Source organism: Achroia grisella, unplaced genomic scaffold (assembly GCF_030625045.1).
Source record: "Achroia grisella isolate CSIRO2021 unplaced genomic scaffold, CSIRO_AGI_Agris_v1 utg768, whole genome shotgun sequence".
In the NCBI taxonomy this organism is placed as follows: domain Eukaryota; kingdom Metazoa; phylum Arthropoda; class Insecta; order Lepidoptera; family Pyralidae; genus Achroia; species Achroia grisella.
Window position 1 is genome coordinate 124,961 of NW_026713015.1, and position 111,175 is coordinate 236,135.

At 35.2% G+C, this 111,175-nt stretch overlaps 4 protein-coding genes and 2 non-coding genes across 7 annotated transcripts; 2 read left to right on the forward strand and 4 right to left on the reverse strand.

Annotated features, from left to right (window-relative positions):
* Window positions 1-1,264: 1,264 nt before the first annotated feature.
* On the reverse strand, window positions 1,265-5,006 carry LOC131850421 (large ribosomal subunit protein eL32). Its single transcript, XM_059200632.1, has 3 exons — window positions 4,821-5,006; window positions 2,636-2,745; window positions 1,265-1,474 (listed from the first exon to the last, which is right to left on the reverse strand). Exons 1-3 carry the CDS (start codon window positions 4,933-4,935, stop codon window positions 1,295-1,297), a joined length of 405 nt encoding a protein of 134 aa, XP_059056615.1. The 5' UTR covers window positions 4,936-5,006; the 3' UTR covers window positions 1,265-1,294.
* LOC131850422 (small nucleolar RNA psi18S-841/snoR66) lies at window positions 1,874-2,002 on the reverse strand. Its single transcript, XR_009357840.1, has one exon. It is a non-coding gene; the product is annotated as a small nucleolar RNA psi18S-841/snoR66 (small nucleolar RNA).
* Window positions 4,487-4,615, reverse strand: LOC131850423 (small nucleolar RNA psi18S-841/snoR66). Its single transcript, XR_009357841.1, has one exon. It is a non-coding gene; the product is annotated as a small nucleolar RNA psi18S-841/snoR66 (small nucleolar RNA).
* Window positions 5,007-5,592: 586 nt separating the features above from the next.
* LOC131850399 (single-stranded DNA-binding protein 4) lies at window positions 5,593-23,846 on the forward strand. 2 transcript variants are annotated; one of them, XM_059200610.1, is made up of 7 exons: window positions 5,593-6,031; window positions 8,524-8,739; window positions 11,253-11,411; window positions 13,131-13,322; window positions 16,397-16,519; window positions 20,586-20,693; window positions 22,859-23,846. In XM_059200610.1, the coding sequence occupies exons 1-7, from the start codon at window positions 5,692-5,694 to the stop codon at window positions 22,990-22,992; spliced, it is 1,272 nt and encodes a 423-aa protein (XP_059056593.1). In that variant the 5' UTR covers window positions 5,593-5,691; the 3' UTR covers window positions 22,993-23,846. The 2 variants fall into 2 exon arrangements, with proteins under 2 accessions (XP_059056593.1, XP_059056594.1); XM_059200611.1 differs by lacking the exon at window positions 16,397-16,519.
* A 13,895-nt stretch (window positions 23,847-37,741) lies between these two features.
* Window positions 37,742-60,323, forward strand: LOC131850408 (ionotropic receptor 25a). The gene is made up of 17 exons (XM_059200619.1): window positions 37,742-37,881; window positions 38,568-38,771; window positions 39,596-39,762; window positions 40,810-40,992; window positions 41,965-42,173; window positions 43,448-43,607; window positions 47,543-47,659; window positions 48,772-48,876; window positions 49,520-49,619; window positions 51,461-51,638; window positions 52,659-52,842; window positions 53,778-53,899; window positions 55,226-55,338; window positions 56,472-56,562; window positions 57,173-57,334; window positions 58,222-58,295; window positions 59,966-60,323. Exons 1-17 carry the CDS (start codon window positions 37,794-37,796, stop codon window positions 60,271-60,273), a joined length of 2,565 nt encoding a protein of 854 aa, XP_059056602.1. The 5' UTR covers window positions 37,742-37,793; the 3' UTR covers window positions 60,274-60,323.
* A 3,568-nt stretch (window positions 60,324-63,891) lies between these two features.
* Window positions 63,892-80,592, reverse strand: LOC131850409 (complex I assembly factor ACAD9, mitochondrial). The gene is made up of 9 exons (XM_059200620.1): window positions 79,795-80,592; window positions 77,930-78,091; window positions 76,706-76,849; window positions 73,642-73,792; window positions 69,003-69,154; window positions 67,526-67,641; window positions 66,511-66,668; window positions 65,098-65,169; window positions 63,892-64,228 (listed from the first exon to the last, which is right to left on the reverse strand). The coding sequence occupies exons 1-9, from the start codon at window positions 80,450-80,452 to the stop codon at window positions 64,015-64,017; spliced, it is 1,827 nt and encodes a 608-aa protein (XP_059056603.1). The 5' UTR covers window positions 80,453-80,592; the 3' UTR covers window positions 63,892-64,014.
* Between the last annotated feature and the right edge of the window lie 30,583 nt (window positions 80,593-111,175).

A 111,175-nucleotide genomic window follows, 5' to 3' on the forward strand; every position in this document is an offset into this window, starting at 1 on the left:
ATAAAAAAGTTTAAAGGAAGAGGTTTCACAACAGGCGCTGTGTGAACTGTCCTTGGTAATTATTATGTATTTCTTTACTGCGAGGAGTCGAACCCGCGGGCATCCGAAGTATGTTGAACCGCTAGACCATCGACGTCGTATTTGTATAATATACCATGACTGCTAATCCAGATTTCCAGAGACCTGGCTTCACCCTTAACTGCTTATACCGTTAGCCCTACCAGGTGCAGCATTCAGGTTGTAAATCACAAACCTACCAATCATTATTCTATAAACAACAAAATTTTAGTTGGTGGAAATTCCGCCTATGGTCGAATTGTTAGTAATGTGGACTAATGATCCCATTCCTAGCAATGTACCATGTCAGATCGACCTCCACGCGGTTCCCCCTGGAAACCATCGTGATACATTCTCGGTGAATTTGTCACGTTGGGCTAACTGATCTGACTTCATGTTCATCTTATCATCCTCCACTGGTGCCCCGCCAGCGTAAACCGTTAGCGGGTGAACAATTACATTATCATCCTTTAAAAAAAAAATTCGACCATAAATAAAAATCATCTTTGAATCAGTAATGAAATGAAATATGTATGGGTTTGAAATGTATGGCAATGTGTTTAATGTTTTTCTTATTGAGTTAATGTATTTTATGCATAACTAGCTTTTGCCCGCGTTAATTTATCACCTTGGGGTGGAATTTATCAAAATCCTTTCTTAGGGGATGCCTACGTTTTAGTATATTTATGCAGCAGTCTCACGCAACGTAGGCCTAAGAAAGGATTTTGATAAATTCCACCCCCAAGGTGATAAATTAAAGCGGGCAAAAGCTAGTTATGCATAAAATACATTGAACTCAATAAGAAAAATCACATGAAATGCCATACACTTCAAACCCATGTTTTTCGATCGGTTAAAATTGATAACTAGCTTTTGCCCGCGTTCATGCCCATGGGGTAGAATTATCAAAATCCTTTCGTAACGGATGCCTACGTCATAACATCTACCTGCATGCCAAATTTCAGTCCGATCCGTCCAGTGGTTTGGGCTGTACGTTGACAGATCACTATGTCAGTCACCTTTGAGTTATATATATATATATAGATTTAAAAAATATTCTGCACTCCTCTATATAAACTATAAGTGTGTGAAATTCCATATTACTCCGTCCGCGTAATATTTGTAAAAAAGGGTACAAAGTTTTAATACAATGACGTATGGGCGGGAAAATCAAATGACCATAGACAAAAAATAAAATTCACAACACTTTTTTATATTTTTTTTAATTAACATAAGTTTATTCATTCTCTTGGCTACGGAGGCGTGCAGACGCGTTGGTGACCCTGATGCTGAGCTGCTGCGCACGTTCCACGATGGTCTTCCGTTTCTTGGAGGAGACACCGTGTGCGATCTCTGCGCAGTATTTCCTGTTCTGCATCATGAGGATTTCCAGCTCGCGAACATTGTGCACCAGAACCTGAATGAAAAGTTTACATTACATTACTGTAGTTTCATCAAATTTATATATTATCATGAAAAATTAATATTTTTTCTATTTGGGTATTTCATTAAATTAGTGCTAGCTGGTAGTTTGTTTTCACACACTTCAACTTAAAAATTTAATGAAATAATTGTATTATTTAAAAGAGCAACACACAAGTTTATTGCTCATTCTTCTTGTGATGTGACAGCTTTCCGAATTAGCGATAGATTAAAAAAAATGATGACTATACAAAAGTGCTTCAATGTAAGTTTATATGAATAAATTAATTTCTATACTATTCTAAATCAGTTCAGTAATTTTTGCATGAAAGAGTAACATCACATCCATCCATACGCACAAACTTTCGCGTTTATAATATTAATAGGAAGTAAGATAATGTATCTCCCAATATGACCAAATAGTTATAAAAACTGTCAGGAATAGGGTTTGGTAGATTTATTATAGCAAGGTTACAAATTGTAATTATCATATTTACAATGAATAACACAGAGTGCCCTTGCAAATGTACATTCATATATATATACATACATAGCGCCATCTAGTCCTAAGGTAAGCAGAGCTTGTGTTATGGGTACTAGACAAACAATATATAGATATATGTTTTTGTAAACATATATATTATAAATAAGAAACACCCAGGCAATACAAACAATCATACATAGGAATATAAATATATGTACATTGTGAGGAATCAACTCCCAACCGCTGTAATTTAAGGTGCTATGCTAAACCGTATGGTCCACAGTGGCCATATGATAAGTCTAAGAGTATATTCTCAAATTCTGTGTACATTAATATGATAATTCACGGTTTTTACCCATTTTTTTTTATTAGGTTGTTTGGGCTATTGTCAGGTGCTTAGACCTGTAGTGGAAGCTACATAGATCTATTATGCTCACCCTTTTTCAGAGTTCGCTACCTAGACCCATCAGGACAAGAATTGAAGGATATTCTTAGGAGCGATGGTTTTTATCTCCTTAGGATAGAGTGTAAACTTTATAAAGGAGATATATGGTTTATGCATGAGTGGGCTACAACCACATAGGGTGTGTAGTGGCGTTTCCTCTTCAGTGTGGTAAATATATAGATTTTTGTTGTGCATAGGCCTAGTTGTGCCATGTTTTTACCCCTTACCTTACGGAAACCATTGGGGAGCATGTGACGGGTCTTCTTGTTTGATCCGTAACCAATGTTTGGCATCAAGTACTGTCCCTTGAAACGCCTGCGCACTCTGTTGTCAATACCTGGAATTTAATAAAAAAAATTCAATTATAGAAAGAGAAATAACCTTTTTTCAAATGAATATTTTTTTTTGTTCCTGGTTTATCCGCAATCAGTATGTCTACTATAATCCGATTGGTTGGCAAATGGCAATGAGAGTCTGTCAATCCATTGACTGCAAGACTTGTTATTTAATGACACCCTCTGGAATACATTAAGGAATTAAGAACTGGAGTGTTGCTTATCCAAATCCAGTAGATATGTTCTTTTCAGACGTTTTGGGGGGGTTTTGTTTATATGGATGACAATGGGATGGTGCACTCGCCTACGCTAACGGTTTACGCTGGCGGGGCACCAGTGGAAGATGATAAGATGAGCATGAGGTCAGGTCAGTTAGCCCATTCTGACAATTTCACCAGGAATTTATCACGATGGTTTCCAGGGGGAACCATGTGGAGGTCAACCTGACATGGTATACTGGGGTGAGTCCACATGAGTCCACATTACTAACAATCTTTCCCCTGACGTTTTGGGGGGTTGTCAGTTAGTAACCTCTGAGCTAATTCATTGGGGTGGACACTACATAAATGAACACTATTAAGTTATTATTATTAAAGTGTAACAAGATTTAACATATGAGCAGGGCATTTATTTATACCCATATTAATAAATATATTATATATATACTAGCTGTCCCTGCAAACATTGTTTTGCCTTAAAATAAAAAAAAAATAGGGGTGGACAACCCTTTAGGGGCAAGAAAAATAGATGTTGGTCGATTCTTAGACCTATTCAATACACTCACAAAATTTCATGAGGATCGGTCAAGCCGTTTCAGAGGAGTATGGGAACGAAAACTGTGACATGAGAATTTTATATATAAGATTATATGTATGTATATATGATGAATTGAAGAATTTGTTAATGACAATAATGTTTTTATAGAAAAACTTAAAATCCATAGCAATGACAATATTATCTGATTACACTAATGAGTGCGTAAGGATTTCTATGTTGATTATCGCATGCCTCTTACTTGTTATACTGTAATTATTATATAAAAAAACATCTATTCAAAAGAGCAACACAGAAGTTTCTTGCTCATTCTTGTGATGAATCTGCATTCCGTATGAGTAGTAGAATCAAAATATGACTATTCAAAAGTGCTGGTTATGAGTTTATTTGAATAAAGATTATTTCTATTTCTATATATATTTTTCCCTTGTGTCACTTAAAATTACTTATTTTAAATGAGTACTAATACCTGCCCCGCTAATAGTGTGTTAAGAAATTGTTAAGATACAAAATATAGCATATCCCATTGCAAAATAAAGGACAAAAAAAAATCTGTTTCATCAAATAACACTTTTTATCACTAACCCTACTGTCTAATTCAGCTAGCTACTTCAATTGGGAAGAACTGACAAGAAATCAAACTGGTTTATTTTTTTTTTCAGTTTTAATCTTATTCATTGAATAAAATAATGTATTTATTCAAATAAACTTAATAAAGTCATTTTTGAATGGTCATATTTTTTAATTCTATCACTCATCTGGAAAGCAGATTCATTACAAGAATGAGCAAGAAACTTAAGTGTTGCTTCTACAAATAAGTTGTTCAGAATGACATTTTTAAGAACTTTGTATTATCAAAAATTACGTACAGAAATGTCCTAAAAGTCTTGTAAGATGAAATTAATATATTTACTGAGCTAAAGAGGGTAGACAGTGAGAATCAAATGCCAACAGTATCTATAAATGAAAGTAATGTATCTCCCAATATGACCAAATAGTTATAAAAACTGTCTGGAATAGGGTTTGGTAGATTTATTATAGCAAGGTTACAAATTGTAATTATCATATTTACAATGAATAACACAGAGTGCCCTTGCTAATGTATATTTAATACGAAATTACTAATGGCTACATCAAGACCTAACCTATTAAAATATTTTACCTGAGCCGATTTGTGAAAGAAATGTATTATTTTTTAATTAAATACGACATGGATAGTACTTTTCTTTATCGAAAAGAAATCTAATTACTGTGAAAGTAAATATTGTGATAGGTTATTGAAAGTAGCGTGTGTCCAACTTACCTCTTGGTTTACGCCAGTTACGCTTGAGTTTATCATAGCGATCTGATTGATGACGAATAAACCTTTTCGTCCTCTTTTTGACGATTGTGGGCCTGTATACTGGTCTGATAGCCATTTTGATTATACGAATGAAACGCGGTCGTGAAACACGCGGTGACACGGCCGCACGAAAAGGAAGAAGAAAAACATAGACAAAAGAATACAGAAGATATTTTTTATTTGACTTTGGATACGTGTCTTTTCAATTTTCATAAGTAATGTCATATATGTCAAACTATTAGCATAAATGTCAACTCACGATAATATTACATTCCATTTATTTATTTTGAAGGCATTAAATTCGTTTCGTGTGACAGACACGGTCTTAAATTTTGTTTAAATATGAATATTAATTCATATTTAAATAAAAATAAATTAGATGTTTAATAATAGTGTTTTAAAGTTGGTTCTGTCAAGGAACGATCCGTTTATTGCTGTGTCCGTGCAAAAATAAATTGCAAACTCTATTCTATTAATGCCAATTTTTATATCTTTCAAGGTATAGTGAAATACTATTATTGTGTTTTCTTGTTGTATGTTGTATAAAGAAATTTTAAATATTATAAGTAACGACACACATTAGAAATGTAAATAAATAGTATCTAATTCAGGAAGTTAGGTTTAACTATTTATTTACTTTTCTATTCTGTGGAAATCATAGAGTCTTTTATGTGACAGTTCATCCTCGTTTATGAGTGTAAACCGATTGTCTATGCCACAGACGCCAAATGTCGCCATCGATCAATGACATTTTGTGAAGTTGAATTTATTGATATAAAGCGTTAATGTAAATAATAAACAATTTCATCATAAAAGTCGGCTTCTAGTCGATATGTATGCCAAGGGCAAAGGCTCTACGGTGCCTTCGGACGCTCAGGCTCGTGAGAAGTTGGCGCTGTACGTGTATGAATACTTGCTTCATGTTGGTGCAACCAAAGCCGCTCAGACTTTCCTTTCGGAAATACGATGGGAGAAGAATATAACCCTTGGCGAGCCGCCCGGGTTCCTACACTCGTGGTGGTGTGTGTTTTGGGACCTGTACTGCGCGGCGCCTGAGAGGCGGGACACATGTGAACATTCGTCGGAAGCCAAAGCTTTCCACGATTATGGTTTCGTCAATTCAGGATATAACGGAATCGGTCACAACGCCGGCCCGGCGCCGCCGAACGACGGTACGTGTTCCCAACTAGTTTATTGCCGCCATAAACTGTTTGTTTCGTGGCATACCTTTTTCTAGGCCATCACCTTATCTCCCTGTTCAAATGAAATTGGTGTTTATGGTGTTAGTAGAACAGTTGTGTACGCAATTTATGTATTGTATTGTTATGTACATGTTACCTTATGGTTTTACTCAGCTTTTCACTCAAGATGAGTTTTTATTTTATTTTTTATTTTATGCAAGCAAAGGACACTTAGTGTACTGACATATTTTAAAAGGCAAATTATATATTTAGTAATATAATTTATGTTAATTTATGAATTATATATCATTTCTATTGGGATGTTTACATATCTCTTTTTAAGTACCACAGTCTTCAAGTTTGTTTATTTTGTTATTCTTTGCTTTGTGATACAATTGAAAGTATGTTAGTTAGTGTCTTATGCTTCCACACCTACTGCCTCAGCTGTGTAGCAATTTACACCACCACTATACTTGAATAGGTTGCAGGTTCAATTTCCACACCTTCTACTGCCTGAGTGGTGTAGCACACCACCATAGTTGAATAGGTCGCAGGTTCAATTCCTTGTTTGATGCAAACATTTGTATTCAGAAGTACGAGTGTTTGTATTATAGGTTTGGCTATTTACTATATATATATCACATAATTATTAAAAAAAAATGTATTTAAGTATTTTTATCTTTTGTTTTGTACTAATAACACTAGCTCTGCTTAGCTTTGGACTAGACAGCCCTGTGTGGATTATCCTAGGTTATTAAGGCCTTTAGAGTAGTAAAAAAATCAATTTGTTTTTTTTTTCTATTTAGAGAAAGTTAGGTTATGTATCTTTACATAGTATAAAATGAAGTTGTTTCCGCTGTCTGTTGCTTAGAACTTTTAAAGTATGCAATGGATTTTAATCCAGTATTTGGCAGTAGATAGAGTGATTCAATAATATTTATAGTTTATACATATAATATACATGTATGCGAAGCCAGGGCGTGTAGCTAGTTCTATGTAAGCATACTATATGCAGTCAAACTACAACTATAATCAGTAATAAGTGCTTTTAATGTGTAACATATTACATACTTAATATAATACTGGAGTAACAAAGATCTGCAGATTTTGCCAAGTTGAAGAGGCAATACACAAATTCAAATTCAAAACAATTTATTCATGTCGGACATTTTAGCAGCTTATGAACATCAAATTTTTATATTATAATTTTTTTTCCTACCGTCCAGTTTGGTATATAGATCCAATTGAGAAGAACTGGCAAGAAACTCAAATATCCTATGTGGAAAGTTATATCCTGAGGAGATAAAAACCATCCAATAACTTAAGAATATCCTTCAATTGGAATGCATTACGTAGATACAGATAATATTCATGATAATGATTTTTTTAGCATTTTGATAAACTATTATTACTTATTACCTTCTCTCCAGACTGCGAAAGCATTAAGACATATCCACTTTAATATTTATTTATTTTTCCCTCTGTTAATAAATCAAATTGAAGATGACATCAACCTGACTCTGGGACCGTTCTGGAACAGGTTTGCGGAAGACAGAGTTCAGTAGAGAGAGCTGGAGGAGGCCTATGCCAAAAGGCACACCAAGTTGTGGGATATTTTGTAAACATCAAAATGTACCGCAACTTTTGGAAAAAGGGCTATATTATTATTATTACAAATCAAATTAAAATAAGAATTTAATCACTATGAGAATTTGATTATATTGTGTAGTTAGGTACAAATCACTATGTATGCCTAAAAGCTTTGCCTTAGTTTCCTTCGGAAATTGTTATTATATAAGCTTGCTTAAGCTCACCTGAAAACATTTGATTCATATCAAAGGTTTTGGCTATAGGGTGGGCAGTGAAATTACAAGCGGTATGGTATCCTAGTACTCTGGTATTTTCATGTGATGTTAGTGAACTGAGTGAGTTTCTTGTCAGTTCTTCTCATCTCGAAATCATTCGGAACTGACGGTAGATTTGACATATCATAAGCCTGTAATAGACCTACATGAATAAAGATATTTAGATTTATGAATTTTTCATGACTGTTGGGCTGTTAATTTATATTCTAGGCAATCTATTTTTATTTATTATGATTATATTAGTTAATATTATTATATAACAATATTGCCCCATATTTTATATATCTTTCGGACTATCTTATATAGAAAATAATAAAACAAAATAAAATATTAATACTGTCTTTGTGGTCACCACACTCACTATGGTAATCCACCATGGTAGCAGTGGTACACAACTCCCTTCGGCCGGTAGTCCTCCATCATGAAGGTGGATATAATGTTGATGGGAACTCGGGCCATGAATGCCTTGAAACTAACGTTGTGTTTCGGTTTCAGCTGCGTCACCCTTAATGTCAGGTTACTTTTTCGGATATAGTTGACGATGTTCTCATTCCTGTGATATAGCTGTCCTTCAGATGGTTTGCCGTTCCACTACATAAAAAATATATTTAATTCCAGGAATGGGTGGTGGAGGAATGCCACCAGGATTCTTCCCAAACTCGCCCCTGCGGCCGTCGCCGCCGGCTCCACACCCTGGCAGTCAGCCGTCACCGCACGGGCCACAGCCGCAGCTCATGGGCACCGGGCAGCCGTTCATAGGCCCCTGGTACTCGGGGGGTGGGCCCCGGGGGGCTGTCAGGATGGGGATGGGCAATGATTTCAATGGACCACCAGGTTAGTAAGTTAGGATGGCTATGTTGATTTTTTTTATTGATGATATGAATGGTACACCGACTTGCGTTAACGTTTTACGCTGGCAGGGAGCACATCGTGACAAATTCATCAGGAATTTATCATGGTACATTGCTAGCAATGGGTCATAAGTCTACATTACTAACATACACTACTGATCATTTAATTGAATTAGTGCTAATTGGTAGTTTGTATTTACTTAAACTTAAAAATGTAAAGTAAGAATAATATTATTTAAAAGATCAACACGCAAGTTTCTTGCTTGCTTCTTCTTGTGATGAGACAGCTTTCCGAATGAGCGGTAGATTAAAAAAATGTGACGACTATTCAAAAGTGCTTCAATGTAAGTGTATTTGAATAAATGATTTTCTATTCTATTCTATTCTAACAATCCCCTTCCCTCCTTTAGGTTGGTTTAAGTGATAAGGCCGCATTTTGTTAAGCACTTGCACGACTATTGTTAATTTAATTTCGAATCGGAAATGTAAAGTTACAATGATTATTTAAAAGAGCAACACGCAAGTTTCTTGCTCGTTCTTCTTGTGATGAGACAGCTTTCCGAATGAGCGGTAGATAAAAAAAATGTGATGACTATTCAAAAGTGCTTCAATGTAAGTTTATTTGAATAAATGATTTTCTATTCTATTCTATAACAGTAGTATATGAGCGACGCCGGGCCGGGGATCTAGTATACAATTAGTTGAGTAACGAACGGTAATAACGTAATAGTAACTGTTGAACTTGTTGAACTCTGATATGATAAACATAATAGTAATTTCGTAACATGATTGTATATTTTTTTTCACCACTGAAAATTTTATACTTGAATTTAATTTGATACATATTATAAACAGGAAGTTTGTGAGTATGGATGGATATTACTTTTTCACACAAAAAGTACTGAACGGATTTTAATAAAACTTTGCAATAATATAGCTGTTAGTTGCATATATATTTACTACAGAACAGCCGCGTATTTTCTTGCTCAAAACGTTATGCAAAATTCGACCTTATCCTATACAATAGCTTACATCTGAATAACATATAGGCTGAAAATTATAGCCTATGTGTTACGATACGCGCGTGAAACCGCGAGCACAGCTAGTACAATATAATAATAATAAAATATCTCATAACAATTTACACAGCGCCATGTAGTCCCAAGTTAAGCAGAGCTTGTGTTATGGGTACTAGACAACTGATATAAATACATAGATACATTTTTTGTAAATAGATACATAATGTACATAGAAAATACCCAGACCGATACAAACAATCTTTATAAGTCATGAATGCAAATGTTTCTACTATGCGAGTAATTGAACCCACGACCGTGGGATGTGATGCAAGGCAAATAGCCTTACATAGAGTAATGTAAGTGACATTGCTAGACCACTAGAACAATGAGCCGTCGAGAAACTTCGTTTTAAATATTTGAACGTTTTTTTGGACCACATTTACAATATTGAGTTAGTCAGTTAGTCTAGACCCTGAGAAAGCACACAGGCTAGTTTTTAATGGTAGGGTTTTTAAAGGGTTGTAAGGGGTTGAAAGCGGAGATGAAAGGTTGTATAGAAGTATCGTCATTTTTAAATCTAGAAACTTAAAACTTATTGTTAGTTAAATTATATTAAATAAATATGATATTTAAATAATGTAGAAATTTTTCTGTTAAGGGGGTAAAACGCGGACGAAGTAGTGGGCACAGCTAGTATTAGTAAATAAACTATTAATAAACTATAAAAGTGCGAAATTTCATAATCCTCCGTCGCGAAATTTTCTTAAAAAGGCGTACAAAGTTTTGTTTCACGTATTCATATATAGATGTGTATGTAAATAGATATTTTTTTTCTATATTACAATGGTTGCAAACAAGCATACGGCCCATCTTATGATAACCAAACACCAGGGGAGTCACGTGCGCGTTGACCTTTAAATTCAAATTCAAATTAAAAAATCATTTACTCATGTAGGACATTTTAGCCGCTTATGAACGTCAAATTTTTTACATTATTTTTTTTTCCCTACCGTACAGTTAAGTATTTAGATCCAATTCAGAAGAGCTGGCAAGAAACTAAATTGCAAAACTTTTTTTTAAAAGCCAATTTATTTACAATGTATGTTTATATAGATATTAAATGAAAATCCCGTGCATGAAATAACTAACATAAATTAAGAAATTTAATATACCCTTTCTTGAAAACAACCATACCGTACTCTTGAGAAATGAACTACCCCGGCAGGTAGTTCATTCCATAAACTAAGTGTACGCGCAAGGCAGCTCCTCTAAAGTTGTACTGTCCGAGACCACATAGGTTCCAGCGTGTGGGCATGATTTATCAGTAGCTTAAAGCCTTCCTCGACAAATGGACTATCCAACACTAACAGAATATTTCAATTCGAACCAGTAGTTCCTGAGATTAGCGCTGTTCAAATAAACTCTTCAGCTTTATAATACTAGTATAGATTATGAACGGTGTGGTATTTGTGTGCAGGTCAGGGTATGATGGGCAATTCAATGGAGCGCGGCGGCGGCGGCGCGAGCGCGGGGCTGCTGGGTGGGCCGCGCATGACGCCGCCGCGGCCCGGCATGGGGCCCATGAGCCCCGGCGCCTACGCCTCCGGCATGCGCGGCCCTCCGCCCCAGGGACCAGGTGCGTACAGGGCTCACGCGCTCACGCGTACTCTTACACACATATCTGCTCATATTTATGTACTCTCGCACACATGTCTAGTTATATATTGTACTCTTGCACAGTTATATAGCTTCTTACGTATTGTACTCTTGAACACATACGTACTTATGTATTTTACTTTTACAGATGATGACATCATCATCATCTGCTTCTTCCTTATCCCATTTATTTGTGGTCGGCGTAATATGTTTTTAGCTTCCATTCATCCCTGTTCGCAGTCATCGCGTTATTTACTTCCTTTCTTACCATATCATCTTTCACACAGTCCATCCATCTCTTTTTCGGCCTTCCTCTGCCCTTATAACCATCTGCATTCATATGTAACACCTTTCTTAAAATATTATCCTCATTCCTACGCATTACATGTCCATACCATGATAGACGATTACTCTTCAACTTCTCTGACACCGGCGCCACTTTCATACTTCCTCTAATGTATTCATTTTTTATCTTATCCATTCTTGTCACACCACACATCCACCTCAACATTCGTATTTCAGTTGCATGCAGTCGTCTTTCATCCGTCGCCTTTACGGGCCAGCACTTTGTCTTGTAAATTTTTCCCTTAAGCTTAAGGGGAACACGCGAGTCACACGTCGTTGCCGTAACCTGCCCCCACTTCCATTCTGCGTTAATTCTATGCTTTATGGTCCTGTCTAATTCACCGTTGCTTTTGAGGAGAGAACCTAGATACCGGAAATCGGAGCAGATCGGTAATGGAGCTCCATTTAGTGATATGCTGCTTACTCTTACCACATACACCTACTTATTTATTTATTTAACTTAAACGTACACAATACAAAAATAGTACAGAACATTTGCCGGACTTAACGCCATGCGGTAATTTCTACCGGTCAACCATAGGTAGTGGAGGGAATCATTTTATTAGAGTACATTACATAATTGTACTCTTGCACACATACCTAGTTATATGTTGTACTCTAACACATACATACACTGGGCCATTCATTAATCACATGATGTTTTTTAGCATTTTTTAATACAGGATAGGTTACGTTGGTGATACGTGGTGAGGTTTAAGACTAACCTCCCCTCGTCCCAAAACAAATTCACTTGTATTTTTTAGTTCATACAAGGATTTTTTTTTTAATATTGTCTCTGAATACAGGTATAAAGTATAATCTACTTTTATTGCAGACAAATCTACACGCCGCTTTTGGGTTTAGAAATCGTGCGTTTGACGAAAAATGAATATATATTTCGTATTTTTTGTCGAGCCGTCAACTTATTATTTTTAATGGCAATGTTAATTTATATGGTAACGACGTTTGTCCTTGTCAATGAAGTAAATTATGGTACCATATACATGTCTGCTTACCTTTAAACTGTATTTCTGATTCTTGATTGACATCTATGGCAGTAAAATTGTAGCATTGGAAATTATAAGGTGTCATGCCTTAGGAATGACTGAGGACTAAGAATTTCAACGCATCAAAGGTAGTCTTCAGTAATTCCTAAGGACTAATAATTTCAACCCAAGGTGGGTTGAATTTTGAACCCCTCATTGGTTAAAATTCCTGGGTACTAACTAGGGTTGTCACATGAACACGTGATGTCTTATTTAGTAATGATAGTATCAAAAATTAAAAAAATATCTACAATGGTAGCATCTCGGAATTAAATTAGTCAAAAATAAATGTGTGTATCGGTGAACAGGTATGCCACCGATGGGAATGGGCCCGCGGGGCGCGTGGGCGGGCGGAAGCGTGGGCGGCGGCGGCGGGGGCTCCGCCCCGCTCAACTACAGCGGCGGCTCGCCCGGCGCCTACGGGGCCCCGCCCGGCTCCAACGGGCCCCCGGGGCCCTCCACGCCCATCATGCCCAGCCCGCAGGACTCCTCCAACTCGGGTGAGTGTAGATGAATTTACAGGTGGCGGTCTGTGGTGGGGTGCGGTTGGATACCGGTTTTTGGTATCGATACCGGTTTTAAATTGGTACCGAGGAGAGACGGCTTCGTTGTGTGACGTGTTTGCAAATAATTGTAGTTTAGAACGAATTTAATTTTTTTTTTATAACATACTAGTTATGCACGCTACATCGCGCGTGTACATTTGTTTGATGATCAAACAACATTTAAACATGCCATTATTTTATTAAAAAAGTTAATAAAATCGTTCTTTATATTTCGTCCTTTTAAGAGGCATTTTTGCAGCTTTCTTTAGGCTTTAAGGATAAACTATATTAAATTATAGTTTTATCAAAATTACCTAAGAATACAAAAGTGTCCATTTGACAGCTGCAGTACATTACAGAGATTGTCAAATTGTCTGTCTGGTCATGAGCACCCCTCAGGGAGGTGAGGGTTGAGGCCGGCATCGACTCTGGGAGGAAAATCCTTCGGATGACTGGGTTAAAATCTCTAGGGCGAGTATAAAATTCAAAATATATTTAGATATTCATGTAGGTCTATTACAGATTTTTACGATATGTCAAATCTACCGTCAGTTCGGAATGATTTCGAGATGAGAAGAACTGACATGAAACGCAGCTCGTATTCTTCTTGTGTCAATATTAATCAATATCTATGACTAGATTTATTTGCAAAACCGTTACATGATCGAGCGCAGGTTAGATTCTTAAAGAATATGCTCAATTAATTATTGTTTCTATAAGATTTTAAAATGGCCGTATTTTTCGTTAGGAATATAAATCGAATATCTAGAAATCGGTATCCGAATGCTTCCAGTGTTAACTATATGTTAAAGGGCGTTTGGATCCCAAGCGACACAATTTAGAGACGTTAGACATATTTGTTATAAATAAAATAACTAACAAAAAACCGATTAATACCAGAAATTGATACCAATTTTAAACAATAACCGTATATGGGAATTACAAGTTGAATCGTTACTGAAAATTGGTATTAATATCCGTATTACAAACACTAAACTCTATATTGTGTTGTGTTCAGCTACACATTACGATTTAATATTTGATGTGAAACGTCGGAAAGAGTTAACAACACTTTTGAAATACAAAATGAAGTTCAAAGGTGAATTTAACATCAACAATTTAGCAATTTGCAGGTTTATATAATAACATTACATCACTAAAACCAGGTAATTGACTGTGGCACTTTCTTAGACGTGGTTTTTGATTGCCAATTTCTTATACATTTGGGTATCGATACGGTATTACCGGTGTTATCCGAATATTTTGATACCCATTTTTTGGTATCGCGTTCGAGCGACGTGCTCGTTGGTTATGTCGTGAATATTGAAATATGCATTCGAAAACCATTGGTATATATCACTTATTGTTTAAAAGAATCTTCGAAAGGAATATTGTTTTCTTACTTTTAGTTCTGCTTGCCTCATTCTCGCTTAACCTTGGTTCGTTCACGCTTGGGTCACTCCTGTATTACGCTTCTTATATTTCTTTTTTTTTGTACAACAAGTCTTTGATTTCGTCCTACCCACTTTATGTTTGTATCAATTGTTTAGCTGTAAGATTACTGTTGGTTTTCAACTAGATCGCAATGGATTGTTGATTGGAAATATTTTGTAAAAATGTGATAATAATTTTGTTATGTACTTTATGGTAAATTTTCTATAGACAATATTCTTTATTCATTATTTTGAATTCGTTACACATAAAGCGGTTAATTTTGAATAGTTATTTTAAATGAAAAGTATCATTAAATGATTTTGAAATGAGATTGTGTTGAAGGTCTTGGTGTGGTAAGATCTGGTGCAGATGTTTTCGTTCAGAGAACATTGCAACTCTGGTCAGACCATTAAGGAGTTGTAATATTTTTTTGATATTGAATTGCCCTGTTAGGTGCCATTTTTTTTCTACGTATTGTCGCTTCCTGTTAATTTATTTAAATACATTTCGTGTCAGATCTATTTAAAAAAATTTTGATAGGGTCAAACAAAACTTTGTTGTGAGTTTGACGAGTTTTATAAACATCTCACATTAGTTTTTTTTTAATCTGCGATAGATTTTAACATGCCAAGGGCGCGTCATCACAAATCTAATTGTTTTTTTTAATAAGTAATATATTTAATGATACTTGCGTTTTTATGAAAAAATCTCTAAAATAACTTGAAATTTAATATTGTTATTAAGAATTTGCGTATTATAAATCGATATTTAGGTTATGGTATTTTTTTTATTAATATATTAAAGTTTAGTAATAGAATTTTGTTGTAGATGTTAAAATTGGTATGTGCTTTCAATTTAGACTGTAGATACAAGTTTTTAGATATATATTAACAATTCAATACCAATTTTAAATCATCTATACGTTTATACATTTGTGTCTACTGTAAATTTTTATATATTCCAATTGGGATATATTTTTATTTATTATAATTATATTTATGAAGTAATTCTAGTTGAAAATCGACAGTAATGTTTTTTTTTGTCTTAAAACCGTCCGTAAATAATATAATACTCAACGTACAAGACCGGATGCATTAGAAAAAGGAAGTTTAGTTTATGGTAGCATTGTTACAATGAGAGGTCTAAATTTTTTTTTTCAGTATTGTAATAAAAAAAATGAAGTTCTATCTTTTGTGTCCGGTCGAGTGCATATATGTGTAATGCTATTAATTGTATGATAATTGTAAATTAGCATAATAATATGTCTATATATATATATGTCTTCGAATAAATCACAATTTGTAAAATAGACTTGTTTCAATACCTAAATATAAATTTAACTTTATCAGAATGATTATAATTGATATATGAATTATCCTATTTAATATAAATATTTTCAAAAGTGATTAAAAACCGATAAAATTATGAATTATACGAAATGGATAACATGAATGAACCGGTCAGTATACTAGACTTCGATACCGAAAGTAGTAAAAACCGGTAATAACCGGAATAATCTGGTATCGACCGGTAATAACCGGTATCAGTTACTACCAATTGACAATTGGTATGAGAGAATGCTATTGCCGCGGCAGGGGGTGACAACATGTACACGCTGATGAAGCCGGTCGGGGCGGGTGCCCTCGGCGCTGAGTTCCCGCTGGCCGGCGAGCATGGGCCCGCGCCGCAGCACCTGCCGCAGCCGCCCGCCGCCGAAGGTGGGGCTTCGCTGACGGCCTAGAAATTTGCGGATAGTTCTATTCACTCATTTGTATATGTAGATCTCACGCGGGCTTTCATTCGTATTTAAATTTAAAATAGTATTTTTTCAAAAGAGATTCTTGAATCGGTTTTTGTGATGAAAAGCGATTTAAATATTCTCGTTCACATCCCTATACGGGAAGATCTAAAGAAAATTATACTTTATTCATAGAAAATTCACGAACTAAAACCAATTATTAATTTGACAAAATCAAAATCAGTGATTATTTATTCGTGTAGGCCATTTTAGCCGTTTATGAACGACAACTTTTTTGTATTAATATTTTTTCTACCGTCCAGTTTAGTGTACAGATTCAATTGAGAAGAACTGACAAGAAACTCATGCTATATGTATAGCATGAGTTTTTTACTGGCAAGAGCACCGCGCCAGCGGTTCTTGGCACTAAGAGGGTTAAAATTAATCGTGTTAAAACCCGTTAAACTAATTAATATTATGAACAAAGTAACTAGTAACCTACCATCACGATTCTTATGCGAGATGGAGTAGTCAGAGGCACTATCGACGTGGTGAACATAACACTTAACATATTTACTATTTTATATTACATATTTATTTGTATGACATTATAGTTTTCGTATTCACAATAATTAAAAATAAATACATAGTAATTGTTACACATTGTCTCAAAATTATAGTATCAACGGATTATCTGTGCAATAAAGAATATAATAATATTTCTGGTACAATCTATTTTCATAAGAGCCGTTCAGACTTTTAGTCCTGAAAAGGCAATAAACAAACAGACAGACAGAATTTAGTATTTATAATGTTAGTACGATGTTACAATAGATAATTATTTAAGAATAAGCCACTGATGTAAATCCTGGTTTATGTGACTAAAAATGATTTTAGATATTTGATAATGTAATAACGTCGTAAGATTTGTAAATACCAAAGCACTAAATAGTGAAAGTATTATATAATTAACTATTGCGAGGTGTGAACTAAAAATTAAATAAAAATAGGCTCTACTATTTGGAAACCAAACATAATAAATATATTACAATTGGATTTGAAATCATATTTCTATTGATAAACTGAATTATCACAAAAAATCAAAATTTAGTGAAGTCGCATTGTTAAAATCTTAAGGTAGATTTCCCAACACGATTTTTTGATTTACTCGTAATACACTTTTGCGAAATATTTAATACAGCTAAAATTATAAGTAATTTGCCTCAAAATTGAGCAACGATAACAAAAATAAGGATTTATTCTATCCCAATATTTAAAATGGGAATAGTTTCTCCAAAATTTTATTGGTTCTGTTTATAGATATAATATTCATTTTGATCTATTCTGTGTTAGTCGTAAAGGTTACATCAAGTCAGTGTTAGTATTCATGAAACTGAACAAGTTTCACAAAAAAGTAAACTGAACAACTGAAAATAATTTTTAGATACTTACATGCAAACAACGTGGTCAACGTGATCGATGATGTAAGCTGTTCGAAATGTGTATATTTTTGGTCAGTTTTTTTTCTTAGTGATAGTGGTTCAGTATCGTGGATATTCTACTTATCTTTTCTCTGGGTATACCTTTACGATTGACCTTATATTTTTTGCATTAAATGAATTTATTAGAAGTAAATATTTTGCAAATGAAAGCCCGCGCTTTTTAACATCAAAATTCATTGTAAGTTTGTTTTGCATTTTTTTTTCAGTCGCCTGTCCTCTTATTTCTAGGCTAAATAAAAATCAGGCCACTTTTTTTTCTAAGGTTAGAGAATGAAGCAAATAGAACTAGGGTTAATAATTAAGTATTTATTTTACAACATAGGCGACGTAACATAGCACAGCTATTCGTACGCGATATTAGGAATAAATAGGTTATAACATTTTGTTTGTGAATTCAAATTACACAAACACTAAATATTGCCGGAAACCTGTTATGATATATCAGTGATAACCGCATTCAAATCGGTTAAGTCGTTTCTGATATTGGCGCATAGACAAACATTTTTTGACTTCGTGTACAAATGGTTTTTTTTATTTCCGTCTGTCCGATATGTACGTCTCGTTAAGATTTTTTTTTATATATTTGGATTTAATATTAACAATAATATCGTAAATTGCTTCGCCTGAGATGACCGTATGGCATGTTTAGGCAATGTAATTTACGTGGAAGCTGTAGGCTCGTATAGTAAGTGCCTGAAAGTGCTATACACAAAATTGCCTGAAAATGTCACATACAAGGTTAGTCGCGCGGGTCAGTCATTATTCATGAAACTGAACAACTGTCCCAAAGAACTGAACAACTTTAAAATATTTTATAAAATTACAATAAAATCTTCGCTGCGCAACTTTTTATTCAGTAGTCGGTCGCAGGTTCAATTTCCGTATAATACATGTGTATACATATACATTTCTATTGGTCTGGGTCAATGAAAAAAATAAAGTATTGCTATCAGTTGTTTAAGCATAGTAAAAATTTGTCTGTGTTTTTTTCCATATATATTGTCTGCATTTACAATTAAAAAAAATGTTAGTATTTATATCACTTGTCTAGTACCCATATCGTGCTTATATTGGGACTAGATGGGACTAAATTTTATTATTTTCATATTTACATCTTTTTTCTCTGTAAAAGTGGTTCAGTTTCGTGAGTATTAGCTGAGTTTCGGTTCAGTATACCAATTACGATTAACCCTGTATTCATTATTATTACTGGACATACCGCATGATTCATGCTTTCAACATGGGTTCCATTTTGATATTTTCAACCCCAAATCATCAATTTGGTTCAACAGGGTACTAGAAGTTATGCTGCGGTCACACGGGAGAAAGGTTTTGATGAGATTTCATGTAAACTTTCGTTTTCGTCTGTTGGGGCATCTATAAATTATGTAACACTGATTTCATGTTTCTTTGATCCCTCCACCCATCCTTGTCACAGCTAGTCAAATGTCTGATGGAAGGGAGGTATAGAGGATATCCCTCCCTTCCTAGTGTGACGTCACATATTAAACACTTTTATTAAATATTAATTGCACCCACGATTACGTCCGCATGGAATTTAACTTTATTTTTCTAAAGTAAAAGTAGTTTAAGTTACTCCTTATTACATCAGCTTCCTGCCAATAAAAGTCCCGTCAAAATCGGTCCAGCCATTTCAAAGATTAGCCGGAACAAACAGACAGACAGACAAAAATTATAAAAAAATGTTATTTTGGTGTATGTACCGTATTTATATTCATATGCATATAGTAACGGTTAGTTCAATATTACAAACAGACACTCCAATTTTATTTATATGTATGTATGCGACTATTCGCAAGTTCTACTTAAGGATTTTTAATAATACGTGTAGGGGTGGGGGCCTACACGTATTATTAAAAACAAGGTCTTAAATGTAGTGATGACACATTCCAAAATCGAATATATGTATTTATTAGATTTTGGAATGTAACGTCACGAAGTTTATAAACCTCTCGCCCATTGTCACACTACGTCACACTTTATCGACGACCTTAGAGGCCTCCTTTAAAGGTACCGATAAAGTGTGACATTGTGTCTTAACGCGTGAAGTAATTTATAAATGAACCCTTACGACGAATTTGTGATTTCAGTACAAATTTTAGCTTTGCATAAGCAATGCTTTGATAACTTCTTTGCCCAGAGAAACGGAATCGGAACGGAATCGCTACGGAAATCGTCGCTGAATACCGAAAAGTGTGACAGCAGCACTATGCGGTCTCTCTAGATACAACTATAGTATAATGTATTATTTAAAAAATAATTACTTGGAAAATGGACTTTAGTGCTAAAATTTTAAGGTCGATTTTTTTAAATTTAATATGTATGTTAATACAGTTTATACGTGTGATCTGTCAACTATATATACAATAAACTGTATTAAATCAAAACACTATTAATTAGGAATTAGACTTTATTCTAATAATGTTAAAGTTGATTTTCCAAAACAAATTTTTAGTTAAGACAATTTGTTTGTTGTTCGTATACACTAGCTAGAGTGCAGTAATGTTTATGTTGTTGACTCAGGCTTAGGAGGTGTGGACGGCATGAAGTCATCTCCAGGAGGGGTCGGAGGAGGAGGACCAGGCACGCCAAGGGAAGACTCAGGATCAGGAATGGGAGATTACAACTTAAGTGAGTAGTTCTTTTAATTTTAATTATGACCACAACCTCTTACCAAGGTATACTTTGTTCAAAGTCATCTGCACGGGTACTATCATGTCAGCTATTTAGGGCGTTAAGCATATCATCTACCACTTACATAGTTAGACTTGTCTACAAAGTCTGCGTGGACCTTTGTGTCATCTATTTCGGCCGCCAAGAGAGACACGAAAAATATAAAAGAAAGACATTAAATAAATTTTATTGTCAACTTATAACATGTTCAATATTTCAATATATTTTCTATTTGAGTATTTAATTGAATTAGTACTAATTGGTGGCTTATATTCATACACTTAAACTTAAAAATGTAAAGTAATAATAATATATTTAAAAGAGCAACACGCAAGTTTCTTGCTCGTTCTTCTTGTGATGAGACAGCTTTCCGAACGAGCGGTAGATTAAAAAAATGTAATGACTATTCAAAAGTGCTTCAATGTAAGTTTATTTGAATAAATGAATTTCTATTCTATTCTATTCATGAACTTGAACAACTAGAACAGAAACACTAACTGGAACATGAACCAAATTATAAAAGTATAGGAAATAGACGTTATTAATGGGTATAATGGACCATACTTAGCTTGCTGTCACAGCGCTATTATTATGTACAGACCAAGCAGCTTTGTTAGCTGTCTTTCAGTTATAGGATGAGGCAAGGCATAAGGCAGTGAAATTACAGGGAGTGGCAAGGGTGGCAATAACGTGATGGAGTGCTGTTCACGTATATAAGCGACGGTTACCATTTACCATCAGGAAGGGTAGATAGATAAAAAGCTTTATTTTTTAAATTTTACATTATTATGATGTTAGCTTGTTTGCCATTACAGTAAGAAAAAATATAAACTAGTAAAGAAGCGAAACTAAATTAATAGTACCAGGAGAACATGAATTTATAGGCAGTTTGTTGAGAGATATGGCCAGTGAAATTATAGTGTACAACGTATTAAGGACACTACGGGTGTAACATGATAACGTGATGTCCGTAGTGCTGTTCACGTATATAGGTGACGGTTACCACTTACCATCAGGCGGGATTGCACCTTTTTTACCATTACAATGACAAAAATACAAAGTAGTAAAGAAGCGAAACCACATTAAAAGTACCAGGAGAACATGAATTCATAGACAGTTTGTTGGTATTAGGAAGAAGAAGAAGAAGAAGAAAGAAGAAGAAAAACATTTATTGTCAACCATTTTTACATATACATACATATATACATACATACATACACACTTAGAACAATTACAATAATAATTTATCTTATATTATTTCTAAATATGGTTGGCAACATGGCTGACACTCAGCATATGCCGTGACAGCTAACTGTCACGGCGTTGGTATTCTGTGCCTGCCATTAGTGACAACACGTACAGCTCGATGTCAGTTTTTTGACCTTTGACATCTGTCAGATGTCATTATTGTTACTGACAGCAAAATTTTTTTTTACACGTGTTCGAGACCTGCCACGTACACAATTACAATTTTAGGGATACTACGGGCATCACATGATAACGTGATGTCCGCAGCTGGCCTTTACAGCACCGGACGTTAGGGGACGAGTGCAGATGGCACTCCAAACCCGCGGAAGGACTTATGGAGCGGCTGAAGGCCAACTCCCGCCTGACGATACGACTTTAGTCTGAGGGCACCACTAGGGGTTCGAACCTCGGCTCAGGCCGTCGTAATTTCGATCCCCGTTTGAATTGGACGGGGGATCGATCGGAGAGGTCCATGCGTAGGCGAAAGAATTAACATTGATATACATGTGTAAATTATAGCTAAAAATTGCCATACTTGATAATATTAATATAACTGACGGCCTCGTTGATCTAGTAGTTGAACATACCACCTTACTTTCGATCGAGGTCGAGGTTTAATTCCGACTGTATATATCCTCATGAATATAATTTAACCCCCGATCGTCGGATGTTTGGCGGCGTGCTGAACCTCTAGACAACCGAGGCGGTCATGTTATGATATTATGTATTATTATTATTAAGATTAAGAAACTTTAATAGTGTGTGCAATTATTAAAGTTATGTATATGTTAATAATTACAAATATTAGTCAATTAATCAAATACCAATTTTTTGGGTTTATTAAACCGAAATTAAGTTTATAAAATATTTTAAAGGTTTCGGAGGACCAGGCGGCGACCAAAACGACCAGACGGAGTCGGCGGCCATCTTGAAAATCAAAGAAAGCATGCAAGAAGAGGCCAAACGGTTCGAGAAGGATCCAGAACAGCCCGACTATTTTATGCAGTGAACACAGTAACCCCGGGAGCCAGCCCGCCAAAGTGGTGTAACCCAAAATTTTTGGTATCACATTCAGTTTCATAAAAAGTATTTTGTATGATCTCAAAAATAATTGTTTTGGCGGGTTGGCGCCTCTCAACGATCTGAAGTGAATTTTAATAGAATGACCTTACAAGTTTTATTTATTTATTAATCAGTTAACGATTAAATTCGTTAAAATACATCGGAGCGTTTCGGTACTACAGTTGTAATACAGAGTAATTAATACTAAGTTTTATAAGAGTTCCTTTTGAGAATTGAATCTATGTAACAACTCTATCTATGATTTGAAATAACAAAAGCACAATTTCACACAAAAAAATATTTTTCAAGTGAGGGGGGCAGGTCCATTCCGAACATAACTTTTAAAATAAATCTATGAAAACAATTACCTGCAAATGTGATATGTTAAAAATATTAAAATCATAGTTACGTATACAATAATAAATTGATACCTAGTGAGTCAATATTGGTATGGACTCTATCTGTCGTACAATTTTGGAACTAATTAAATCAAACTTAGTTTCATGCACAAACTTGTTTACTGTTTACCATACTAGATGGCGCTGTATCGTATCTGTTTAGTCTTGTAAAAGAGCTGCTTAACTTCTCTTCCATTATACATCAACAGGAATGGTACATTTTGAGGTACTCTATTTTTAATTCCAACCTCTGTATATGCAATTATCGTTTTTATTTCCAATCAATATAGCTTAAAGTCGATTGACCTTGTTAGTGTGACGTCAAGAATTGTTGTGGTGATACGGATACGCATTTTGTGTCTCGCTCTATCCTTCTGCAATGCTATAAGTACATCCCTGTCTGTACGGGGTTGTAATACTAATTTATACAATATTTATCAATCACGATACCGCTGTACTGTAGCGGTTTTACTTGCAGAGGCAAGGTGTACGTGATTTCCTTCCAGACAGAATGTAGAGGAAAAACAAAATGCCGGACACGAATTTATCAATGAAATTTGAGTTTATTCACTCATGTTCAGCTACGGTTTTGCTAACACAGTTTGAGGCGTTGTATTAACAAGGTACCTACATCATGCTTTTATTTCAATCATACATATTTCTATGATTAAATGATATGATATCATTATAACTTGATAGATCTTTTCACTTTATATTATTTAATTTGTGTTTATAGTACTGAATCGCTCCTCACATCACTTGGTAGCGAAATAGTGAATACAACGGCGAGTTTTATTCGTTTAGTTTTATTGAACTTTTAAATCGAATATGTGTATGTATCGCCTATACATAGCAAGTATTTAATTGTATTTCAAAGTACCAACTTTGTTAGAATTCTATTTTGGATGTGGCATGTGGTTTTTATACGACAAAATAGTAAATTTGTAATGAAACATTGGATTTTGTTATATTTTTAGTTACACCTATTTTACACGGGTGTTACATTCTTATTTTTTATATAAAATAAAACAATTCTGTCTAATGGAAAATTTTGTTGAACAGATATCTGCTTCCCAAATTCCCCCAAATATTTGAATGATCTGTTTCCTCGCCTTTATTTCTTCGATTCCGCATTTCCTCAACTGTTACATAAACCGATCACAAGTATTTTGAATTTACCCTTTTCAGAATACATGTATATATTATATATATCTGTAACTATATATGAAACGTGTAAAGTCACGTTAGATTAAAAGTCAGGCCTTTGTCCAACAGTGGGACTTAGCAGGCCATCAGTATAAAATCACATGCGACATATCAAAATTATATTTTATTACGTATAAGGACGCGCGTACTGAGTTTTCTCCGGGGCGCGTTAAAACCGCTAGGAATAATTTATTTTCCTTCCTTTTTTTTTCAATTTAAAAAAAATAAATCTTCCACTTTTTTTTTAATTAAATTATTTAGTATATATAGGTAGCTAGCAAATTAACTACATCTTCTTTTATATGGCATAGTTTTCCTGTATATTACGGTAAGGATTTTAGTGTGTAATATTTTAATAATACAAGAAAATATGTTTTAACGCAAATTCCGTTATAAAAAAAATTACATTTGGAAACAGCTGTTGCCTCTGTTAAATACTTTATGGGATCAATTAACTGCCTTAGCATCTAAATAAAAACCTGCAAAGAAGATTTTTTTTTTAATTTTAATGCAGCCAAGATATAACCAACATTATGCCTTGTACCAGAGAATGTAGATATTTTGTTAGCGCCTTAAATTTTGTTTTAAGCTCTAATGTTCCTAGATTTGTATTCTTTTTATTTTTTAAGAAATACGTTCGATACGCGTCAGTGCTGTCTGTCGCGTTATTATACATTGTAATTTGTATTGCTGTATGTGATACATCAACGGAGCGTTTAAATACAATCCTTTTTTTTTCAGACCCCAATTTTTTTTATACATATTTTATACAATATAATTATTTACCGAAACTGCTACTGCTAACTTCACAGTTGTTTATACATTATATAAACGAATTTATATTTATATTCACGAGGACGTTTGTAACGGCGTCGAAATATTTTGGAGCTTATAAATACTACTGGCTACTGGCACGGGTGTACATGTATTATATATATAAACCTTTCTCTTGAATCACTCTCTATATTAAAAAAAAACATTTCAAAATCCGTTGCGTAGTTTTAAAGATTTAAGCATACATTAGGGATAGACAGCGACAGTGACTTTGTTTTATACTATGTAATGATTAACAAGACAAATACACAATTTATATAAAATGTACAGTTATACAATGTTAAGAAAGAAATTATAACTTGTTTTCTTATTAATGATTTTTGTATCTATGTACAAATAGGCTTTGAACATTATTGAACGTTTTATCGTGTAACATTGTAATGCTAATGAAATGTAGATATTACATCGTAATAGATAAAGTGATCGTGTAAATTTCGTGTAATTCTTAGGGCGATTCTACACTGTTACAGAAACTAAACTATTACAGAAATGTAACAATGTTACAAAAAAGATATATTAATATCTGAAGCCCTATCTCTACATGTATTGACATTGTGATGCCAATGAAATGTAAATATTACACTGTAAAGGTTGAAGTAAGTGAATATTATTTCGTGTAATGCTTAGGGCAACAATGTTACAATGTTACAAAAAGAAATGTTCACATCTGAATGCAGTTTTAGCCACTACCAATCACGTTTTCCTCAGAGAAGACGCTTTGCGTAGTTCTTTTCAACCAGCATATTCAGGTCCATATGTTGTAACACATAGAGGTGATAAAATGTTTAAATTGCTTAAACCCGCTTTTATTCTTAGTGATCGACACGAGTCTAACAATCAGGATTCCAATTATACTACAAATCGTATTACTCGTTTTGGACGTCGTGTACATTTTCCAGATTTTTAGCCTACACACTCATCATATATTAATATTGTAATGCAAATGTATGTATTAATGTAGATATTAAATTGTAATGGATGGAGTAAGTGAACAATATTTCATTTAATACTTAGAGTGATTGAAATTAACGTTGTCAAACAATATTAAAATAAATGTTCAAATTTGAACGCCATATATTACACGTTTGAAAGGCATTGTGTTTGAACGCTCTGTGTCGTAGTTAAGAAATTATGAACAGGTACCGAGTTTTATTTGTATTCTAATACATTTGTCGAGTGTTATTTTGTATTATTGTTACAATAAAACAATGAATCAGAATAAAACACGACAAATGTAAGTGCAATAGATTAATTAAATTAAATATAGTTTTTATTGATCATTCTTGCAGAATGTTAGTTTGGTTAAGATTTGAAATATTAGTGCTTTAACTGCTGAGGAACTCTGTGAGTGGAGGTGGTCGTTATACGCTTGGCGGTTTTGGGTGTGTGCTAACCGACTAGGCGATTAGCTGTCTTTACGCACTGCTTTCACGCAGGATATAATGTGCATGTAAATGTATACAAAGGGTGCGAGAGACTGCGTGGTTTAGCGCCTTTTTAAAATAATTAATTATCATAGCAAAATGGCGGATTTCTGACTATGGAGCGAAGTTAGTTATAAAATTACTGATAATTTATAAATCTTAAACGTGTCTCTATGGAAAATGGATTCTATGAAATAAAATCTTAATAGAAATTGAATCAAACGTAAACACGTGCGAAAGAGTGAACAAAAAAATTGTTAAATGCAATCTCTCACAATTGCGTGCGCTGTAATTTCAGCGCTGAAGCCTGCGAAAAAAAATGTGTCCTGTAAAAACAGCTGTTGGACGTGTTGTCATCGCTTACATTCTAGAACTATTGTCCATGTAATGTATGTAACATTACGACTTTTCGACACCTCGCCTCAACAGTTAAAGTATTATAATTTGAAACATTATTAAGAATTTTGATAATTTCGTTTAAAAGGTGTTTTGGAAAGTTCTAACAATAATTAAATGAAAGCATTTTAAATGTTATGTAATGGTTTATTAAATTATTTTTTAAATATCACACCTGCAATGTTACATGGTATGTTACGCTGGTTTTATATTGACATGTGTAAACGTTACATGTAAAAATGTAACCATTTTGACGGGTAATAATGTTTTACACAGTTATGAATATATATATGTTGCCACAGCGTATATTTTTTATGTCATTCTAATAAATTATGTATGTAAATTTCTAATTCTCCCTTCCTATATGAAGTTTTTTAATTTTTTTCGGAATGTATACAATATAACAGAATGGATATCGTTATTTTTATTTATTTAAACTATATTTGACGGGCTGGCCAGTGATTTAGCGAACCGTTTTACCTGCAAGGACGTGGGTTCGATTCCTTGCACGATACAGACATTTGTATGACTATAAATGTTTGTATTGGTCTGGATATTTTGTATGTATGTTATATTGCAATGTATTTTTTTATATCAGTTGTCTAGTATTCATACTGTTTGGGACTAGATGGCGCTGTGTGATATATTATTTCGCATTTATAATATATGTATGTATTTTTGATTCAATTTGTAATAAATAAGCATGGTTGTAAACAGTAGACCAAGTCGAAAGTCAGTGATAGTATTCATGGCACTAAAGTATTTACCCAAAGAAGCAACTTATATTTGAAAATAATGTTCAGTTCAGTTCAATTTTTATTTGTTTTATTTCTGTTGCACTGCACAATTGTGATGTAGTGACTCAAAATATACAGAATATGCACCTTGTTAAGTATAGCATCGTGAAATGAGCCGTCTTCAATTATTATTTAAAAAAATATTTAATTTCAAATAACGTAAATTAATTACATTAAAATTTTGTTAATTATTAAAAAAATGTATTTCAGAAATCAGAAATAGAATTAAATAATTAATGATTTTCATGTATGAAAAATAAAAAAGAAATTAGCAACAGAATTCTAAAAATTAATGATTTTTTAGCTTTCAATTGTATTTCTCGGCGAAGTTTGTTAAGTTTGCTTGAGTATTTTAAAAGATATTTGTAAATTAGTTACAGAAATGTAATTTTGTGACTCCATATTAGAGAACGAACCTAACATATTTTACAATAACATATATTACGGAAATATTATAAAGTTGTTTTTAGAAGTTCAAATTTTGTGTTTTAGTGCTGAGATCTTGAAATGTCACGTCACTATTGTACTCCCGACGTTTCGACTACTTTGACCTGTCAGCTCGTGACCACGGCTAGTGCAACCTAGTCGAAACGTCGAGGGAGGTAAATACCTTTATTTGCCATTAAATTATTCGTGTTAATAATATAAATAATGTATATTAAACACGAAAGTTTAAAAATTATGTTACGGTATAAAATTTAAGATCCCTTGTCACACTAAGTCACACTTTATCGACTCCCTAGATTTGTGACAATTTGTGGATCACCCCTGGCTTTCGGGTTGGAGCTGACTAACCTTGTATTCGATGCTATAATTATGTATGATACATTTGATTAAAATTTTAATCTGATAAAAAATCAATTGAGCAGTGAATTTTATCAACAAATATTGTATTATTATATTTCTTTCGTTAGTATTAAAATCACAATGCTATTAGTTAAATTGTCTTGTATAATAATTAAATTTAATTATATTATAATAACATTCTCGGTACTTGTGTAAAGAACGAAAATTAAATTGAGCCAAAATAGATATTCAAATATCAGCTATTTACTAAACTGTGGTATCGCAAAACGTTCCGTTACACGACAGAATTTTGCAATCAATATTGTCGACGGTAGACGGGAATTCCTCGTGGGACGGAACGCGCATTTATTCTTTTTAAATTAAATAATGGCACTGGAATTTCAGCAGTAAGAAGTTTTAGGGACCAAGCATAAATTACGTCATATTAATTTCAGTCATTGATAGTCCTTCTCACGTGTCACAGTTAGTCACATTTTTATTGTAAAAATATGTGTTTTAATACTGAATTGAAATGTGATATCACAAAATCTAGGTCACGAGGAGGGTGATCCAAAATTTAATGTTTTTTACAGGAGGTTTGTGACTCCTTCAACCTTTTGTTATACAATATCACACTTTGACGATTCTTAAAGTAAGACGTAATTTATGACTGGCTCCTTAGATGTATTTTAGCGGTCCTATCAACGGGCTAGTGATGCGTGCTGTCGATACCAAAAAAAGTATCGGTTATCGACAGTCGCGTCCCTGGCTCGCTGAGAGTTATGGATTTTGAGTGGAAAATTTTTTATGGAAATTTTATACCACGTGGTAGTGATGTGTTTATAGATATTTTTTTTACAACTCTGGTATCTTTCTGTAGTATAGGATTATTTTTCTTTGGGTGTATGGAAAATTTGTATAAATTAGATTATTTCATAGAGAGATTTGAATAGGTAGATTTTAAGTTGTGGAGCATTAGCTCCGTCCATAATTCTACGCAAATTTGGGTTCCTTTAGTGATACCAAGAAAAAGATACCTCAAAAATTTTGAATCTCGACTGATGACATTCGATAATAATGAAATTAAATAAATGAAAATAAAAAAAACATATTTGTAAATACAAATTTGCATGGTGTAATCGAGTAATTTAGTTTTTTTTATAGAAATTTTGGTATCATGGTATCATGGTGGTAGTATAAAAAAAATATATCAATTTCTAGCTAAATATACACTAAACGGACCCAAACATTGTAAATTTAATACGCAGCGTTGAAAAATGACTAGTTGTAAGGGAATAGCGTAAACAGAAAAACAATTACACAACACAATAATGTAAATTTGAAAAAAATCTTATTTTGAAGTATATGAAAGAAAATATTTGGAATTTAATTTAAGGGGCGACACAGACGGTTACTTGTACCGTTTATTATCTTCTTTTTGTTGGCGTTGCACGCTTGAAATATAATTCATATTACTCGCTAATAAGGTCTATTCTAGATAATTCATTTTTATATTTTTTACATGAAATTCCTTACTAAGTATTGTCACACTTTGACGAGGAGGGAATAAAGTGTGACATCACCTAATGTTACTTTATTCTTTAACGTTTGTCACACTTTATCGATGCGAAGAGGTGGGCCCTAACATGTGACATCATTTAAGGATATCCTCTTAATTTTGATTTAATTTCTCTCTTTACCTCTTGTTTGTCACACTTTATCATGTAGGAGTTTAGGCTGTTGAGTTCGTAGTCTGAGGGAATTTCGATCCCCGTTTGAATTAGACGAGGGATCGATCGAAGGTATTTGTTTTATTTTGGAATTGAAACTATTTATCCATTCGCGATGCAAACTTTATTAGCGAGTTTTAGAACAATCGAAATATACATATTCATTTACAACGCCATCTAGCGCCAAGTAGATAAATTAATTACATCACAGTATCAATGCAATTGCACCGCTAGATGGCGTTGACATTTTTAGTTAATTAAAAAAAAATATAGTTATTCTTTTTCGGAATTTTAAAGCAGAAAAATAAAAGCATTTGAAATTATAGCAGACTATCTATGGTTTTGAATGTTTTTTTTTCTGTAATTTCGAATCTAAGGAAAAGTGTTATTTTTTATATAACTATTATCTATATAGAGAAGTAGCCGTGTGTGTGTGTCTGTCCCATGTAATAAATACAATACAATACGAGTAGAATGAGGTTGTATGTTGTTTTTAAGATATAATTATTATTATTATTAATTATTTTCCTTAATTTTGTGAGTTTAGGTATCTAAATGAATTATTTTTCTCTTCGATGTAACATTTATATAAATGCATAAATAGTTATTATATATTAAATTATATAATGTTTTAATTATTACCTACAACTCATTATTTTATTTATAATTAATGCAGATATACAAAAAATAATGGAGCACATGGCGGACTGAACACCATAAGGCATTTTCTCCCAGTCAACCATACGGCAGGCAGAGATTAGTGGGCGGTGCATTTAAGTAAATAATAACTTGAAATAAATAATAAAAGGAAGTAGGTACAATTATAATAAAATTCATAAATTGAAATACATACATCTAAATACATACATACTTAAATAACCATACATACATACATACATTTAAGCACATAATAATATATACATATAAATAAAATTGGAGTGTCTGTTTGTAATAATGAAATAATCGTTTTTACTACATGCACTACGGTACATACACCAAAATAACATTTTTTACAATTTTTGTCTGTCTGTTTGTTCCGGCTAATCTCTGAAATGGCTGCACTGATTTTGACGGGACTTTTTTTGGCAGGTAGCTGATGTAGTAAGGAGTAACTTAGGATGCTTTTATTTTACAAAAAATCTTTTATTTTAGAAAAATATATTTAAAAACCACGCGGACGAAGTCGCGAGTAGAGCTAGTACTAAATACAAATCAACACTGAGTAGTCCAGTGAAAGCGGGTGATAATTTTACACTATATTAATGTTTTAATTTAATTACAAAAATCGTTGGTAAGATGTTATATTTTTATTTATCTTACTAATATTAAAAACGCGACAGTTTGTGAGTTTGAATGGAAGTTTGTTACTCTTTCACGCAAAAATTACTGAACGGATTTTGATTAAACTTAATAATAATACTAGCTGCCCCGCGCGACTTCCTCTGCATCACAGTTATCATTATATATCGCCCAATTTACATAATATCTTTTTAAATTATAGCCTATATGTTATTATAATGTAAAAACTTTCATCCACTATTTAATTGACCCCCTAAAAGGTCAAATTTTTACAAATTTTGAATGTCATATTTATTCATATTTAATCAACAGCCTCAAAAATAAGTTAAAACTTTTAGCTTCAAAAATGACGATCCTTTCATACAATCTTTCATTCCCACTTTCAACCTCTTACAACCCTTTTTTCGCATTCAAAAGTAGCCTATGTCGTTTCTCAGAGACTATCTGTGTACCAAATTTCATTTAAATCGGTTCAGTAGTTTTGACATGAAAGCGAGACAGACAGTTTTTTTTATTTTTTTTTATTGGGTTGTTTGGGCTATTAGACAGACAGACAGTTACTTGCGCATTTATAATAGTATATAGTAAGGATAGTGTTCTGTATTCCTAACTACCTTAGTTTAAGTATGTAATATTATGTTATCTGTGGTTTAAGCAGGTTGTATTACCGACATGCTTACTTTAGCAAAGTGCGTTTGATAATACTGGCCACAAATAAAAATAGGTGGCCATTTAAATTTTAAATATAAAAAAAAAAGTCAATTGAAAATAAAAAATGGATGAAAAAGGACGCTTCGTAATTTTAACTATTTTCAAACAAGGAAATTATTGATTTATTTGATATAATATAATTGTTTTTATGAAAATATACACTGTAGAGTGCGTGGCCACTAAACAGTACTACACATCGGGACGTTCCTGAGCAAAGGTGAGTAAGTTTGGTGTTACATTGCTTACTTTGGGGTGTTGGTTTAGGGTGGGTGGAAGACGTCCTTCCCGACGAAATCGTATTTCTCCGTTTCTAATAATTATTTTCTTTTCAATAAATACAATCTACTCTATATTTTTATTCTTTACTATCTGATCACGCGAACTCCTTTTCGCCTCAAAATTAAATATGTTAAAGGTTTTTTGAAGTTATGTTGGGCAATAAATTTCTGAACGCACCCTATCTGACAGGTATCAGCAGTTTGTATAGGAAAATAAATTTGTTGTTTTTACTATTTTACATGCAATTTCTTCATATTTTACCACCGTTTAAACCTACTGGACTTCCACGAATATTTCAGGACTAAAATTAGCCAAATCGGTTCAGCCGTTCTCGAGTTTTACCGAGACTAACGAACAGCAATTAATTTTTATATATAGAAGATGTGATTAGATTAACTAATGTATAAGCTATGTTACTGTAAAGTTTCATCAAATTCCGTTCAGTAGTTTTTGCGTGAAAGAGTAACAAACATGCATTCATACTAACAAACTTTCGCGTTTATAATATTTATAAGAGTTTGTGAAGGCGTGAATGCAGAATGGTAAATTTTTTTTAATATTATGTATAACAATTACAATAAATCAATAAAAAAAATTTTACACACATTACAATATATTTAACACACATAGAAGTATAATCTTGGACAATACAATCTTAAATCTTAATAATGTTGAAACTTATAATTTTTATTATAATTGTGGTCGAATGTCGACCATTTATTACACACAGCGCCATCTAGTCCCAAGTTAAGCTATCTAAAGTGTTACGGGTACTAGATAACGGATTTTCTTAAATACATACATATTATACATAGAAAACACCCAGACCGATACAAACAATGATTGTATGTGATGATGACTCATGAATACAAATGTTTGTGCCGTGCGAGGAATCGAACCCGCGACCATCGGACGTAAAGCGGTGTGCTAGACCGCTAGATCACCGAGGTCATATAATGGTGCAGTACAACATAAATAAGTATTACGTAAGCACTATGGGGTGGGGAGTTTTACTTCGCTTATTTTGGATGACATGGGGGGGGGGAGTATAGAGGATTACGACATCGGTAGTTATTTACTTTTTTAGGTAGGGGGTGGGGGAGGGGGGTTTGCTTACTTTTGCTAAAGATAACATAGTATTACATACTTTTGCCAACAAGGGGGATGGGGGTGGTAATTAATTTTAGTAATCTCATTTATTAAAGATCTGCTTAAGCAGCTTTAGCTTTGCTTACTTTTATGTAAGCCACAGATAACATAATATTACATACTTTTGCCGACAAGGGGGATGGGGGTGGTAATTAATTTTAAAAATCTAATTTATTAAAGATCTGCTTACGTAATACTTGAACGGCCTCATATCTATTTCAATAAACAATACATTGAAGCTAACATGTTCAAATTTAAAACGTCAGCTGTTCATTCTCACGGTTGTTTCCTCATTATTGAAACTGTTACCAGTCGTTATGACGCCTTATCGTTGTTTATTCATGTAAGTACAGTACGGTTTACAAGCATTTTCAAAACTAACCCATTCGCCGAAGCAAAAGGAAGAAAAAAAAATTGCTAGCACATTGGACTTCCTACAAGTTTCTTGCTCGTTCTTCTTGTGATGAGACAGCTTTCCGAACGAGTGGTAGATAAAAAACAAATTGTTATGACTATTTAAAAGTGCTTAAATTAAGTTTATTTGAATAAATGATTTTCTATTCTATTCTATTTTATTCCTAAGATATGGTCGAACGCAGTGATTGCTGACTCATCCGTCATACTCGGGAACGAGTGCTGCTTGTAGGGACTGATCTCTAATCTTATTTGTATTATGGTGTACCAGCTTTTACCCGCGGCTTCGTTCGGATAACTTCATTATCGGCTGCTAGATGGCGCTGAAGTAGCAAAATGTTATTTTTTTATAGGAAATTTTTGTTTTTTTTAGTTAAAGAGTATCCTATGATCATTCTAATACTTCCAAGAACATGTGTACAAAATTACATGATGATCGGTTTAGTAGTTTTTGCGTGAAAGCTTAACAAACATCCCTACTTTCGCATTTATAATATTAGTTAGAACTTTATATTTTTATTATATTTTGTACTACATATAAATATTTTGACTAATAAATTAGTGTTAGTAGGTAGTTTGTATTCACACATTCCAACTTAAAAATGTAGTTACAATTATTTAAAAGAGCAACACTCAAGTTTCTTGCTCGTTCTTCTTGTGATGAGACGACTTTCGAATGGGCCGTATATAAAAATATAATAATATGACTATTCAAAAGTGCTTAAATTAAGTTTAATTGAATAATGGACTTTCTATCCATTGTTGTTCTATTGCAGCTGATCAGCGCAGCTTCGTCTTCGTCAGATTCCTCTGTTTTTACAATGTTTTACATTGCAGCTCGCAGCTCTGCTCCTATTGGTCGTAGCGTGATGTTATATAGCCTATTGTATTCTAAAGTTATTATAATAAATAAGCAGAATGTCATAGTTATATTGAGTTTATTTGAATAGAAAAGAAATAATCCTAGACAATTGACACAGCGTGATCTATATCTACAGAAAGGAGAGCTTGTGGGTACCAGGCAACTGATATAAATACATAGATACTTTTTTTCTTTTAACTTTGTTCTTTGCCTGGTTTCTTTGAATATGCATATTAACGTTACTAATAAAATAGAGTGAAAATGATTTTTACCCAAATGCTTTATTAGTTGTTTGATAAAAAGCAAATAATACATACTATTCTTGAATTTACCTAAACCATTGACTTGTTTTCGTAAACATATATATATAATATACATAGAAAACACCCAGACCGATACAAACATACTAATTACAAATGTTTGTTCCGTGCGAGGAATCGAACCCGCGACCATCGGAAGTAAAGCGGTGTGCTAAATCGTTATACCACCGAGACCGTCAAATAAAAGAAGGTTATTTCTATTTCTATCGCATAGAAATAAATGTCGAACTTTACCACTCGGTTGTCCGATAAACAACGAAGGGTAACATTGTTACCATTGAATTTAAGCATCACGCCCTGTTATGAATAATTTATTTACCTCAGTATCAATCACTTCGAAGCATTTTGTGTCTATATAGTAGATATATTAGGCCTTCCGAGCACAAATCGGTTTTCTTTGCAATCTAATTTTAATAATATTACCAAATACACATAACCTTCTATCAACACCTACAGAATAAATTACTAAGTATACTGATCTAGCAATAGAATTAAAACTGCAATGGCAGGTAGAAACAGTAAAAACTCTCCCAATTATTATTTCGTCCACATGTAGGTACATACTTACACACTAGCCTCAAAATATTACTGCTTCACCCACTTACTTTCATACTTCTCCAAAAAGCTATAATTCTAAACATCTGTAGAATATATATATTATTCTTTATTGTACACACACACACATAATAAAAGAAATTATATAGAATAAATGTAACGTACAAGAGCGAGCTTATCTCTAAAAAGAGATTTCTTCCAGCAAACCTAGAAAATGTTATAGGATCGTGTATTAAATAGAATAGTCATACATACGTGTACGAAAAGAGGAGATATTAAAATATTGTTCTAATGATATTAACTATAAGTATCAATAGACATACATAAATGGTACATAAATAAATTTAATAGGAATAAGGAATAGTCGGCAAATATTTGTCATCATAATCATTTACCCGCAATAACAGGTTTAACACCATCAAAGGGAGATATATAATATATATATATATATATAAAAAAACAATAATAATAATATCTATTCATTGCCAGAACAAAAGATAGACATGAATTTGAGTTTGTACACTGTTTATTGAACAAAAACTATAAAAACAAAAGGAATCTCTTAAACTACGTATAAAATAGCAACTGTAGGACCTCACACTGCGTATTCTGGACAAAAGGGGTTGACTCAGCTGATGCTGTGAGCGTAACGTTTACACGTACGTTTACACAGCGCTGATTTTCATCATAATAATAGTAATAACCCAGAATCTAGAATGTATTATATATTCTAGATTCTACATTCCCGCCATTTTTCTGCGGTCAGTCGCAGTTGCGACAGATAATAAAACTAAAGTCTACAATCTGCCTTCTCAGTAAATTATGAAAGCAGAAATCATAATAGTTTTCAGTTTTGTTACAGTTATCGAGTTTGTATATAGGTGTAGTGATTCTCGGATTGCAGTTAAAGCAGAGCTGTAGTTCTTTATTGTGTCTCTAACTTTTTAAAATATCTTTTTCATTAGTCTGTTCTCTTTTTCATGGCGAATGTAGAGTTAGAATAAAAAAATGTAATGTTGGAAAAATTAAGAATTGTTTTTTATTTATTTTTGACTTTATTTATACCGTATTTATTGCAAGAATATATTACTGCAATTCTATTAAACAAAGTCAAGAATTGCAATTGTAAATATTGCAATAATTAAATGATGGAGGCGTACGTTTTGTTTTTAATGATATTGTTTTTTAATTTGGGCTGTATAGCTTCGGAGTTGAGCCTTAAATTTGGTAAGTAAGTTAGTAAGGTTTCTAATAATACAATATTTGTTTTCTTCTTTATTTGGCTTTTTCACCTTGGTGGTCTAACGGCTTACACGCTGGTTTTATTACTGATGGTCGCGGGTTCGATTTCTCGCACGGTGCAAACATTCGTGAGTATGATTGTTTGTTTCCGACTGAGTATTTTCTATGTGCCTATATTGCGTATGTATTTATAAAATAAAATATTTATATCAGTAGTCCAGTACCCATAACACAAGCTTTGATTATCTTGATTACTAGACGGCGACGTTATTAATTATTATTTGCAGTATTCATAATCGAAGCCCAAGAACGAGATTTGCCCCGACAAATAGGGAGAGCGCTGAAGATGGCTGAGGAGCAGCATCCTGATATCAGGGTAGCTGACTCCGTCGTGTTCCTGGATCGGGAGCACGAAGACGAGAGTTACAGGAAACGTTAGTTCTATTCAAGCATATGGTACCAGATAGTACCAGATAAAAAAAACATTAATCCAATAGACGGCGGTAGGCTGTAGTCTGCTTGCGAGTCATGTTCTCCTGGTACTTTCACCGTAGTATCGGTAATAGTGAGATAACTTCACGACTTATCTTTGATGGAGTAGTCAGAGTCATTATCAACACAGAGTAACATTTGTCTATATATCGCTATGAGAAAACTAATCTAAGAGAGAGACATTTTGGTTTGATATCAGCGTTTCCTTCACTGGAGAGTCAGACAGAAATATAAATTGACACTAGGATTTTTGTTTTTGTATCGGCCAAATTTGAACTCACACCTCCTCGACCTCTTCGGGGTAAATCTGGGTAGTAAATCTCACGACGCTCTCACAGAATATGGAAATAATATCAAAAGTGGGTAGAGTTTCAGTCGATTTATCATGGAAACTATTACTGAGGTTGTAAGTCTCAGTAATATTTGTGCTCTCACACATGATAATGGCAGCAAAATTAAACAAAATAATGTAAATCCATTAAGTAGTGATATAGACTAAATAACACCTAATTCGATGAACATGTTCATAAACTAGAAATTTATTATTTTTAATTTGTTTTTATTATGATAATGTAATTACAGATAGAGGTAATTTAGTAAATTTTGAGCTACGTCATGTTTTTGCCAGTTTGCTCAGCAGTTTCCAATGGCGTCTCCATGATAGTTGACATATCCTGGTATCCGTGGGAAATGGCAACCCAGTTAGCAGTAGACTCAGGGTTGCCACTAGTGAGGACGCTCCTCGGTTCCCAACAGTTGTTGTCGGCGCTGGACAGCTACCTGGAGTCGAGGAACGCCACAGACGCAGCCATTTTGATGGAAAGTGAGAGCGGTATGTTATATTCACTAAGTTTCAATTCATACTGATATTAAAAATAGGAATGTCTTACTGTCTGTTTCTTACCGTTCACAACTCACTTTATAATACTGAACAGACTTTTATATATAACCAGCAAACGTTGTTTTCCTTAAAATAAAAAAAAATTTAGGGGTGTACTACCCCTAATATTTAGGGGTATGAAAAATAGATGTTAGCCGATTCTCAGGCCTACTCAATACGCTCACAAAATTTCATGAGAATCGGTCAAGTTTCGGAGGAGTATGGGAACGAAAACTGTGACACGAGAATTTTATATGTAAGACTAGCTGTCCCGGCAAACGTTGTTTTGCCTTAAAATAAAAAAAATTAGGGGTGGACTACCCCTAACATTTAGGGGGATGAAAAATAGATGTTGGCCGACTCAGACCTACTCAATACGCTCACAAAATTTCATGAGAATCGGTCAAGTTTCGGAGGAGTATGGGAACGAAAACTGTGACACGAGAATTTTATATATAAGACTAGCTGTCCCGCACAACTACATCTGAGGCAAATTTTCCCCAATTTTGGAATCAATACAAATATTATAAAGCTAAAAAGTTTGATTGTTTGAATGCGCTAATCTCAGGAACTACTGGTTGCTAAGGTTCTTGAATAAAATAATATTGATATAATAGACTATAAATTGAGATGTAAGCTATCCTATCTTTCAAGTTGGATCAAATTGCACACAATGTGCAAATCAAATTTGCAATCGGTTCAGTTTAGGAGTTCATCGCGGACAAACAACGTGACACGTAAGTTTTATATATAATTAAACAACTATTCTCTATTAGATGTGGACAGGACTCTATACGCACTCCTTGGAGAGTCCAACATTCGTGTATGGGTCCACGCAGGACTCACCAGGGACTCTGCCAGGGCCCTGAAGACGATGCGGCCCGAGCCGAGCTTCTATGTCATAGTGGGCAGCAACGGTTTCGTCATGGATACCTATAAACGAGTAAGTTTGTGGTCTTGACTAAAATAATGTTTATATTTGTTTGTTTAATATTTATTTCGATGTATATTATTTATATTCTGACGATCTCGGTGGTCTAGCGGTCTAGCACACCGTCTTTACGTCCGATGGTCGCGGGTTCGATTCCTCGCACGGCACAAACATTTGTATTCATGAGTATGATTGTTTGTATCGGTCTGGGTGTTTTCTATGTATATTATGTATGTATTTACGAAAAAAATATATCTATGTACTTGTATCAGTTATCTAGTACCCGTAACACAAGCTTTAGCTAGCTTAATTCGGGTCTAGATGGCGCTGTGTGAATTGTTATTAGATTATTATTATTATTATTATTATGTATGTATATTTGTATAGGTATATGTATATTTTACTATTAGATTTAATTCAATAAAATTCGAAATATCTTTATTCATATAGGTCTATTACAGACTCTTATGATATGTCAAATCTACCGTCAGTTCGGAATGATTTCGAGATGAGAAGAACTGACAAGAAACTCAGCTCGTATTCTTTTCAAATAAATGTTGTATATGTTTACAATAATACAGATTCATTTTTAAATTCAAATTTGGGTGTACTCACCAATATATTATGCTATTGCAATTTCGTCAAAAGCAAATAGTCTAATCAGTGTTCGTAACCCGAACACACCAGTCCCCACAAGCCGCACCCGTTCACGAGTATGACGGGACTTTTTAAACCTATTCCAGTATACATTACACTTAATTTTATTTTACTTATATAAATCTATATATATTTTTAATATTTTTTATTGCCTATATTTAAATTTAAAAATGAATCTGTATTATTGTAAACATGTACAACATTTATTTGAAAAGAATACGAGCTGAGTTTCTTGTCAGTTCTTCTCATCTCGAAATCGCTCCGAACTGACGGTAGATTTGACATATCATACGTCTGTATTAGACCTACAGGAATAAAAATATTTTGAATTTGATTTTGATATCAAATTATCACTTTTATCCTACGGTTGTCCTGATACATTATAATTTGACCATTCATCAGGCAATTAAAGAGAAGTTGGTACGTCGAGATTACCGCTGGAATCTACTCTTCACTGACTACTCCGGCAGTAACCTGGATCTCTCCCAGTTGGTGCTGCCGACGGCGATGTTGCATGTAGACCCTGCTGAATGCTGCAGGCTCTCGAGTAGACGGGAGGACTGCAGTTGTCCTGCTGAATTACAGGTTTATATCTTTACTAGCCGTACCCGCGACTTCGTCCGCGAAAAATGGTGTCGTTGATCAATTAATGAAATAGATTTCATAATCTAACCCAATAAAAACCAAATAAAAAAATTTCATCGTTCTAGATTCAAAAATAATGAATTTCTATACAACTCAATCAAGAGTCTATAAAATAAGTTTCAGTTTCTAAGCTTTGAAAATGACGATATTTCCATATTTCATCTCAAGTTCAACCCTTTTTCTTTATTTATATTTATTCAACAACCTATAAAACTAAGTTTCAGCTTTAAAAAGATACAACATCAATATTTTATCTCCCCTCTCAACCCCTTACAACCCTTTTTCTTTATTTATATTTTATCAACAGCCTAAAAAATAAGTGTCAAGTTTTAAAAATGACGACACTTTCACATCTCCCCTTTCAACCCCTAACAACCCTTTTTTCTTTATTTATATTTAATTAACAGACTCGTGACGAGGCTACAGACATGAAGGCAAGACAACATCATTTGTATTCTTACTTCTTACTAATATAAATTAACCCAAAATTGGGGAAAATTTGTAGCCCTGGCAAACCTAGTGAGAGGTTGGGTAAAAAGGACATGTATATTAATAAAAAAAACATCTAAGCCTGTAGGAATGAATGAATGTCCCAAAACTTTACTTAAAACTAATTTAATTAAATTTTAAAATTATTTTTTTAAAAACTAAGCTTGGGCTTATCTGTGCTATCTAATATTATAAACGCGAAAGTTTGAATGTATGAATGGATGTTTGTTACTCTTTCACGCAAAAAATAAACCATTGATGAATGAATTTTGATGAAACTTTACAGTAATGTAGCTTATATATCAGAATAACATATAGGCTATAAATATTATGTAAATTAGACGAAATATAATGATAAATGCAAAGTAAGTGTCATGCAGACGAAGTTGCGGGTCAGCTAGTAATCTATAATTTTTGTTTCAGAGGTCCCAGTATATACTCAATGCCTTGATCCAGTATATAACAGATGTATACTCCAGACTGGACAACGACCTCACCACTGTCACCGTGACTGTTGACTGTGACAGCATCCAGGGTTGGGAGATGAACATCACCAGAGACCGACTGTATAGGCAGTTCGCTGAAGATACTGACCTCAGCAATGAGACTGTCTTCTATTGGGATGGAGACAGGTTAGGACATGTTTGTTGGAATGGCAAATTTTTATTTATTTTATTTACTAATGTTACTACGTGATTTATTGTGACAGTATCCAGGATTGGGAGATGAATGTCACCAGGAGTATAGGCAATTCGTTGAAGATACAGTCTTCTATTGGGATGGAGACAGGTTAGGACATGTTTGTTGGATGGTATTTTTATTTATTTATTTTATTTACTAGCTGTTACTACGTGTTTTCTTGCGACAGTATCCAGGATTGGGAGATGAATATCACCAGGAGTATAGGCTATTCGCTGAAGATACTCTCTCCTATTGGAATGGAGACAGGTTTGGACACGTTATTTGGAGTGGCAACTTTTATTTATTTATTTCATTTACTAGCTGTTACTACGTGTTTTATTGTGACAGTATCCAGGATTGGGAGATGAATATCACCAGGAGTATAGGCTATTCGCTGAAGATACTCTCTCCTATTGGAATGGAGACAGGTTTGGACACGTTATTTGGAGTGGCAACTTTTATTTATTTATTTCATTTACTAGCTGTTACTACGTGTTTTATTGTGACAGTATCCAGGATTGGGAGATGAATGTCACCAGGAGTATAGGCAATTCGCTGAAGATACAGTCTTCTATTGGGATGGAGATAGGTTAGGACATGTTTGTTGGATGGTATTTTTATTAATTTTGTTATTTACTAGCTGTTACTACGTGATTTATTGCGACAGTCTCCAGGATTGGGAGATGAATATCACCAGGGGTATATGCAATTGCTGAGGATACTGACCTCAGTAATGAGACTGTTTTGTATTAGGATGGAGACAGGTTAGGACAAGTTTGTTGGAACAGCAATTATTTTTATTTACTGGCTGTTCATCACTCGGTGATGTGCGAGAGAGCGAAGTCGCGGCTTCGTCCATATGAAACAGTGGCCTAGAACAAATAAGAAAATTAAGCTAATGCAAAATGGAAAAGAAAAAAAATTCATCTTTCTAGCTTTAAAAATGACGTATGAAAGTTTGTATGAACTTTCATTACCTATTATAATTTTAACCATCTATGGATTTTAGCGGACTCTTAATTTAATCAAAAGCTCATAAATTTCATGTCACAGTTCAATCCCTTAAAACTTTATTTTACATTAAAAAATAGCGTATGTCCTTTCTCAGGGTCTAGACTATCTGTATACCAAATTTCATTTAAATCGGTTTAGTAGTTTTGGAGAGAAAGCGAGACAGAGAAACACAGTGTTTATTCTACTCTATATGTAAATAAATAATATATAGGTCTGGTCTATTTCTTCGTTCCCGCTTCATCCTCTCAATGTACAAGCCTGATGAAGATCTGCAGACTGTCGCCACCTGGTCAGCAGACGAGGAATACCACCTTCTACCAGGGATTGTGTTGGAGCCGTTGAGACATTTCTTTAGGATTGGTACATCACCTGTAAGTATACGTAATTTAGACCACGGTGGACTAGCGGTTACCGTAACGGCACACCGTCTTAGTTGCGATGGTCGCAGGATCGATTCCTCGCATCGCATAAACATTTATGAAAATGATAGTTTGTATCGCTCTGGGTGTTTTCTGAGTATAAATATGTGTGTATTTACGAAAAAAATGTATCTATGTATTTGTTTTGTTATATCAGTTATTTAGTACCCATAACACAGGCTTTAGCTAGCGTAACTTGGGTCTAGATGGCGCTGTGTGAATTGTCCTGAGATCATTATTATGATTGTTTGTATCGGTCTGTGTGTTCTCAATATATTGTTATATTATGTATATATTTACAAAAATGTATATATGTATTTATATCAGTTATCTAGTACCTAACACAAGCTCTGCTTAGCTTGGGAATAGATGGCGCTGTGTGAATTATCCTGAAATATTATTATTATTGGAATATTTTGTTTTCTCAGCTTTTTCTTTCGGGGTTTTTACGCTTATTATATTGTTATCTGAATGAACAGAGATTAAGTGCGTAGCGGTTTTTGTGATTGTCGCATGCCTAATCCTTGTTAATGTAAATCTAAATAAAACAACATTAATTTAAAATAGCAACACACAAGTTTCTTGCTTGTTCTTCTTGTGAAGAATCTGAAATCCGAATGAGCGGTAGAATAAAAAAATGTGACTATTCAAGTCAGTTCAAGTTATAATAGAATAAAAATTATTTCTATTTGTGTTTTGTGAGCAGGTGAGCCGTAAGCCTGTTTTGTGAAGAGTCTGATAACTCAGTGAAGACTTTGTACAGATCTATTTTAGTACAAAGGTCAAATAGAATGTAATTGAATAGATAATTATTTATTTAAAATAACTTTGAGCAATTTTGAATAGTCATACTTAGTTGTTTTAATATAAACTCATTCGACAAGCTGTCTCATCCAACGGCGGATCCAGGGGGTGATGGGGGTCATGAGCCCCCCTTGAGCCCAGGACTTAGGTGGACCACTAATTGAACGTAATGATTTTATTTATATATTTTGTCACCATACAGATTTTATTAATATTTTTAAGTCCAGTACTTACGTGCATTAATAAAATACTTGTATCTATTGTTATCAAAATTAAATTATAAGTTCTTGACTTGACCACGGCTATGTGACCCACTCCTGTCGCCAACGCTGGATCCGCCCTTGGTCTCATCACAAGAAGAACGAGTAAGAAACTTGCGTGTTGCTCTTTTAAACTAGAGTTGCCAACCGTCCTGTTTTCCCAGGACATGTCCTAGTTCTTAAGTGTCCTGGGAACTCCTGAATGGTTATTCGGCAGCGTCCTGGGTTTTTAAAATATGCGCGCCTTTTAATTACTGATTTTCAACTGTATAATTTTATCAAATAATTTTTAATAAAAATCTGTTTATATTAATTACTTGAATTTTACTACATATCAATTGTTCGGACTCTTTGGTAGGAGTGCTTGCTGGTCGCCTATAAGACGGACAAACAGACACGCACACTGACTATCGACGACATTGTCATTGTGGTCGATGACCAACGTCGCAACCTGTGGCCCAATAACTATTGCAACACTATTATTGCATTCTGTTTGTGTTGTAGTAATAAGAAAGAAGACTAGGTAAACAGAGAAAATATATTAATAATAGAGAACTAACCTATTGACAACAGAAAGAATGAATTGAAGTATCAAAAACAAAAATGTAATATAAAAGAACTATAAATTTAAATACAAATTTAGAATATAAAATACATATCTGATTAGCCAGTTACAACAGTTTGTAAGCTATAAGAAGAATGATAAGAAGACGCGTGGACGCATCTGTTCTTTTCACTCTCCAGAAGAATTTAATACGAATAATATTTAACATAAGAAGCTGAGATAGCTGTAAACCTTATTTTATAATAAATAAAATACTCACCCTGCCTTGTATCTATATTTTGGAAGTGTGTAAATTTGTAAAAAAAATATCCGGAACTGTACAAGTACGCGTTGCGTAATAATAAAAAAATACAATTACCCACCTCTCGTCTCAAATTACATTCTAGTGGCCCCTTGGTATCGTCTGTTAAAATATTTAATCAACTCTCAACTTCTATAAGAACTTTAAATAAGAATAGCCTATTTATAAAATACTTAAAGGATTTACTATGTAAAAAACAATTTTTTTTTATTTATACTCTATTGTTATTGTACCAATTACAGAACAAAAACAAAAAAAAAAAGAACTATTAAAATGGAAAATATTATTTGAATCTCTTGACTATGGATAGAGAAATAAAAATTTAGTAATTAAATATATGACTCAAATATACATAAATATTACACACACATTAATAATACATACATATCACATACATATACTTAATAGTGCACAATATTATAATGTAAGTGATTATTTGAATGATGTATTTTAGTTTTTATGTAACATTTAATTAATGTATATCATATACATATGTATATATATACCAGGAATGACAGAATAAGGAATGAGTATATACGAGGAAGTTTGAAAGTTGCACCGGTTATAGAAAAGTTGCGAGGTAACAGATTGAGCTGGTATGGGCATGTTATGCGGAGGAATGAGGACCATGTCTTATGGAAAGTGTATAATATGAATGTGGATGGATGTAAAGGGAGGGGACGCCCTAAGAAAAGATGGATGGATTGTGTGAAAGATGATATGAATAAAAGAAGAGTATGTTTAGATATGACGACTGATAGAGAGCAGTGGAAGAGAATGACATACTGCGCCGACCCCAAATAATGGGATAAAGGCAAGGCAATGATGATGATTTAATTAATGTATATTATAATATATAACTGGATGAATAATATTAAATTATATGTTATAACTAGTTATGATAATAGTAATAATAATGTTATGTTTGCGTTTCCTAACAGGGTCCATAATGATCGAAAAATAATTATAAACATTGTAATATTATGGAATGCAATAGAAATAGAAATAATCTTTATTCAAATAAACTCATTACAAGCACTTTTGAATAGTCATATTTTGATTCTACCACTCATTCGGAATGCAGATTCATCACAAGAAGAATGAGCAAGAAAATTGTGTGTTGCTCTTTTTAATAGATGTTTTTTTTATATAAATAATTACAGTATAACAAGTAAGAGGCATGCGATAATCAACATAGATGTCGCTACGCACTCATTATTAATGTAATCAGATAGTATTGACAGTGCTATAAAGTTTTTCTATATAAAACATTATTATCGTTAACGAATTCTTCAATTTTATAGTGCTTTTTTGCAAAGGAACTGTTTTATTTGACATTTAAATCTTTTTCTGGCAGATTTATAACAGACTCTGGTATTTTATTGTAAAACCTTACGCAATTGCCATAAAACGAATTACTAATTTTAGCCAAACGACATTTAGGTAAACTCAGTTTGTTATTGTTACGTAAGCTTTTATTAGTGCAATCACTAACTCTTTTGAAACTGTCTATATTCCTTCTGGCATAGATGATATTTTCATAAATGTGTTGAGAAGCAACGGTGAGGATATTTGATTCCTTAAAACACTCTCGCAATGACTCCCTGGAACCCATACCATAAATGGAGCGAATGGCCCTTTGTATGAAACTTTTTGTAAAGTAAATATTGTATTTATATCAGCTGCTTTGCCCCATAACAAAATACCATACAACATAATGCTATGGAAATAGCTAAAATAGACAAGTTTAGCCGTTGCCACGTAAATAAATATTGAGTATTGAGTATTAAGACTGATATAAGGATCAGTGGAAGAAAATGACATACTGCGCCGACCACAAATAATATTATAACAAGGCAGTGATGATGATGTCAGATTGGGATAGTACTGGTTCTGAACTTTTAATCCTGGTTATAACATATATACAACAATTGTACGTTCGCTTCCGCTGTTTCAGGCTGTACCTTGGACTTTACCGAAGCTTGATCCAGACACAGGGGAGCCGATGGTGAACGAGGACGGCCAACCGCTTTATGAAGGATACTGCATTGATCTCATTGCTAAGTTATCTGAAGTAAGTTTTGTTACATCGAAATATATATAACTCAAAGGTGACTGACGTAGCGATCTATCACGCACAGCCCAAACCACTGGACGGAGCAGGCTGAAATTTGGCATGCAGGTAGATGTTATGACGTAGGCATCCGCTAAGAAAGGATTTTCATTAATTCTACCCCCAAGGGGATAAAATACTTTGCCAATTCTAACTTATTTAATTCTAATTTATGAAAGTTTTATTGAAACTTTGTCATGCTATACTTTTCTCTCTAAAACCGATCGTAGAGCTGAGAATTAAAAAAATACAATGAATAGATGATCTACTTTTTAATACTAAATCTCCATATACGTATTATATATAAATATATACAAAAATACATCTTTAAAGTGTCATGTTCAAAAATTACTTTGTCTAATCTAACAAAATAGTGCTTTATTGCTATAGTCATAGGGGCCCAATTTACCTAATGCGCGCGCGCCAGGGCCTACGGACCGTTTGTTACTAGGTGAAAGGGGAAGGGAACGCGGGAACACAAACTAACGGACTCTAATATAATATAATATCTGTGCTTACGATGATACAGGGTAGATTTTGAACAATTTATTTTATTTTAGTTATTTTTTTTATAAATGTCTAGCAAGAATTTGAACTCCTCATCACGTAACGACATTTTAAAATTTGTCTGTTTTGTTTTGAAGTTAAGTCACCATATACAAAAATACATCATGCATGTTCAAAAATGACTCTACTAACCAGTTTTATTAAGGCTGAAGGCTTAGAAGATGAGCACGAACTCGTTTTTTAAATGTGTATTTATTGGTAAGTCCTCCAATGTGTTCTGGTAGTGAGTTCCAGAGCCGTGAAGTTTGTAGCCTAAGTGGGAGAAGAAAGAAGTTTTATGAAGAGCAGTAAGAAGGAGAGAATCTTTAGATCGCAGCTGGCGGTTATGAGAATCCCGGAGGTATTGAAATTTATATTTCAAATATTCCGGGGAAGCAGAATCAAAAGTATAGAGTACAAAGTGCAAATTGGTATATAATAAGCGAAAGACGGACCTGGTCGGTGTAAGTCTAAACAGCTGGACTATGACGTTTTAAATTAAGTTAATTTAAGTTTGTTTGTTACAGACAATGAATTTTGAATACGAAATAGTGACCCCAAGAGGGGGCACGTTTGGCATGAAACTGTCAAATGGTTCTTGGGATGGAATTATTGGTGATTTGGTGAGAGGGGTAAGTATTTGATAGCAAATTGAATGAATGAAGGATGATAGCCTCGGTGGTTTAGCGGTTTAGCACACAGATTTACTTCCAATGGTCGCGGGTTCGATTCCTCGCAGGATCCAAACAGTTACGGATATAATAATAATAATAATCTCAGGACAATTCACACAGCGCCATCTAGACGCAAGTTAAGGTAACTAAAGCTTGTGTTATGGGTACTAGATTACTGATACAAATACATAGATAAGTCCCGACAAAAGTCGGTCCAGCCATTTCAGAGATTAGCCGGAATGAACAGGCAGACAGACAAAAATTGTGAAATATGTTATTTTGGTGTTGCATACACCAAAATAAAATTTTTCACAAATTTTCTAAAACAAAAGATTTTTTCTAAAATAAAAGTAGTCTAAATTACTCCTTGTTACATCAGCTACCTACCAAAAAAGTCACGTTAAAATCGGTCCAGCCAATTCAGAGATTAGCCGGAACAAACAGACCAACAGACAGAAAAAAATTAAAAAAAATGTTATTTTGGTGTATGCGCCGTATCTATATTCACATGCATATAGTAAAAAACCGTTATTTCAATATTACAAACAGACACTCCAATATTATTTATATGTATAGATGTCTTAAAAAAAAATTATCGCAGGAAACGGATATAGCAGTGGCAGCTTTGACAATGACAGCAGAAAGAGAAGAAGTGATAGATTTCGTGGCTCCATACTTCGAACAGACTGGAATACTAATCGGTAAGTACAATCCGTTATTCCGGACTACTCTAATGCTGTTGGCCGCAGCTGGCCTTTACAGCTTCACCAGACGATAGGGGGTGAGTGCAGATGGCACTCCAAACCAAAGAAAGTAAGTAACACGGATAATTATTATAACAATCCGTTATTCCGAACTACTCTAATGCAGTTGGCCGCAGCTGGCCTTTACAGCTTCACCAGACAATAGGGGGTGAGTGCAGATGGCACTCCAAACCTAGCAAGTAACACGGATAATTGCAGTTGTCCGCAGCTGGCCTTTACAACTTCACCAGACGATAGGGGGTGAGTGCAGATGGCACTCCAAACCAAAGAAAGTAAGTAACACGGATAATTATTATAACAATCCGATATTCCGGACTACTCTAATGCAGTTGGTCGCAGCTGGCCTTTACAGCTTCACCAGACGATAGGGGGTGAGTGCAGATGGCACTCCAAACCAAAGAAAGCAAGTAACACGGATAATTATTATAACAATCCGTTATTCCGGACTAGTCTAATGCAGTTGTCCGCAGCTGGCCTTTACAACTTCACCAGACGATAGGGGGTGAGTGCAGATGGCACTCCAAACCAAAGAAAGTAAGTAACACGGATAATTATTATAACAATCCGATATTCCGGACTACTCTAATGCAGTTGGTCGCAGCTGGCCTTTACAGCTTCACCAGACGATAGGGGGTGAGTGCAGATGGCACTCCAAACCAAAGAAAGTAAGTAACACGGATAATTATTATAACAATCCGATAGGACTACTTGGCCGCATGGAGACGATAGGGCTGAAGGCCAACTCCCGCCTGACGGATACGACTTTAGTCTAAGGGCACCACTAGGAGTTTGAACCTCGGCTTAGGCATTATATAAAAAAACATCTATTCAAAAGAGCAACAAGTTTCTTGCTCATTCTTCTTGTGATGAATCTGCATTCCGAATGAGTGGTAGAATCAAAATATGACTATTCAAAAGTGCTTGTAATGAGTTTATTTGAATAAAGATTATTTCTATTTATAATATATTTCTATTGGACGTTTTTTGTTTTGTTGTTTTTGACTATTTCGATAAATATTATACATAGAAATTACCCAGACCGACACAAATAATCATACGCATGAATACAAATGTTTGTGTTGTGCAAGGAATCGAACCCACGACCACTGGAAATAAGACGGTGTGCTAAACCGCTACATCACCGGGGCCGTCCATAATCATACTGATGAATGATTTATACCAAGGAGTCGAACCCGCGACCATCGGAAGTGAGACTGTGTCTATCACATTTGATGCAGATGAAGTTAGTCAGCCCGTCCCGGTCAGTTTAGTGATTTAGTCATCCATAAACAAATATCTATGTACAGCTGGTTGGATGAATGAATGAAACTCTTTATTGTTCCTCTCACAGAAAATACTATTACATATACAATTATGTACAAAATGATAAAAAAAAAAATATAATACAATAAACAAGACAAAAAGGTAACAATGGGCGGCCTTATCGCTAAAAAGCGATCTCTTCCAGGCAACCTTAGGATGGATAGAAGTGATTAGATTTGCGTCTGGTAGAGGTGTAATGACGGTAACAATATTGTAAGAAAAGTTATAAATATACATATAACATAATACAATACATAGTATGGTAGTTTGTATTCACACGTTTCGACTTGTAAATGTGAACTTACAATGATTATTTAAAAGAGCAACACACAAGTTTCTTGCTTATTCTTCTTGTGCTGAGACAGCTTTCCGAATAAGCGGTAGATTTAAAAAAAATGTTGACTATTCAAAAGTGCTTAAATTATGTTTATTTGAATAAATAATTTTCTATTCAGCAATTCGCAAGCCGATCCGAAAGACGTCTCTCTTCAAATTCATGACGGTACTCCGGACCGAAGTGTGGTTGAGCATAGTCGGTGCTCTGGTCCTCACTGGCTTTATGATCTGGTTACTCGACAAATACTCGCCCTACTCGGCCAGGAACGATCCAGCGTCTTATCCATACCCTTGCAGGTAAGTGGTGAAATTTTTTTTATTAGAAATTCAAATTCAAATTCAAAATATCTTTATTCATGTAGGTCTATTACAGACTCTTATGATATGTCAAATCTACCGTCAGTTCGGAATGATATCGAGATGAGAAGGACACTCAGCTCGTATTTTTTTTTCAAATAATAGTGGAACATGTTTAGTTATTAAAATTCAAAATTGGGAGAATAGAGTGACCAACAGCATATGCTATCGCAAAGAACAAAAAATTTAATCAGTGTTCACAACCTGAACAGACCAGTCCCCACAAACAGCACCCGTTCACGTTCACAGCCATTATTGTACTCAACCATATTTGAGGGAGCACATCGACCCGGCCCACCACGCCGCCACAAGTTTGAACTTTATAGCGAGCATGACTGTTTCAGGTTACTCCACTACGTCAATTATATTATTTACAGCATAGGCTGTACCGATCACAGTTTTCATCCATTACAATATTAAATTTACATTATTTAATTTACAATATGTCATTACAAAATTTATAATAAGTTTCTTAGACATGTGTAGATTTCATTATTATTCGAAAGACTTTGCTCGCTTTGGTGATGGTCTACTTAACTAACTAAATGTAATAGTTATTTGATTTTATATTGATATATTTCAATTTATATTGAACTAGCTACTCACCCCGGCTTCTATTATGGATTTAAGTAGAAAAAGTATAATCCATCACATTTAAAAGTAAGTATTGTTGCTAAGTAACAGTTTGTATGTAACGTGCAACTGCGATTGGAACGAAGTAAATTATATTTACTACTATATATATAATCCACTCAATATCTCTATCAGCTTCGCCTGGGTGTACATGTATTATACATATAAACCTTCCTCTTGAATCACTCTATCTATTAAAAAATACCGCTTCAAAATCCGTTGCGTAGTTTTAAAGATTTAAGCATACGTAGGGATGGACAGACAGTCACAGCGACTTTATTTTGTATTTGTAATGATATACATTTAAATACACCCTTTCGTTTCCAGAGAATTCACCCTAAAGGAAAGCTTCTGGTTCGCCCTAACTTCTTTCACCCCTCAGGGAGGAGGGGAGGCTCCCAAAGCACTGTCAGGGAGGACCCTGGTAGCTGCCTATTGGCTGTTCGTGGTACTGATGTTAGCTACCTTCACTGCCAACTTGGCGGCCTTTTTAACTGTTGAGAGAATGCAGGTAATCACACTTTGAACAAAGTCTTTCACGTGGCTACTGGTACAGTTTGAGAAACACACTTCTTAAGAACAGTTCTGAAATAGCCATTTTTTTTGGACTACTCTAATGCTGTTGGCCGCAGCTGGCCGTTACAGCTTCATCGGACGATAGGGGGCGAGTGCAGATGGCACTCCAAAGGAAGGACTTATGGAGCGGCTGAAGGCCAACTCACGCCTGACGGATACGACTTTAGTCTGAGGGCACCACTAGGGGTTCGAACCTCGGCTCAGGCCGTCGTAACATCGATCCCCGTTGAATTGGGGACCGATCGGAGGGTTCTGAAATAGCCGTGTTAGTTTTTTGTATTTTTTTTTATGGTTTATAATGGAATGGTGCACCTGCCTGCGCTAACGGTTTACACTGGCGTGGTACAAGTGGATAATGATAAGATGAGCATGAGGTCAGGTCAGTTAGCCCATCGTGGTAACTTCACCAGAAATTTATCACGAGGTTGAAGAGTTCACCTCATTGAGGTTGTGCTTATATCAGCAACAGCTCCTATTAACAACTTTGTATGCTATTTTTATTTTGTGTATTCCATGTAATTTGTTGAATAATAATAATCTCAGGACAATTCACACAGCGCCATCTAGACCCAAGTTAAGCTAGCTGAAGCTTGTGTTATGTGTACTAGACAACTGATACAAATACATTGATTTTTTTCGTAAAATACATACATATTATGCATAGAAAACACCCAGACCGATACAAACAGTCATACTCGTGTATACAAATGTTTGTGCCATGTGAGGAATCTAACCCTAGACCATCAGAAAAGTAAGGCGGTAGACCATCGAGGATCATTTAACGTTGGCAATAAATGCTTTATCTCCCTATCTTTTGGGTGTAGTAACCACTAAGCTAGAACAGTCTAAACTTTGTCTAATTGATTTCAGACCCCGGTGTCATCACTGGAGCAATTGGCGAGACAATCCAGGATAAACTACACAGTGGTGGAAGGGTCGACTGTACACCAATACTTCATTAATATGAAATTCGCTGAAGATACGCTGTACAGGTTTGTTGGTCCCAACAGTGTTGGTCTCTCCCCGCTTGGGGCCAACCGGAGATTCAAGAAGGGGAGGATACGGAACGGATAGGAAGTAGGATGAGCGTCCGGAATCTTGACTCATCAATCGAACGCGATAATACTTTTTTTATACTGCGATGATGGCAAACAAGCATATGATTGGATGGTAAACGGTCACCTCTAACTGTGCTGGTCTTTCCCCACTTGGGGCTAATCGGAAATTTCAAGAAGGGTGGAGGGTAAAGATGGTTTTAGGAAAAGGGATAGAAGGATGGGCGTCCGGAATTTTGACTCATCAATCAAATGTGATAATGGCAACAAGCATATGATTTTTATACTGCGTTGGTATGGGCGTCCGGAATTTTGACTCATCAATCAAACGCGATAATACATATGATGATGGCAAACAAGCATATGGATGGTAAACCGTCACCTCTAACTGTGCTGGTCTTTCGGAAGTAGAATGGGCGTCCGGAATTTTGACTCATCAATCAAACGTGAAAACACTTTTTTATGGTGGAACGATGGTGACAAGCAAGCATCTGATGGTAAACCGTTACCTCCAACTGTGCTGGGAGTTTAGGAAAGGGATAGGAAGGAAGTGTCCGGAATAACGACTCGTCAATCAAACGCAATAACATTTTTTTTACTACGATGGTGGCAAACAAGCATACGGTCCATCTGATGGTAAACAGTTACCGCAACCAATTAAGACGCCTTAAACGTTGTCACGTGCGCGTTGGCGAAAAAAGAAACCTTAATATACTCTTCTTGAAAAAACATCATGCTGGAGTCTCGAGGAAACCTCGGCAGGTAGTTCATCCCACAATGTAAGTAAGCGAGAGGAAGCACCTCTGAAACCACACTGTCCGAGACCAGTTAGGTTCCAGCGTATGGGTATGAATTCTCTGTGATAGATTTTACTGGCATTTCACGCACGCATTGAAAAAATAGCACTTTTGAATTGGATATTTTTCGGAGGAGATACACATTTACCCTTGTCTTTAAAAAAACTTTATTTTTTCAAGACAAGGGTAAATCTGTTTTGTTTTGTAAAACCAAGGATTTCTTTGTCACTTCTAAGAATATATAAAAATGAATGGCATTAAAACGGTTTTTCAATGGATGACTATAAAATGCTGCACCCGCCTACGCTAAAGGTATACGCTAGCAGTGCACCAGTGGACGATGATAAGATGATCAGTTAGCACATTGTAACAGATTCACTAGGAATTTATCACGATGGTTTCCAGGGGAAACAGCAATGGGGTTCCCCTTAAGAAGTATAGATTAAAAAGACCAATCATTTTCCAGGGTTTGGAAGGAGATCACATTAAACGCAACATCGGATCAGTCACAGTACAGAGTGTGGGATTATCCTATCAGAGAGCAGTATGGTCATATATTACTAGCCATAAATGCTACGGGTAAGTATCTGCCTTTGTCTGCTCGATTTCAAAAAGGTTGAAATGGTTCATCATCATCATCATCGCAGCCCGGAAGACGTCCAGTGCTGGACATAGGCCTCTCCCAAAGATCTCCATGACGATCGGTCCTGCGCTGCTCGCATCCAATGCCTTTCAGCGATCTTGACCAGATCGTCGGTGCACCTTGCTGGAGGCCTTCCCACGCTGCGTCTTCCAGTCCGTGGTCGCCACTCGAGGACTTTACTGCCCCAACGGCCATCTGTCCTACGACCTATGTGCCCTGCCTATTGCCACTTCAGAGTCGCAATTCTTCGGGCTATGTCGGTCACTCTGGTTCTTCTGCGGATCTCCTCATTTCTGATTCGATCACGCAGAGTAACTCCGAGCATAGCCCTCTGAGTGACTCTGACCTTGTTGATGGGGCCATAGTTAGCGACCACGTCTCTGTGGAAATGGTTAAATATACAAAATCGGTTAAGTAGTTTTCCGTAAAGAGTAACAGACATTTATCCAACTATACTCGCAAACATTTGCGTTTATAATCTTAGTAAAATAGACTCCTTAATTGTATTAAATAAGTTATCGCGTAATAAATAATATAGAAATTACATTGCAAACTTATTTATATTCTTATAGTTCAGTAAATTTTTAATTTAAACCACGATGTGTGTGATGTGACCAGTTTTGGCTCAATATATAAAAATATGTCCGTAAAAACGTGAATAATATAATCTAAAAAGAAATTTTGATTTTAAAATTAAAAAAAGGTTTGAAAAACGCATTTTTTTAAAATAAATCGATAACGGTAAGAAATATGAAAAAATGTTTTAAATAAAAGTTGTAGAGAAAAAGAATTTGCACAAAATAGGTCCTCTTTATTTTTTTATTATCTGCTATTGTTTAGATCAACCCTTTCGTATCCCTGAGCCACTTTATATTTGTTTATGTTTTCATTTTACGCGTAAGTGTACTGTGTTTTTTTCATCTATACGACATTTTTACACGTATATACATGTTTACAGCATTTTCTTTGTAAAAGTTTTGATACGAATAAATATTTTATTTATCTAAGTAAATAACCACTTACAGGCAGTTAATCAGCTCGTTTACCACTTTAACAAATTGGTCCCCAGGCCCAGTTCCTGACGCGAAGACAGGTTTCGACCAAGTGAATGATCACACCGACGCTGACTTCGCTTTCATCCACGACTCGGCTGAAATTAAGTACTAAAACACAAATTATTTAGTAACATTTCTTCAAAACCTTATGGTCTCAAAGCATATAAAAGCTCAACACACAACGCCATTTAGTTCCACGGTAATCAGAGCTTGTGTTATGGGTACCAGACAACTGATATAAATACATTTTTTTTGTAAATTCATACATACATGTAAAGTCCTCGAATGGCGACTGCGGACCGAAAGACGCAGCGTGTGAAGGCCTCCAGCAAGGTGGACCGACGATCTGGTCAAGATCGCTGGAAGGCATTGGATGCGAGCAGCGCAGAACCGATCGTCGTGGAGATCTTTGGGGAAGGCCTTCGTTCAACAGTGGACGTCTTCCGGGCTGAGATGATGATACACAGAAAACAAATAATCATTCTCATAAATACAAATGTTTGTACCATACGAAGAATCGAACCCGCGACCATCGGACGTGTGTTAAAAAGAAACTGCTCCACCTGAAAGACACCACCGAGGTCGTCATGTAACCCACCTGGGAAAAATAACTGTGATGATATTTCATGCTCCTATCATCCTCCACTGGTGCCCCGCCAGCGTGTACCATTAGCGCAGGTGCAACCATTCCATAATCCCTTAAAACCCTCACCAGGTACGAGGTGACCAGGAACTGCAACCTGACAGAAGTAGGGGAGGTCTTCGCGGAGCAGCCCTACGCGTTGGCCGTGCAGCAAGGCTCCAGATTGCAAGAGGACCTCTCCAGAGCCCTGTTGGAGCTGCAGAAGGAGAGGTTCTTGGAGCAGCTGGCGTCGAAGTAAGCGATTAGTTCAAAGTTTACTAGACAACCTAGATGTTTGATCATCTCACCACTGTAGCGTTATATATGATGTGATGAGGTGTCGCTACATAATATATTGTTTACTGTAGTATGTAGGTGAGTATACAGCTGTAATAATTGTACTATTTGTTGTACATTAGTAAGTTTATTTGGTAGTGTGCTACATGGCTTATTAGTGACGCGTACATTCCACGCGGAGTCGTAACGTGGACTGACTTTACACTTAACTTAAATCTATGTTATGTGGAGAGGTACTAATGGAAGGGTGTCGAGTGTAGACAGAAATATTACAAGTGTAGGCACACATAAATTATATCACACGTTAGGGGTCGAGGGAAGAGGGAGGGGTCTACAAAGTGTTAGCGTAACACTCTGTAGACCCCTCCCTCTTAAGGATAGAGGTAAAGAAAAAGAAATTGAGTTTAGTTTCTTGCCAGTTCTTCTCAATTGAATCTGTATATTGAACTGGACGGTAGGGAAAAAGTATTAGGTAATACAAAAACTTGCCGTTTACAAGCGGCTCAAGTGTCTTACATGACAAATGATTTTTATTTGATTTGGAGAAATCAGAAAGTTCGTCTAAAAAGTAAAAAAAATGGTGAAAATGCTGTAAAATTTCAACCCAATTCCTTCAGGCGTTTTACGTAAAACTTTTACAAGTGGCGTTTCCTTTTCCATTTGGTAAAATCTGCAAACTTTTGTTAGCAATCACATTGTGCTAACTGACCTGACCTCATGCTCATCTTATCATCCTCCACTGGTGCCCCGCCAGCGTAAATCGTTAGCGCGGGCGGGTGCACCATTCCATTATTATCCCTACAAAAAACCTTTTATGAGCACTCATTTTATGTTTATTAATTTAGATACTGGAATGATTCAATGCGCCAGGCCTGTCCTGATGCTGACGAGTCTGAGGGCATCACCTTGGAAAGCTTAGGTGAGGAACTTCTAAATGGACTTAGTAATATATCAGCGTGTACCTTTATCTCATTTAATATTGAATAAAACCACATTGCTCCAATAGTCGCCGGTAGGCTGTAGCCTACTTGCGAGTTATGTTCTCCTGGTACTTTCACTGTAGTATCGGTAATATTGAGATAACTTCACGACTGTTATCTTTGATGGAGTAGTCAGAGACATTGTCAACTGTCCATGTTGTGAACGGAACACTTGACATGTCCACATTTCGCTCGGTATATTTGAATAAAGAACCACATTACTCCAATAGACGGCGGTAGGCTGTAGTCTACTTGCGAGTCATGTTCTCCTGGTATTTTCACTGTAGTATCGGTAATAACTTCACGACTTATCTTTGATGGGGTAGTCAGAGTCATTGTCAACTGTCACACACGCACACACTGGTCATTCGGTCCCTCCTAAGTGGGTGAAGGTTGGCCCCGGGGCGAACCCCTTTACCCCGGCAACAACTCCGTGGGCAAGAACCTCCGGGAGACTCGATTTAAGCCCCTTAAGGCATTGGATGCGAGCAGTGCAGGACCGATCGTCGTGGAGATCTTTGGGGGAGGCCTATGTCCAGCAGTGGACGTCTTCCGGGCTGCGATGATGATGATGATGATGAAGGCGGGCTACTGCGCCGATACTTAAAAAAACTAACAGTAATAAAATTAACATAACGTATCCTAACTTAATAAGTAGTGCCATACTTGGTGACTATTTCGGTTTTGCTGTTTCTGCCAAATGTCGATGTTGAGAACGCAACACTTGACTGTCCACAATTCGCTCGGTATATTTAAATAAATCTACATTACTCCAATAGTCGGCGGTAGACTGTAGCCTACTTGCGAGTCATGTTCTCCTGGTACTTTCACTGTAGTATCAGTAATAGTGAGATAACTTCACGACTGTTATCTTTGATGGAATAGTCAGAGTCATTGTCATTTTGCTCGGTATATTTGAAACCAACGTGGCAGGAGGCGCCTACCGTCTCTGTCGTCTTTCAGAATAATCTTAGGTTTGATATTCGTGTTTCCTTCACTGCAAGTGACAGTCAGGAATATTGTGATGACAGGAGCGGTGGTGAGAGTAAACACACACAGTAGGGTGTAACTTGTATATTAACTGTTACATCTTGAATTACTCTAGCTTCTATATATATGACCAACTGCGTGACCTACGTGTCGTTATACAAAACGTACACTGGCACAATCTACTATGGAACGTGCTGATTTGCATCACTATATCACAATATAAATGAATACAAAGTTTCTTGGCGTTGCCAGATTTGAACTCCTTACCTCTTGGTTGTAATTTAGTATAGTAAACTACGCTACGACACATTCCCTTGTTGCATGGGCGTATACCCGCACGCTTCCACAATTTAGTAGGGCGAAATAGGTCGCCTAACTACGAGTTGGGGCATGCCTTGCATCGTCTACAGGGCGGGCCAACGGTCAACGGAGTCGCGGTAGAATGCCAACGCGACCTCGCGACTCCAGCAATGGCGCTCGTAGGTACACCGGGTGGTTTTATAGTTGGTTACAATCCCACACACCCCCTAGTCACCCCTCTGACTGGGGGACGATCTTTAGATTTTTCTACACATAAAAAAAGGTTACGATGTATATAGATACTATTATTATATTACAGGTGGCGTCTTCATAGCTACTTTATTCGGCTTGGGTCTCGCAATGATAACGCTAGCTTGGGAAGTATTTTACTATAAAAGAAAAGAAAGGAACAAGGTACAGATCTTGGAGGCAAATATGGAAAAACCAGAGAGCAAGAACGTGCTAGAGAAGAAAGTGGACAATTTCACAAAAGTCCGGAAGAGAGAGAAGAGTGGTAAATTGAATAAAAGTGGTAAAAATGTAACTATCGGTGATAGCTTCAAGCCGGTTGCTGAAAAGGGTGTTTCTTTTATAAGTGTCTACCCCAAAGGGGGATATAGGCCGTGAAGTTTAGAAAATAAATGTGTAGATATAAAAAAATGTGTATTAGCACTCAATATAAAACTAATATAATAACTAACTAACTAACTAATTGACGACCTCGGTGGTCTAGCAGTCTAGCACACCGCTTTACGTCCGATGGTCGCTGGTTCGATTCCTCGCACGGCACAAACATTTGTATTCATGAGTATGATTGTTTGTATCGGTCTGGGTGTTTTCTATGTATATTATGTATGTATTTACGAAAAAAAAAATTATCTATGTACTTGTATCAGTTATCTAGTACCCGTAACACAAGCTTTAGATACCTTAACTGGGATCTAGATGGCGCTGTGTGAATTGTCCTGAGATTATTATTATTATTATTATTATTGGCAAGCTGATCCAAATAATTTCGTCTGCATTTCATTTCCCCACATTTTGCAATATTTTTCATTGCAGCTCCGCTCCTGTTGGTCGTAGCGTAATGTTATATAGTTTAAAGCCTTCCTCGACAAATGGACTATCCAACGCAAAAAGAATTTTTCTTTTCAAGCCAGTAGTTCCTGATATTAGTGCGTTCAAACAAACAAACTCTTCAGCTTTATAATTGTTAGGGAAACTACTCTGCTACCAAAATGTTAGGGAATGTACTCTCTGTATATATATAGTGAAAAATGAGTGGAAGCGTCAGTCACGTACCTGTATGGTTCTGCGGATTTCTTGGGCTTCAGGGTCTCGAAGATATCTTCGCTAGCTTTCCAGTTTCACAGTAGGTTTCACAGTTCTAATTTATTTTAATTCACAACACAATGCGCGCGCGTCATGGACGCCGTACAGTCGGATCAGTACTAGTTAAGGGAGGGTAGGCAAAGGCGCGGGAACAGAAAACTAACGGACTCTAATATAATAATCTGTGCTTACGATGTTACAGGGTAGATTTTGAACAATAATATTAGTATAGATAAAGCAGAACAGTACTCCCAAACTAAGACAGAACAGAGCTTGTGTTATGGATACTAGACAATTGATAGAAATACATACATTTTTGTAAATACATACCTAATATACCTATATAGTACATACCCAGACAGATACAATTATACTTATGAAACTTTGTACCATGCGAGGAATCGAATCCTCGACCATCGGATGTAAAGCAATGTACAAAATGCTAGACCACTAAGGTCTATCCAATGTATGCGTATAAGCTATATTACTGTAAAATTTCATCAAAATCAGTAGTTTTTGCGTGAAAGAGTAACAAACATCCATCCATACAAAGTTTCGCGTTTGTAATAATATATCTATCTATCTATATATATAAATGAATTGTATTCGTTAGTCTCGCTAAAACTCGAGAACGTCTGAACCGATTCACTAATTTTTTAGTCATGAAATATTCGTGGAAGTTCTAGTAAGATATAAAATTAATTCTAGATGTAGCATTTACTAAATAAAACAATGTATTAATAACTTATAGAGTTTTTATTTACAAAACATCCTACATAAACATTATTATATACTATATTTATCAATTATTTGTGGTAAATGCTAGAATTTCATCAGGCAATTGCAACTTAAGTTTCTGTGATATTTATATTTTGTGGTAATTCTATTCTGTAGCCTACACTCATATTAATATGTTCAGCCCGTCGACCCGTGCTGACCATTTGCTTCTATGCGGCGTCTATTGAAATGCGCCAACCGAATAGCGTAGTCGGCACGACCCGTCCGATCTTTTTAGGTTTTGTTTTGCGTGCCATTTCTCTACTTATTGGATTTTATTATTTTGTTTAATTCCACTACCATTAGCATGTGTGAGATCACAAAGCTTCTAGTCTTCCAAGCTATATCCGAACTCTATTCATAGCCTGATGATGCCTCGTTCAGAGGCGAAACATGTAGCAATATAGGTGTAGACTTATAACACTTCCTACAAAATATACTTAAAAAAAAAGTTAACGGTTACCATTTAAATCGTCTAACATAGAACCTCAAAAATGATCATCATCACCATCTTATTTACATGTGTAGTTTGTCTATCTATACATATAAATAAAATTGGAGTGTCTGTTTGTAATATTGAAATAACCGTTTTTTACTACATGCATATGAATATAAATACGGTACATACACCAAAATAACATTTTTCACAATTTTTGTCTGTCTGTCTGCCTGTTTGTTCCGGCTAATCTCTGAAATGGGTGAACCGATTTTCACAGGACTTTTATGGCAGGTACCTGATGTAATAAGGAGTAACTTAGGCTACTATTATTTTAGAAAAATAAAGTTAAATTCCACGCGGACGAAGTCGCGGGAACAGCTAGTAATATATATAAATATATATGTATGCTCATATGTTTGTATGTACTATATTATTACGTATATATATAATCTTATATCTATTTAATATGATTATATTTAATTTATTAAAACCAAACCGCCTTCGAGTATCTCTGCACTCCTTAAGGTTGGCTGGTATAGAATGCTATTAGCATTAAGCCTGCCTATTGTACAAAATCAATAATTTTAAGTAAATAAATATATAACGTTATTTTTAAACTTTCGTGTTTAATATACATTATTTAAATTATACTATATTAATTAATCAAAGAGCACCACCACCAGTTAAAAATCGACAACCACACAAATCAGCGATAGCCGATCATCTACTGAACGCTGGAACAAATCACTGGATTGAACTACATGCGCCTAAGGTTATTACTACTACTACTCTACTATTACCCACGAATGAAATTAAAAAACATCCCAATTTCAACAGAGAGGATGGCTTAAAATTATCATCTGCGTGGAATCCAGTCATAAATAAATTCAAACAAAGTTCAGTAGCATCAATAGTCGATAAGTGTACGGATAGTATGAGTGCTGTGTGTCGCGAACTTTCGTTGAACAATCTAGTGACGGTAGATGAAAAAACTGCTGTCACCTATCTACATTGACATCGCTGTTACTCCAGTCAGCTCGTGACCACGGCTAGTGCAACCTAGTCGAAGCGTCGAGAGAGGTAAACCTTTATTTGCCATACAATTATTCGTGTTAAGACCCGGTTAATAATATAAATAAAATAAATAATGGTCTGAATTTGATCACCAATAGAGTAGGTCATAACACTTCCAGTAGCGGTGGTCAGGTTTCCGCACTGAATATTTATGGTCTCACACATGATAATGGCAGCGGAATTAAACAAAATAATATAAATACATTAAGTAGTTTCATGGGATGTGCAGTCCTACCAAGACTCATTTAGCGAATTCATTGATAAGTTTTTATACTATTTTTAAATTTTATAATAATATTCTAAATATTATTATTATTATTATTATATTAGTCGTATTTAATTTTATCTCCGTATTAATAAAACCCTCAGCACCTCTCACTCATCAGACACATTAGATACCTCCGCTTCAACTCTAGTGGTTGGTTTCTCGACGATCACAGAATTCGTATCCAGGACCCTCTTACCGAAAGTTACTCTAAAGTGATGAATATTTGTGTTCTCACACATGATAATGGCAGCGGAATTAAACAAAATAATATAAATACATTAAGAAGTTTTATGGGATGTGCAGTCCTACCAAAAGACTCTAGTGGTTGTTTCTCGACGATCACAGGATTCGTATCCAGGACACTCTTACCGAATGCTACTCAGAAGTGATGAATATTTGTGGTCTCACACATGATAATGGCAGCGGAATTAAACAAAATAATGTAAATCCATTATGAAGTTTTATGGGATGTACAGTCCTACCAAAAGACTCTAGTGGTTGGTTTCTCGACGATCACAGAATTCGTATCCAGGACCTTCTTGCCGAAGGCTACTCTAAAGTGATCTAGATTTAAGTATTCCCCATCGTCGATCTCTAATATGAGTTTCCGGACTTTGTCTTTGGTTTTGTTTACGAAACACGAGGCCAATTTCATTTCCAATTCCGCGTTCCTCACTCCGATGCAGTACGATCTGAAACCATAATGTTTCAATATTTTTTTAATGAATAAATGAAACTCTTTATTGTTCCACTCACAGAAAATACAATTACATTCACAATGATAAAAAAAAAACCAATAAATAAGACAAAGAGATAACAATGGGCGGCCTTATCGCTAAAAACCGATCTCTTCCAGACCCGCGGTTTCACCAGCGATAAATTTCCATATAAAATATATTTTATGCAATATTACTGTAACGTTTTAACAAAATCCGGTCCGTAGTTTTTGAGTGAAAGAGTAACAAACATCTATACTCACAAACTTTTGTGTTTATAACATTATTAAGATTAAGATATGGTAAAAAATAAAATATCTACATTTTGGTACTTCAGCGCCATCTAGCAGCCATTAATGAAGTTATGCGAGCGAAGCCGCGGGTAAAAGCTAATTTAGAAGTTGTTTCCTCACAAAATACGGATGGTTATCCGAAATAAATCTAAATATATATAACTCAAAGGTGACTGACATAGTGATCTATCAACGCACAGCTCAAACCACTGGACGGATCGGGCTGAAATTTGGCATGCAGGTAGATGTTATGACGTAGGCATCCGCTAAGAAAGGATTTTGATTAATTCTACTTCCAAGGGGATGAAAGTTTGTATGAACCTTTGTCAATTTTAAACCGATCGGGTTGAGACTCTGCATGCATAAAGCTACTATGATGTAGGCATCCCCTAAGAAAGGATTTTGATAAATTCCACCACCTCTTAGGGGTGGAATTTATCAAAATCCTTTCTTAAAATAATAAATTAACGCGAGCAAAGCCGCGTGCAAAAGCTAGTAAATAAATAAGATGTTAAAATAATATGAACAGATGATTTCTCATTTATCACATACCTGGACGCTCTAGCTAGGACAGCTGTCATGGCCAATATTTCAGTGGTAGCTTCAGCCAATCTGCTAAGTTCTCTGCAAAAAAATCAATATACATCATTACATAGTATAAAACAAAGTCGCTGTCGCTGTCTGTCCGTCCCTCCCTATGTATGCTTAAATCTTTAAAACTACATAACGGATTTTGAAGCGGTTTTTTTAAAATAGATAGATTGATTCAAGATGAAGTTTTATATATACCAGCGTGGTCCAGGACACCATCTTACCCTGTTTCCTAGGTTGTCTGTAAGAGATTGATTTAAAGAAGTGATTCCAAAAGTAGTCTATATCGACTCCCAGGGTCTATGACAAACTGCAAGGGGTCTCAAAGAGGTCATCTTGTTGTTTTCACTTTATGTTTTTAACACTAAAGTTTACTAAAGTTAGAAATTTACAAAAAATCAATACTAGGTAAGAATGGGGTCTACTCAAAACCGAAATATAAGGGGTTTACGACACGAAAAAGCTACCTCTACTTTAAAAATAAGATCACCTTTTGTTTAGCATATTTATGTACTTGTCTTTTTGTATAATACATAATACGATTACGGGAGAAGGTGTTACATATGAATGTGGAAGGTTCTAAGGGCAGAGGAAGATGGAAAAAGAAACGGGATGGACTGTGTGAAAGATGATATGGTAAGAAAGGGAGTAAATAATGCGATGTTTGGGAACAGAGATGAATGGAAGAGAAGAACATATTACGACGACCACAAATAAATGGGATAACCACACCACAATGTGGTTGTGCGGGCAAAAAGAAAATATCGTTCTATCTATCTATCTAAGTTAACAAATGGGTCATCTCAAATCAATAGCCAAACGAAAAGCACTGAATCACTGGCAAGAAATGCCAGGATTAAGACATTCAAAAGCCCTAATATCGGGCTACTCGAACGAATACTCCAATAGACTACTGCTATTGAGTAAAAACAACATATGCATGATGACTAGAGCCCTCACAGGACACTGCAAATTAAACAAGCATATGGCCAAACTAGACCTATGCACAAGAATCTGCAGATTCTGCCTAACTGAAGAGGAAACGCCACTACACATCCTATGTGGTTGTATCCCACTCATGCATAAACGAAATATCTCCTTTGGAAAGTATACATTATATCCTGAGGAGATAAAAACGATCGCTCCTAAGAATATCCTTCAATTCTTGTCCCTGACGGGTCTAGGTAGCGAACTTTGAAAGAGGGCGAGCACAATGGGTCTGTGTAGGTCGCAGTGCTACAGGTACCTGACAATAGCCCAAACAGCCCCGCCAGCGTAAACCACTAGCGCAGGCGGGTGCACCATTTCATTATCATCCATAAAAAAAAAAATAGTCCAAACAACCCAATAAAAAAAATGTTAACAAATACATACGTGTATGCACTCGCCACTTTCACTCCGTGCCTGCTCATTAGTGTCTCGCAGGCGTATTTTATTCGCAGCACGCAGTATTCCAGCTGTTCAGCGGTCGGACGCAGCGTTGGGTGCAGGTGTTCGGCCAAGAACAGATCTAGTGTCGGGTCGTCTTTCTCCTGCAATTTAAAATTTCACAGTTAGTTGTGTCTATATCTGAGTATAATTGATTGCATCGATCTGGCTAAAACATCTATCATAAAAAGTGCATAATAAATACCCGTTTATAGCAAATAAAATAAAATTAAAAATCATTAATTCATGTAGGACATTTTAGACATTTGTGAACGTAATTTTTTATATTATAATGTTTTTCCTATTATACAGTTCAGTATATAGATTCAATGGAGAAGAACTGGCATGAAACTCAAGAGATTTTTTCTAAAAATAGGACGTTTTAGTCGCTTATGAATGTAACATTTTTATAGTGTATTTTTTTCCTTACCATCCAGTTCAGTATACAGATTCAATTGAGAAGAACTGGCAAGAAACTCGATATGTTATTTTGAATATCCATTTTTTTTTACATTGTGTACTATCATACATCTATACATATAAATAAAATTGGAGTGTCTGTTTGTAATATTGAAATAACCGTTTTTTACTACATGCATATGAATACGCTACATACACCAAAATAACATTTTTTACAATTTTTGTTTGCCTGTCTATTTGTTCCGGTTAATCTCTGAAAAGGCTGGACCGATTTTGACGTGACTTTTATTGGCAGGTAGCTGATGTAATAAGGAGTAACTTAGGCTACTTTTATTTTAGAAAAATAAAGTTAAATTCCTCGCAGACGAAGACAACTAGTTTCAAATAAATGTTGTACATGTTTACAATAATACAGATTCATTTTAAATTCAAATTTGTGAGAATAGAGTGACCACCAGCATATGCTAATGCAAAAGCAAATAGTCTAATCAGTGTTCGTAACCTGAACAATTGATTTGAATGTAAATAAATGAATAATTACCTGCTTTCTATTGGCGAGAACTTTCTTAAATATAAACGTTGGATTCAATACTGGATTCCTCATTTGCTTTATTTCTTCAGACATCACCTTACCAGCGTGATGTATGCCATTCAATGCTGAAAATATATAACTTTTAAGGTTGAAAGCCTCATGGTCGGTTCACTATGACGTTGTATTGCTGTCATACTCGGGAACGTGTGCTGCTTGCACGAGTATCAACTCACATCAACCCAAAATAATCAACTCTAATTTTTAATAGTATTTTTTTTTTATAACGGTACAAACGAGCATGCGGCACACCTGATGGTAAGTGATTACCGCCGCCCATGAGCACCCACAACACCAGGAGAATTGCAAGTACGTTGGCGGACTTTTAAAAAGGAATAAGCTCTTTTCTTGAAGGTTTCAATATCGTATAATAATAATAATCTCAGGACAATTCATACAGCGCCATCTAGACCCAAGTTAAGCTAGCTAAAGCTTGAGTTATGGGTACTAGACAACTGATACATATACATAGATTTTTTTTTGTAAATACATACACATTATACATAGAAAACAGCCAGACCGATACAAACAATCATACTCATCACATTTATGAATACAAATGCTTGTGCCGTGAGGAATCGAACCCGCGACCATCGGTCGTAAAGCGGTGTGCTGGACCACTAGACCACCGAGGTCAATCATGTCGGTCCGGAAATACCATTACTGGAAAGTGATTCTACAATGTGGTTGTGCGTAGCAATACAATGTTTGAGGTGTCAGCGAGTCATCATTACATAGTATAAAGCAAAGTCGCTGTCACTGTCTGTCCCTATGTATGCTTAAATCTTTAAACTACGCAACGGTTGATGCGGTTTTTTTAATAGATAGAATGATTCAAGAGGAAGGTTTATATATATCATACATGTACACCCGGGTGAAGCTGGGGCGAGTAGCTAGTCTATTATAAATGCGAAATTGTATTGTCCTTCTGTCTGTGTATTTATTACGTTTTCGAAACGGCTTAACGGCTTTATGGGGGGAAGGGGCTTGTCAGTAATGGGAACTAGTAATCCCCATGGCTAGCAATGTTCCATGTTAGGTCGACCTCCACGCGGTCCCTCCTGGAAACCATTGTGATAAATTCCTGGTGAATTTGTCACGATGTGCTAACTGACCTGACCTCATGCTCATCTTATCATCCTCCACTGGTGCTGCCAGCGTAAACCGTTAGCGCAGGCGGGTGCACCATTACATTATCATCCATAAAAAAAACGGCTTTATGGCCTTTTTACTAAAATCGCGCGGACTTTATATAGATATCATGAAATTTCGCACACTATACTGTACCCGCGACTTCGTCCGCGTGGAATTTAAGTTTATTTGTCTAAAATAAAAGTAGCCTAAGTGACTCCTTAATAATAATACATAGTACATGTACACCCCCGTGCGAAGCCGGACGAGTAGCTAGTTTATTTTTACTTTAACTTACCAATAAACATATTAACACTGTCCAGGTTCTCTCCATATGTAGCTAAGTGCCTCAGATCCTTTAGCAAGTCCTCACACTCCTGCTGCTTCTCCAGAGCTGAGATGTTCAGTAACTTGAGTATTGCAAACAGTCCGTTGTTTGAGATGAAGTTTCTATAAATATTACAAAATTCAATTTCAAATTCAAAATATCTTTATTCATGTAGATCTATTACAGACTCTTATGATATGTCAAATCTACCGTCAGTTCGGAATGATATCGAGATGAGAAGAACTGACAAGAAACTCAGCTCGGTATTTTTTTCAAATAATAGTGGAACATGTTTATGATAAATACAGTTATTAAAATTCAAATTTGGGAGAATAGAGTGACCACCAGCATATGCTATCGCAAAGAACAAAAAATTTAATCAGTGTTCACAACCTGAACAGACCAGTCCCCACAAGCAGCACCCGTTCACGAGTATGACGTATGAGGCAGCCATCATTGTACTCTACCATATTTGAGGGAGCACATCGACCCGGCCCACCACGCCGCCACAAGTTTGAACTTTATAGCGAGCATGACTGTTTCAGGTTACTCCACTACGTCAATTATATTATTTACAGCATAGGCTGTACCGATCACAGTTTTCACCCATTACAATATTAAATTTACATTATTTAATTTACAATATGTCATACATACATACAATACATTATACTTACTAATCATTACATAGTATAATACAAAGTCTCTGTCGCTGTCTGTCCTATATATGCTTAAATCTTTAAAACTACGCAACGGATTTTGATAACGGTTTTCTTTAATAGATAGAGTGATTCTAGAGGAAGGTTTATATATATATAACTAGCTTTTGCCCACGGCTTCGCTCACGTTAATTTATCCCCTTAGGGGTGGAATTCATCAAAATCCTTTCTTAGGGGATGCCTACGTCATAGTAGCTTTATACATGCAAAGTCTCAGCCCGATCGGTTTAAAATTGACAAAGTTTCATACAAACTTTCATCCCCTATTTTATCCCTTTGGGGGTAGAATTAATCAAAACCCTTTCTTAGCGGATGCCTACGTCATAAGACCTACCTGCATGCCAAATTTCAGCCCGATCCGTCAAGTGGTTTGGGCTGTGCGTTGATACGATCACTACGTCAGTCACCTTTGAGTTATATATATTTAGATACATGTACATCCGTGCAAAGCCGGTGTGAGTAGCTAGTAATATTATAAACGCGAAAGTTTGTAAGTTTTTTTTTTTATAACACAGGGGACAAACGAGCATGCGGCTCACCTGATGGTAAGTGATTACCGCCGCCCATGAGCACCCGCAACACCAGGGGAAATGCAAGTACGTTGTCGGCCTTTTAAAAAGGAATAAGCTCTTTTCTTGAAGGTTTCAATATCGTATCGGTTCGGAAATACCATTGCTGGAAGGTGATTCCACAATGTGGTTGTGCGAGGCAAAAAGTTTCTAGAAAACCATACTGTGGAAGACCGCCATTCATCCAGATGATCAGGATGGTATTTCAGTTTCTGGCGGGTGGTACGGTGGTGAAACTCAGCAGCTGGTATTAATCTGAACAATTCCTCAGAACACTCCCCGTGATATATGCGGTAGAAAATGCACAGAGATGCAATATCTCGCCGCAAAGCCAATGGGTCGAGTCTGTCACATAGTGTAAGTATAGATGTTTGATACTCTTTCACGCAAAAACTACTGAACGGATATTGATGAAACATTACAGTAATATAGCTTATGCCTCAGAATAACACAGGCTATATTTTATATTGTAATTTAACACGATTGAATCCGCAGGCACAGCTATTATTTTATACACGAAAGTCTGGATGGATGTTTGTTGTTTTTCACACAAAAACTACAGAATTTTAATAAAAATTTGATTATCACAGTATCATGGATAACATGATAACGTGATAACGTGATGTCCATGATACTGTTCTGTATAGTTACCACTTACCATCAGGTAGACTGTCAGCTTGACTGTCAATACAATCAATAAAAAAAAACAGCTTGAAACTACAGTGAAAGTACCAGGATAACATGAATTTATAGGAATAGTCCGTTTTTTATTCCCGGACACAAATTTGACATATCCGATGTTGCCAGGATTTTGCATTTTTTACATAGGGTTGTGACACTATCGGAAATTAATATTAATTACCCATTTTTATAGGTTATTCAGAAATAATGTGCGAGTGTTTATATAAAAGGTCATCATCATCATCTGCTTCTTCCTTATCCCATTTATTTGTGGTCGGCGTAATATGTTTTTCTCTTCCATTCATCCCTGTTCGCAGTCATTCCGTTATTTACTCCCTTTCTCACCATATCATCTTTCACACAGTCCAACCATCTCTTTTTCGGCCTTCCTCTGCTCTTATAACCATCCACATTCATATGTAACACCTTTCTTAAAATATTATCCTCATTCCTACGCATTACATGTCCATACCATGATAGACGATTACTCTTCAACTTCTCTGACACCGGCGCCACTTTGATACTTCCTCTAATGTATTCATTCTATATCTTATCCATTCTTGTCACACCACACATCCACCTCAATATTCTCATTTCAGTTGCATGCAGTCGTCTTTCATCCGTCGCATTTTAGGGGCCAGCACTCTGATCCATACAAGACAGCAGGCCGGATCATGGTCTTGTGAAAATTTACAACTCGCGTGTTTCCTTTAAGCTTAAGGGGAACACGCGAGTCACACGTCGTTGCCGTAACCTGCCGCCATTTCATCCATCCTGCGTTAATTCTATGCTTTATGGTCCTGTCTAATTCACCATTGCTTTGGAGAAGAGAACCAAAATAATATAATATATATAAAAGGTATTAACACAAAATTAATAAAGAACATGTATTAATAAATATATGGTTGTTGTATCAAAATAGATTTTTTTATTTTTCACTAAAATTAAGACTAACTGCCCATTTTGTAACACAAATGATTTTTGGTGTCATATATTATACAACAAACATTTATTTGTGTTTGAAAGAAAGAAATGTTGGTTTCTAACTTAATACTATAATAATTACTATTTGTACGGAAACGAAAACAAAATGGATTCTTAAGTTGTATAATACGACGACAGTAATGGAAACGCTAGTATATGTACGTACATTTTAAAATTCTGTTGTTGAAACGTCATTTAAAGCTATAAAAGTTTCCGATTAAACAAACCGGTATCGCAGGTACACCACTACCCCGCTGTAGGTGGTAACATTATTTGAAATATTGACATTTACAACTGTCAATTTAGTCTCCGGTATTAAAAAAAAAAAGAGATTATAGTTTGAAATAGTTGACTCGTTATTTTAATGTATGGTAATTATAGTATTGTTGGAAAGAAGATTGAGAGTGGAGGGGAGACCCTATAAAAGGCGATGCCATCTCGGAACCGACACTCCCAATCCCACCCTAACCCGCTTATAGTCAATGCGGTCGACTACTCACCGAGGAGTAATATCCGACATACGCGACAACGTCGCCCGAGGCACGTTCTCATTGACCCCGACGACCCCATAACGGCAGGTAACCTCCCCACGGGCCCACCCGTTCCACCCCGACCACACTTTTACACACACACACGACACCGTCCTCGCCGGCGAAGACGACGACCTCAAACACACAATATCGCGCATTCAACCGGGCGCCTGCGCGCGCACCGGCGCCCCTCCGATCGATCCCCCGTCCAATTCAAACGGGGATCGAAATTACGACGGCCTGAGCCGAGGTTCGAACCCCTAGTGGTGCCCTCAGACTAAAGTCGTATCCGTCAGGCAGGATTTGGCCTTCAGCTGCTCCATAAGTCCTTCCGCGTGTTTGGAGTGCCATCTGTCCGGTGAAGCTGTAAAGGCCAGCTACGGCCAACAGCATTAGAGTAGTCCGAAAAAAGAACCTACACTCTCATTTTGTGATTTAGAGTGTTAGGTCGTTACTCTGCTAGTTTAGCTATCGGTTATAATCTTTTTAAGTTCATAGTGTTGTTTTGTTTGATTTGAATTGGAGGTTAATTATTTCTGTTTGTAATTAGTTTTCGTGGTTAATTATTTTTGCAGTATAAAATAAGCGATGTAAGAAGTTATCATTTTGATTCGTATTAGTTCAATTTAGATGTATTGCTAAACGGTTACAATAAAATTGTTTTGTTATAAATTTATTTTTGAGTTTAATTTCCTTAGGTAGCTGTAATTATTTCTTTTTAAAAAAATCACTTCTGGTCTTATTTCCAAGAGTATAATATATATACCTGCACATTGCCATCTCAAGTTCCGCATCCGGTTTCAGGTAGCCAAAAAAATCACTTCTGGTCTTATTTCCAAGAGTATAATATATATACCTGCACATTGCCATCTCGAGTTCCGCATCCGGTTCCAGGTAGCCAAAAAAATCACTTCTGGTCTTATTTCCAAGAGTATAATATATATACCTGCACATTGCCATCTCGAGTTTCGCATCCGGTTCCAGGTAGCCAAAATAATCACTTCTGGTCTTATTTCCAAGAGTATAATATATATACCTGCACATTGCCATCTCGAGTTCCGCATCCGGTTCCAGGTAGCCAAAAAAATCACTTCTGGTCTTATTTCCAAGAGTATAATATATATACCTGCACATTGCCATCTCGAGTTCCGCATCCGGTTCCAGGTAGCCGTCCAGGAGTCCAGCTGTGAAGTATTCAGCGCTCTCGCACGCATATATATCAAGTAAGGCGTCGCCAATAGCGGACCGAATGGTCGACACCTCCGAGAGTGGCTTACCTGTGTAACAGACAGATACAATTTTTATATATAGTGACTGCATTACATTCTTAACAGTGGGGTAATAGCGATTCTTCTGTTATACATAAATAATAATAATTACAGGACAATTCACACACCGCCATCTAGACCCAAGTTAAGCTAGCTAAAGCTTGTGTTATGGGTACTAGATAACTGATATGAATAAATACATACATATTTTTTCATAATATTCATAAATTTATATTTCATAAAATTTCTGAACGCACCCTGCGTTCAGAAATTTATTGCGTAACTAAACTTCAAAAAACCTTTGACATATTTAATTATTTGAATATCGCCGCTATCTACTCCCCGCCTCGTCATCGAATTGATGATCAAATGTTCGATCAGTTTTTCAAAACACTTGGTAAACGATACATTGCTGGAGGAGACTGGAACGCCAAACATATTTATTGGGGCTCTAGGCTCACAACTACAAGAGGTAGAGAATTAAAAAAGGCAATTGACACTAACTCCCTTAATATTATATCCACAGGAGAACCAACCTATTGGCCTACGGATCCAAATAAAATACCTGACTTAATTGACCTATTCATAACAAAAGGCATAGCGGGTATGTACACAAAAATAGAATCTAGCCTTGATGGTTCTTCAGATCATACACCTATCATATGTACAATAAGCACAAAAATAATCAGGAAGGAACCGAAAGAAACGTTGTATAATTATAAAACCGATTGGGAATCCTTTAAAGACTATATCCATGAAAATACAAACCTGCATATACCGCTAAAAACAGAAGAAGATGTAGAAGAAACAGCCTGGTATGTCACAAACCTGATCCAAAAAGCAGCATGGTCATCAACACCTTATACCGAGTCTAAAATAAAGAGCCAAGATACGACACTAGAAATAAGAAATATGATATCAGAAAAAAGAAAACTGAGGAGACAGTGGCATACAAGCAGAAACCCTCAAGATAAAAGAGCACTTAATAAAGCTCAAAAACTATTAAAAATAATGTTAAGAGAAAATGAAAACAACACAATCCAAGATAAATTGATGACATTATCCCCACATAAAGCAGATGACTATAGTCTTTGGAAAATAACTAAATTTATAAAGAGACCGAAAGAACATATACCCCCACTTAAAAAAACAAATGGAAGCTGGGCTGGAAAACCTAGAGATAAAGCTGATTTATTTGCAAAGTATCTCAAAGAAGTATTTATACCAAATGAATCAGATGATATGCATACAGAAGCAGAAATTGATAAAATACTTGACAGTGACCAACAAATGTCCTTACCTCTAAAATCAGTTACGCCAGCGGAAGTAAGAAAGACTATAAATCAGCTAAAATATAATAAGGCACCGGGCTTCGATTTAATAACAGCTGAAGTACTAAAACAGTTGCCCAAAACAGGAATAGTTTTACTAACAATTCTCTTTAATGCAATACTGAGACTGCAATATTTTCCACAGTTGTGGAAAGTATCTATAATAAATATGGTTCTTAAACCGGGAAAACCATGCACTGAAGTATCGTCATATAGACCAATAAGCCTACTACCAGCAATATCCAAATTATTTGAAAAAATACTATTGAAAAGATTATTGCCAGTGCTTGAGGAGAAAAATATAGTACCAGAACACCAATTCGGCTTCCGGGCACATCATGGAACTACGGAACAGATACACCGAGTCGCACATACAATTAGACAAGCACTAGAGAAAAAGAATACTGCTCAGGAGTATTTTTGGATGTACAACAGGCATTCGACCGCGTGTGGCACAAAGGCTTGTTCTATAAATTAAAAACCTCATTACCGAACACCATTTATATGCTCTTAAAGTCCTATATACAACATAGGATATTCCATGTTAAGTATGAAGATCACCTATCAGATTATTTTGAAATAAAAGCCGGAGTGCCACAGGGTTCTGTCCTTGGCCCAGTATTGTACACAATATATACTGCTGACCTTCCCACTACTAATGGTATAGTTACAGCAACATATGCAGACGACACAGCAGTGCTGTCATGTAATAAAGACCCACATATTGCATCTACAGAGCTTCAGAAACATCTGAATGGAATTAAAGAATGGTTGAATAAGTGGAGAATTCAAGTGAGCACCACAAAGTCGGTCCATATCACATTTTCACTGAAAAGAGGAAATTGCACACCAGTATCCTTAGATGGAACTATTTTGCCACAACAAACGGTGGTAAAATATCTCGGAATGCATCTGGACAGAAGACTTACCTGGAAAGACCACATAAAAGCAAAAAAAATCCAAGCTGATAGAAAACTTAAAGACATGTACTGGCTGATAGGTAGACAGTCTAACTTAAGTCTGGAAAACAAACTCCTCATCTATAAGAGCATCATAAAACCAGTGTGGACATATGCAATGGAACTATGGGGAATCACACTCTAACATAGAAATTCTCTTCCAAAACAAGGCATTAAAAACCATAGCCAGAGCTCCTTGGTTCATAAAAAACATTGAAGTACATACACATCTAGAAATTCCAACTGTAAAAGAAGAGATACAGAAAGCCTGTGGAAGATATAAACACAGATTACGCATAAGAACCTGTTAGCTTCAAAACTACTGGATATAAATAACTGTCCATCTAGAACTTGCCAACATCTAAAGAAAGTAAATGAGAAAACCTCATCTGCCAATAACTTCAAAAAATCTGATTATATTTAGAGAGAGAGAGAAAAAAAAAAAAAAAAAAAAAAAAAAAAAAAAAAAAAAAAAAAAAAATTCTGAGGCGGAACGGAGGTCGCGGGGTCAGATAGTTAGGAGTAAAAAAAGAAATGCCGGTCCCTATGTGACAAATAAGATCAATCAAGAGAAAATTACGATGTGGTCAAGGCGCTAAAATTAAAAAATATATTTAAAAAAAAATACTCACCAGAGAATGTTCTAGGTTGTATATATTCAACGCAGGAGTGCATAGCTTTTTTTAAAGTGATCCGGCACAGAGTAGCTGCGTGGAGGCGAGACAGACCGAGAGTTTGCGCCAGGGCTTGCTCTGTCATTTGGTCAAGAGGAGTACCTGTGAAAGTATATTTTATTAAATTCAAAATTCAAATTCAATATTCAATATTTTAATAATATTATTTTATAAACGATGAAGTTTGTGAGTGCAGATTGGTGCAGAATGGTTGATTAGAGGGACGGATGGATGTTTAATAAATAACCATAGACAATTAACACAGCGCCATCTAGTCCCACGGTAAGCAGAGCTTGTGTTATGGATACTAGACAACTGATATTTATACTTAGATATGTTTTTGTAAATACATACTTTTTTAATACATGCAAAATATTCATCCCAATCCAATCGATCCCCCGTCCAATTAAAACGGGGATCGATATTACGACGGCCTAAGCCGAGGTTCGAACCCCTAGCGGTGCCCTCAGACTAAAGTCGTATCCGTCAGGCGGGAGTTGGCCTTCAGCCGCTCCATAACTCCTTCCGCGTGTTTGGAGTGCCATCTGCACTCGCCTATCATCCAGTGAAGCTGCAAAGGCCGAGCCGAGTAGTCCGAAAAAAAATCATAGAAATCACCCAGACCGATACGAACAATCTTACTCAAACACAAATGTTTGTTCTGTGCGAGGAATCGAACCTGCGACCGTCGTAAGTAAGGCGGTATGCTAAACCGCTAGACCACCGAGGTCTCGTAATATGTATGTCCAAAATTGAGGGAGATAATTAAAATTCTAGATCTAAGATTATATCATATAATTATAATAAGAACAATTTATAATTTTCAATTATAGGAAAGAATCTATCTTCTTGAATTCAGCTGTAAGAATGAATAATGTACACTACACAGTAACAGTAACTAGTATATAAGGATTGATTATTATAATAAATAGCCAGTGTACACTCAAACGTTGTACCTATCATTTGCCTAACAAACACTACCCTTATACAGCACTGAGGGGTCGTTCAAGTATTACATACACACAAATGTCTATTTAAACTGCTACTTATTTATTAATATAAAGAAAACGTGGAATGAAATAAAATAAAATATAAAAAAAAAAGAAAAAATTACTATGAATATTTTTATTCTTAGAAATTTTTCTTTTTTTTTTATATATCATCCAATTAAAAAAGAAATACCTGGAGTTTTTCTAAAGATAGCAACACCGGCTTCGTAACTGACGCCTTCTGCCCCTGGATGGACCAGGTACGCCTTCAGTCTGGAGCCTTCGATGCAGCACAGCACCAGGAAGTATCCGTTTGAATTAAGGCAAATTTTCTCACCAGATATTCTCCATACATCTGGAAATTTCATTTAACGATCATGACGGTGATGGTGATGGTGATGGTGATGGTGATGATGATGATGATGATAATGATATCAATAATAATAATAATTTCAGAACAATTCACGCAGCGCTATCTAGTCCCAAGTTAAACTAGCTAAAGCTTGTGTTATGGGTAGTACCCATACTGACAACTGATACAAATACATAGATATATTTTTTATATATTATAATTAGAAAACACAGAGACCAATATAAATAATCACACTCATAAAAATAAATATTTGTGCCGTGCGAGGAATCGAACCTGCAACCATGGGAAATAAGGTGGTGTGCTAAACCGCTAGACACAGAGGCCGTCAATAGATGATCTAATACCAGCGTGGTCCAGGACACGATCTTACCCTGTTTCCTAGGTTGTCTGTAAGAGATTGCTTTAAAGAAGTGATTCCAAAAGTAGTCTATATTGACTCCCAGGGTCTATGACAAACTGCAAGGGGTCTCAAAGCGGTCATCTTGTTGTTTTTACTTTATGTTTTTAAAACTAAAGTTTACTAAAGTTAGAAATTTACAAAAAATCAATACTAGGTAAGAATGGGGTCTACCCAAAACCGAAAAATAAGGGGTTTACGACACGAAAAAGTTTGGAAACCTCTACTTTAAAAATAAGATCACCTTTTATTTAGCATATTTATGTACTTGTCTTTTTGTAAATATTTTTCTGTTAGTAATAAATACTGATATGTGTGATAACCATGTTATTTAAAATAAATATTATTCAATCCAGGGCAGTTTACACCATCTCATCATCATCTGCTTCTTCCTTGTCCCATTTATTTGTGGTCGTCGTAATATATTTTTCGCTTCCATTCATCCCTGTTCGCAGTCATCGCATTATTTACTTCCTTTCATACCATACCTTTTTCGGTCTTCCTCTGCCCTTATAACCATTCACATTTACACCATCTCAAATGTAAAGGAATTTGAATCTTGGCGACACCAAAAACCTTGTCTTTATTTAAAATTCTGATTGACTAGTGACTGACTCTCTGGTGCGCAATCTGACACTGGTAAACAATTTAGTATAATGCAGTAGGCTAGGTTTGCCCTCTGCCATATTATTTGAAAGTACCAGGAGAACATGACTCGCAAGTAGGCTAGAGACTACCGCTGTCTATTCGAGTGAGGCATTTCTTATTCAAATATACCGATCAAAATGTGGACAAGTCAAGTGTTGGGTTCAGAACATCGACAGTTGATGATGACTCTGACTACCCCCTCAAAGCTAACAGTCGTGAAGTTATCTTACTATTACTGATACTACAGTGAAAGTACCAGGAGAACATGACTTGCAAGTAGGCTACAGCCTAACACTGTCTATTGGAGTGAAGCATTCTTTTTAATTCAAATATACAGAGTCAAATGTAGTCATGTACTGCTTAGTTTGGAACTGTGCAGTACTTTTCAGTTTATATATCTAATATATAAAATTCTCATATCACAGTTTTCATTCCCATACCTCTGAAACGGCTTGACCGATTCTCATGAAATTTTGTGAGTGTATTGAGTAGGTCTGAGAATCGGGCAACATCTATTTTTCATCCCCCTAAATATTAGTCTACCCCTAAATTTTTTTTTATTTTAAGGCAAAACAATGTTTGGCTGAACAGCTAGTATTAGTATAGTTCACTATTATTATTATAATTCTAGGATACTTACTTTGTCCATCCAACTCAGCAGTAGTCCTGAAATCAGCCTGTGTGACTCTTTCAGCAATTTTCTCTTTAATAGCCAAAGTTATGGTGTGTTCTCCATTTGTCAAATCAGATATTATTTGCTGCAACTGTTCATCTAATAAACCCTTCTTTAAAACCTCTAAACCCACCCAATGGTCACTTATTTCCTGCCCTAAAGATATATCCGAGGCTATGACCTCCAAATAACGGATTAATTCGGTACAATTTGCCGCCAATCCATCGTTTGTCAGAGCGACTGGCGCTGCATACATTTTGGTGCCTTTCAGTGCATTAAGACGGTCTGTTTTACTTTTTTCTGGGTCAGAAAATATCTTATCCAAGACCGCGGCGCGTTCGTCCAAAGCTTCAGACTCTTCTTTATTCAAAATCTCCGGATATGCCAGTAATTCTTTATTATACGTAGACACGAAGACGTCTTTCATGAATGGCCGTATCTTTGCTTTCCTGCGCTCTCGCCGTTCTAAAACTTTCAAATCTTCAAAATTGAATTTCTCTTCCACGACCCGAGGTTGCGCGGTTTGTGTAGATTGGTAATTTGTTGACGAAAAGCGAAATTTTCGGCAAATGTTTTTGTTGAAGATAGGATGGCGGAATATACATAGATGCCGGGATATATTCATGTTAGCACATTAAAGTATAATAGTAATTAAAGAAACAATTGATAACACAGATTCTTAGCTTAATAGTTGAATATTTTAATGTTTTAGTTTGCTTAATGAATCAGTTTATATAAACCCAAGGTTTTTATTTGTTGAGGTTATGTTAATTTCACAATTGTGACAATCAATGACATTTCTCAACCAAAAATGTCAGTGTCAGTCAGTTGTCAATAATGTAAGAAGGAGTGTCATTAGTTCGTAATTTTTTTACTATGAATATAAACAAAAAATAAAAAATATATAAAAAATTTTCTCCTAGTATGGTACTACTTATGTAAGATAGGTTAATTTGTATTAATTTTATATTCGCCTTAAGAGGCTTCAATCCAGCCACCCAGATTGTTGAGCCCGGAGTCCATGCCGTGGCAAAGGAATTCCTTTGTCCCCTTCGTCGCGAGACCCCAATTTCATCTCCCCAGGGAGTTGCGAATGAAAAGTCATCCATTCATTCATTCATTACAGTCAGAGATACGTCCATATAAGTCCATATAAGACAGATATACCTCATTTGTTTTTTTTACTTACCAACTGTCTTGACTTTGATGTCGCTTATGAAAGTCAAGTTTTTTGTATTAAATGATAATAAGTTACCCTGGACAATTAACACAGTGCTATCTAGTCCCACGGTAAGCAGAGCTTGTGTTATGTGTACTAGACAATAGATATAAATACTTAGATATGTTTTTTTTGTAAGTACATACGTAATATACATAGAAAACACCCAGACTGATACTGTTAGCACATGAAACCTCTTTTTATACAAAATCCATAAAATAATTGTAATTAAAAAAAAAAACTTTTTTTCTTTCTGTCAACAGGGTCTATCATTTATTATTAATTTTATTGATTTTAAATGCATCAGAATTAGATCACAGTGAGAAACACATACAAAATTGGTGCTATATAATAAAATGATTAATCTATCAGTTCAAGAATCAATAGTTAACCTCAAAAGACTTCGTCTCGAACGCGGCCGTTGTAAGGCAACCATTACCCGGTTGGAAACATTTCTCTCATCAGATCTCTCATCATCATCATCATCATCTCAGCCCGGAAGACGTCCACTGCTGGACATAGGCCTACCCCAAAGATCTCCACGACGATCGGTCCTGGGTTGCTCGCATCCAATGCGTTCCAGCGATCTTGACCAGATCGTCGGTTCACCTTGCTGGAGGTCTTCCCACTTGCGTCTTCCGGTCCGTGGTCGCCACTCGAGGACTTTACTGCCCCAACGGCCATCTGTCCTAAGAGCTATGTGCCCCGCCTATTGCCACTTCAGAGTCGCAATTCTTCGGGCTATGTCGATCACTCATCAGAAATGAGGAGATACGCAGAAGAACCACTGCGTATCTCCTCATTTCTGATTCGATCACGCAGAGTAACTCCGAGCATAGCCCTCTCCATTGCCTTCTGAATGACTCTGAATAATATCATCTATACCAGGAAAAATATAGACAGTTTCAAAAGAGTTAGTGATTGCACCAATAAAAGCTTACGTAACAATAACAAAATGATTTTACCTAAATGTCGTTTGGCTAAAGTTAGTAATTCGTTTTATGGAAATTGCGTAAGGTTTTACAATAAAATACCAGAGTCTGTTATAAATCTGCCAGAAAAAGATTTAAATATCAAATAAAACAGTTCCTTTGCAAAAAAGCTTACTATAAAATTGATGAATTCCTTAACTATAATAATGTTTTTATAGAAAAACTTTAAATCCATAGCACTGATAATATTATCTAATTACACTAATAATGAGTGCGTAGCGATTTCTACGTTGATTATCGCATGCCTCTTACTTGTTATACTGTAATTATTTATATAAAAAAAACATTATTAAAAAGAGCAACACACAAGTTTCTTGCTCGTTCTTCTTGTGATGAATCTGCATTCCGAATGAGTGGTAGAATCAAAATATGACTATTCAAAAGTGCTTATAATGAGTTTATTTGAATAAAGATTATTTCTATTCTATTCTGAGCTTGTTCATGGGGCCCATCAGAGGTTGCTGACACTGAATTATTACAAACAGTCATAGTCATGAGTACAAATGTTTGCACCGTGCGAGGAGTGCGCTCTAAACCGCTAGATCACAGAGGGCATCAATTAATATTTTGTTACCTCATCCAGATCACTCTTTAAATTTAAATCATAAGAACTGAGAAGAATCTGAACTGCATGAACTTGCCCTTTCATTATACGTTGGCAGGTCATTAGTGGAGTAGAATATAATGAGCATAACGGCGGATCCAGGGGTAGGGGGGGGTCATGGGGGTTATGACCATTCCTTTGGATTGGAGTGCCATCTGCAGTTGCCGACTATCGTCTGGTGAAGCTAAAGGCCAGCTGCGGCCAACAGCATTAGAGTAAAAGAAAAAAGACGATAGAGCAGTCCCCTTAATCCCCTTTTAGCCTACATTCTCCTTCCAAGTTCTATATGAATTGCCCTGGACCTTTGTCATTATTAATTTGTGAAAAAATAATTTACATTCTATATTCAAATTACAATTCTTATTATTTTCTTGTGCGGCTTCTCACAATATGGCGGACTTAGCGTCAATTCAAACTCATTTGCATTACCGCCAACCGCTCCGTCAGTACGCAATTTAATTTCGAGACGTTCATCCTAATTACAAATATAAGTACCTATAAAATGTAAACACAATCAAAACAAAACATTTAATTTGGCAGAATTAAAATTTTATAAGCTGGTAACATTTCGGAAATAGTGATGGGACTAACATATGTGTTAATTAATAACTGTGAAATAGCAAGTTATTTTTATTAAAAGTGCCGAAAGTCGTTTCAGATACAATATTATAGGTATTAGTGTTTATTGATAGCGCTGAGTATTCGCAATCTTTTTGTATGCTACAAAGACATAAATAAATATTATATAATACCTTCACGACCGTTATTCCTAATGGAGTAGGCACTAGTTTAGCTCTAGGAGTGGCTCCCTAAAATATAGTTGATTGCTGTCAAGGCTATCTCACACGTCATACTTGTGAACGGATGTTGCTTTTAGGGACTGGGTTTTCTCTGATAACTATGACTAATCAATTTTGTTACTCGAGTAGCTATTAATTTATGTCAATTTGCTATTTGGCAGTTTGTGTTCACATAGATTTCTTAAAAATGTAATTCTGAAAAACATTTATTGAAAAAAGCAACACGCAAGTTTCTTGCTCATTCTTCTTGTAACGAGTTTGCGTTCCGAATGCATGGTAGAATAAAAAAATATGACTACTCAAAGGTACTTATAATAAGTTTATTTGAATAAAGAATATTTCTACATATCTATTTTAACTGTTACTACTAATAAAATGTTACTGCTGTTCCTTTTTCAAAACGTTATTACGTTATACCAGTTATCACGGACAGGAAAATTGGACGTTGCGTCGCATCACTAAAGTAATAGGGGATGGGGCGGGAAAACTGTCTACGCCCACGCATTTACTCAAATATCGACTTAAACTCCTATACCGTATGCTCATTTTCCGTTGCATTACCGAAATTGAGATGTTTAACATATATATATGTAAGTATTCCCCTGAAATAATCAGTAGAAATCGTTTCCCGTCGGCGACGTACTAGTGTTGCGTTGTTTTTATAAACGATTTAATGACGAAAGTGTCGATATATTCATTAAATAACCGTTTAAATGCATTTATTTATGGTGAGAAGTGTATCATAGACAATTAATACTCTATAATGGATTGCGTGGTTATAGGATTAAAGCAAGTACACGATAAGGGGAAATAATGAATCTATGTTAAGGATACAGCTTCGCGTATTGATGATATGTGTTCAAGCAGTTCTTTGCGATGCTATGAATATACAATGTGAAAAGGTTGCGGCTGGGCTTGTCAACTTTTACAACATATATTCTCAACTCAGGTCTACGAAGAATATTTAAGAGTAATTTAGGAAAATGAACAGTATTTTATTTATTTATTGTTTTAATTACATATTTTTTATAGATTCTCGCACTACTTACAAATTACATTTTTTTTTTTAATTTCATTCTTCATTTTTTCATTTATTTCAATTGTAATTGAAATTGAAATAAATGGGTGTCTGATTTTTTAATAAATTAATAGAAGATCTATTTCAGGTTTGTATTCACGTTTTTAATTGGAAATGTAAAATTACAATGATTATTTAAAAGAACAACACGCAAGTTTCTTGCTCGTTCTTCTTGTGATGAGACAGCTTTCCGAATGAGCGGTAGATTAAAAGAATGATAACTATGACTATTCAAAAGTGCTTAAATTAAGTTTATTTGAATAAATGATTTTCTATTTTATTATATTCTATCATAGCGTCAATTAGCATTTCTTAATGAAAAAACTATTTCAGTAAATGCTGAGGTTTTGATGCTGAAAACAGTGTTTTGTATACTTTATTTTTGTTCAACAAAACTGTAGTTGTCAACCCTAGTTGCGGGTTCACCTCCTTTATAGATCGCTAACGTTTAATTTGCATATTGAATCTGTATTGTACGGTTTTTTAACGGTAATTAAAATGCATTAATTTAGAAAATAGCTTTTTTTAATTACTCAACTATGTTGTGTACACCTCTATGGTCTAGCGGTTTAGGACACCGCTTTTATTCCAATGGTCGGTTCGATTTTTCGCATGGTACGACTTATTATATTATCTACATATACATATAAATAAAATTGGAGTGTCTGTTTGTAATAATGAAATAACCGTTTTTTACTACATGCATATGAATATAAATACGGTACATACACCAAAAAAACATTTTTCCAATTTTTGTCTGCCTGTTTCAGAGGCGAAACACGTGTTGCACGTCGTTGTAGATTCAATAACAATCAGAGAAGGGGATTGTTAGTAATTTGGACTATTTTTTTTATTGGGGGCTTTATTTGAGGTTTGGTTTATTGTCAGGGGCTATGACCTGTAGCACTGCGACCTGTATAGATCTATTGTGCTCGCCCTTATTCAAAGTTCGCTACCTATACTTGTAGGGACAAGAATTGAAGGATATTCTTAAGATTAGGGTTTTTTTTTTATGGATGATAATGGTATGGTGTACCCGCCTGCGCTAACGGTTTACGCTGGCGGGGCATCAGTGGAGGATGATCAGATGAACATGAGGTCAGGTCAGTTAGCCCATCGTGATACCAGAAATTTGTCACGATGGTTTCCAGGGGGAACCGCGTGGAGGTCAATCTGACATGGTACATTGCTAGTAATGGGGTCATGAGTCCACGTTACTAACAATCCCCTTCCCCCCGGATTAGGGTTTTATCTCCTTAGGATAGAGTGTATACTTTAGGAAATAGTGTATATCTTTCCAAAGGAGATATTTCGTTTATACATGATTAGGCTACCACCACATAGGACAGGGTAGGCGAAACTTTATGTATCAACGTGCCATTTTTTCAAAAAATGTTTAATAGGGTCATTGACGTGCCATCAAATAATTTTGACTTTCTGATTATTTGGAAAATAATAATAATAAATACTATCAAAACTCTCTATGACATAAAGTAAACAAAAGAGGTACATATTGGATTGTTTTCATTACACGCATAAATTAAGTTACTGTAAAATTAGTGTGACATCTGTTGCTGCAGGTTAGATGACAAATAATTTATGTCAGTACGATGTTACACTTAGCAAAATGCATGCTGAACTGGATTCATCTGTCAAACGGTTTCTAACCGAGTTTTTAATGTTATTCATCTCTGAAAATGTCTCGCAGGCATAGGTAGGTGAAAATATTGTTAAAATAGCACGAGTCAGCTTCAAACAGTTTTATGATCGACGACGTGCCCAAAATATTGTGTCGCGTGCCGTCAGTAGAACATAGGATATGTAGTCGCGTTTCCCCTTCTGCTTGGCAAAATCTGCAGATTGATGTCAAGCTAAGGTCTAATTTCGCCATGCCATAAATGTGGACTAATTACCCCATTGCTAACAATGTACCATGTCTCCACCTGGAAACCGTCGTGATAAATTCTTTTTTTTTCGGACTACTCTAATGCAGTTATCCGCAGCTGGCCTTTACAGCTTCACCGGACGATAGGGGGCGAGTGCAGATGGCATTCCAAAACAAAGGAAAATTTTGTGTCATTTTTTCGACATAAGTTTTTATTTTTTTATTTTGTGGCTTTAAAAAAGACATACAACCCAAAGTCCAGCAATTTCAGAGATCAGCCGCAACAAACAGACAGACAGATAAAAATTGTACAAAATGTTATTTTCGTGTATGTACCGTATTTATATTCATATGCATGTAGTAAAAAACGGTTATTTCAATATTACAAACAGACACTCCAATTTTATTTATATGTATAGAAGATAATATAAATCTATTAAGTTGTATCAATTTATGTATCCGCCAACAAAAGAGTCTCGTTACATTTTGTAAACGATTACAAAGTTATTTATAACCGATAATCGAAACGAATAAAATAACAGTTTCGATGACGTCCCCTTTATCTCGAAACGGATGACGATGGCTTTATAGCGATGTTACCTGAGCCTGAGCTTAATTAAAATAATGGTATGAACATTTGACAATACCTGTTAAATACAGTTTCTAGTTTCGTGCGTACTAGTTCGTGATTCGGAACGCTGAATTTAGTTCAAAGTGATCGCATTTATCTTTTTTTTATTATTGTCAGGTGTTAATACCCGTAGCACTGCGATCTACATAGATCTATTGTGCTCGCCCTATTTTCAAGGTTCACTATCAGACCCTTCAGGGACAAGAATTGAAGGATATTCTTAGGAGCGATGGTACGTATCTCCTCAGGATATAGTGTATACTTTCCAAAGGAGATATTTCGTTTATGCATGAGTTGGCTACAACCAGATAGGATGTGTAGTGGCGTTTCCTCTTCTTTTTGGCAGAATCTGCAAATTGTTGTTACGGTGATTCCTATTTTAGCGATGTGTTTATTCGCAATTATCTTGCAGACTACTATTTTTTTTAATTTTAGTTTTTTTATATGTTGTAAACACCTTTTTAAATACACAGATTGCTTACACAGATATTCACAGATTCTTACTAATAAGCAGATATTTCATACAATTTATACGTATGCCCCGTGAAATATATTATAATTAGCTGATCCTCTAGACATTCTCCTGTCTTAATTAGGAATATTGAATTCGCATTGGTATCTGTACGTAATATAAAATGAAATCGCTACCGTTGTCTGTTCGCTTAGATCTTTAAAACTACGCAATGGAATTTAATGCAGTTTTTACCAATAGATAGTGATTCAAGAGGAAGGTTTATATGTATAATATATATATATAATATATATATATATATACAAACCCGTGTATAGCCGGGGCTGGTAGTTAATATTTGATATATTACTATTATTATTTACGTTTCTTTCATTCCCTCACGCGCCATTCACCACCTGCATTTTCTCTTCTGCCCAAAGAATTGTCTGGAAGAGATCTCTTAAGCGATAAGACCGCTATTTTTTTTTGTACCAAAACATACTTTATAAAGATCTATCTGTAAAATATAATTGAAAAAAACAGAATACATATGATTCTGTTTTTTCTATTACATATATATTTTTTTAATTTGCAATAAAGAGTAATAAATAAAAAACTATATATTAAGGGAACTAAAGAGCCAAGGACCCGCGAATTGGTATTTGATGCTCATTTTATATTCGCTCTTCTGATCTAGTTCATTAGTTAACTACGCAAGACTGATACGATTCGATTAATCAAATGGCGATTGGTATTGAGAGCATTGCAGCGTTATTATTGGGTATAAAAGGGATTCCTAGGCCGGACCCGGCCTTGGCCTAGGCCGCTCAGGTAGGGAAGCGAAAGAATGTTCCTCCTCCTGGCGACCTAGCCTACCACCGAGCTGAGAGGTATACCATCAGGTTTTTAGCCGGTAGGAGTTCGGCAGTACCCAATCGTCGCCTATAGAAAATGGGTCTGGGAATGGAATTTCATGAAGTAAAAAAAAGACTTAGGCCACATGTATCCGTTCTACTTTCAGTATCCAACACATTCTTGCGGATAACGAGAATATATAAGTATAATACTTAATCATTGTATTGGGGGAAAGATATTGTTAGTAATGATTGATTAACATCATTGCAATGTATCAAGTCGGATTGATCTCCACGCGGTTCCCCCTGGAAACTATCGCGATAAATTCCTGATGATATTGTCACGATGTGCTAACTGACCTGACCTCGTGCTTCTCTTATCATCCTCCACTGGTGGCCAGCCAGCGTAAACCGTTAGCGCAGCCGGGTGCAACATTGTCCAGTCCATTAAAGAATTATATTAAAAAAGAGGTTAGGGTTTTGAGCGTAAAAAAAACAACTGCTATTTTTTTTTCAAAAATGGATCGAGTGATGGATTTCATTAGAACCTTTTGTACTAGATATGTGTCAACTCGAGTTGCGCATAATTCGAGTTAACTCGAGTTGAATTCTGCCAACTCGAGTTGGAAGAATTCAACTGGTAAATGAACGAATCAAATTATATTGATTTGAGGTTGTTATCATTTCTTTCGTATATTCGTCCGATTATGTTATCATTAAAATGGTTATGCGTTCCATAAGTCCTTCCGCGGCTATAAAATGCCATTTCTACTCGCCACCTAAAGTTCGGTGAAGCTTTCAAGGCTAGCTGCGCCCAAAAACATAAAAATATATTCCAGGTAACTCGAGTCAACTCGAGTTCACTCGACTCATGTCGAGTTAGCACATCTCTATTTTGTACATTATTGAGCATACTTTTGATAATGTTATGTAATTTTTTCATGCAGAAATATTGAAGCATAATAAACAACAAAAAAAAAAAACAATCTACGGTGTTCACCATAACTCGGCCGGAAATTATCTGAAAATGAAAAACCATGAAAATTTGTTAAATTATAATCATATCTCACCCCAAACATTCTCTGATATTTAATTTTTCATTTAAAAATTTTTGGCGACCATCTAAAGTGTGAACTGTTAATTTCCACCAAAATATTATTTTTGTCTGTCTGTCTGTTCCGGCTAATCTCTGAAATAGCTGGAGCGATTTTGATGGGACTTTTATTCGCTAGCTGATGTAATAAGGAGTGACTTAACTTACGCTACTTTTATTTTAGAAAAATAAAGTAATGTTACATGATTCCACGCGGACGAAGTCGCGGGAACAGCTAGTAGGCTATAAATGTCACGTGGGTGAAATCGCGAACACAGTACTATAATAAAAAAAAGTCGTCGGATTGTACAGTTTTAATAATAATAATAATAATAATAATCAATAAAATAATCTTGTAGATATAGCCATCCCAAACACACACAATATACAAAGCACAGTCAATGAAAAACTAACAAAGTACACAGATCTAGCAATAGAATTAAAAAAACAATGGAAAGCACACACCATCCACATAGTACCCATAGTTTTGTCATCCACAGGAATTATACCAAAAAGTCTGAACTAACACCTAGACACGTTGCATATCCCCTCCTCTACAATAGACCTATTACAAATAGCCGTCATACTAAACACATGCCGAATAGTCAGAAAATTTCTATCTTCATCACATAACTCATCCATGCTTGACTAAGGCCCGCGTGTTTGAATATATTACCCCCGTAAAAAGGGAGATATAATATGTAATAATAATAATAAGTACACACACACTCACACATACATACACTCGCACACACATACACACACTCTGCACTTACTTGGTTTCGGCCCGCAAGTGTGGAGAAAACCAGCAAAAGCTGATAAAAAATAAATAAATAATAATAATAATAATTGGTTTCTGTCCCTGGGGCCCTAAACCCCGGCCGACTGTGCTTCTGCCGGAGGTATGTTGCCATCTCCTCTTCTTAAGAGGGGAGATGAGAATTTTTGGAAAAAAAAATTGGTTTCTCTCCCTGGGGCCCTGAACCACGGCCGACTGTGCTTCTGCCGGGGGTATGTTGAATATATCTCCTCTTCTTAAGAGGGGAGATGAGAATTTTTGGAAAAAAAAAAAATTGGTTTCACACACCTGGGGCCCACAACCACACACGACTGTGCTTCTGCCGGAGGTATGTTGCCATCTCCTCTTCTTAAGAGGGGAGATGAGAATTTTTGGAAAAAAAAATTGGTTTCTCTCCCTGGGGCCCTGAACCACGGCCGACTGTGCTTCTGCCGGGGGTATGTTGCCATCTCCTCTTCTTAAGAGGGGAGATGAAATTTTTGGAAAAAAAAATAATAATAATAATTGGTTTCTCTCCCTGGGGCCCTGAACTCCGGCCGACTGTGCTTCTGCCGGGGGTATGTTGCCATCTCCTCTTCTTAAGAGTATTTACCTTAAACCTACAAAATATAAAGTATGACTACTGTGATAGAGATATTCTGGGAGATGAAATTTTTGGAAAAAAAAATAATAATAATAATTGGTTTCTCTCCCTGGGGCCCTGAACTCCGGCCGACTGTGCTTCTGCCGGGGGTATGTTGCCATCTCCTCTCCTTAAGAGGGGAGATGAGAATTTTTGAAAAAAAAAACAAATTATTTCAGACAACATGATCCATTTTGTTATTAACAGCTTAATGACATAACTTATCCTATGATAGTAATCTTATATATAAAATTCTCGTGTCACAGTTTTCGTTCCCATACTCCTCCGAAACCGCTTGACCGATTCTCATGAAATTTTGTGAGCGTATTGAGTAGGTCTGAGAATCGGCCAACATCTATTTTTCATCCCCCTAAATGTTAGGGGTGGTCCACCCCTAAATTTTCATTTTTTAGACAAAATTTTTAGTTTCAATTTTTTTATGATACAACATACAAAAATACATACAATCCTAAATTTTCAACCTTCTATCATCAACCCCTATTTTTTTATAGCGTTATTAATTGATATGGCAAAACAACGTTTGCCGGGACAGCTAGTAAAATATAAAATAAAAATGTAACTTTTAACATATTACCTGTTAAAACTGTTTAAAAGTAATAAAGCCTGTCCCCCATTGAGTATTGTATTACAAGCAACCTATGTTCCCATTTGTTATGGCTTCATTACAACACCAAATGGAATTCTCCGATTCGTATAATACTAGCGGACTTTCGCAACTTCGTCTGCATCACACTTAGTAGACTCATCATTATATTATTATTTCGCCCGTTTATTTGATTTATTTATTTATTTACTTAACTCTTATGCGAATTGTTTGAAAATATATAAGGAATGGTATGGAATTTTGAGGGAAAAAGGATTGGTTGGGATTATATCTATATATATAAATAAAATTGGAGTTTTTGTTTGTAATATGGAAATAACAACTTTTACTACATGCATATGAATAAACGGTACATAAACCATAATAACATTTTTTACGATTTTTGTCTGTCTGTTTGTTCCGGCTAATCTCTGAAATGGCTGGACCGATTTTGACGGGACTGTTTTTGGTAGGCAGCTGATGTAATGAAGAGTAACTTAGGCTACTTTGATTTTAGAAAAATTATTTTATTTTAGATAAATAAAATTAATTTCCACACGGACGAAGTCGCGAGTACAGCTAGTTTAAAATATAATAGATAAATATATATGGATATATTTACAATTTTATATTATTACTTGTAATATATCGGTATCGCTATTATGTAACAAACAATTAATTCTTGTCAGTTCTTCTCAGTTCGAAATCATTCCGAATTGACGTTAGATTTGACATATCATAAGAGTCTGTAATAGACCTACATGAATATTGAATTTTTATGATTTTGCATCGTTTCACGAGGTGTATTTAAAAGATATAATCATTTTGAGTGTATCAACAACAATCCCCTGTTTATTTAATAAACGTTCAACGTAAAGTGGAAACGACAATAACCGTTCTGTTTACGCGCCTTCCGGCGTGCTGTACAGCGGCCGCCATTTTAGAAACATTTTGATATTTGTGTTACGAACTGTAAAACATTTTGATTGATCGTTTTATGTTCACAATGAATATAACTGTTTGTTTGTTGGTTTCGTTTATAGTGAACTAGCTGTGCCCGCGGTACTACTCGTGTTAAATTTAATAAAAAATATTGTTGAGAGCGTGGACTGTAGGTTACTGATGTGATAAAAACACCTTTGCTGGACCAAACTAATTATATTTAAATTATACAATAACAATAGCAACGTTAGACAATATTGTGGGAAACAGTTAGTTAAAAAGGAATACAATAGTGCCACCCTCTAGTACTTATACCATGGTATTACCATAGATATAATCATAAAATGATTATTTGTTGCTAGCAACAAATATAGCCTACCTAGCTGACTCGTGTAACTTCGTCTGCATCACACTTACTTAACATTTATGATTATATTTTATCCAATTTACATAATATCCGTTTAAATTATAGCCTGTGAGTTATTCTGATGTACAAGCTATATTACTGTAAAGTTTCATTAAAATCCGTTCATTCGTTTTTACGTGAATGAGTAACAAACATCCATACTCACAAACTTTCGCGTTTATAATATTATTATATATTCTTTATTGCACTTTTAAATACAGTTGTAAACTTAAATATATACAGAGTGAGCACACGTGGACTTATCTCTAAAAGAGATCTCTACCAGTCAACCCAACAGTCAACAGTGAGGCATAACTAGTAGTGAGTGGGTAACACATGTGCAATTAACAATCATCATCATCATCATCGCAGCCCGGAAGACGTCCACTGCTGGACATAGGCCTCCCCCAAAGATCCCCACGACGATCGGTCCTGCGCTGCTCGCATCCAATGCCTTCCAGCGATCTTGACCAGATCGTCGGTCCACCTTGCTGGAGGCCTTCCCACGCTGCGTCTTCCGGTCCGTGGTCGCCACTCGAAGACTTTACTGCCCCAACGGCCATCTGTCCTACGAGCTATGTGCCCTGCCCATTGCCACTGCAATTAACAATATTATGTTGAAATATCCAAAAGCTATTATTAAAGTATTTATTTATACTTAACTAGATACCCTCTGTAGTTTCGTCATGTATAAGTATTGTATACATATAAACTTTTTCTTTAACCACTCAACTATTGCTAAAAACTGCATTAAAATCCGTTCCGATGGTTTCCAGGGTATTACTCAGGGACGTAGCTACAGCTGCATCTGCCGTATCAATTATACGGGGCAACATGCATAAGCAAAAATTAACTTCCCAATTTTGTTTAATATAAAATAAAAAAATCAATATTTATATACATATTATTATATAACTAGTATTTATATAACCTAATTGTACAACTAAGAACCTAAAATAAAAAGCTTAAAAAAAAAATATAATATGATGACTAAAATATATTATTAAAAGGGGTCCCTTTAGGCAACGTTCCGAAGATACTGGCAGCGTTCCCTCTTTGAATAGCTAGACTAATTCTTTGTCCAAGGTAGCTGCCAGCTCTTCGGTCTTCTGTGATGTCGACTAACCTTTTCGTTATTTCTTTGAAAAGTCTTATAGCGCTAGGACCCCACGGACCAAGGGTCTCGACACCGAATGGGACAAATTCATATTCGGAGCCTAGACCCCTGTATTTACATGTTTTGGCTTTTTCAGCCGCTTCACATGCCGCACCAGCTCTGTTGTTGATTCCATGTAGATGGGATGGGGCCAGCGTGTCTGCACAGGTTGCATCCCATACCAGCACCCGGCCCATCTTCCATGGAATCAAACTCATACCGTCCAGTCTCTTACCATCGTCTCTTGCAATAAAATAAAATTAGTAGTATTGTTTGATATATTTGTATAATATTGATTGACACCTAACTAAAATAAATGTCACGTATCTATCTATATTTGACATATAATACAATTTCTAAACGTAAATTCATTAATTCTATTGTATAATTTGTATATTACTAAAATGTTGCCAAAACATATATGGATAATTTTATTAATACTGACATTCTTTTAATATTTATACCATATTTCATGCAAATAAATACATTTCATTTCATTTCATTTCATTTCAATACCAGTCGGCTCAAGTAGACACTTTTGTTTTATTTCACTAATGACAAAAGTCACAAAAAGCAATTTCTTTTTTTCTGCTAATTTTATAAAATTCTGTTATTTTGATTCAAATAGACACTTCAATTATTTATTTGTACAGATTATATATCTAGACACTCCAAAGTTCGTATTCACACTGGCGGTCGACTTTGAAGTTCTGTTTGTTTGAATATCAGATAGCTAATTGCTTGTTCATTTAAGTTGTTCGAAACTTGTTTGAACATGTCCCGGGATGGCAAACTCACACGGTACAGGTGAGTTTTGGTCTTCAGACACATTTCATTACTATTCTATACCAGAAAAAAATTATAGTCTGCTTTTTTAAATTGGAGACAAATTTGACATTACCATATAATGTATATAATGTTGCCAGCTTTTTGCAATATTTACATAGGGTTGTGACACTATCGGTTTTTTTTTTTTGAATTTTTTGTGTACTACTATCTGTCAACTGCATAATGTTCAGTTGTGACAGATTGTTAGAATTAGGTATGTTTGTTGGGTTACCTCGTTATGACAGGCTCGGTATGTGTTACACACATCCTACTTTACTTTACATATACCTACACTGTTTATTTGATAAGGTCCTGAGGCGGAAATTTGTATTAATCACCAGTTTTTCATTGTTACTCGGAAATAATATGTGGGTGTTTATTTAAATCGCTTTGACACTACGTTAATAAAGTATAGGTATTAATTAATAAAGGGTTCTTGTATTAAAACAGGTTTTTATTTGACATTTATGTTACTAAAACCACAGATAATCTTCGTATGGTACCATATTTCACAAAACATATGTATATGTACATATTAAAATAATTAGCAGTTTGAAGGAAAAAATACTGTAAAAATTACTATATGTACGGAAACCTCAAAATTATATATTGTGTTGTATAAAGTAAGAGACTGTAATGGAAACACTAGTATACGTAAGTAAATCTTGAAAATATGTTGTTGAAAGTTCGTATAAAGCTTTAAAATAAAAACTTCCGATTAAACAAATCGGTATCGCAGGTACAGCACTACCCCGCTGCAGCTGGTAACAATATTTGAAAATTTGACATTTACCTGTCAATTTAATCTCTGAGAATAGAATAGAATAGAAATAATCTTTATTCAAATACACTTAATATAAGCACTTTTGAATAGTCACATTTTTTTATTCTACCACTCATTCAAAACGGGAACCGGAATGGATTAAAAATAAACTACGGTTATAGAGAATTTTAATTTTTGTGTGAGAAATGTCACGGAGAGCTGAAGATCGTGACAAGCGACGTGCCTTGAGAGAGCCCTATACCTAGAAGTGGACTGCATTGGGCTGATGATAATGATGATGATGGTGTTTTGTATGGACACAGGGGTAAGGGACATGTAGATTTATGAATGAATAGAAAAAAATCTCAGTGCGCAATCACACGTAGAGCCGTCTCTTCCGTTCGATCCCCCGTCCAATTCAAACGGGGATCGAAATTACAATGGCCTGAGCTGAGGTTCGAATTCCTAGCAGTGCCCTCAGACTAAAGTCGTATCCGTCAGGCGAAAGTTGGCCTTCAGCCGCTCCATAAGTCCCTTTGGTTTGGTGTGCCATCTACACTCACCTCGTATCGTCCAGTGAAGCTGTAAAGGCCAGCTGCGGCCAACAGCATTAGAGTAGTCCGAAGAATCGGAGCATATAGCTTTAACCAAATGGAATAAAAAAATGCCCATAGTACAATCACACGTAAAAGCGTTAAGGAATAAAACAAACAATGCTTTTGTGCCACGCGCGGTGGTCCGCGAAATTGAAGGCTGGCGCTTTGAAAGGGTTCAGGAAGTATATTTAGCGTCTGTTCACGATCCGGATGTAGTTGTATGTGTATGTATGTGTATTATTATTATTATTTTATTATGTTTATTGTATATGAAGGTGTCCGCTGAAAACCAGCGTCGTGGCACCCCGTCACGACATATGCTGAGCGGAGACCTAGTTGGTACTCTAATTATTAATATAAAATGTAAATTTAATTTTAAAAATTATTTTCAGTGTACCAAATAAACAATTTTCTTTCTTTCTTTCTTTCTTTCTTTCTTTCTTTCTTTCTTTCTTTCTTTCTTTCTTTCTTTCTTTCTTTCTTTCTTTCTTTCTTTCTTTCTTTCTTTCTTTCTTTCTTTCTTTCTTTCTTTCTTTCTTCCTTCCTTTATTTATATATCTATATATATCACTACATAGTATAAAACAAAGTCGCTGTCGCTGTCTGTCCCTATGTATGATTAAATCTTTAAAACTACGCAACGGGTTTTGAAGCGGTTGTTTTAATAGATAGAGCGATTCAAGAGGAAGGTTCATATGTATAATACATGCGTAATATTGTAGAGAAACACTGATAAATTTTGAGAGGAGAGTGATGTTGCAAATAAACACATTTTTTTTGCTTACATTGTAAACGCTGGCTGAACTCGACGAGATATATCAAAATAATGTACTACAGTATTGTACACCCTAAAAAGATCAATAAAAAGGTCTGCGATGGTATATGTCTATCTCTTAAGGATAACTCACAATAACCATTTTTTATCCTTTACATTTTACGGGAAAAAATGACTTATTTACGAAGTGATTTTAAGCAATACAGCATTACTTTTTATCCAATTATGTACCCTAAATACATTGTCCATTTAATATAGATCAATATGACTCATTACAGTATGTAATTTAAATGAATATTTCCGAAGATATTACAGATTTAAAATGCAGGGACATAGCGGTGCGGCGGTACCGGCCCGGCCGGCGGCGCTAAACAAAACATGTTTGTACTGTCTAATGACAAAAAAACTGTAAACGTTGTTTATAAGGACATTCTGCAGTAGGTAGTTATATTTTGTATCAGCATTGAATCCAAATTTAATGCAAAGCCGGGGCTGCTCGCTAGTTATGTATATATATTATGTATCGTAAATATTATGTTCTTTTGTTGTCTGTACATACATACTGTTGTTATGTACAGTATGAGTGTTTTAAGATACGAAGTCGAGCAAGAGATAGGAGTAGAAATCAAAAAGAAGAGTGTAGAATAAAATTTATTACAGCGTTATAATTTTTTACAGGAAGAAAGTAGACTTAGATTAGGGTTGCCAACACTCATCCGAAGTTCCCAGGAGTGATCCGTGGAGTGTGAGCACGGAGTGGTACCCGCGCCCAACTTCTGCGGCTCCTTCACTGGAGACCCGCGGCCGGAGTGCGGTCGACTGCAAATGCCAACCCGCACGAAGGTGTCTTTTATGGTTTTTGGAGGAACATAGTATTCGTCTGCTCCCCTTTATAAAAGCGGACGTTTTGGTACTGAAACCTTTCCCCCCCCGTAAAAAAAAATGGGTTGCCAACACTATGCCTCTAAGGAACACAGTATTCGTCCGCTCCCCTTCATAAAGGCGGACGTTTCGGTACTGAAACCTTTTCCCTCGTAAAAAAAAATGGGTTGCCAACACTATGCCTCTAAGGAACACAGTATTTGTCCGCTCCCCTTCATAAAGGCGGACGTTTCGGTACTGAAACCTTTCCCCCCGTAAAAAAAATTGGATGCCAACACTATGCCTCTAAGGAACACAGTATTTGTCCGCTCCCCTTCATAAAGGCGGACGTTTCCGTACTGAAACATTTCCCCCCGTAAAAAAAAATGGTTTGCCAACACTATGCCTCTAAGGAACACAGTATTTGTCCGCTCCCCTTCATAAAAGCGGACGTTTACGTACTGAAACATTTCCCCCCGTAAAAAAAAAATGGGTTGCCAACACTATGCCTCTAAGGAACACAGTATTTGTCTGCTCCCCTTCATAAAGGCGGACGTTTCCGTACTGAAACCTTTCCCCCCCCCGTAAAAAAAAATGGTTTGCCAACACTATGCCTCTAAGGAACACAGTATTTGTCCGCTCCCCTTCATAAAGGCGGACGTTTCAGTACTGAAACCTTTCCCCTCGTAAAACAAAAAATGGGTTGCCAATACTGAACCTCTAAAGGCACTGAAACGGCACAAAGGCCGGTAGACCACTGAGTGGGGGCGATGAACTGTTCCCCACCGAAGAGTAAAGGCGTTGGCAAACGGTCAGGACCCAGACCCAAAGCCCCCAGCCGTGAGAACGGGCCGAGCAGGATGGACACCGCCCAATAAGAGTGGCTCCATCCAAAGCTATCCGAGGTGGAGGAGATGGGCTCCTCGTATCGTCACAAGGGCCTGAAGTGTGACCGCGGGGGCGGTCGCATCTCCAAGAAAAGCCCGAGAATGTGGCGCGCGTATCCCCACGGGCCTTCTCAAGAGAGGTGGGGTGGACCCCAAAATAAAAGCGAAGGGCCCGCAAACACTTTATGACATTAGCTATTTGTCATTGAAAATCTCGTAATATCGTGCCAGCCGTTAGCAATTAGAGTCTGTGATTAGCAAGAACAAACAGACATACAGACAAATTTTTTGAAATTTTTTTTTTTATGTAAATTATGTAATGGGTACCCTTGGGTATCGTATGCATTTAACGAAAAGCTGTTAATTTTAATTTACAAACAGACACTACAATTTTAATTGTATAGATTGGTTTTTGTTTTGATGGGGTTTTTATAGTCTTCCGGAATAATTACATAGTATAAAACAAAGTCGCTGTCGCCGTTTGTCCATCCCTATGTATGTTTAATTCTTTAAAACTACGCAACGGATTTGGAGCGGTTTTTTTTAATAGATAGAGTGATGAGTGACCCGTGCGAAGTCGGGGTGAGTAGCCAGTAATTAAAATAAATTAAGTTCTAAAATAAAAGTAATAAATTATTACTTATAACATAACTATCTGCGAGTGAAAGTCTCATTAAAATCGGACTAGCCCGTAAGTACCGTATATACTTTCATATACATTTAGTGAAAAACATTAAAAAACAGACACATATACTTTCTTTTTATAGATAACTGGCACTTACAACGGGGAAAGGGGATTGTTAGTAATGTGGAATGGGGTTACCATTGCTAGCAATGTACCATGTCAGGTCGACCTCCACGCGGTTCCCCCTGGAAACCATCGTGTTAAATTCCTGGTAAATTTGTCACAATGGACTAACTGACCTGACCTCATGCTCATCTTATCATCCTCCACTGGTGCCCCGCCAGCGTAAACCGTTAGCGCAGGCGGGTGCACCATTCCATTATCGTCCACAAAAAAAAAAAAACTGGCACCTACACACACAGTCGGCTTTCTACCAAAATCTGCCTCGTCTATATCGCTATCGGATTCGAACTCGTAACCTCTCGGTGTAAATAGGACATAATAAACCACTACGCCAGGTCGCCTCTCTTCTCACAACCATTAATCACTTGCCAGCTAAATTGTTTCTGGACCATCTTTTCCTTGTTACAGTGGAAACATAGCAGCTCAGGGAAAGTATTTTTTGATTAAAATTTTTTAACAAATCATTTATTTCATCGCAGATGCTTTACCCTTTGTTTATTTAAAAAAAAAAATCTAAATTTTTACCGCAGATGGGGTACCTAGAGGACGTGGTTAACGCAACACTTGACATGTCCATATCTCGCTTATCATCATTACATAGTATAAAATAAAGTCGCTGTCGCTATCCGTCCCTATGTATGCTTAAATCTTTAAAACTACGCAACGGATTTTGAAGCACTTTTTTTAATAGATAGAGTTATTCAAGAGGATGGTTTATATGTATAATACATGTACACCCGTGCGAAGCTGGGATAGGTAACTAGTATTTGAATAAAGAAAACATGTTACTGCAATAGACGGCGGTAGGCTGTAGTCTACTTGCGAGTCATGTTCTCCTGGTACTTTCACTGTAGTATCGGTAATAGTGAGATAACGTCACGACTGTTATCTTTGATGGGGTAGTCAGAGTCATTGTCAACTGTCGATGTTGTTGTCAATGCAACACTTGAAATGTCCACATTTCGCATTTGAAAAAAAAAAACACATTAATCCAATAGGCTCTAGTCTACTTGCGAGTCATGTTCTCCTGGTACTTTCACTGTAGTATCGGTAATAGTGAGATAACTTCACGACTGTTATCTTTGATGGAGTAGTCAGAGTCATTGTCAACTGTCGATGTTGTTGTCAATGCAACACTTGAAATGTCCACATTTCGCATTTGAAAAAAAAAAACACATTAATCCAATAGGCTCTAGTCTACTTGCGAGTCATGATCTCCTGGTACTTTCACTGCAATATCAATTGTAAAAAAAAAACTCTCTCTCGAATACATTTTTAATTTGATATTGATGTTTTCCTTTACCGGAGAGTAAGTCAGAATTATATCGACACAAAATTTTTTTGGCGCTAAATTTTAACTGATATATATTGGGCGTAGTTCCAGTGACACTACTTTGTACAAAATACCTCTTGTAAATCACATAATTCTGTCACACTCTTATGTAGGGCCGTTACGACTTTCCATCCGGTGGGTTACCTTGTTTGCCAAAACTAACAATAAGATACCAAAGGATGTACTGGAATTACCCTTAAATAAATTCAAAACATCTCTTAAGTCATATTTACTGAACAAAGCCTATTGCTCACTGAACGATTACTTGAATGACGAGCGTGCATGGCAATAGTTGTTCATGCACAGGATTTTCATTTAATGTTAGACATAGACACCTATATAAATAAACATTGTAAATAAACTGGCTTTTAAAAAAAAGTAATTCAATTGAGTTTCTTGCCAATTCTTTTCAACTGATTCAGTACTGAACTGGACGGTAGGGAAAAAATTATAATATAAAAAAAATTACGTTCATAAGCGGCTAAAATGTGTAGGACATTTTAGCCGCTGATGGACATCAAATGTTTTCAATTATGAATAAATGATTTTTTAATTTGAACGATCGTACCACTGAAAATTGAGTGTCACCACTACACCCCTAAGTTAATTGTCCTAATAAAACTTAAGATACTCTCTGAAAACTTCTAGAATATTCCGGAAAGTTCCAGAATATGTAAAATCGCAACCTTTGAATGCTGATTATGTAAATTAATCTACGAAACTCTAATACAAATAGACAAACTTTTCTCTTTATTGGATTAGCTTGGAAAATTCAATTTTTGTTATGAATTGAAACTTTTTATCATTCATATTCCTCTGTCGAATTGCGATATTATATTGCTTTAACCGGTTCTACAGATAGATGATGTTATGGGTCCATTGTTTTTTTAATTTGTATGAAAAGACTCAGCGAGGATTAGATATTAAAAAAGTAATAATATTAATAAGATGCGAGCCGAAACTGTAGATACATATTGTACTTTCTTCAAATTCAAATTCAAAAATCATTTATTCATGTAAGATTTTAGGATAGGATTTTAGACGCTTATGAACGTACAGTTTTTATTTTTACATTATAATTTTAATTTTATCCCTGTCGTCCAGTTCGGTATATAGATCCAATTGAGAAGAACTGGGAAGAAACTCAATTGAATTATTTTTTTTTAAAAGCCAGTTTATTTACAATGTATATTTATATAGGTGTCTATGTCTAACATTAAATGAAAATCCCGTGCATGAACAGCAATCTTCTACAGGTATTGTATCTAAAACCCTTAAAAATAGTCGGTAAACACCAAATATTCATCCTAGAAAACATATCTCTTACCAACCACAATACTGAATACCTTACGCATTACAAGAAAATTTTTAACTTAAAAAATAATAACATCTTCACATAGCATAACCTTTCCTACACTTGGCTAAAGCCCATGTAGGTAAGTACTACCTTCTTTTAAACCAGATAAAAGAAAAAAAAGATATATTTATCTTTTTTTTCTTTTATCTGGTTTAAAACTTGTAACATCTCTTTCACTGTCATTCTTTTAACATTTATTTGTTATTTTCATATAGTTTTCTCTATATTATTATATTAGTCTTTGTTTCGTTGCTTCATATATATATTTTTTCTTACTTTCTATTTGAGTCTGTACTTATAATTTGTTTATCAGATCATTGAATATTTATGGCTTAGTAGTCTATTCCTTTGCACGCGATAAATTATAATTAAAAAAGTCCGTTTCTTTTGGCGGGAATTTTATATTTTTCTTATACCTCAAGGTTCTTAATCATTTATGTGGCCAGTAATATGAATAAAATAAACATATCAATAGTTAATTTAGTTATTCAGCTCCTATTGAGACAGTAATCACTACGTTTCTTATTAGGTTGTATAGTTCTATCGTTCGTAATAATATAATTTCAAATAGCTTTTATCTTAGGTTTTTATAAGCAAAGATAAATTATTTTCCATATCGTAATATAATAACTTAAATATAATTTATGTTTAAGTTATTATAAGTTACATATATATGGATCTATACATATATATATAATTTTCTATACAATAAACTGGATTTAAAAGAAAAAGAAATTTACTTGAGCTTCTTGCCAATTCTTCTCAATTGAATCTCTATACTGAACTGGACGGTAAAAAAATATTAATACAAAAAACTTTACGTTCATAAGAGGTTAAAATGTCCTACATGAATAACTGTCAAAGAAACTCAACTGCCATATTATTTTTTATTTTACGATTTGTCTAGAAGCAGCAAGTAAATTTTATTTCGGCAACTTTATAACAGCATGACCGTATAACCGTATCTAAATTTGTTCTTTGCCACACCCCAATCTTCCATTAAGCTCCGTTTTATAAATATTACGTTTTATTACAGCAAGCGTTTGTGATGGCGCGAAAGTATGCTCGCACCGTAAGTGACATACTGACGAATACATCGGAAAATTAAATTATGTAGGATTAGAATAAAATAATGTTTTTTTGCAAATAATGTGTTTGTATATTTTACTGAGTTAAGACTTTTTGTCAAGTATCCACGTAGGCCACGTGGATAGCTCATAACGTTTTTTTTGCAAATAATGTGTTTTATGATTGTATATTTTACTGAGTTAAGACTTTGTGTCAATTATCCACGTAGGCCAAGTGTATAGCTCAGTCTAAAATTATTTAATCATACCGCACGTTTGACCCATTTATTCAAGATGTATTTTTTTCATTGTACTTATCTACTTTACTACGTCCAACAGTCGACTGCAGCAGGCATTATTAGCCTATCATCAGATGATAACTATACTATATAGATCATGATGATCCTTTCCTGATCCTTATACGTTTGTTAACCCAATGTAATATGATTTCATTTATGAAATGAAATGATATTTATTCAGTAGAAGGAAAAACACACATTAAACAAATAAAAAAAAAGAAATAACAAACAGTGCGATAATTACGTGTGTGCGGTGTGTGCGTGCATGTGTAGGTATGTCTGTCGAAACATCTACTGAATATGTCCATGCTCAGTATAATGCTGCAGCGTCTGGAGCGCTGCAACGCTGTTTTTCATTTTTGTATATATTTGACACACACACTTATAGTCTTTGACAACAGAACTGTAATAATTGTTCAAACTTTTAATTTAAATTAATTTTTCGTTCGTTCAACCATTTGGTGACCACTAGTTAGTCTACTACATAGTTTAGTAGTAGACTAACTAGTGGACTATTATATAATTTTATTCCTTGGTGAGTGCATTGGTATTGTACTGTAATACTCACTGAGAGCATGTAATTTTATAAATAAATAAATAAATAAATAAATAAATAAATAAATAAATAAATAAATAATACATAAAATTTGACATACGATAAAAAAAATTAAGAATTCAATGAGTGACTAGTTAGTACAGATACGCTAATTCAAAATTCAATTCAGATTCAAAAATCATTTATTCATGTAACACATATTAGCCTCTTATGAACGTCAAATTTTTTACATTATAATTTTAATTTTTTCTCTAGTCTCCAGTTCAGTATATACATCTAATTGAGAAGAACTGGCAATAAACTCAATTGAATTTTTTTTTTTAAAGCCAGTTTATTTATAATGTATATTTATATAGGTTCTATGTCTAAAATTAAATGAAAATCCCGTGCATGAACAACTATTGCCATGCACGCTCGTCATTCAAGTAATCGTTTAGTGAGGATTAATTTAATAATAGAGGTAAAATTTTAAATATGAAAAATCAATTTTAATTACGAAGTTGGCCAAACGCCACGACCGTGTGTCCCAACACAAAAATCCCTAAATTGCTTTCGGCATAACTAAAGTACGTGAAATACGTATTCCAGACTCGACCATACATTTTTGCATGTCTACAACATTCTGTTTGTATGAGAAATATTTTAAACGTGCACAGAGCACTGGAGGATATAAATACCCGACATGTCATGTGGAATTAACACATTAGGCACAGAGAAAAAATATATAATTTACACTGACACTGACACTTTTATAGAAATAGGCACAGTATGAATATTTGTATCAATCGGGGTATTTTCTATGTATATTATGTATGTGTTTACAAAAAAAACTATAAATAAATAACCCTGGACAATTAAAAAAAGAAATAAAAAATATTTGTTATGTTCAATTAGTGGTCCACTTATGACAAAATATATAAATAAAATCATTATGTTCAATTAGTGGTCCACCTAAGTCCTGGGCTCAGGGGGTCATGACCCCCATGACCCCTCCCTGGATCTGCCATTGCCGCTATCAATGATTGCACTACCGTTACTTACAGATTCAGTAAAACTTCTTTCCAAAGCCGCAATTTTCCCGAACGAAAAAAAAATCACTGGGCGTAAAACACTAATTTGTCCCAAGGGGACATAAAGCTGCCGACAGACTTGTGTAGTTGAACCGTAATGTTACATCCGTACTAATATTATAAATGTTTAAGTAATAATAATAATAATAATCTCAGGACAATTCACACAGCGCCATCTAGATCCAAGTTAAGCTAGCTAAAGCTTGTGTTATGGGTACTAGACAACTGATACAAGTACATAGATTTTTTTTTCGTAAATACATACTTATTATACATAGAAAACACCCAGACCGATACAAACAATCATACTCATGAATACAAATGTTTGCGCCGTGCGAGGAATCGAACCCGCGACCATCGGACGTAAAGCGGTGTGCTAGACCGCTAGACCACCGAGGTCGTCGAAATAGTTAGAAAGTAGGAATGTTTGTTACGCTTTCACGCAAAAACTACTAAACCGATCATCATGTAATTTTGTACACATGTTCATTAGAATGAACATAGGATACTATATATCTAACTTAAAATTCATAGCGCTGACAATGTTATCTGATTGAACAGAGATTAAGTGCGTAGCGGTTTCTATGTTGCTTGTCGCATGCCTAATCCTTGTTGTTAATTAAATATAAGTAAATCAATATTTATTTAAAAGAGCAACACACAAGTTTCTTGCTTATTCTTCTTGTGATGAATCTGCATTCCGAATGAGCGGTAGAATAAGAAAACTTGACTATTCAAAAGTGCTTATATTAAGTTTATTTGAATAAAGATTATTTCTATTTCTATACTATCAATTTTATTAAAAAAAATATTTTTGCGAAGCCACACGTGAAAGCTAGTAATATTATAAACGCGAAAGTTTATGATTATTGATCTATGTTTGTTACTCTTTCACGCAAAAACTACCGAACGGATTTTGATGAAACTTTACAGTAATACAGCATGTACATCAGGATAACACATCGATATATATATAACTCAAAGGTGACTGACATAGTGATCTATCAACGCACTGCCCAAACCACTGGACGGATCGGGCTGAAATTTGGCATGCAGGTAGATGTTATGACGTAGGCATCCGCTAAGAAAGGATTTTGATTAATTCTACCCCCAAAGGGATAAAATAGGGGATGAAAGTTTGTATGAAACTTTGTCAATTTTAAACCGATCGGGCTGAGACTTTGCATGCATAAATCTACTATGACGTAGGCATCCCCTAAGAAAGGATTTTGATTAATTCTACCTCCAAGGGGATAAAATAGGGGATGAAAGTTTGTATGAAACTTTGTCAATTTTAAACCGATCGGGCTGAGACTTTGCATGCATAAATCTACTATGACGTAGGCATCCCCTAAGCAAGGATTTTGACAAATTCCACCCCTAAGGTGATAAATTAACGCGAGCGAAAAGCTAGTAGGCTATAAATTTTAAGCGTGTGAAACCGAAGGCGCATCTAGTATTTGAATAAATAAATTGTTACGATTTAGTCTGTCGCTAGCTTTACGTTAAGCGATGTATGGTGAACTTAATCGCATCCCTTCCGCCCTGAAGCAGGGTAAATCGTTAACAATACTTTGTACTGATCTCGGTCTAAGTGGGAACACCCTTAGGGGAGCAAATATTCATTTATAATATACTCCTTCGCTAATGTTCCCAATCGTTTAAGTAGGTTCAAGAAGGGTGTCCACATTTTCGAGATTTTGTGGGATATTGTATTATTGTGATGGCGTGTCATTATCATTACATAGTATAAAGTAAAGTCGCTGTCGCTGTCTGTCTCTATATATGCTTAAATCTTTAAAACTACGCAACGGATTTTGATGCGGTTTCTTTTAATAGATAGAGTGATTCAAGAGGAAGGTTTATGTGTATAATACATGTACATCCGTGCGAAGCCGGAGCGAGTACCTAGTTTTATATAAGCTGTTATCAATGACTTCAGGTACAACAGAGACCTCTGTCTATACTGGAGAATGCTACGGACTTCTTAAGGCGATTGAATATGTACTTCTTGCTAAACTATGGACATGTGTATTAACATAGATTTATTAAATATCCATTCCTCTGAAAATGACGTGGTCACCCATCAAAGAGTGTGTATTTGAAACCTTCAACAGCAGTTGGCGGGAAAAATTTTTGCTCAATCATAAACTCGGTCAATACATTCATTCGAATCATTCGAATCATTCGAATTAAGAACACATTACATGTTCTTAATAGGGATGTTATGGATATGAAATTTCGGATACGGATATAGTAACGATTATTATACCGGATACGGATATGGATACGGATATGAAATTATTTCGGATTATCCGTCAGTTCCGAATAATTTCGGTTACGGATATTATTTTATACGGAATTTCAAAAGTAAAATACAAACAGCTAATATATTATTTACATAACGTGTCTCAATTAGACTCCGCCCCTATCCGATATTGTCCGAAACTTCATTTCGGATTCGGTTACGGTTACGAATATTTTTTTATATCGGATATCCGATAGTTTCGGTTACGGTTACGAAGATAGATAGATAGATATATATATCGTTTATTTGTTTGTTACTAATCACATGTTCATAAGAATGTAAAATACATAATACAACATAAGATTTATAAAATTGTGTTATATGTGTGATCTGAGCAAAAAAAAAAATACAGAAAGGTTGAATTAAGAATTGGAACATTGTTCAAGGAATAAAACACTGATTTTCAGCTTTTTTTGAAAACGTGAAAATAATAATTAAAAAAATATAAAAAAAAAGGAGCAATATTATTGGTGATTGTCTGTGAACAGTTCATTTTTAATAAAAATAATGTCGAAGCCTCCATAACATCTCTGGAAACTCTCTTAAAGCGAAATCGCAGCAATTACTTAATGTATTTGCTTTAAGATTTCAAATTAAGAACACGATGTGAGAACGAGATTCGAATTAAGAACAAGATTGATTGCAACAATTTATATCGCTGGAGCCAAAAAAAAAAAAAACATATTTGAATTAAGAATTTATAATTTCATTCAAACACGGGAAACTTAAGAACACTTTATGTAGATTTTTTTCTAAAATTAAATGATGATAATTTACACAGCCAAAAAAAGAAAAAAAATAACCACAATATATTTGAATTGCGAACTAGGAACAGTTCATTTTTAAATTGACTTGAAAAATGTCGTCGCCGAGCCGACTAACGCGGGAAACTCTCTGAAAAGCAAATTAGGTAGACGATTACATAGAGGTGTTCATTTTTCTTTTTTTTGGCTCTGAATTAAAAGATGATGATTCACAGAGCCAAAAAAAAACCACAGTGTATTCGAATTACGAAATAGGAACAGTCCATTTTTAAATTCACTTGAAAAAATGTTGTCACCGATTAACTAACTCTCACATAGACGTGTTTCTTTTTCTTTTTACTCTGTGAATTAAAAGATGATTTATACAGCAAAAAAAAAAAACATATCGAACCACAGTATATTCGAATTACGAACTACGAACAGTCCATTTATAAATTCACTTGAAAAAATGTTGTCACCGATTAACTAACTCTCACATAGACGTGTTTCTTTTTTCTTTTTACTCTGTGAATTAAAAGATGATTTATACAGCAAAAAAAAAAACATATCGAACCACAGTATATTCGAATTACGAACTACGAACAGTCCATTTATAAATTCACTTGAAAAAATGTTGTCACCGATTAACTAACTCTCACATAGAAGTGTTTCTTTTTTCTTTTTACTCTGTGAATTAAAAGATGATTTATACAGCAAAAAAAAAAAAACAAAAATAGAACCACAGTATATTCGAATTACGAACTACGAACAGTCCATTTATAAATTCACTTGAAAAAATGTTGTCACCGATTAACTAACTCTCACATAGACGTGTTTATTTTTTCTTTTTACACTGTGAATTAAAAGATGATTTATACAGCCAAAAAAAAAATATCGAACCACAGTATATTCGAATTACGAACTACGAACAGTCCATTTATAAATTCACTTGAAAAATGTTGTCACCGATTAACTAACTCTCACATAGACGTGTTTCTTTTTTCTTTTTACACTGTGAATTAAAAGATGATTTATACAGCCAAAAAAAAAACATATCGAACCACAGTATATTCGAATTACGAACTACGAACAGTCCATTTATAAATTCACTTGAAAAATGTAGTCACCGATTAACTAACTCTCACATAGAAGTGTTACTTTTTTCTTTTTACACTGTGAATTAAAAGATGATTTATACAGCCAAAAAAAAAACATATCGAACCACAGTATATTCGAATTACGAACTACGAACAGTCCATTTATAAATTCACTTGAAAAATGTAGTCACCGATTAACTAACTCTCACATAGAAGTGTTACTTTTTTCTTTTTACACTGTGAATTAAAAGATGATTTATACAGCCAAAAAAAAAAAAAAAAACATATCGAACCACAGTATATTCGAATTACGAACTACGAACAGTCCATTTATAAATTCACTTGAAAAATGTAGTCACCGATTAACTAACTCTCACATAGAAGTGTTACTTTTTTCTTTTTACACTGTGAATTAAAAGATGATTTATACAGCCAAAAAAAAAACATATCGAACCACAGTATATTCGAATTACGAACTACGAACAGTCCATTTATAAATTCACTTGAAAAAATGTTGTCACCGATTAACTAACTCTCACATAGAAGTGTTACTTTTTTCTTTTTACACTGTGAATTAAAAGATGATTTATACAGCAAAAAAAAAAAAACAAAAATAGAACCACAGTATATTCGAATTACGAACTACGAACAGTCCATTTATAAATTCACTTGAAAAAATGTTGTCACCGATTAACTAACTCTCACATAGAAGTGTTACTTTTTTCTTTTTACACTGTGAATTAAAAGATGATTTATACAGCCAAAAAAAAAACATATCGAACCACAGTATATTCGAATTACGAACTACGAACAGTCCATTTATAAATTCACTTGAAAAAATGTTGTCACCGATTAACTAACTCTCACATAGACGTGTTTCTTTTTTCTTTTTACACTGTGAATTAAAAGATGATTTATACAGCCAAAAAAAAAACATATCGAACCACAGTATATTCGAATTACGAACTACGAACAGTCCATTTATAAATTCACTTGAAAAAATGTTGTCACCGATTAACTAACTCTCACATAGAAGTGTTACTTTTTTCTTTTTACACTGTGAATTAAAAGATGATTTATACAGCCAAAAAAAAAACATATCGAACCACAGTATATTCGAATTACGAACTACGAACAGTCCATTTTTAAATTCACTTGAAAAATGTTGTCACCGATTAACTAACTCTCACATAGAAGTGTTTCTTTTTTCTTTTTACTCTGTGAATTAAAAGATGATTTATACAGCAAAAAAAAAAACATATCGAACCACAGTATATTCGAATTACGAACTAGGAACAGTCCATTTTTAAATTCACTTGAAAAATGTTGTCACCGATTAACTAACTCTCACATAGAAGTGTTACTTTTTTCTTTTTACACTGTGAATTAAAAGATGATTTATACAGCCAAAAAAAAAACATATCGAACCACAGTATATTCGAATTACGAACTAGGAACAGTCCATTTTTAAATTCACTTGAAAAATGTCGTCGCCGAGCCGACTAACGCGGGAAACCCTCTGAAAAGCGTCTACGTAATCTGTAGATTCGGGAGACTCGGGAGAAATCAATTTTTTTTGTTGCTCTCGTCTCGTGTTGATAACGTCTAACTTTTCACAGCGGAAAACAGATTTTGTCACTCTAAGCCTCTGGATTTTATCGTGATTTTTTTCACTTACCACTCGCACTAGAGATGTGACATTTTATATAAAAACGGTTTATTAATGAATTGATTATTATCATTATAGATTGAACGTAGTCTTGTGGATTACTAGTACAACTTACACCCACATAGCGAGTTTAAAATTGGTCTAATATTTATTTTAAATAATTTGACTATTTGGTGTGGAAAAATGAATAACAAA

Coding starts and splice junctions, on each gene's coding strand:
- LOC131850399 (XM_059200610.1), top strand. CDS start 5,692: ATGTATGCCAAGGGCAAAGGCTCTACGGTGCCTTCGGACGCTCAGGCT. Junction 11,412..13,130: donor CCCTCCGCCCCAGGGACCAG/GTGCGTACAGGG, acceptor ATCGGTGAACAG/GTATGCCACCGATGGGAATG. Junction 20,694..22,858: donor AATGGGAGATTACAACTTAA/GTGAGTAGTTCT, acceptor AATATTTTAAAG/GTTTCGGAGGACCAGGCGGC.
- LOC131850408 (XM_059200619.1), top strand. CDS start 37,794: ATGGCTGAGGAGCAGCATCCTGATATCAGGGTAGCTGACTCCGTCGTG. Junction 40,993..41,964: donor GTTGTCCTGCTGAATTACAG/GTTTATATCTTT, acceptor TTTTTGTTTCAG/AGGTCCCAGTATATACTCAA. Junction 51,639..52,658: donor TCTTATCCATACCCTTGCAG/GTAAGTGGTGAA, acceptor TTTCGTTTCCAG/AGAATTCACCCTAAAGGAAA.
- LOC131850421 (XM_059200632.1), bottom strand. CDS start 4,935: ATGGCTATCAGACCAGTATACAGGCCCACAATCGTCAAAAAGAGGACG. Junction 2,746..4,820: donor TAACTGGCGTAAACCAAGAG/GTAAGTTGGACA, acceptor ATTAAATTCCAG/GTATTGACAACAGAGTGCGC. Junction 1,475..2,635: donor TCCCCAATGGTTTCCGTAAG/GTAAGGGGTAAA, acceptor CTTTTCATTCAG/GTTCTGGTGCACAATGTTCG.
- LOC131850409 (XM_059200620.1), bottom strand. CDS start 80,452: ATGAATATATCCCGGCATCTATGTATATTCCGCCATCCTATCTTCAAC. Junction 66,669..67,525: donor TTCTCGCCAATAGAAAGCAG/GTAATTATTCAT, acceptor TTTAAATTGCAG/GAGAAAGACGACCCGACACT. Junction 64,229..65,097: donor GTCCTAGCTAGAGCGTCCAG/GTATGTGATAAA, acceptor TTATGGTTTCAG/ATCGTACTGCATCGGAGTGA.